The 116,339-nt window shown below is 40.0% G+C and overlaps 2 protein-coding genes across 3 annotated transcripts; one reads left to right on the top strand and one right to left on the bottom strand.

Moving 5' to 3' along the window:
- Nucleotides 1-3,257: 3,257 nt before the first annotated feature.
- Nucleotides 3,258-74,963, bottom strand: LOC133415644 (rho GTPase-activating protein 26-like). 2 transcript variants are annotated; one of them, XM_061701847.1, is made up of 24 exons: nucleotides 74,775-74,963; nucleotides 43,020-43,115; nucleotides 40,801-40,862; nucleotides 40,581-40,652; nucleotides 35,822-35,923; nucleotides 35,623-35,733; nucleotides 35,412-35,516; nucleotides 33,615-33,744; nucleotides 32,304-32,404; nucleotides 31,125-31,219; nucleotides 30,827-30,905; nucleotides 28,783-28,819; nucleotides 28,314-28,379; nucleotides 27,646-27,720; nucleotides 27,302-27,386; nucleotides 26,170-26,228; nucleotides 17,887-17,992; nucleotides 15,264-15,423; nucleotides 13,683-13,827; nucleotides 12,261-12,447; nucleotides 6,033-6,068; nucleotides 5,155-5,265; nucleotides 4,161-4,252; nucleotides 3,258-3,931 (listed from the first exon to the last, which is right to left on the bottom strand). In XM_061701847.1, the coding sequence occupies exons 1-24, from the start codon at nucleotides 74,926-74,928 to the stop codon at nucleotides 3,843-3,845; spliced, it is 2,355 nt and encodes a 784-aa protein (XP_061557831.1). In that variant the 5' UTR covers nucleotides 74,929-74,963; the 3' UTR covers nucleotides 3,258-3,842. The 2 variants fall into 2 exon arrangements, with proteins under 2 accessions (XP_061557831.1, XP_061557832.1); XM_061701848.1 differs by lacking the exons at nucleotides 3,258-3,931; nucleotides 4,161-4,252; nucleotides 5,155-5,265; nucleotides 6,033-6,068 and having other exon boundaries at nucleotides 12,392-12,476.
- Nucleotides 74,964-81,502: 6,539 nt separating this feature from the next.
- LOC133415954 (fibroblast growth factor 1-like) lies at nucleotides 81,503-85,334 on the top strand. The gene is made up of 3 exons (XM_061702516.1): nucleotides 81,503-81,832; nucleotides 82,405-82,508; nucleotides 83,664-85,334. Exons 1-3 carry the CDS (start codon nucleotides 81,613-81,615, stop codon nucleotides 83,901-83,903), a joined length of 564 nt encoding a protein of 187 aa, XP_061558500.1. The 5' UTR covers nucleotides 81,503-81,612; the 3' UTR covers nucleotides 83,904-85,334.
- The last annotated feature ends 31,005 nt before the right edge of the window (nucleotides 85,335-116,339 follow it).

The raw sequence follows: 116,339 nt of genomic DNA, 5'->3' as shown, positions 1-116,339 counted from the left end.
TTTTGATTCAATGTTGAATCTGTGTTGCTATTTGGTTGACTGGCAGGAAGTGATTTGACTTGAGACCGATCACAAAATAAAGTCAACTGTTTTTCCAAACTTTTACTCTCCATTAATGACTACAAATGTGCTGAAAACAAGCGACCAACAAGACTTTGAGACCCCTCATTCAAAATCTATAACTTCTAGCTGGTCTCAATATTATATCACAATATTTTAAGAGCTATGTTCTCAGTCTAGTGCAGAAACTGAATATCTGCAGGTTTAGGTAGCCAAATTTTAGATGGGGAATTATGTAAAGAGACTGAACTAAAATATTTTATTGAGTTGATCAAAGAGGTGCTGTGGGTAAGCTATTACAGCGTTTTAGCCGTGATATTTATTGGCGGGCAATATTTGTTTTCACTGTTTACTGGTCCTCAGAGCTGTGAGGCTGACGCTCTAACCAGTCGGCCACCGTGCCGCCGGCTTTATTTCATATATCCATCCATCCATTTTCTGAGCCGCCTCTCCTCACGGGCGTGCTGGAGCCTATCCCAGCTATCATCGGGCAGGAGGCGGGGTACACCCCGAACTGGTCGCCAGCCAATCGCAGGGCACATACAAACAAACAACCACTCGCACTCACAACCACACCCACAGGCAATTTAGAGTCTCCAATTAATGCATGTTTTTGGGATGTGGGAGGAAATTTCATATAGAATAATAAAACAAAAACATTCTCCCCTTCAAAGTGTAAATGTAGCCGGACCGGTACGACGACATACTGCATATAATGATGTAAGGCATTTTTCAAATTTAGAGTGTGCTTTATCCTTTTCATGTATTTCAATGACATTCACAAGTATCAGGAAAACTCCATGCTCCATGTTTTACAGCCAGCCTCAGACTTCCATGAATCACGACTGTTTGGCGGCTGCGCACGAATTCCTTTGTTATGCATGGTGGGTGTGTCAGATGTCTGGCACATGCGCATACTGTCAATAAAAAGTGAACACAAAAGGACTTGCACGTGAACAGAATAGGTGAAAAAAGAAATGTTGGAACAATATTCTTAATATACTCTATAAACAGGCTAAGCCAAATTTAAGACGTTCTTCAAGATCACTTTGATTTAAGACCTCAGTTACTTAAATGCCACAGGTTGAGTGACATGGTCTGAATATTCTAACACCGTATTTTTATGATAAGTTGCAATAATATATTTGCGCTAGGAGTGGGTGGGCTCAATATTATATCACAATATTTCAAATGTGTGACTATAAGTAACCTTTTTTTTTTTTTTACTTACATGGACAAACTGAAAAACAACTACTTTATTCGAGCTTTATGGTCCATATGTACGTGTGTGGTTATTAACAAAAATGATGAAATAACTAAAATATTTTACTTGATATCTTGCACATTTCAGTACGATTAAAATGTAATTCCACATACAACAAATTAATATGATATAGTATATTAATTTTTTATGGCTCCCAAATTTGTGACTGCCACATTACAAACTGAAATTAGGCTTAGAAGAAAGAAAAAGAGCTCCTGCAACATGTATCTTTAATCATGCAATTCCACCATTTTTAAGGCTGTAAATAAACTGAAATGACACAAAAAAATCTGAGCATCAAAGATGGAAATAAGGAATTAAGTTAGTATGCTAAGAATCCAAATATAAAAATTTCATACGTAAAAAAAAATCATCAAATTTGGATGTAAGTATATATATATATGTATATATATATATATATATATATATATATATACATATATATATATATGTATATATATATATATACATATATATATATATGTATATATATATATATATATATATATATATATGTATATATATGTATATATATATATATATATATATATATATATATATGTATATATATGTGTATATATATATATATATATATATATATATATATGTATATATATGTATATATATATATATATATATATATATATATACACACAAAGTCAATAAAACACCTCAGTTCAGATTACAAGCAAGTCTCATAAATAAAAGTAGTCTCATTTCACATTGACATCATTTTGTTTTGAAACTCCCAGTTGAGTTTCCTGTTAGCACAAGACTTTGGACACACTTGGAGGGCAAATGTCAACTTTGTACGCAGGGAGCACGCTGGAGGCCCACAACAGGGAAGCTTGCTTTATTTTTTATTTTTTTATTTTTTTTGGGGGTGGGGGGTTCACTAAATATTAGCTACAGTAGTAACCTTTTTCTGGTTTTCTGTGACAAATGAAATTGCCAAATTAATAATTCTCATTTATTATCACTGTATTTCCTCATATATTGATGTTTATTTATTAATATAAATAAATAATATAATATAAATATGTCCATTATTTTTAAAATACTAAACAATTTATAATTCTATGCAATTTCCCTATTTTCCCACATGTATAATAACTTAGACACGTCCATTAGACTAGGGACACTATTTGTTATTTTCTTGAGAATAATTAGTGCAGCACGGTGGGCGACTGGTTAGAACAGTTCTGAAGAACGGGGTTCGAATCCCAGCCTCGCCTGTGTGGAGTTTGCATGTTCTCCCCGTGCCTGGTGGGTTTTCTACGGGCACTCCGGTTTCCTCCCACATACCAAAAACATGCATGGTAGGTTGATTGAAGACTCTAAAATTGCCCGTCGGTGTGAATGTGAGTGCGAATGGTTGTTTGTTTGTATGTGCCCTGCGATTGGCTGGCGACCAGTTCAGGGTGTACCCCGCCTCTCGCCCGAAGATAGCTGGGATAGGCTCCAGCAACCCGCGACCCTAGTGAGGAGAAGCGGTAAAAGAAAATGGATGGATGGATCGATAATTAGTTCACCGAACTGCAAGTTGATTAAGTGACTAGAGGTAATTACTCAGTGAATATCTGCTGCAACATCTGAGATTATTTGTGTAAAGTACACCTCCTTCTTCAACTTGAATAAAATTTGAAAATATTTGTCTCATATTAAAAGTAAAATGTTAAGTAGTGGAGGGCATGGAAGCCAAACAAGCCAAAGCCAAAAGTGATGCTAAAAAAAAGTACATTGGTTTTGGAATTTTCCCCCGAAATGTAATGTGTCTTGCTTGGCCCATGAGATGTAGTAGTAGTAATAATAATAATGTTAGTTGATATTACATGTAAATAAAAATATACAAAAAAGGTTTGGAAAGTGTATAAATACATACATTACAGTAAAATATATTTTTTCTTCCAAGCTTTGTCATGAACTGGAAAAAAAAAAAAAAAAGGCTCCAGCACGCCAGAGACCCTAGTGAGGATAAGCGGATAATTTTATTATTTTTTTTTTAATGTCAAAGGAATAATTTTTCTTTTTTTTAAAAAAGCTTTTGACCTTGTTGACAGGGAAATTCTGTATTCAAATCTAATGTGGCAGGCCACTGTTATTGTTTTTTGTCTTTTTAATTTGTCATCCGCATTTGCGGGAAGATCTCGATAAGCAGTCAGTGCAGTTCAAAAGAAGAAAGAAGTGAAAAACAATCTCACATATATCAGTTCATTTACTCACGCACACACACATTCCAGGCTCATTAGCACATCATCTTCATGAAGACTTGGGAAGCCATCCAAACTAATCCAAGAACAGCTGGAACCGCGGAGGCTCCTTCCAGTGCAACTCCGGGATCTCGCCAAAGTCTGGGCATGGGTCACATCCGCTCCATTTGCTACCCCCCCCCCCCCCAAAAAAAAATAAGTGAATTCCAACTCGTGTATATAATCCATTATGGTCCCCCACACCCTGCACTTGCAGTCCAGTTTGGTCTAGTCCAAGTCCAGTGTCGTCCTCGAGTTCAGTTGTTGCACTATAGAAATTCCACATAGTTCTGAGGAATGAGTCCTATTCGACCGTCCAACGTTCCTTCCAGCCAGCCCGGCTCTCTGGAGGCATGAACTACAGAAGATAGTACACATAGCAAACAAAAATAAATGTACTACTCTGTTGTTGGCCAGCAAAATCAGCCAAACCTTCTATAATTCTTTTGTAAATGCTCTGGAAACCTTCCACTCCTGTGCCACCTTCGGTGCACCGAGTGACCAGTGAGTAAACACAATATGCTCTTTTTTCAGCAGATTATTATTTTCTTTTTCCTCCAAGTGAGAAGTGCAAAGGTGTGACTCACCGTTGTCGAAGATAGTCCCCGCAATGAAGGACAGCTCGGAGTCGTGCTCGGCCTTGCAGGCGTAGAGAGCACGAGCTCGCTTGCCAGAATTGCTGCACACAAAGACAAAAAGTGCGAGTGTTAGACACACAACGGTTTAGGAATTGCTGTTATCGCTGGGGTCGGGGTGGGTGTTGAGGTTAAGGTTAGGGTTAGGTTTGGGATTGGGGGAACGGATATCTTAGGTTAGGGCTCTAGCTTGGGGGTAACATGAGGTTGTGGTTAAGGTTAGGGTTAAGGTTTTTTTTTTCAGGGTTAAAGTCTGGGTTAGGGATTGGATCGAGTTGGGGTTGGCGTTAGAGTTGGGTTCATTTTGGTGTTAAGAGTTTGGGTTAAACTATTGAAAAAAATAAACTTTTAGTAGAAAATTTGAGATTAAATTGTTTCCATAGGCCATGGAATAATCTGGTTTGAATTGGGTTAGTGTTAAATTATGATTATGGTTTGGGTTAGACAATTACTGTAAATGCTCTTCGATAACATGGCAGAAATTGCAATAAACCTGTGAAACAATGATAAAATGTCCCAGCCCTCGATTTTTCTTTTCTTTTCTTTTCCTGGACTGGACCTCTTTAAATGCAAATATATATATATACGGTATACTTTGGGTTAGGCTCACCTATAGTTGTACTGGAATCCCAAATATTGCAATCTTGAGGTTGGCCATATCAAGGAACGGTTCAGTTTGAAACAAAACGCAACATGAAACACGATGCAAACAATTAGAGATATTTTTGTTGTTGTTGTTCTTGATGACGTTAATCAGGACGGAGGTCACAGTGAGCTATAGTATCACATGCAGTAAGCACATTCAGAGCCTTCCCTAAAGGACTCGACATTTGCCACAGTAAGGCTCAAGTTAAGGGACGTGTACTGTTTCCCGGGCAACTGAAGAGATACAGGACAGTGGCGAAACGAGTGTCGTTTAAGACATAAACGTGTGATGATAACCAACCTGATTGGGGACGAGTCGCTGGAGGCCGAAGAAACGGGCTGCGGACTGGACGGCGCTGAGAACATGGGCCAGGATGGAGACCGTGGTGAGTTTGGACTGGAGGATGATCCACTGAAGGATCGTGGAAAATGTTACTGTGGTCGGTTCTTAATAATAACAATAACATACAGTGGTACCTTGGGACCTACCAAGCTCGTGACTCAATTTGTTTGTCTATGAAATCAATGCTCAGCATTGAAATGTTTTGAAATGCCATTACAGTGTTCCCTCGCTCTGCCATGCGTCACCTATTGGGGATTCTGTGCCACCACCATTTTTTGTTTTTAACACAGTTTTTTAATAAACCAAAATAGCACTGTAACATAAAATATAAATATAAAAAGGTAATAAAGTTTAGTTTACCACAGGGTTAGTTCAGTGTTAGCGTCTGTTCCATGCTCCTTACGAGTGTTTTCATTTTCTATTTGCGTGTTTACCTGCTTGTTCCGTTCAATGATGGGCTGACAGCACATCGTTGACTGTGGCGCTCCTTTTTCTTTCCACTTCACTCAAGCGGTGGCATATCTGAAGCTAGCTAGTAAATCGAATGTTGGCTCGCAACACCCGGCGCAACCAATTGAGCACTCGTATCTTGAAAATCTCGTAACTTGGGGCAATCGTAATTCAAGGTACCACTGTACTTAGCACCTTTCAAGGAAGCAAATGGCACTAATAGTAACAATATAATTGTACTGTATGTATTGTTATGTGTAGGCAAATGGTATTCTTGCGATCTAAAGTTGCATGCTTTGGTGTTCGAGGAAATAGCATCACAAATTTCGTCATGGTATTTTTTGATGGGTATTTATTCAATAGGAATGATGTAACATTCTTCTTACCAGACTGGTATGCTGCTGCGGGTTTTGGGGTTCAACCTAAAAAGACAAAATGACAATAATAGTAAAATGACAATTCAGCTCATATCAAATTACAGTACAGTAGCGGTTTGCTCGATCTCAGTACAGTACTATAATTCCATCCATCCATTTTCTGAGCCGCTTCTCCTCACTCGGGTCGGGGGCGTGTTGGAGCCGATCCCCGCTATCATCGGGCAGGAGGCGGGGTACACCCTGAACTGGTTGTCAGCCAATCGCAGGGCACATATAAACAAGCAACCATTCACACTCACATTGACACCTAAGGGCAATTTAGAGTTGTCAATTAACCTACCATGCATGTTTTGGGATGGGGGAGGAAACCGGAGCACCCGGAGAAAATCCACGCAGGCACGGGGAGAACATGCAAGCTCCACACAGGCGGGGCCGGGGATTGAACCCGGGTCCTCAGAACTGTGAGGCAGACGCTCTAACCAGTCGTACACCGTGCCGCCAGTACTATAATTATTTAAAAAATAAATAAACATTTGGGAAACGTTGGCGTAACCATCCTGGAGCTGGTAAAGTCAGACCTTCAAAATAAAAGCACGCCAGTATAACAACACAGTTGCACCACAGTATTGGTCAAAAACCTAGCTTTTTATTACTCTTTCCTAGTTCTTCCACAGACAAAGACAATTTAAACCAATCAAAAGCCGGTGAGAGACTCATGCAGCGCGCACATCTGTTGCAGTAAGCGGCTCTGCCTCCTCCCTCAGTCTAAAAAAACGTGATTAGCGACTCGTGGACGTCACGCTCTAACCATCATTGTGGAGTAATAAAGTCAACAAGTCGACTTGTTGACCCCTACAGTCTTGGTGACCCCTACAGCGCGGTGACACCTCGAACGTGCCTATGGTCACACAATTTGGAATTCAACCGCATTTTTCGCATTCCATATGCCTCTATGCTCGACTCAAGTTTATTTGGAGGGAAAAATACACCTCTCATGTCACAAAGTTGTGATCGTGAGACAGTCATCATAGCATCTACCATTATTTTTGCCAAAAACGGGAGTTAGGAGCAAGCTTCAGACACACCACTACTCAAGTGAAGTGGGGAAAAATATAATTTTAAGCTAGTGTAATGTGGGCAAGGAGAGCCACAATGCCAATGCACTTTCAGCCGTTTATTCAACGGTCAACAGTCAAACCCACAAATCCAGAATCCGAATATTCACGCTCACACTGAACTAACCGAATCCAGTTTATGGTGTCGCTTACTAGGCCACACCCCTTTAAGGCACATATGAATACAACAGTATGTACAGTAATTGCACTTTATTAAACCTCTTTATTACTTTACTTCCTCGTTCATTAAGTTTTATTACATTATGTTTTTAATACAATACAGTCAGATTTCTCTTGTCTATTAAAATGTTAAAAAGATTGGTCACAGAATGAATGTAAGCCAACTCAGGAGGCAATCTTTTTATGAAATGTTTCATCCACTTGACATTTTCAACTGAGAAAACTTATCACTTTGTACAAGACGTCTTGTCTGGAAACATTTTGTTCATACAGTGGATGCATTTAGACTGTCAGCACGTTAACTGGCATGTTATTGCAAGGATGAGAGGCTACAGGCACTAATGTATTCTCAGAAGGTGTTACGCAAGAACGGGTATGTTCATGGTTCCATGCCATCGGATTCCATTTTTTTCTACAGTTTTATGCATAGGTAAAAATGAGTCAGTGACCTGGTTTAAGTTTGACATCTACGCGGTTTGTCGATTGACAGCGAAAGTCCTACAGACGACAACATTCTGAAATTGCCGACAGTGTCACGAAGTTACGCTCATTAATATTTAAGTACCTACCCACTTTGCGGTTGCTACATGCCTGGTCATCTTGGGAACAATTGCTGAGGAGCAAAGCGACTGCGTCTTGTGCAAAGCTTGAACTTTGCGTCACCCGCCAAACTAAGAGCAAGTGAGAAATAAATGGCTTCAATTTATTTTGGGAGAAATTCCAAAGCATTTCGGAAGCAGAATTGTGCTGCGTTCGAGCCCATTTTGCGGAGGATGGCTTCGTACATAAGCTTTCACAAACTGCTGGAAGTGCATTTCTGCGATTTGAGCGGGCAACCCGGGCGGCTCCGGGCAAGCCATGCAAATGCAGTATATAAAAGCATTCACCTGTTGTCGGTTACAACAATACTTAACCACATTTATAACGTTGACTGTAACCGCGGTCAACGTGAAATGTGCGCGAGAGATTAACACCCTGAACCGTTGCGACTGAACGGAACCCACTTGTAAAAATATCCTCCTCACTTTTATTTTCCCCACGTGACACGTACCCTCCATTGCGGGTTGTGACTTGTGCGTAGTGGGCGACCGATCCAACGCTTGGTGAGCTCTGCTTCGTGATGTTAGTAGATGTTAGACACAGGACTTCCTGAGCATTTTCAACTCAAATTATTTTGCTAACCCGATAAAAGGACATAAAAGATTATCAAAAATAATGAAAACAATCTGATGGCTTGTCACCTTTAGGAAAATACATTAAACACAATATACAGCATGTTGTTGAAGGAAGAGTAGAAGTCTTTAAGAGAAACTATTCCAGTCAATATATCATCTTTAAAATCCATTCCTCTTCTCGGCTATAGAGTTTTAGTATTACCGATACTTTTTGGAAGGTCAGCATATTTGATCTGGCTTTCTGCTACAATCGATTGTGTTTTATTTCCTGTCCTTAAGGAATAGCAGAAACACTGGAATAATCATAAACATGACAACAGACGGATATTTAATTTCAGGGCTGACATTTTTTGACAAGCGTGATTCCATCAAACGTGCCGTCTTATCTCATCCTCTATCTGCTGACAGGCCATCACTCTACACAAAAACCCAATACGGGTTCAACTCCTTTACTTGCACTGTAGTGGACGGCTGACAATCGAATGACAGCTTGTGTGCACAGCGCACGGGAGCAATGAAAACATACTTTAAACGGGGATCACAAGGAGAGTGAATGTTTTTTTGCCCTTTGCTGCAGCTGTCAGAGTAGCTCTGGCCGCTATATTGGTCACGTACCATGCAGCCATCCGTCTACTATACAGCCTATCCCAGCTGACTATGAGCGTGAGGCGGTCCACACCCTGGATTGGTTGCCAGCCAATCGCAGAGCACAAACAACCACTCACATTCACATTACGCGGGCATGAATGCGTAGTAGCCAGTACATTTACGCCGTTGCTTAAATTGTACATCTAGTTTAATCCAACATACTTTTTACTTTTGCGCCAGTATTTTTATTAAGAAACGCTACTTTTACTCTGTTACATTGAGCTACATTATGCTCACTACTTTTATTTTTATCTAAAGGTCTTTACCGTATTATTGCTTGAGTGATCTATTTCGGTTTGTCCGAGAGACTTCAGACTCTGTTTAACCAATCCTTCGTAACTACTAGTGACGTTTGACTCCATTTGACCAATCAAACATAGCCAGGCAGTCACATGACCACACAAAGTATCCACGCACCCCCACACAGAAGCAGGCAGACAGACACGCGAGCTCTGAGGACGTGTGTAGCGGATGATGCATTATTACTAATATAATGGACAATCGGCTGGAAACGTGTTCGGTTCATTGAAGACTCTAAATTGTCCATCGGTGTGAATGTGAGTGCAAATGGGTACTTGTCGGCCAGTCCAGGGTGTACAACGGCTAGTTCTCATCAATAAAGGACAAGTATGTCTTTTAAGCAAGCAGCAGTTTTATGTCATTTATCATAAGAGAATCAGTAGCTGGTTTATGGGTGTTGCACATGAGATTATGTTTGAGCACAAAGCCGCACCCATGATTGCACATTGTGTCTCGGTGCTCGCAGAAAGCAAGTCATAACAGCTAAATTGCATTAAGAGTACTGCAGACGAAGAGGGCAAGCTGCCCATCGGAACTCGGCTTGCTAGCTTTTCTTATCTCGCGGCCTTGGGAAGATTCGATCTTTCCATCTTTGCTGTCACGGCTGCAATTTAAAGACATCTTTAACCAAAGAAGAACCAAATGTATTGTAAGATTATAACACACCAACTGTATTTTTTCATCAGCTGTGGAAAACAGGGAGTCCATCCATCCATCCATCCATTTTCTGAGCCGCTTCTCCTCACTAGGGTCGCGGGCGTGCCGGAGCCTATCCCAGCTGTCATCGGGCAGGAGGCGGGGTACACCCTGAACTGGTTGCCAGCCAATCGCAGGGCACATAGAAACAAACAACCATCCACACTCACATTCACACCTACGGACAATTTAGAGTCTCCAATTCATGCATGTTTTTGGGATGTGGAAGGACACCGGAGTGCCCGGAGAAAACCCACGCAGGCACGGGGAGAACATGCAAACTCCACACAGGCGGGGCTGGGGATTGAACCCGGGTCCTCAGAACTGTGAGGCTGACGCTCCAACCAGTCGTCCACCGTGTCGCCAAAACAAGGAGTATTACAAAAAAATAAAACAGGGGCAGCATGCAATCTGCTGACTCCCAAGACTTCTGTGGAGGTTTTATTGAAACCATCCAGTCTCCAGGGTGATTAAAAACCTCAACCGTCTTTTTTTAGCATTCCAGTTTTTCTATTTTTCTCTCACTTGTTTTCTGCTGTTCTGAAATACCAAACACACCAGAGAAACATTTAAAAAAAAAACAGTGTCAGTCCCCAGGAGGGAATCGAGATAGACTACAGCCCTTTTAATGCTTGGAATTGCTTAACTTATTCACTGCCAGCCTTCCCAGTTAACATGGATATTTGACTTCTAAAGCCATCAATTTTTTAAAATGATTTTCTGGCTAAGCATGTTTTTTAATGTGGTTTGTGAAAATCACCTAGAGCAGCACATCCAAAAAAAGATTCTAGTGTTCCCTTCTCTAAATAAGGTAAAAATTTTGCTGACAAAAAAAGAGCATACCATTTTTCCTCATATAGTGGAATTGCCTCTAACACAGTAGCGTTGACTGTATTAGAGGCAATTACCCAAATTAGTCACTGTGTGCGGCATCTCCATACTTACGACAAATAAATGCATCCCTGAAGTAGACACCTCCCATTTCCCCATTAGGAAAAAAAAAGGGTAATAAGTATCCATTCATAGACAACACCGTCGAGGCAATTTTCAACGCTGTTGCTAACTAAAACAGCAAGACCCACTGATGCACGTAGACAACCTCTCATATGAATTGAAAAGTGTGGCGTCTCACTGCAGCATGTTGTAACCAATTTCCTGTTCAGTATTAAAGACGAAAGATTACGTTATGTGGCACCTCTGATCTAAGGTTACTCCACAATGTTGTGTGCATCCAAAAAAACTGGGAGGAGAACATGCAAATAGATGAATTTAGCTCGTGCAATGTAATTTAACAAATCTGAGACATATTGGGGTGGTTTGATTATTTCTCTTTAAATACCGTTTCTGAAAGGCAGGTGCAAATTGGCACCTCTGAGTCTAACGATTACTGCGGTTATTGTGGCGAGGAGGAGGTGCAAAAACTATGAGACACCATGTGGAGGGTGGATCTTTTCTGCTCGGGTAAACATTTTTGAAATTCCAGAATCAAATGCCAGAAATAAAAAGAATCGTGTCATATTGTCTATTCAGCAATATCATTTTGGAGCTTCTGAATGCTCATAGCAGCTGACTTGAGCCAGTCACAGGAAGTAGTCATGCCGGATCACATTTCCTTGCATCTGGATCCTTTTAGAGCACGGTGACAATTGGTCCATACCAATTGTACCATGGAAGTTTTCAGGTGTGCTGTTCCAAGTTTCTACACAATGTCACGCAGAATGGGCAGATGCATCCATCTCCCACCCACTCAGAACGACTCAAACAAAACGTGTCTTTTGTGTAAGTCGTTCCTGTAAGTCGCCTGACTTACAGGAACAATAGATTTCTTTGCTGTCACTCAGTAATAATATCGTTTGCCTCTTCCATTTCCGCTTCCAATTCCATCACTTCAAACTTAATTTTGCACTTGTGGTGTGCTCCCAAATTTTCCATGTTGAAAACAATCAAAACTACCCGAAGCACCAAACCCTCCTTCAAATACAGTGGTTTCCGCAACTTTTACACCTGTTGCCAACAGTGCATGCAATCTGGTTGGAGTGAGTGTACACGCAATTTAGCGCCGGCTATTTGGGCTCTTAGTAAAAAAGGTTCTCAGACTTCGATATGTGTTTTGTGGCACTCACAATGAGTTGGGACGGATGTGCCTGGGATCGTGCTCTCCGTCGTTGCTGGTCAGGCTGTGTCTGGGCGTTAGACCTTGGCTTCCGCCGCTGCTGCTGCTGCTGCTGCTGCTGTTGCAGTTGGCGGAAGACGACGCGGCCTGGTGCAGCTCGCCCATTGCGGCGTTGACCACGCTGTTCCTCTTCTCACCTTCAATGATCAATGGTGATTTATTCGCTCTGAGTCGGAATATTGAAGAATTATGACATTGCAGTTTCTGCAATCAGCAATGTACGCCCTGACAATAATGAGGCAGCAGATGACAATGGTTTGCCTTCACCGGGAAGCCACACACAACTAAAAGCCATTTGTGGTGTGAGATAAAATGTTAAAGCACAACATAATTTAACATAAACATGAACATAAACAGTTCTGAGGACTGGGGTTCAAATCCCAGTCCCGCCTGTGTGGAGTTTGCATGTTCCCCCCGTGTTTGACTGGTTAACTTATTAATTCCAGACAAACAGTAGCATGCCATAAATTGACAGTAACACTCTGCAAATGCCTTCTTGTTTCTGCATCCAGTGATTTTAATTCAAATTACGGTATTTAACAAATGGAGACCAGAGAGACGTCAGAAATGAATCAAACATAACATTCAACCACTATAACTGTTTTCTATTCATGAATGCAAGTAAATGACTATAATTTGACATCTCTATCAATAAAGGCTTTACTGCCCCCCCCCCCCACTTTAAATAAACCTAAACAAAACAGTAAATTAGAAAACTGAACGAAAACATAATATATACATTCTACCATTACCATTTTTTTTTACTTCTGTTAGACAGTGATGAACTTCTCTTTATATAAACTTATATAAACTTTGTTTATACAGTTGACACTGACAGTTTAATGGCCTTGCCTTATTTCATATGGTAAGCACTGTTTTGAAATTAGAACAACTTAGAAGTCAACCAGCACCACCAAATGAATTGTGTTCCCCTTTGGATGTACTGGTGTTCATCCATCCATCCATTTTCTGAGCCCCTTCTCCTCACTCGGGTCGCGGGCGTGCTGGAGCCTATCCCAGTTATCAACGGGCAGGAGGCGGGGTACACCCTGAACTGGTTGCCAGCCAATCGCAGGGCACATTTAAACAAACAACCATTCGCACTCACATACACATACGGGCAATTTAGAGTCTTCAATCAACCTACCACGCATGTTTTTGGGATGTGGGAGGAAACCGGAGTGCCCGGAGAAAACCCACGCAGGCACGGGGAGAACATGCAAACTCCACTTAGGCGGGGGCGGGGATTGAAACCCGGTCCTCAGAACTGTGAGGCAGATGCTCTAACCAATCGTCCACCGTGCCGCCTGTAATAGTGTTCCATTATTCCAAATGTCAAAATGGCGTTAATAGGTTAAGTGTCGGGTCTTACCTTTGAGGGAATGTGTTGGTGTCTGGAAGAGCGTGAGAGGTCTTTCAATGCAGGACGGAGCTTTGCTCTCAGTGCTTCTCCTCCTGGACTGGTTGAGCTGAGGGTTGGTTAAATCTCCAGCAGAGCTCGGCGCATCTTTGAATATCTGCATCAACGAGTCCACAACACCCAGACATGCTGTCAATCAATCTGTGGAGACAAGCTAGGGACATGGCGCTTGGCTCAGGCCCGGAGCGACGTCGCCCGACGTGAGTGAGTGAGTGAGTGAGTGAGTGAGGGCTATTGCGAAAAAAAGTCTTGTCAGCGACTCACACCCACAAACTCGGTGATTTTGACCCTAGCACGTATACCAATTTCGCTGCAACGGAAAAACCAGGTGGTGTAATCAGGAAATAACAGTTTGAGGTGCCACACATACTGTACTCTATTAATTTGGGATTGAACCAGACAGAACATGCCACAGTTGTCAAGAAAGAAGCGGATGCGTTTACATGGTTTCATCTCATCTCTGGCCCTTTCATTAATATTAATTTGTCCACAATGTCAGTGTGACATATGTAGTACAAATAACATGTACCTCACACTCGCAACACATAATTCACTCGTAAATGAGAGAAGCGTGGATATTTGAGAGTTTGGTGGCTCCATTCATTTGACTCCATTTCAGCGACAGAGACTATTCACACTTTGCTTTTTTCAGGCACATGTACATATGAAATCTAGTTCAGTATTTTTGTAAAACACAATATATATTTTCTATATATACTGTATTGGTAGGGCTTGGCGGCGGCTTTCATCCAGACAGAAAGCTACTGTGCATTTCGGCGACGGAGACGCTCCATGCTTCGCTTTTTAGCCACAGGCACTGTACATGCGAAAAAATATATAAATAACTATAGTTTAGAAATATATATGCACCGTATTGGTATGGCTTGGCGGCGGCCGGCTGGATGCCACTTCGTATCTGGATACATTAAATTACGTTGTCATTTTTGATTGGCGGTTACATCTGCGACGTTGTGACACCATTCACATGCGTTTCAAATCTGGAATCGCAGCAAAACTAGTGGCCGATGGTGTGCCACTCATAAAAACTAGCGGTAGAACTCGCTCGGTGTACGGTAAGCCTAATGCTCACGGTTCATTATTCTCAATGTTCGCTTCATCACATGTACATGCAGATGTGTGTGTCTGTGTGTGTGAGTTTGTGATGGTTTGTATCCTTCAGCAGACAAACAAGATGTGCGTGCTCTGCTCCATCTCATTTTCCAGTTGTTATTTGTGCTGTTGCCATGGTGACAACTGTAAGCAGCTGGGTTAAATAGCGTGACTGCGCTGCAAAGAGTATGTACCATTGCATTAGGTACACTTAAGCACATTTGGCGCTGCGCATAAGCATAACCAGAAAATTCTGCCTCTACTAAACATATTTTGACACATCTGCACGCCTTTGGGAGGATTTTCACTCACTGAACAGAAAATACAGTTATTAGTATATGGAATAAACAAATAAATAATGTAAATATTTTGTCGAATCACTGCATTTGTTGCACAACGCATGCACACATACATCATACGAACCTTCTCGTGGTGCTCAATGAGGATCTCCACTACAATGTTCTGGAACTTGATGTCCATGATGGCCGCCACCGTCTCCTCCTGTGGGCGGAGGAGAGTCGGACCGAAAACCACGCCCAGGTTGGCTACCGTCATCAGGTTCTGCTGGTGGTGATTGGCCACACTGTTGCCAGGGAGGAGAATTATTCTTAGTTCCTATTATTGTTAAAAAATTCCTAAGAAAAGACATATTTCAAGTCAGTGATATACAGCTCGAGATAAAAACTGCAAAATTATCCGTTTCTCAGATTTTACTATTTATACTGTCAGTATTACTGTACGTTTGAGTAAAATGGACATATTTGTTTTATTTTATCCATCCATCCATTTTCTTCTCCTGGAGCCTATCCCAGCTATCTTCGGGCGGGAGGCGGGGTACACCCTGAACCGGTCGCCAGCCAATCGCAGGGCACATATGAGGCTGACGCTCTAACCAGTCGGCCACCATATAGTCAATATATAAAAACAAAAATCACCTTATCAGATGGAAACATGAATGGCACTGAGTAGACTGCAGTCAGAAAGATGTCCATTATTCACAGAGAAATCAAAGTAAATGTGGTGGAGAAAATCCTGGCTTCACAACTTTATGACGATCCACAATAGAATGGCTTCTTTGTTGTCCCAAATTTTTGTCCCAAATTGGTTAAGTAACTCAGTTACAAACAAGCAAAACAACAAACTCACTAAAACAATCTCTTCAGCCATAATGAAGTTAGACATAAAACAGAAGTGTGAGCGATGGAAGGAGTACAACAAATTCAACACCTGGTACACAGGTTTGCAAGTACTACCGGTATACTTGAGAATTTAGCCTCTGGTGCGTTGCATAATGTCCAATATTCCATTTGCTGCACAGTACGTCATGTGTCTGCTGCTGAAGTAAGATACATAAACCAGAGGGATTAGAGGGCAGTCTAGAGTGTCACCACAAGTCCGCTCACCATTAATAGACGTATAATTTAACATAATCTGTAAGTGTTACGGGATGTGCTGTCGCAGTAGCAGATTGTGGTTGTTTAAACTCTAAACCTGACTGACAGACAATTCATGTCTTTGTCAATTTGAACTGCCTCTAAGCAACACAACATAAACATAAAGCCACCCATTTTTATTGAGAAGTGTTGGAACATATGCATGCTTGTTTTGTAATTTGGATTTTGCCGGTGAAAACTACATTCATACATTTAGAGATGTAAACAACATAAAAAGCAGAGAGGGACCTACAGTAAACAATTGCGAAGCTGAGAGAAGATGGAAAATCAATCAGAGCCACTGCACATTGGGCACAATACAATCATTAAATTCATTTGTGTGGCCTACTGAGAAGCAACAGACGACAAACAGGGAGGCCAAGGATAATAAGGGCCCTTGAAGACAGAAACATTTTGATAAATGAAACAAAGTGCCTACAACAGCTGCTAGTGACATCAGCAATAACATCCAGATGGCAGGAGTGAAGGTATTACATCTACTATTGTTTGCAGAAGACTTCAACAAAACCGACACAAAAGTTTCCAAAAGATGTGATCCACTCATTCGCAAGAAAAATATGAAGGTCAGGCTGGAATTTGCCAAAAACTATCGAGCCGAGTCGAGTCGAGCCGCTAAAATCCTGGGATAAGGTTTTATGGCATGATGAGACAAAGATGATTCTTTACCGAAGTGATGGAAAGGCTTTGGGAAAGAAAGGATTTGCTCAAGATCCCCAACATACAAGCTTAACTGCGAAGCACAATGGATGTAACATCATGGCTGAGTCTTGCAGGGCTTCTTCTGTGATATGGGCTGATTAATCGTCACTGATGATATAACGCATAATATCAGCATTGTAAGGAAAACAGAAGTCTACAGAAGCATTTTCTCTGCCAATTTCAAGAAACACAAGAAGATCGCGAGATCCTTCATCGTGCCGCAAGATAATGACTCAAACCACAAAGGAAGGTTTATAGCAAACATAAATGGATTGTATTCACTGTGCCAATACTTTTGGAGGGGAGTGTAAAACCTCTTGTAAAGAAAATAAGCTCTTTGGAGAATATCATCTGGTGAACTCGTCAGCATCTGCTGTGAGTAAAAACAAATGGATTTGCTATCATCTTACAGGGCTGGTTGCATTCTGAATGAGCAATGATTTGGTGATTTGCAGGCCAAAACACATTAAATACCTCCATTAAAATTGGACTACATGTCAGGAAAAGCTCATGAATATTGGCCCTTGTATGAAGTTAGGTCTGAAATGGAAGTGGACCAGAGGTTCAGTCCTTGCAACTTCTTTTATACAAGGTTTGAATCTGTCTATTGACATGAAATCCTACCTTCTTTGACTAGGAGCAGTCTGGCTCACCAGCTACCAAGCCAAAGAAGGACATAGATTCATTTCACTGAGTTCTGGATAGTGTGTTATTCTTCAGTGCAAACCACTTGGAAAAAAGGAGATTATTTAGAATTTGATACCTTCCTGAGGAGGGAGAAAAACCATCCGTCTTATTGTCAAGCTTCAGTTCGGCTAACATCACAGAGTGTCTGTAGTGTTGAAAACAGCAAACAAATCATGACAACTCTTGATTCTTTTTGTTCCACCTACTTGGAAAGATGTTTCATGAGCAGCTCCAACATCTGCCGGTTCTTCTCAGGCAGTCGGTGGACCAGACCATGGATCTCTGTCACCCTGGCCTCAGGGTTGTCCAACTCTGGAAAGCATGGGAGAGAAAGTGTTAGGGCAATAAATACAAGACAGTGAAGTTGGGATCTTCAGTTACCAGTTGACACGTGGACCCAAGCGAGCATGATTATGGGGCAGTAGTCTATTACTGGAATGTGTGGAGTCCTTGTGGAGGCTTAATCAAGGTGTCTTTTGGGCCTTGCTTTAGTTCGGGTATACTGTGGTGCCTTGAGATACGGAGTTTAATTCAAAAATTGTTGTAATGTGGGTTTCAATGAGAATATAATAGCACTCCATTAATATTTTACTTTATAAAAACATACAGTAATGACATAATTGAATGGAATAAAAAATAAAAAAGTATTTGTCGCACTGAATCAATTGAATGGCCACTGTGCTGCTCTTTCTGGTGTGCCAACCTTGGCCACCTGGGGGCAGTATAAGATAGACAGACAGAAATTCTGTTCATTGAGGCATCTCAAATCCTTTCAGCTCATCAAGTATGGAACTAATACTAGTTGTTCTTCACAGAGGATAAAGCATATATGACCGTGAGTACTGTTATATTGTCTGTCTACATGTGTTGCCGCACTGTCTGTGTTCAATCCATTGCTTAAAAGGTTACAACACCGCAACATAGATACTATTTCGCATTAGCATTAAACTAGCAGACTGCCAGGCTAAGCTATGTGGTTGTTTTAAATACACATGGAGTAATTCTCTTTGTATTATGAAAATGTTGGGGACCACTATATTGTGCTGAAAAAATATCAAAGACTGTCACTGATTAATTGACTTTTGACTCAACTTTCCTTACATTTGGTCAACTGCAAAAAAATCTGTTAATTCAATTCCTATAGGAAGAAGTAAAAAAGAAGACATTAGATCCAAAATTTGGTTTAAAACCTTTCTGTAGGACACCTCAACAGTGATTAAGAAGCCAAATGACATCTATCAATTAACCGGATTTATTGCAACCTATAATCCACAAACCTTAACGGACTGAACGACGGTCGGATAACCAATATCATGTTCTCTGTAAATTTGATCAACAAAGCCCATAAAAAGATTGCAGCTACCAATAATCTGACCTTATATCAAAATGCAGTGAAATGTATAATAATGCACAAGTATAGATAGGCAGCAAGAAATTTATTTCTATTCTTCAATTTGCTGTTCACTACTGCGTTACCATTTTCTTTCACCTGACCTATTTATTTCTAACCAGTTTTCCAGGGCTTAGCTCAATAGCAGCAAAGAGCCAAAGGCGGATTAAGGAAGTCGTAAAAGCACTTTGAGTTGGAGTCAACCGCCCTCGGTTTATGACTTTGTCGGTTCGTTTGGAATGCGCTAAAAATGTCCAGTGTAGATGTTTCTAGCATCTCACAAGGACAGCAGGAAGACACGCAGAAAGCAGTCTGCAAAGTCTTGAAGGAAAGATAAAGACGAGGTGTTTTACTGAAGCAAAACTTTTTGAGGAAGTTGATTTAAAAAAAACTGAGTCACACGTTAATGACAAGCAATTAATCAATCACATTTAAAAAGGCTCCATAGAGATGACTGCAGAATTCATCATGCAGCCCTTAGGGGACCGTGCCTGTAAACACACAACAATAAGCACTCGGCCACAGAGGATGTTGCACAGCGGTATTATGCATCAGAATCAGAATCAGAATCAGAATCATCTTTATTTGCCAAGTATGTCCAAAACACACAAGGAATTTGTCTCTGGTAGTTGGAGACGCTCTAGTACAACAGACAGTCAATTTACAGAACACTTTGGGGACATAAAGACATTGACAAAAAACAATTGTGCAAAAAGATGCAGAGTCCTCTAGCACTTAGAGCAGTTCGAACGACTAATATTGCAATAGTCCGGTGCAATGACCATTGTGCAAAGGGCGCTGAGACTTCAAGGAGTGTATGCGGTTTAAAGTGACGAGTAGTGCGATCATGTATAATACTTTACTGTAACTACTGAATTTCCTCAAATAGTGTCCAGACCTCTAATTGATGCTGCGCCCCAAGACAACCCGAATGGTGGTAATTACAATTATGTCAGTTCAGACGCTACATACATTAAAGAGCTAACTGCAACAATCTTTCAGAGGAATTAAAAACCACGTTGCATGTGAGCTCCCTAACGATGATCCTACAACGATTAGTGGTCCAATACATAGACGTGATTGTTCCACAATGTTGTTAAATTAGCAATTGGTATTTTAACAAAGACAATTTTAATTTGAAATCAATCCTTTTAAAAGATTTTGATTTATGTTTCGTCCTGAATACCTTTGGCCAACACTGTTCGGTGAATGTACTGGGTGAAGTAAGCCACTTGGAGGGCCACGTTCTTTAACATTTAATCTTGTTATATCTTATGCAAAATGGGTTTCAATGGTGTAAGAAGTGCATACATTTACCACATATACACAGGAACCGAAGCATGCATTTGCTTTACAGTCTGTTTTTTTTGTTTGTTTTGTTTTTCATGAATCATTCATGTTTGCTGTCTCCTGATAGTGGATTACTAATTATTGGAATTCTTTTATGGGCTTCTAAAAGGGAGTTGGGGGGAAAAAAAAGTAATCTATTTGTCGTGTGTTCCCAAACTGGTCAACACACAGTTAAAACGATCTATATGGGCTTGAATATGTACTGGCACTGGCTGCTCAGCTGGTCCCGGGAAACCTGACGCCAGCACATCTACAGTACATTGCAGATTAATACTGTGCAAAGCTCATTTATTGATTTAAAAAAAATATATATTTATTTTCTTTTTCTCTCTTTTATTTAGTGATTTACATCATTATCAACAATAATTAATGGTTATTGGACGGCAGGCCAGTCCAATTCGGACGACCATTGGATATTTTGCACAGGCGGAAAATCCAACAATTGTCCAGAAAGAGGATACAATGGAGGAATGATGTAGTAAGAAAGAGGTGATGTTTGAACAAAAATTTCCCACCGACACTCTAGACAGACTGGTCACCAGTCAGTAGCATGGCATATACTGTATGTACAAATAACCAGCCACAATATCATTCACACCTATGAACAATTTAAGAGGAAGCCTTGTGCTCAGAGAATACTGACAAAAGCATGGGGAGAACATGAAAACTCCACACAGAAGGAGCCGAGATTCGAACGTGGTACTTCTGTGAGGCAGACGTGCCCACCCCCACTACCAAACAGCAAACTAGTGAGACGTAAGGAACAGCCCCTCTGCTGGTTGCAGCCAAGCGATGCCTTGATGCAGCATGAACTAGTTGAGACTGAATCAACTACGCCTCTGTTAATTTGAAATCTGGTTTGAAATCCATTTTGTCTCAATCGGAACAAGACAAAGATTGACAAAACAATTATTCACCACATCATTCTTTCATCGATTATCACGGCCTCCGACAACAAATTGCCCGCAGCAGTACTCAAACCGTTGCAGTGCCAAAGCCTGAGTCCTTACAGATGAGGTACTGCCGCTCCAGTAACTGAAGAGGTGACAACAAAATTTGTCTCAATATTTTTGTCCATATGGTGCACTTCCTTTTGGTATCCAGCTGGCAACCATTTGTCCCACTTCTACTACATTATACCCTTCGGCCTCAGCCTATAACAAGCCTTTAAAGACTGTTGAGCGGAGCAGATTTGAACCCAGATGAGGAGTAAGAAGCCAAATAGGGGTCTGTGAGATGGGCGGGAGGAAACGCAAAACAGAGGAGGAGCAAGGCGGGGAGTTCATGTCGGGACACTGTCCTTAAATCACCTTGCAGGTTGCCTGCCTTGTTTAAAAAAAAAAAACATTTTAAAAGGTTGGCGTGAAAACAGTGTCGTAAACGACACGGATTTGCACATATGAATTCACACAGTCATGCAAATGAAGGCAGACAAATAAACAGAACCAGATGCTTTAAATGGCAAGAGGAGGAACTTTAGCTCTGTATTTATAAACAGCAACATTTTCTCTTTTTATGATTGGTACAAAACCCTAAAAGTATGAAGGTTGGCGTTGTTTCACTATGAACGAACGTCAGCACTCTTTTCTCTCAATTTTCTCGCCGCTGGGCCTTTTCCTGGTGGCCCAGCCAGACATTCTGTCATTTCCTGGACTTCCTTTGTGTGATAGCTCAGTTTTGGAGAGACTTCACTGCGCACAAACAGGGAAAACAGGTCAGTGGTGGATTCTGGAAAGTGGGGCACACGCCTACACCAGCACACACCTTTTTGAGGCATAAACACATTTTATGATAAGGAGATTTGATTTGCAGTGTAATTTTCTTATCTCGTGTTTAAATCACTGCGTGTTTTCAAAAATTAAAACTGGAGCGAATCTGTACCAATTAAACTGGGCCTCAGCAAAGTGTACCCATGGCTGCACTGTGGCTGTCCTCCAAGCTCCGTGGGTGGCACAGTAAATTAGCTCGGCAGTTCACGTGATTAGCTAATTGAAGACTCTAAGTTGCCCGTAGGTGTGAATGTGCGTGCGAATAGTTGTTTGTTTATGTGCGCCCTGCGATTGGCTGGCGACCGGTTCAGAGTGTACCCCGCCTCTCACCCAGAGTCAGCCGCGATAGGCTCCAGCACGCCCGCGACCCTACTGAGGGTAAGCGGTATGAACAATGGATGGATGGATGGATAACAACTGCATGTTGGGGCCTATGTTCCCCCCTACCTGTCATACACGTTTAATTAAATTAAAATGTATGTATGTATTTTATATATAGTATTTTATATATAGTATTTGATATAGTTTTATTCAAATAATAATTATTTCTAGTAGGTGGACTAATCAGCCAGATAGCTATTTGATGTGAAGCACTTTATTGAATGTGATATTAGCAATAAGACATTGTTATATTACATAAGGTACAGTATTATACTAACTGTATGAAGGTAAAAGATGTTCTTAATACCAGAGTGGAACTTCAATCATGTAATTATTATTAAAAAGTAAAAATGTATTGATTTAATTGGTTTTGTTATTTACAGACCCTTTCCAAAAAATCTAAGTATCATGGAAAAGTTTATTTATTTCCATAATTCCATTCAAAACGTTAAACTTTTATAGATTATAGATTTATTTGCTTTATTTTTACATAATTTGGGTTTACAGCTCATAAAACCCACAAAATCATCCATCCATCCATTTTCTGAGCCGCTTATCCTCACAAGGGTCGCGGGTGTGCTGGAGCCTATCCCAGCTATCTTCGGGCAGGAGGCGGGGTACACCCTTAACTGGTTGCCAGCCAATCACAGGCAGTTTTTTTTTTTATGGGGTACGCAAATGCACAGCTGCTAAAGCTTCAGTGCTTTGAGGGACGCTGTGAAAGTATTCCTGCTAAAACAAAGGTGCTAAAAGGTAGTAAACCACAGCCTTAGCCAACCAATCGCAGGGCACACATAAGCAAACAACCATTCGCACTCACATTCACACCTAGGGTCATCTTTAGAGTCTTCAATTAACCTAACATGCATGTTTTTGGGATGTGGGAGGAAACCGGAGTGCCCGGACAAAACCCACGCAGGCACGGGGAGAACACTGTGAATGAATCACCATTTACGTCTCAGTTTTTAGAGAGAAAAAAAATAGGGTCACATCAAAATACTGTATTGTACTTTCAAAATGAATACTGTGAAGAAATTAGCCCAAATTTTGCAGGCCATAAATGTTTTTGTGTCATTCACACACTAATCATCTACTAAACCCAAAGCAGCTGCACAGGTTTCCCCAGGTGTCATTAAATTGTTTCAGTTTGGTTCAATTGTCTCAGTATGGGGAAGACTGCATTCTTGACAACTGGCCAGAAGACCATCATTGATACCCTCCATAGGATGGGTAAGCCACAAAGGTTCATAGCTAAGGAGGCTGGCTGGTCACAGAGTGCTGTGACCAAGCATATCAATGGAAAGTCTAGAAGGACAAAATGCGGCAGGAGAAGATGCACCAGCAAAAGAGATGACCGTAAGCTTCAGCGGATTATCAAACTGAGAAGAGTCAAGAATCTAGCAGAGATCCAGAAAGAGTGGAATGAGGCAGGAGTCAGCGCTTCAAAAACCACCACATTCAGACACATCCAGGAGATGGGCTACAACTATCAGGTTCCTCGGGTCAAGCCACTTCTGAGCCTGAGCCAACGTAGGAAGCGTCTCAACTCGGCCAAAGCGAAGAAGGACTGGACTGTTGGCCAGTGGTCCAAGGTCCTCTTTTCCAATGAAAGTAAAGTGTGCCTTTCATTCGGGAATCAAGGTCTAAGGGTTTGGAGTTAGACGGGTGAAGAACAGAACCCAAGCTGTTTGCGGTTGAATGTGGAATAACCACAGTCAGTCGTGATTTGGGGTGCAATGTCCAGTGCAGGTGTTGGTAAACACTGCTTTCTTAAATCCAAGGTCACCGCAACAGTCTACCAGAATGTTTTGGAGGACTTCATGATTACTTCTGCTGAGGATCTGTATGGAGATGCAGATTTCATCTTCCAGCAGGACCTGGAAACCTGATTGGATGCCCATGCCATGACAGTGCTTGACTGGCCAGCCAGCTTGCTGGATCTGAACCCCGTTGAGAATCGATGGGGTATTATCAAGAGGAAAATGAGGGGCACCAGACCCAAAAACAAAGAAGAACTGAGAGCAAGCATCAAGGAAATCTGGGCTTCCATAACTCCCAGGTAAAGCCACAGGCTGATTGCATCAATGCCACGGCCCAACCCAACCAAGTACTAAATATTAACATATCGTTTTGAAAGTACAATACAGTATTTTGATTGATTTAATATGACCCTGATTCATTTTTTCTCTCCCAAAACTGAGAAGTAAATGGTGATTTCTTCACAGTATTCGATTTTTTTGAATTCCTGATTTTGTGGGTTTTATGAGCTGGAAGTAAAATGGATGTAAAAATAAACAAATAAATACTTGAAATTGTTTAAATTCTGGGTGCTGAATCTATAATTTATGAAAGTTTCACTTTTTGAATGGAATTATGGAAATAAATAAACCTTTTCATGATATTAATTTTTCGGGGAAAGGGTCTGTGTATGTATTTTTTAATATCAATAAATTCGTTTTTTTTTCTTCTACAATTTCAATTTACATTTCTACAAGCACATGAACATTATTTTCAAATTTCAATTCCAGAAGGGATATTCAATACTTTTTATTTCAACTTGTTTTCCTATCCATCCTCCCATGGAGCCTATCCCAGCTGACTGTGGGTGAGAGGCTGGGATTACCCCCGACTGCTGGCCAGCCAATCACAGGGCACATATAAACAAACAAGCGTTCAAATTCACCTAATGCATGTTTTCGAAAAGTGGGGAAAAGTCGGAGTACCCAGAGAAAACCCACGAGGAGAACATGTAAACTTGAAACGCCGACCTCAAAATTGTAAGGCGGGTGTGCTAACCACTCTCCCACTTCATGTCTTATGATATTATAATATATATTGTAATTTATCATGTATTAATCTTATTATTACTATTAATATTATTATGTTATTATTATTGTATTTTTTTTTATAGAAAAGGATACTATTATGGTTGAAATAAGCCACGTTTGGTTATAGGAGGGGGATAAAAGTTAGATGCATAACATTTACTGTATGTAAAGTTTCCTGTACTTAACATCTTATTTCTTTATCTAAGCCATATAGTTGGATGTGAAAAATTGGCTTCATTTCAAGAGAAATTCATCCATCCATTTTCTGAGCCGCTTCTCCTCACTAGGGTCGCGGGCGTGCTGGAGCCTATCCCAGCTGTCATCGGGCAGGAGGCGGGGTACACCCTGAACTGGTTGCCAGCCAATAGCAGGGCACATACAAACAAACAACCATTCGCACTCAGAGTCACACCTACGGGCAATTTAGATTCTCAAATTAATGCATGTTTTTGGGATGTGGGAGGAAACCGGAGTGCCTGGAGAAAACCCACGCAGGCGCGGGGAGAACATGCAAACTCCACACAGGCGGGACCGGGGATTGAACCCGGGTCCTCAGTACTGTGAGGCAGACGCTCTAACCAGTCGTCCACCGTGCCGCCCATAAAACTTCTAGTTTTCTTTATTTCAAGCACCTGTGATAAGTGTTATCTCTGTTGTTCGGGATATTTTTGGTGATATCGGTGTGGATCAAACAACCGTGAGAGACACAACTTCACAGAGTGACATCTGAGGGGCAGGTAAGGTGCCTGGCTGTGACGGATGAATACTCACTCGCAGCCTTGATGAAGCTCCTCTGATATTGATATGTCATGAGAGGTGCAGGGAGCACCCTAAAAGGAAAAAAAATAAATAAATGTCAGCTCAAGAGATTAAGGTTGTCAAATATGTGCAAAAGTGTTCATGTGTGCACATTGGCTCCATTGAGTTACAGTAGAGTACACACTGCTTGAAGGTATAAATCACATCACGTCATCTTTTCATAACACTTCGGTGACCTTAAACCCTGATCTCAATAGGATGTATACAACGGTTTATATCCAGTATTATTTATTCATGTACAGTTGGGACTCTACTGCTGACTCTGACGTCTTAACATTGCCGCTTTCATTCCCAACTGCATAAAATGTTTTGAAGAATAGTATAATATTGTTGATCCATGTACTGTAAAGTCATCAACTACAATGATGTTGGCTATTCTTGCAGTTTTTTTGTGTACATTCACATCTAAATAATAATATGCATACTTCAGGGTGTTCCAAAACACTTTTCTTTTTTCTATTTTCGCTTCAGGTATCATTTGTACAAATGCGAGGCCATCAGCATTTGACAGCTTCGGCGTTGCAGTTTTCATAAGCATATCACTCCCTTGTCCATGGCAAGTGACATGGGAGCAGCACTGGGAAATTGATTACACAACACACCTCCAACACCTAGTACAAATGACGCTACCCATGGCAAGTTTCTCGAAACAGGATCTGTTCTTGACAAACCACGCAGCGGAAGGCCTGCAACTACCATCACTGATGAAAATTCCGAACTCTTAAGAGCGGGCGTTCCCACAAAGCCAGGAAAAGTCTTTCTGGAAGACTGCACTGGAACTCGGCATCCACAAAACCTCGATTTAGCGGTTGCTTCTGAGAGTGATAAAGTGCTGCTATTCTCCACTTTTCTGCTGTAAAACCAGAACTTCTTCAAAAAAAGGCTTACTCTATTTTATTCCATACTACTGTAATTAATTAAAAGGAACAGAGAGCTTTACTGTAGCATTTGAGCACTAGAAGGACATTACAAAAGCATATCAACCTTCATTTTCCAATACCAAACACGATTATAAGACTCTCCAGTGTAGTAAAAGGATTTTTGGGGATTATGTTCTATTTTACGTAAGCCTCCTCACACATACCTGAGATAGTGCTTGATAGCACTGGTGATGGTCTTAATTTCCCACTCGGGGTTTTCCAGCTCCACATCAGCGCATGTCTTTGGATCTGATGGATAAGAATTATCACATCATTGTAAAATGTTAACAATAACAATACTAAATCTCAGGAAATACAGATGAAAATTATATACTTGTACTTTCTGAGCAAGCATGTGTGTGACTGTACTTATCCATCTATCTTTGTGGGGTCTATAGAGCTCTATAGAGGACTAGTTGAAGGAGCTCGATGTGAGGCCCACAAAAAAAATGGAAAAATCCATGCGTGTGAATGTGGGTGTTTTTACTGTGTTTATTTTTGCGCTCACCCATGGCGTGGCTCAATAGTTTCTGCACACGAGAGCTGACGCCGACGATTCTGTACAAGCCTTGCTCATCAATACCTGAAAAGAAGTCCAAAAATGTCTATGAGGCCATTCGTTCCACATCGCTTGTGTAAAAAGCATACCACAGCTTGCAACCTGGTTTAATAAGATATACAAAGAACTGTACAGCATTTCATAACAACAGATAAAACAAGTACATTGGAGCAGATTTTCAAGGGATTCAAATCAGTAAGCAGATATCCACATAGCGTTATCGATAGCTTGCACGTTCTTCTGGGTTAATTTTGGAAGCAGATCAGAAAACAATAACGTCCCTTCAATAGGTGCCACAAGCGCATCCATAATTACGTTTTAAAAGAGCAAAAATGATTTGAAAACATGATTGACAAGTTTGGATTTCACGATGTGGCTTAGCAAAAACTTTATTTGTGACACTTGAAGAATATGTAAAAAAGTCAATGAATTAGAGTATACGTAGCCTACTTGGGCACTCAACCCATTAGTCATTTTAAAGGTCTGTGTTGCAGCGGTGTGTGTGTGCGTGTGTGTGTGTGTGTGTGTGCGTGTGTGTGCACGCGCACGTGCTTTTGCATGTGTGTGCATGTGCAAGGGAGATATTGTGGTCTTTACAGCAACAGGTTCCTCTCTACCTCGAGTCTCCACTGCATAAATGAATTTTTTCATCACATTGAACCCAATCACATCCAGCTGGGCCACTGATGGAGGGAGGGAAAGAGAACATTAGAATTAGTGGAAAAACAAACAAAATACAATACCGATTACACAGTCTAATTGAATATTGTCCCAGCAATCTACTGTGCAAACAAGCTGCGTTTGCTGGTTACATTTAGGCACGCCAGCAAATCTGTAGTTCAAAAGCATTATTATACAGTATTAAAAAGTCCTGCCTTCATATGGATGATGATTGATATATAGCTCGAACAATCGATGTTACATTCCCACAAAATTGTAACGGATATGGATATTTAAAACAATATTACTAAAATTGTGAAATGGTGTCTTATTTTTCTGTACGAAATTCTCACAGCGTCCTTCGTCACTTTTGTGTCATTTTCAGCTAAAAGATACAACAAAATGTAAACACAAAATGCAACTTACTTCCTTCCGTCTGGTTGTCCTTGTTGAGATTGTACACCTGAGTATAGAACATTGATTTAAAAAAAAAAAAAAAAGTTAGGTAGCATATTGGATACATAATCTACCATGTCTTAGTTTTTTCTACTTCTAATGTTTAGAATTATACTCCACAAATGCACGTAAGTTTTTAAATGGGAAGCCGCTAATGCACTCTCTGGGATTCATGCGGTGCGGACACTGAGCAAGATACATAAATGTCAGGCGTTTTAACTTTAGTTGCCGTGGAAACGGAAAGCTCAGGGGGGGAAAAACAGGTAGTAACTCTGTCTCAGTTCAGAGAAGCTATTGTTTCAGAATCAGAATTAGAATCATTTTTATTTGCCAAGTATGTCAAAAACACACAAGGAATTTGTCTCCGGTAGTTGGAGCCGCTCTAGCACAACAACAGACAGTCAATTGACAGAGAACACTTTTGAGACATAAAAACACAATCATTGAGCAATAAAAGGTTACTAGTAATGTCGTAATGCCGGTACTATAATTTTTTTCTTTTGACAATTGTGAAAAATGATGCCGACTCCTCGAGCAATTAGAGCGGTTTTAAATGACTAATAGAACAATTGTCTGGTGCAGTGACCATTGTGCAAATGGCGCAGAGACTTCAAGAAATGTCTGCTGTTTAAACCGCATGGTCATTAAAGAGCCAACTGCCTAGCCAATGTGAACTAGGTTGTCAACCAAAACAGCAGCACCTAAGAAGGCAGAAAACAGTCAAGAAAAGTATGAAAACCTGATCCCTCTGCAAAAATGAGTGTGGAGACCGCATCTTGAGATTAGCATTTCGCTAGACTCTGACACGTGGTCGCTCCATTTATAGTTCTGGGAAGCGATACAACTCTTTCGTTCAGTGCAATCTGCCTCGGTTCTTCCTGTTTCTCTGCATTACTCCATAATTGTCCTTTTCATTCTGATTCGCTGGATCCATACGAACAACATTGCTAACCAAAACAGTCTCACATATCGGTAAGATGGAAAGTGTGCAGTCTGACCTTGCTCATTGTGTAAATGAGTTTACCGGCCTTGTTAATGCAAAGCCAACAGTCTCAAACTTGGGTTGTAAAATGTACCATGATTTCAAATTAGATCAGCAAGTTAGTGCAGTAATTAAGACCAGTTTTTTGTTTTGTCGGTTTTGATCTTAGGCAGCCGGCAAAAGTGATACCTGTTCTTGAGCAGCAGCAGTACTCTTCTCGCATCGGATTACTGTAATGCACTTTATTTCGGAATGAAGCGTCTTGAGTTGGCTCAAAATGCTGCTGCTCACCTCTTAACTGGAACACGTAAGAGGGAGCACATAACTCCCATTCTGGCCTCCCTCCACTGGTTGCCTTTTTATTGTACAATTATTTTATTAGTTTTTGAATATTTAAACGGTCTCGTTCCGCATTATCTGTGTGAGCTGTTCCATCCTTACATTCCTGCCCGGTGCATTAGGCCAGCTGACCTGATGTTTTTGGAGGTGCTGAGATCTTAGCGGAAGCTCAGAGGGGAGAGAGCTTTTTCTGTTGCTGGAGCTGCATTTTGGAATGAACTCTCTTTACATCCATCCATCCATCCATTTTCTGAGCCGCTTCTCCTCAGTAGGTTCGCGGGCGTGTTGTAGCCTATCCCAGCTATCGTCGGGCAGGAGGCAGGATACACCCTGAACTGGTTGCCAGCCAATCGCAGGGCACATAGAAACAAACAACCACATTCACACTTACGGGCAATTTAGAGTTGTCAATTAACCTACCATGCATGTTTTTGGGATGTGGGAGGAAACCGGAGTGCCTGGAGAAAACCCACGCAGGCACGGGGAGAACATGCAAACTCCACACAGGCGGGGCCGGGGATTGAACCCCGGTCCTCAGAAATGTGAGGCAGACGCTCTAACCAGTCGACCACTGTGCCGCCCTCTCTTTACATTTTACATTGAAATTTTTTTTTTCATTGGCTTTAAACTCAGCATGAGAATTCATTCCCGCTTTATCTTGTTGTGCACCTCATGGTAACCGTGGCAACGTACCGGCTCTCTCCCGTCCATGGCCTCCATCCACAGCCTGCGGTCTTCCTCTGACAGAGCCTGCATGGTGATTATTCCCGGCCTAAATGCACAAGAATAGAAAAAAAAGCACAAAAGCATTTGACTTGTACAAATAAACTTCATCTAATGACAAATTAAAATTGCCTTCTAAATTTCAGGGCCATACACCAGCGACAGAGTATATGTACACGAAAAAATTAAAACCCGAAAGAAATAGAGTAGTGTCACCCCCTTGTGTACAGCAAGTGTACTGCAATACACTTGAGGTCTTAACTCTAACCTGTCCACAGCCTCCACATCAAAGCAAAATCTTTTTTCAATCGAGTCTGTCTTCCTTCTGGTGCAGGACTTGAGTATGAAACTCTCCTCTTCACCCTGACGACAAGACACAAAAAAAGTGGTGCTTTATATCAAATCAATTATATATTATCAATTATGGTTCTACATGGGTGGCACGGTGGAAAGTCCTGCTTCTTTGCACATTTCAAAAATATGCCTGTTAGGTTTATTGAAGACAAAAATTGCTCATCGGTACGAAAGTAAGTGCGAACGGTTTGTCTAGATGTGCCCTGTGGCTTAGGCTGTCAGGCAACCAGTTCAGGGTTTCCCTCGCCACTCGCCCAAAGTCACCTCGGATAGGCTCCAGCTCACTCGCAACCCTCGTGAGGATAAGCGCCGTAGTAATGGATGGATATCGTTCCATTTTTGTTGTTTGTTCCATTGTTCATTGTTTCATATTAAATTTTTTCATGTTAATTAAAGTTGGGCAATTTATGTTTATTTATGGAGAATAAGTTTACAATTTATTTAATGTAACAATATTATTGAATACATACATTTACTTTTTTTTAAAATTTGTATTTACATCTGAACACCAAACGCTTTGTAAGAAAGAAATCCTCTAATCATACAATTAAGATACTTGTCGGCCAGTGACAATTGCTTTCAACACAACAGGCGGGTGTCGGGTTTCAAACATTGCTATCCCAGCATCCCACTCTTCACTCCACACGAAGGGGTCTTCACGGTTCTCTTGTGACTCAAATGCTACCTCTAACCGCAGAAAAATACTTAAGGGACGACTTGGTCCCCCTTATTCCGATCATACAGTGACCTCGAAAAATCCCGGCTACGGTTGAACTTGTCTTTTCCACCACTTGTGCAAAATGCATCGTTGTTTCTCCAGCAATCAGGCCTGAACTTGTATCAGCTGTGGCTCATCCGGTGCGTAGGCGAAAACCTGCAGTTGGGAGTCATTCTGCTTACGCACTTCCAGTATTTCTATGGTTCTCTGACGATAACACTTATTTTTAAATGGGTCTGTACAGGGATGACTGTGCGCTACCAAAACACCACGCTGGATGAGTCAGAACTTGACATTGCTGCAGTTGCCCTGTGCCACGACGGATAGGGCAAAGTGTGCAGAGAAATCAGGCTCTGATTAAGTGGCGTTACTCACAGTTTTGCCGCCCGATTTGGGGTCAAATAGGACCATGGTGATCCGCTTTGGCTCCCTGTGGTACGTGCAGTAGTACTTCACCCAGGTAGACACGAAGGAACCTGAGAGTGAGAGGGGGATGAGTAAAAAACATGCACTATCCATCAAGTCATTCATTCAACAGTCAGCATGTTTTGCTTGTTTGTTTTCCTACTTCAGTGAAACCCACAAAGTTGGAAACATACCATTCTATTGTATTAATCAAAGCATTTTCCCATAAGAACATGATATAAAGTGAATGATTTTGTTCCATGCTTAAACTGTTGTCATCGTAAAACCTTTAATAATCGAACAGTAGGGCTGTAACGATACACCAAAGTCAAGCTTTGATTCACGTCTCCGTTTCTGACCGACGGTCCCACTTAAAATGATTTTTGGGATGGTGTCTCTGAAGGTGCATTAACATGTTCATTAACATGTTACAGCTACAACGACGCAAGTTCCATCTGTTCTCAACTGGGTGGCCGAAATGCTCCCATACTGCTGCTGACCTAAATGAGCTTGAAGGGTCGCACGTAGTTGAACTAGCGTTAGTGCTAACAGATTTGAGCGTTGGAAGCGGCATGTCGCGACTCTGCTATTTCCAAGGTGACACAGTTTCGTGTCTTAAGAGTATCGCAATTTCTGTTATTGATACTGTATTGTTACAGGCTTACTGTACACGCAATGTATTAAATAACATTTTAACATTCCTAGCTGTCATACAAGTTTAAAGAGAAGCTATCCGGTTTATGATAAAACTATGAAACATAAAACTCTTAGCCTTTCGTATGTTGGCAAGGCTTCTTTGGTCATTTTTGTGCACGTCAGTTATGTTGTATATGCTGCCAATGTTATAATCCATTTGTGTTCATAATTAATACTAAATTATTCATAGAATTCTGCATATTGTACTGTGCAGCTATACCCTTTCGTTTTCTGCTTTTATGGGTATTGTCAAGTCTTTCCTCTTTGCGTCACTGTACCCTTCTGTGGTGAAATCACACCAAAACAACTTTAGTTGAACTTCAAATTGTACCATTTCTGGGGCATTTGACTTTGGAGGTTCTACTATATTCTTGTTGTGTTTTAATTGCCATGAAATTACTTCAAGGCTTCCCAAAAAAAATGTCAACATGTTTCCATGACGATCAACGTGGATGGAAACTGCTGTCATGTCTCATACAGATCAGCCTTGACTGCGGCAAGCAAATGTTGATTATGGGTTGTTTCAGCTGCTGTTTGTTTGGAGGGTGTGTCTGAATGTGTGCGTGCGCTTGTGTTGGTACATACGCTTCTCCTGCACATACAGGTATCCCTCCATCGTGTGCTGGCTGATACTCTTGTGCTCATGTGGATTCTCCTTCATCTTCCTCATCAAACTCTCCACTTCGGACCTCGTGCTCTCAAAACGATTCCGCGTCTGTATGCAAAAAGTGAGTGAAATCAACTTTAGGCACGTGCTTAAAGTCACTTCTGCAAGGTCAATGCTTCACTGCAGCATTTGACAGTTTTTTTCTTTGGACAAAATTTCAAAGAGTAAAAAGGAAAGGAGGGAGAAAATTTGAGGAAAACGGGAGGGCGGTGCGGGGGGGGGGGAAGGGTAAAAACACTTACAATTTCATACTCAAAAATACAATTACATACACGGCATACCAAAAATATTAAAGATCATTAAATATTAAAGATATTTTAAAAAATGTCAAAAGAAAAGGGAATTGAGTCTTTTAACGGGACAGTGGAATTAATTTATAACCAGATGGGAGGGCTGCATCTTTGTCTTCCAACAAAACTAGCTTTGTAGAGAGTCTTGAATGTGAAGCACAGAGGAAACGGGGAAGCGTGCATGCAAACAAGCTATATGCAATCACACAATATCTGACATGCCACTTCTGCGCTGATGTTCTTTCAGTACTGCTGCGTGTGTGTGTGTACGTGTGTGTGTGTGCATACTTGCATTTATACAATGGTGCCTTAATTAAGAGACGAGTGACTTAAGAGTTTTTTTAGATACAAGCCTTTTTAAAAAAAAATTATTAATTTTTTTGCTTTGACATGGGCGGCACGGTAGTCGACTGGTTAGCACATCCGCCTCACAGTTCTTAGGACCACGGTTCGAATCCCGGCCCCGCCTGTGTGGAGTTTGCATGTTCTCCCCGTGCCTGGGTGGGTTTTCTCCCGGCACTCCGGTTTCCTCCCACATCCCCAAAACATGCGTGGTAGTTTGATTGAGGACTCTAAATTGCCCGTAGGTGTGAATGTGAGTGTGAATGGTTGTTTGTTTCTATGTGCCCTGCGATTGGCTGGCAACCAGTTCAGGGTGTTCCCCGCCTCTCGCCCAAAGATAGCTGGGATAGGCTCCGGCGCGCCCGCGACCCTCGTGAGGATAAGCGGAATGGAAGATGAATGAATGAATGAATGAACGTTAACGTTGGTGTGTAACTTCAGTAAAAAGGGGGGAGGAAAAAATAAAACACTTCCATTTCATACTCAACAATACAATATCATATATGGCCTACAAAAAAATGTTAAAGAAAGAGAAAAAAGGGGGGGAAAACGTGTAAAAAGTAAAGAAAAATAGCAGTAACAAAGATGGGGAAAATAAGGTAAAAATGAAAAGCAGAAGGGGGAAATAAAAGGAAAAATATTTTAAAATTAAAGTAAAAAGAAGAAATAGAAGCACATGAGGGGGGAAATGATTTAAAGACAATAAAGTTTTAAAAGGAAAGGAAAATTGGAAAATAATTCTAAAAAAAATAATGGTAACAGAGAAACTTAAACATGAAAGGATAAAAGATGAAAAAATCTAAAGCAAAAGAAAATGACAAAGAAACTGCTCCAATTCCATATTCTATCATAAATGGAATAATAACAAATTTTAAAAAGGAGGAAAACAAGATAAAAATTGGGAAAAAAGAAAAATGGGTAAAAGGAAAAGTGTAAAAAAAGAACGGAAAAATAAAAGTATAAAAGAGGAAAAAAGTCTAAATGAAACTCTTCCAATTCTAATTCTACTCTGAAGAAAGAAAAAGATGGTAATCACACATTGTTTTTATTTGATTTATTTTGTGCATACACGAGTGACCTTACATTTTGTATGCTGATTGTGAGGTCCGTCTTGAAGTGGTTGAAGTCCTTCGCCAGCTCGTAGCCGTGGTGATAGTAGGTGAACAGGCCTTGCAGGAAGGCCAGCAACTTGAGGGAGCAAACAAACTTAACACGTGATGTAGTGTACCTTATAAAGTATCTGGCGAATATCTACTGCACTGCCCGTGGACATAAAAAAATCGAAGAGTCTTACAGGCTCCACAAAGTCAAACATCTTCCTCTCTTGGACCTCTTGCACTTTGAAAACGTACTCCAGAGAAACCTCATAGAAATGCTGCCGCACGTTATCTACTTGGTTGTCCGCCTGCAGAGAACGAGACCAAAAAGACAGATGACACAGTTGTATTATGAGACATACACTATGTTAGAAAGAAAAAAAGAAATCTTCTTACCTCATGCAGATGCGACTCTTTCTTCTTTGCTGAAAGACTCATGTGCTTCTCTAGTACCGCACAATATTTCTCTGTCTCTTTATCGTACTTTTTCTTGGCTTCCTGTGGAAAAAAACACACACAGACGTGGTGATGGACAAATTAAATGCAACTGCTGTCTTTGAGGGTTAGCATTCATGCATAACTCACCCTAACAAAAACAATGCTTGTTTACATTCACCAGCTTTCTGTTCACGTGAACTCTAAGTGGCCAGAGTGGTCAGAGAGCTATTCATTTAATATTGTGCTTATTACTGCGCTCAAAGTAATCACATTGTAAGTAAAACCTGAAAGACAATATCAATAAATAACGGAGCATTATTATTATTTTGCATGTGCTGGTTTGCCTAATGTTGCGGCAAGTTAAAGGAAACAGGCAAGTTTTTTTTTGCGCTGCACAGAAAAAGCGTGATGTGAATTTGGACCGGCTGCGATGTGATTTACTGTATTTGTGCAGCTCAGGGGAGCACAGCTGTCTGTTAAATAATAGGCTGTTTCATGAATCCATCTGTCATTACGTGACAGATGGATGATAAAGCGCAGAGACTGAAGACGAACATACTATACATGTGCTGTTGTCAATATTTCTTATCAGAAGACAACCGTCCATCTATGTTTTATAGCGCTTATCCGGTTCTCGGTCACGTGAGCTGGAGCCAATCCCAGCCGACTTTGGTCGAGAGGCGGGGTACACCCTGGACTGGTCCCCAGCCCATTGTAGGGTATACAGACAAACATTCATACTTACTGTAGTGTACATTCAGAAATATGGACTTCAGTGAACCTAATATGCATGTTTTTGGAATGTCGAGTCCCCACAGAAACCCACACAAGCTCGGCCAGAACGGCAAAGATTTCAACGCATGACCTTTCGACTGTAAGGCGGAAGCGCTAACCTCTACAACATCGTGCTGCTTCTTATTGCCACCCTTATTTCCAGTGCATTTCATTTGCTGGCTCTGCTCAAACAAAACTGCCTTTTCTTTGTAAATTCTAAAACATGGCATGTGCAGTAAAAATAAAATTATTCATTGTTCCTGGCACAGGTACTTCACCGAACAGACTTAACAACAAGTATAAAGTCCGAGAAAGACGCAGGGTTAGTCAACAGCTGGGTGACAGATCAGAGATGAGGAAGGCTCCCTTCAAAAAAAAGAAAATGACTCCTTCTCACAGTTATCAGTTAAAGAACAACAGACTTAAAGCATACCCCATGATAATTTGTGAAAAATATTTATTCTCTAAATCAGTGATTCTCAGTGTGGTACGCAGGCTCCCTTCAGTGGTACGCGAAAGAATCACTAAATTGAATGTTCAAACTGTACATAATAACACATTAATGTTGAACCTTTTTTTAAATCTAGTACAGTGTGCTTGTTACGTACAGTTCAGTTGTATTTTACTTTTAAGTACAATACTTTTGCATGTAATCTTTCCGAACAGTTTTTAAACATTTGTTCAGGTACAATTTTTATGCAACTTTTACCTTCCTACATTTAGATTTTTTTTTTAGGAATAAAACCTCTGCATTGTTTTTCATAAACTCTTGATCTACTATGCTACTGCATTTTAATGTGGGTCATTACAGTGATACTTGGAAAGCCAAGTATTATTTTAGGTAGCACTTTGTGTAAAAAGAAAAAAGATTGAGAACCCTTGCCTAAAATCAATTGGGAAAGAAAACTTTCCAGGGCTGAATTGAATTAGAAGTACTTCCTTAAATCAGCCAGCAGAGAGCAATGTATTCCTATTCCTATAAATTCCTGAAGTCCTATCAAGTACACATGGCTTACAAAAGTCAAGAGAGGGTGATATCTTTGAACAGTACTGAACTTTTCATCACATTTATGTGCACCAGTGGATATAAATCTTAAAAGTACATTGCATGGGGCTTTGCCTTCCCTGTAATCTGCCATAGAATAACCGTCATGCTCAAAATACCGGATGAAAAAAACAGCCCAGCGTGTTTTAAATATAGTCTTTATCAACCGCTGAAGCTTTGCCAAGTGGGGGAGACCTTAGGGCAAGGTGAGAAGCGTGTGCTGAGCAAAAGATGTCACTCCTTTCGGGGCTAAACTGGGATTAGCGCTCACGATGGCCTCACCGCCGAGATTACGTGCGATGGCTCCTTAATCTGCCCGCCATCTTGCGATCAAATCATGACCTGCTGTCAAGGGGGTAATGCGTTCAGCCATATTTGAGGAACCCCTGTGGTGACTCTTCTGGGTCGCATGGCTAATGAATATACAAGGGGGGCTTATAAAATCTGACATATTTAAGGCAAAGGATAACCGATAAATAGAGTGGTACCTCCCCTTTACGAGTGACCCCATTTTTTTATTTAGTTTTTAGTTTTTCGAGTTATGAGCGGTCGCTCGGCTAATTTTTTTTGTCTTGAGTTGGAAGAGTAAAAGAGCGCTAGACTGCGGCAGGGAACTTCACGACAAGCAGCAGATATATGAACAACCCTTCAAAAAAAAAAAAAAAACAGGTGTCAAATGCTTGTTTCAAACTATTTATTGCCATTCCAAGTTGAAGTTGAAACATAAGACAAAGAGAATTACCCGTTGTGTATTTAATCAAAATGAATTGTTAACTGTTAATTATTATTATTATTTGTTTTTTAAATTTACATTCTATTTAATTATGTTATTACTGGATGTTTTATAAAGTACAATATTGTAGAGTGCTAGTTTTCTTATTTAAAAAACAACATTTTTGTTGATGTTTTTGGCAGGGCTAGAACTGATTATTTCAAAAAATAATCATGTCAATGTCATTTCATTGCTGAAAGATGATGTGACATAGTCATTCGAACTGCTCTAAGTGCTAGGGGACTCTGCATCTTTTTGCACTATTGTTTTTTGTCAATGTCTTTATGTCTCCAAAGTGTTCTCTGTAAATTGACTGTCTGTTGTACTAGAGCGGCTCCAACTACCGGAGACAAATTCCTTGTGTGTTTTGGACATACTTGGCAAATAAAGATGATTCTGATTCTGATTCTGATATGTGTGTTTTGAGGTACGAGTGTGGTCATGGAACAAATTAAACTCCTAAGTCAAGGCCCCCCTTTACATACTTCTGGCAGAAGTGCCTAGGGACCAGCGAATTGTCAGTAGAAATCACGTCTAATGTTTGCAAAGGGGGACACCAAGATGTGCTGTACACTCACTGTGACAAGATGCCACAAGGCAGCCCCTGCGTCTAAAAAAGCACACACACGCCCCACTCCCTGTTCGTGGAATTATTACGGGTTATTATGTCAGCATTATTTAAACTTCTAAGCAGGTCATGTTGCGATGCTTTGATTGAGACAACAGGCGCAGAGAAAGGAGATGGGCAGCTTATTTGTGTACTAAATGTGTGCAAGCTTGATAAAAGCTAGGAATGTTGTGTATGTAGTTGCATGTAATTTCGGGGAGGTAGTAAATGAATGCTTGTACAGCTGGAGGACTAAACGTTTTGCTTGCTTGTATATGAATGCTTGTAGCCTGAAAGAGTGGTGATGATTGAAGCCGTTTAATGACCAAAACATAAGACACACATCCACAATCTAATACAAAAGCTGCAAAAAAATAAAAAAATTAAAATTAAAATGCTGCCCTTTAAACGCAGTTTTTGTTTGTCTGTCAGTGAAGGCTTAATAATATGTTAATTATTGTGGCTTTATCTTTTGCTGGGTTGTTGACGTTTTTCTACTTAACCAACACCACGCACACACACACACAAAAAATGCAAAGCTAATTATTAATAATCTATTTCCACATTGGAATTTTAGAAGACAATTGTGGGATACATTGTGGTTGTTTATATCAGGTGGTTTGTAAATACTGTACTGTAAATGCATTTAATTACAGTTACAGATGATTTAGAATGAAATCAATTTAATCACTTTAGCAGTAATATGTTACATAAACATTTTATATATTATTTAATCTCATTCAAATATATAATCAAAAAAAAAAAAAAAAAGTTTAAGTTTATTACACTTAAATACAGCATTTTCATTTAAGTTTGTATCAATTGAGCATTTTTTTTTTACAAAGTATACTGTAAATTAAGGCAATTAATTACATTACATTTCTTTCAATGTAGAAATAAAAGTATGATAAAGAATGTTGAGCTTGTTAATAATAATACCCAATTTTGGAATTAAATGCATTTTATCACATTTAATACATCAATTGGAATGTAAAATGTTTGATTCAAATGCTTCTATCTTATTAAAAAAAGAATGTACAACAGTATTTTGTAAATGAATGCATTTAATTACATTAAAATGTATATAACATACATTCAGAAATCAAATATTTAACAAAAACGTGGACAACAAAATGATTTAACTATTTGCACTGACTGGCTCAGGGATGGCATTGGTCAGTAGTCATTTGTGTGTGTGTGAGTTGAATTTTGTCTTCGCAACATCCATCTTTACAGGAATTCTTAAACAGGTAGGAGAGGTGCAAACGAGGCAGCCGTGGCAACTCTAAAAAGTAGCATTAATAATTATTATTCTTCATTAGAAATGTTGCTGCCCTCCTACATTTGGCATGTGTACACGGGAACTGGCCTTACACCAGTAACTTTTGCAACCAGCCTCTAAGCCTCAGAGAATGAGGTACTGGCACTATTACACAACAATATTAGCAAAGCGGATGTCAGGCCAGCTCTCTAACAGCCCTAAAAGGTTCTTTATTGATTTGTGGCCGCCCAGGCTTACCTTAGCTGCACTGATTTGCTCTTTCCTGAACCTCTCCAGAGGCATAATGAGCACATCATTGGCGTTCTCAATCTGAGGACACACACACACCGTGCAAAAACATGCAATGCGAATCGTGCGCCAAAGTCAAATTGATGAGCACATATCATCAATAGTATAGTATATAAATACAGTGTTATAGACTAAACGGTATTGATTACGTGTATGGCAGACAATTTACCATCCGTGTCCTCTCATCCTCCAGGTTTTGTAGGACAGCTGCAAATTCCTGAAGAGACTTGGCTGGAGAGGAAAATTGTGGAAAATTAGAGAACATGCGGGAGGTAGCAGGAATAAAAGTGTTCCAGTTCTCCCCTTGGACCTTGAACAGATTCCATTAAAAGCCATGAGGCAGCACAGAAACTCAACAGTTTGTTACCGCTTTTGCCTTTAAAGTTGCATCCAAGTACAAAGCATCAGAACTTCGGAATGCTTTAAAATGAATATAACCTTTAATAAAACACTTTCATAGTTCTGCTCAGCTCCGTCAGTCACTCAATCAATCACGTAGTAACAATGAGATATTGAAAGGAAGATATACTTGGTTGGCAATGCACTTTTCTCACTTTTGGTTATGATAACAATGTAACAAAACACCATAGAGCCTACAATGGATCTAAAAAGTCAACACCCCCTCATTCATTTGCCAGGTTTTTGTGATATAAAAAAAAAATAAGACCAAGCAGAATCATATGAAAACTTTTTCCACCGTTAATGTTATCTACAACCTGTACAATTCTATAGATTTCTTTTTTTTTGAGAGGGAAAATAAAAATAAACAGAGATAGCGTGGTTGCACAAGTGAGCACATCCTCTTATAACTGGGAATGTGGCTGCGTTCAGAATGAACCAATCACATTCAAACTCATGTAGAATTGGAGACAGCGCACATCTGCCACCATTTAAGGTGCCTCTGATTCACCACAGATAAAGTTTAGCTGTTCTTGTAGGCTTTTTGTGACATTGTTTTTTCTGTTTTCTCACAGAAGCCTGAAAGTTTGGTGCTAACACTGACGAGTATTTGGAACTGTTCGTAATTCCTCCACCTTGAGCAAGGCCCTAGCTCCAGAAAATACAGCCACAAAGCATGACACTGCCACCACCATGCTTTGCTGTAGGTTGGGTGTTCTTTTGGTTATATAACAATATATAGCTGCCATTTCAACAGGGGTGTGTAGACTTTTTAATATCCACTGTGTGTGTGATAATATTCCAAACACTAAATTTAAAAAAATTTAGGCCCTGCTCGGCCTGCAAGCTGTTCGGGCGAGATAGCTGGAGATGGTCAAACAAGAGCAGTGGGTGGGTTGTGCACACGCACGCACACACACACACACACACACACAAAGGGTGTGGCGACTGCTGCTTACATGTTTCCACAGACACCAAAAGAGGCCTTGGTGAGTTCATGCAATGAGTAATGATGCAATTCTCAATGCAAAACAATAGCATTGACTTTCATGTCAGGGTTGGGTCCAACTCAGCATGTTTCTCCGGATGCTTTGTGTGTTTTATCACAGAAAACCACATAAAGTCCATGTTGACTATGTTTGCATGTCGTGTACATTAACTCTAATGGCATCGTATAGGTTTATGCGACCACTAACGTGTGCATCTTTCGCTTGTATATGATCAGACTTGTGGTGACAAAGAGACTCTAGTACAGTACTGTATGTCTGCTGTAAGTCAAATGACCAACAGGCTCCACATCGACTGACCGCACAGTACACAATGACCCTCTTTAGAAACATGATTACACAATGACAAACTGATGTCATCCTAAACCGACACTGTGTGCTGTATGCACAGTCACGGACCAAACCATTAGGTACACCTGCATTATCTAATGACAGTCAATACAAGAGCTCTGTCAAAAATGTAGCTTTTAAAAGGATAATACTGATGAATGCAAGTGTGAATGGTTGATTATCTACAGTATGTGTGCCCTGCGATTGGCTGATGACCAGTCAAGGGAGTACCCCACCTCAGGCTTAAAGTCAGCTGGTATAGGCTCCAGCTCATGCGCGACTCTAATGAGGACAAGCAGCATGGAAAATGGATGGATAGATGGGTGGATTATAGTGTTTTGTAAAAAGAGCAAAAACAAAAAAGAATAGTTCATATGCAGCTAACACTCTTCTTGGAACAGCGACATATAGTAGAGTGGGTTGCACCCTCTATAACGTGGCGCTCACTGGACAGACTGTTTACCTACTTCTGAAGGTGCTGTTGTTTTGGCTAGCAACAGAGTTCAAACGGGCTCCAAGTTAACTCTTTAATGTCTGTGTGTGAACAATAGCATCTATGAACTGGGGATAGTTACACTTACTACCTGTTTCTTTCCTGAGGAAAAAAATTAGTGTTTGTATGACACAGATTCTTTGAACACATATAGCTTACCTATGCATATCTCATCATCCGTCTCAGCGTCCCCGATACACTGAAATTTAAAGTCGTTGAGGGAGTCGGCAAACTTCCTCTTGGCCGAAGACAGACCTGACACGACAGAGAGAGAAGTGAGAAGGAGATGTTAGGAAAACAAAGTCTCCAATACACATTCATGTCGAACAGTGAGACTGGCTTTTCGGGACAGTGTAAAAGGGTCTAATGTTTCACAATAGCAGACATAAACGCTTCCAAACATGTCACCTATCGAGAAGTAGACCTTTTTACAATAAGCATTTTAAAGTACTTTATCACAATTTACAAGGGCTGTCACCAAATTGTAAGCCTCTACAGTGTTCCGCCGTAGATGACATAAAATTACAGTGGAATAAAATCACGGGGATTATTACGGATGGCGCACCTGCCATGGTTGGCGAGCACAGTGGATTATCAACCCTAGTGTGTAACAAAGTAAGCGAAGAAGGAGGTAAAGCTATAAAACTCCATTGTATTATTCACCAACAAGTTCTATGTGCTAAACATCTGAAATATGATCACGTTATGAAACCGGTGATAAAGGCTATTAATTAAATTCGCTCCAAAGCCCTGTGCCACCGCCAGTTTCAACAATTTCTACTGGATATCCACGCTGAATACGGAGCTGTTGTGTATCACACCGATGTAAGATGGCTCAGTCGGGGGTCTGCACTGCAGCGTTTCTACTCACTCAAAGAGGAAATTGGAAAATTCTTGGCAAACAAGGGACAACCGATGCCAGAACTAACCGATCCTGTTTGGCTGTCTGATTTTGGATTTTTAGTTGACATAACCCGACATCTGAACGCCCTGAACACGAGCCTTCAGGGGCAAAATGCATTGATAAGTCAACTGTATTCACATATTAAAGCCTTTCGGACCGAGCTGCTACTTTTCCAAACCCACCTGTCACAAACGCAGCCCAATACCACACATTTCCAATCTCTGCAAGAAATAATGACGTGTTTTCCAGCGCACAATATTAGCGCGCAAATGAGGAGGTATGCCGCTAACATCTCATCTCTGACTGAGGAGTTTCAACAACGTTTCAGGGATTTTGCAACTATTGAAAAGGAGATCACTCTTTTTTCTTCTCCTGTTTCCGTGGATCTCAGTGACGTTCCAGCCCACCTGCAGTTGGAGCTCATTGAGCTGCAGTGTGACACGGAGTGTCGCAGCCGGTACCAACAACTCCCTCTTGTCAACTTTTACCAGCAGCTGGATAAAGACAGGCTCGACATACTTGTGCGAGAAGACATTCTCAGTCATGAACATGAATAAGAACCGCGTTAGGACAAGACTAAGTGACTCGCACCTGCATGACATCTTGCGCATTAAAACCACCGCTTTTGAGCCAGACCTGCCCCATTTACTGCAGTCGAGATCTCAGCATCACCCTTCACATTAATGCAAACATGTTGTTTGTTGATTCTGATGAATAAAGTTTGAGTTTGAGTCAAATTCCATAAAAATACTTTATTTTGCATTTAATTAATTTTTATTTTAAAATTCATTTATCCAGGTCAGACAGTTATCAGATCTAACTAGCAGCAGACAGCATAGTAAAACAAAGTAAAATAAATACAAAAAAGCATTCCCCTCGTCGGTAGCATGTAAAATTAATGCTGGCCCGTATGACAATTTTTTTACGTCAATGTGGCCCCTGAGCCAAAAAGTTTGGGCACCCCTGCTCTACACATAAGCCCTGTACTCATATAAATGTGGTCAGCGGCACGGTGAAGTAGTGGTCCACAGTTTCACAGAAATAGGTTAAGTCTTGTTAAGTCTGTTAAGTCTTGTAGAGATGAATATTTCCTTGGGGGAGGTAAGAAAAACAAATCATATTTCATTCATAATTCCAGATGATATGGCCAACAACTACAAACAAAAAAAACAAAAAAAACATCTCCATGGTACTTTGAAATTTTGTTTCAAGGCTGTAATAAAATCGCAGCAGGGAGAACGGGTGATATTTTATGGCCATAAGTCAAAATGAAGGGGTAGCTCATTTAGGGAGTCATCCATCATTAACACTCGGTAAGTGTGTCAGCTCCTAAAACTTCACTTTGTTGAGAGCATAAATTCCATTCAAGTGGTTTTGGGCAACAGAAGGACATATTTTGAATTTAGCTTCCCCTCCATGAAAGCCAGAACGAGGTCACCTTCCTGCATGACAGGAAACAAATTATAAAATGCCTGCAAGCCAGGATGCTTCTTGGTGTCACAATGACACGTGATCCCAGAAATGAATCAGAATCAGAATCAGAATCATCTTTATTTGCCAAGTATGTCCAAAACACACAAGGAATTTGTCTCCGGTAGTTGGAGCCGCTCTAGTACAACAAACAGTCAATTTACAGAACACTTTGGGGACATAAAGACATTGACAAAAAACAATTGTGCAAAAAGATGCAGAGTCCTCTAGCACTTAGAGCAGTTCGAACAACTAATATTGCAATAAAATAAATAAAATAAATAAATAACTATAAAATTACATTTCCCATTTTTTACACCTTATTGAAAGATTATAACGCAGCCTGCTTGGAATCAAATGTGTGCAAGTCATTCATGTGTTACTAATAAGTAACTATGTTTGATTCATCAACGCGGTGGATGCACAGCTGACAATCCCGGTGTTGGGTTACCAAACGACAGCAAAAATCACACTTGTTAATAATTCATGAAAAACGACTGTTCGCTTACAGGAAAGCTAAATTTATCACCAGCTGCTGTTATCATCAAAAATCTTCCCCCCCCCCCCCCCCTCCCCCAGCGGGTTAACAGCTACCATGCCAAACAGCTGCCTCTTATAGTTCACAATATACACTTTATATGTCCATAATGTTAAATAGTTGTTAAATCCAGAAAAAAAAGGTTGGTATTACAAAAAACAATCTGCCTTTACAAATACATGTACACTCAATTTCTTAAAATTGTGGCTATCACCTGAATAGAAGCCTTGCCTCAATACTCTCTGCAAAATTTATCCTAGAAGAGACTGAGGGCAGCAAGAAAAGACTGGGGCAGCCAAATGGAGACTGTGGAGTATAGTTTCTTCTGTAATCCAACTGTACACCATATTTCAGGTGAAAACATTTTGGGTGGCCTCATGCAGGGATCTGTTCTGGCTTTACTGATTTAATGCACTTATAAATACACAATACATCTTCTTTCTCCACTCCCCCAGCTGACTGCTGGCTTTCTTATTTTTGGCCGGTATCTCAAACTGCTTCATCTTCTGCTTCCTGTCAGTGACAGCTCCTCTCAGCTCCATGAGAGCAGAGTGTGCCGTTTCTTCTTCTGCGGCCGAGCTCCACGTCCTCGTGCTCAAAAAGAACAGTAGCCATTAAAAAACATTCTCAGATAACAGTACAGGAGCAGTTCGTGAAGCTAAATAAGGTCACCAAAATATTAGGAATGCATATAAAACACCACAATCCTCGAGAAATTGTTGAATAAATATCTGACAGTCCCAATAAAAACTGAGCATTATTTTCTTTGCAAAGGCAGGGTTTTTCACTCAGCTCCTGTTTTGGATCTCATTGGATTGGTGGACTGTATAATCACAATGTTGTTGTACGATATTCCAGAACATCAGCAAGTTCATCTCCATTTGTTACCACTCAAGGCTCAGCTGTGAATTATGACTTTGTTGTGCTCTGCGGTCTAATTGCATCACTCACCGCCGATGAAACAGTGTGCACTTGTTGTTTTGGCTGATGACGGTTGACACGCCGTATTATGAGGTACTAAACCAATTACTGGTGCATAGACATGCAAATAAACCTTGTTTGTTATATTACTCATTATATTCAGCCATGCTATGTAAAGGCTAACACAGCACTCACTCTCATCCCGTTCCAAATTGAAAACCTCAATGTTGGCTGTGATTCTGTTAGAAAGTTTGGAAAATGAATAAATAAAATAGCAAAGATTAATACTGAAGAACTAGAAATTTTTCTTTTCTTGGTGCACATTCACCACAATTGCTCTGATGTCTTGTCCAATGCAGCTCTGATGTCTATCTGACATTGAATTAATAAGTACAAAACATACTAAGAAAACAACAACAATAGAGAATAACCAGGGTGTCTCGGTTTTATTTCTTATATAATATAATAATAATATAAGTTATATGAGGGGAGGCTGATGGTGACAAGAAAAGGGCCCGGTGTAGCCACCAAGACACTGTGGAGTATAATATTGCAGCACACAGAGCTAAGGCACTGCAGCACGTTAGGCGAGGATTAGCAAAGAAAAGAACGGAGACTATTTTTATCCTAAAGAAGACTAAGAGTCACGAGAAAAGCTGACGGCGCAGCCAAGTAGAGACTGTGGACTATGGTACTGCCGTGTCCAGAAAAAATGCACAGAAACAGGGTAAGATAACATTCGGGGTATTGAGGAAAATAGCAAATGTCATACTAGAGGAGACAGAGGGTGAAAAAAAAAGACTGTTGGAGTCAAACGGAGACTATGGAGTCACTCTAACATGCAATTTTAACATTTAATTCAGAGATTCTTTCGCCTACCACTAAAGGGAGCCCACGTACTACCCGTGGTACTATATAACCCATTCAGAAATACTTGCATTTTAATTGTTAAACTTGTGTTTTACCGTTACCGTGAAGGGACTCAATGCATTCTGTGATAAGATTTTTAGGCCCAGTCAATATGCGTATGTGGAGTATAACAGTGCAGAATCCATGCAATGAAGATTACACCAGCAGTCAATGAGTTGACATTCTGACTCATGAGTAAAGATTACTTTCATAGCGTCCATCTTCATACTCGATCATACACCCACCAACTTCCAGAGCCTTGACATGCACCACTTCACCTACTCAGCCACACTCCAGTACATAGAATTGACGTTCCACTTGAAGATTTTTCATGCCATATGTAGTACAGTATAGATAATCACAAACCTGAGCACGGCAGCCCATTTGTCAACAAAGATGTGAAGGACATTTGAGTGGCTAGAGCCCACACACACACACACACACAGAGAGCTCTAGTATAAGTTACACAAAAGGAACAGTGTAATTACAACTGTGTAGAAACACTGTACAATGTTAACACACATACAAAAGTCAAAAGAATGGGCTTGTGTGATATCAACAGGATGCCGAGCAGTGGCTGGAACTATGCAGCATCTTTGTCTCACAAGCATATGAATGAATAGCTCTCCTTTTTTATATTGAGTGGCACAGACCCACACACACATACATACACATGTATACAGTGCTTGGAGGCGAATGGCAGATTTCAATTGAATGACCCAACAGCTAAGAAGAACATAAGAAGTGAATCATACAGTGAGGTTTCCCACCCTTGCTAAATTATACTTTAGAACGACTTGCCTGACACCCATGTGAAATTAAATTTCAAGGCTCGGTGTGTGTGTGTGACCGGACCCTTATTTGACTTGGATTCGGATGTACGTCATGGACCCTTGTATATTTCCTGTGAAAGTAGTGAAAATGCCCATTGCGTCCATAATTTAATGGCTTCTTCCTCCAACCTTTCAACAATATTCATGACAATCTGCACAACAACAACTGATGGGAAGCATCCTCAGATGACGTGATGGTTTTGAGGTTTCAAGTGACAATATGTGTTCATGTGACCTTTGAATAACAGGTTCAAACTCCTTTGGGTGGTACACCGGGTTGAGATATGAAGATCAGCAACTATTGTTGACAGGGTGACCATGAATTTCCAATTTATACTATTGGTGGACCAGCTAGGATACCGCCTATGCTGTGTTAGCGCTAGCATCAGCATGACATTGGTTTCCTTGCAGTGGAAGTACAATATCAGTTGGTGGCGCTAATGCACCAATAGAATGGTCTGCCCACCACCAATCAACCCCACAGAAGAAGACTAAGAAAGGACAAAACATTAGGTACAGTCATGTTTTGTGCTTGCATTTTCTGTTTTTGCATATGGCGAGCAAATGCCAGCACTTCATGTTTTTTATACGGAACAATACTGTTGAGTGCAAACATTATTTTTAGGGAGGCCGGAAAGGATTATGGTTACATTTCCATTCATTTCAATGCAAAGATGGTTTGAGATACAGGTGTTTTTTGAGATAAGCGTGTGGTCTGGTCACGGACCTAATTAGACTTGTATGTCAAGGCACCACTGTATTTACTTAACGACAGAAAGGATGCTAAGCCTACCATTTAACAAAACCAAACACAAGCAGAATAGCCTATAGTCGTTTTTTCATTCAAGAAAAATACTTGTGCTATGTTGCAGAGCAGCAGTTTTAGAGGTCTGTAATATTGGTGGACCAATCAGGATATCTTCTGTGTTGCATTATGACACACAGTAATGCCTGGAATAGACTACAAGAAAAATTTGGTCTATCACGTTTGGACTATATCAGACTACGGCCATAAAATCTTGCCGTATCTCGGTCAGACAGTGGCAACACGAAATGTGTTCCGATACCACTGAATCCCGTCTTTTACGATCACTGGGCTTTATCTTGTCAAATCAAACACTGTCGGAGAGGCAGAACCAGAAACCGTATCACTGTTCAACACGACCGAATACACCCGTTATCATGGCAACGACAACAACAATGGATCGCGCCAATGCATCGTGTGGGGGGAAAAAAAGAACAAAGTGAGGAAAAACGTGTGGTGATCGTCACCGGTGCTCGGGAGAGGGCGTTCGTTCAAGGATCGCTTGAGGTATGTTCACATACTTTTAATATGAGACGGCTTGCAGGGAGGCAACAAAATGTTACGTAGCCTAGCAAGCTTGTGCTAGCACTCATGGTTGTACATAAACATGCCGACGTTCTGTCAAATCATGCTCTAAAGCACCGGTGTCAAACTCATTTTTGTCACGGGCCACATCGCAGTTATGGTTCCACTCGGAGGGCCGTTCTGGCTGCAAACCCATTTGATTACCTCATATTATTACATATACACAAATTAATGGATAATTACGTTTGAAATCAGAAGCCAGTAAAAACTGTTTGTTCGACTACAGTATGAATCAATTTTATTTTAAAAGGGGGGTTGGTAACAAAAAAATGTCAAAAATTTTAAAAGTGAAGCCGATTTGCGGTTTTGGTATTTTAGCAAGAAACACAAAGTCGATGCACAATCTTGCGGGCCACATAAAATGACGTGCCAGGCCGGATCTGGCCCCCGGGCCACCAGTATAACACATGTGCTCTAAAGCTTTGGTAAACACTGATTTGTGCACGTGAATAAATGTTGACAACGACGACCAAGTATGTTGACAACAGCAAGCACGGAAGGCGATGCGCCGGCCACAATACACGATCCTATTGGTCGATGTCAAGGTGCGCTGTCGGAGAGTTATCGATATGTGACACTACACGGAAGATAACCAAATAATCAAACATGCTAGCCTTTCATTTTGGCATCGTAGGGCTACCGTGGGGCCAAATCGTTGGTCCTGGATTATGTCACACTACAAGAAGTTTTGTTGTTTCCAACAAAATATGTCGGGCCCAATCTGGGAAATCGCCCGCAATAGCTAATCGGGCCAATATCGGGGCTAAAATCCCGTAGTCTGATCTAGGCCTGATATTTATTGAAGATTTACTTAAAGATAATATGCTAAAATAGCATTTGGCGCAAAGTTTCATAGGCTTGGCTTTGAAATTGAGTACTCTGGATCATATTACACATTTAAGAAAAAAAATCTAATACATTATTGTGTTGTTAAATATCCATTCATCCATCCATCCATCCATCCATTTTCTGAGCCGCTTATCCTCACCAGGGTCGCAGGAGTGCTGGAGCCTATCCCAGCTATCATCGGGCAGGAGGCGTGGTACACGCTGAACTGGTTGCCAGCCAATCGCAGGGCACATACAAACAAACAACCATTCACACTCACATTCACACCTATGGGCAATTTAGAGTCTTCAATTAACCTACCATGCCTGTTTTTGGGATGTGGGAGGAAACCGGAGTACCCGGAGAAAATTATTGCTATTGTTTTATTGTTTTTACTTTTATAGGACCCAGAGTACCACATTTCACTCAGGGATGGATTGACAATAAACAAATCTTTAATTATACAAGGATCAAAACACAAAAGCACCAACTAAAAAATGTTTTTATTATTCCTTCCTGTCACTTTAATGAAAATGAAAATCTAATTTTTAAAAAAAACAAGTGTTTTTCTTTTTCTGAAAGAATACCAACACTTCAGGCCAACCTTGAACCGCCGGAGTTTGTTAAGCAAATACTGAAGCTTCTCCCACAAAGGAAAAAAAAACTGTTTATAAATTAATCTCATGCACGAAATCAATGCACTTACCAATCACTAAATGGGAAGAAGATCTTTCTATGATGTTTGCTGACTGCAATTACTGGATATAGATACTGTATGTAATAATACATTTAGGATGACAAAAAAATACAAATGTACATCTTATACAGTGCTCCATAGAACACACTTTACTCAATACACTACGTAGAAAATGGGCTTCTCTTCATCTAATATATGCACGCAATGCACAAAAATACCCCAGACACCTATTTTTAATGCTATATGGGTATGCACACGAATTCAATGCTTTTGGGCTTAGGTTACACAGAAACTCGTATATTTTGAACTGCAGGATTCCACTTTCCCCAAGATTGTGCATGCTTGGTGGTGGCGGGGCGCGTGAGGCGGTGTGGGTTGGCTGGAGGTGGGACGTTGGGTCCCTGCGCCCTGCTCCGGGTGGCCGGTTTTCGGGGCACCTCGGTAGGGTAGGTGGACCGCTCTGGATCCTCCTGTCCACCGGGCCGCTCTCGGGTGGACTCCTCTGCCCGACCCCGCCTCTCGATTGGGTGGGGCGGGGTCATCAGCCCCCGCGGTGCATGCACAGCAATTACAGGACACATCTGACGGTTATTGTGCATGCGAAACGGTGTCAATTCACTTCCATGTGTCCGCAGACACACACCCCTTGGACGTATTTGCTGGGTGTGGGGCCACTCACTCATTGCGACAAATATCTTATAACTATGCAAATTTCTTGGTTATCCCATCACTTACACTCTGGTCCTACAGATGTTTAGAATTTACATAGACACTCCCACCACAGTTCAGTTGTCCAACCGGGTTCACGACCCCCGTCCTGCATGCTTCCCCTCCTGTCCAGTCCTGTCCTATATTGTCCATTCCTTCCCTCACAGAGTGTAGCACAACTGACCCATACAACACTCGAATCCAATGTGTCATTGGGCTAGTTATATAAAGCTTTACTTTCCTCATTTTGTTTACAGCTAGTGCTTTGTCTTTTGTTGTCTTCTTTTCCTATATTTAGTTACATTTTCAGTATCTCTTCTTTTTGTTTTTTGTGTCACTCCCCTTTAAAATTGTTGTTCTTTTTGACTGAATGACTGCCGTTCTCAATAAATATCCATCAGAATACAAAGAAACCACAGTGGCAGCTTAAAAAGTCCACTGTGACACAGTAAAACTGTTCCGGGATAAAAGGGATACAGAGCTTCCTTTCTGCTTGACCTAACAGCCGAACAATACAAAGAAAAATTTAAAATACATAAAAAATAAAAAATAAATTATTTGTTCTGAATATTCCCAGATGTGACACACTTTCCTGTTCATCAAAGCAAAAGACACAAATTAGCAGGAAAAGAGCAGAATATAAAGAGAAAATGTCAAGGAAGTGCTTTTTGTTGCTGCGGTGAAAGCAAGTTGTCAGGGGGGCACAAAAGGTCACCCTTGGTCAGTCTATTCTGCCCAGTCAGCTTCATGGAAAGCCAAACAAAAAGCAACACTCCCATCATTCTTGCACCCACTCTGTGGAGACTACAGCCAGCGATGCGACCGAACGCCACTGGATAATTGGGTCATGCTTGGTTCTGCAACTAATAAGAGTTGCTGAGCATCTGCAACTAGTTTGGCTACAATTTCAAATGTTGAATCGTAACGAAATGGTGTTGCAACAGGAAATGATAAGTGCCAATCAAAACGGCAAGTTGTAGTATATCACATGATCTTCCACCCCAAAATGTAAGTTTGCTGGTACCAAGTGAGATCGAGGCTGCCGCCACCAAGTCATACAAATACTATATATGACTGGAAAAACTAATTTGCTGAAAAAGATACTCACGGTATTTGCATTTTTTGTGCTCTTTCTGTTACACCCTAAAATGCAGCAAGAAGCAAACAAAGCTCTGGCTAATAGGAAAGTAGTGCTAATTTGTGTAAAGCAAGTACAGTGGAACCTTGGTATGCGATCGACCCTGCTGACAGGTTAATGAACAAAGGTTTTGAAGAAAAATTACCTCAGCTCACGCACAAATTTCAGTTTCGGTTTAGTTCAGCCGCATCGCTCAGCATGCTGCTCGCTAAAGGGTCAGTTCTGTCACGTCAAATGCAGATCCCGTTACAGAAAAATATTCTGGGAGCGTCATCTGGTGGCCATGTGATCCGGAAACACAGCTGGAGAACAGCAGAATCACTCGGAAATATTTACTTTATTCTCTTTAAAATATCATCACAGCGTCCAGTGGGTGAATGTTTAAAGGTTTAAGGTGCACTGCTGCGTCTTTTCACTCCGTGATGTATGACACAGAGGCAGGTGTTACACATGTGGTCAACTTGAAGTACTGTAAGAATGCACCCAAACGAGACAGTCCACTTAAATGAATTGCTGTGGCTTGAGAGCAACCTTATCCGAGCGCCTATCAACACCTCGTACGCTCGAGCATCCATAAAGTCACTTTAGAAGCTCAGAAAGCGAAAGAAGCAAGGCAAGAAAAATAGCCTTTTTCGCGCAATTCGTCAACAGAGCCGTCAACAGCCACTCTAATATTGTTTATTGCAACATCTGGAACGTTGGCTTGTATCAGAACCGCATTTTTAGAAGATGATGACTAAAATGATCACGGTTATACATCATCAGGTTGTACTTTATAATAAGCGAGTGCAAACAGTTTTAGATGGGGTTATGAGCAGTTATTAATCTTTCCGTTAATTTCTTTGGGTATAGTGCACGAAGTTGAGCTTTTTCCACTACTTCCCCACTCTCAAATCATGTTTGCATTGTACAGATGACAAAAGACAACGGGCTGATTTGCTATGACGCTTTTGACCTCATACGACCGTTGAAGACATCTGGACGGGCCGCATTTACAACTCGGTGATGACATTTAGCTTACGGTTATTAATTATTGAACAAAAATGATGTCATGGAGTTTTGATCCTTGTGACACCCACCATCATCAGTCATGACTAAGAGAACTTAAGTTAAAAGAATGAAGAAGTATTTTAACTGTCAAGGGAAATATGAACTCCATGATGAGAGAATATTTTGTCTTTTTAAATATTCACTAGAACAATGTGGAAACGTGTTTGCTCGTGGTGGGTCTGGAAAGCCATACTTGTATGGGGGAGTGTTGACAGTGGACACACACACGCACACATACACACACACACACACACACACACACACACACACACACAGAAAGAGAGAAAAGGGCCAGGAACAGGAGTACAAAAATAGCCCGCATTTGGATTCACTTACAGTATAATGCAAACAGAGGCCAACACATGACACAGCACGCCCGTTGACAAAGCAAATCTTGCGCGCACACACTGGGAACAATCCCTTTGTCTGTCTCGGCAGATGGCTTTCATCACATCTTGTCGGCTCAGTGTGGTAACGGAGGGGACTAGTTGCTGTTCATTGATAGATATGTATTTGCTACAAAACCATGTTACACAACAGTTTCACCTCACCGTGGGACCTTCCTTGACTGATAATCGGGCTGAATGTGAGGATTTTTCTTCTCTTCTGATCAAAGTCAGCAAAATACCGATAATCAGATGCATCTGAGAGATCACAAATTGGTGTTATTATGTCCCACTTCAGCCATTTAGAAAGAACACGCAAACACACACACACACACAGGCCGACAGTTTTCCTGTGTACGGACACACACACACACACACACACACACACACACACACACTCTCCAGAGAAGAATCTCATCCAAGGAAATTCAGTTCAGTTTATGGTGTTTTTCTTCACCCACCACACTTCTTTGCTCGCCCTAAACTGAATGAATGGCGGTCAGGGCCCAACACAAACTGACTGAACAATGAACATAAAAAGCCGGGAGAACAATAGTCAGCCATAAAGTCCCCCGACAGAATGAACTGTGGATGTGATGATGAATAGGGGGCAGCAATTGTTAGAAAAACAGGCAGAAACAAGAGAAAGGGAGTCACGCCATTGAGGGATGCAAGGAGCTGAGCAGAGAAACAACCCTGAGAGGCACCACAAATGTCACGTGTGGATTTATGTGTCTTGCTCCTGTGAAGGTTTTACGGTTTTGCCAATGTAAAAAAAAGGTTGGCCATGTTGAAGTCAAAGCGCCACTGGATGTGTCTGGGAATTACAGTGAAACTTTAAGGTTGAACCAACTCTGTTCCAAGTTTCAATTTTCTCACAGGAAGTAATCGAAATGGAATAAACCGTCGTCCCCGAAAACCATTATCTGTACACGCATTTTTAAAGTAACATTTTTAACGGTTGTACAGGTGCAAAAATAGGTGTAACGTAGTATAATATAACATAATTTGGAAATTTTACAGATATGGCTGAATTTGCCACATGTCCTGAATGGAAGAAGTTCTTTTTATTTACCAAATTTCAGACAAAGCAATTAACTATTTAATTGAGTTTTAAAGATGGAGATAAGCTACACTGGAAGTAAAAGAAGAAAAACACTGTACATCATTGAGGCTTTTATATTCTCCCTCCTCTTGTCCCAAGCCAAATAACTTTGGTACCCTAGCAACGGGCACAAAGACGCCATGACATCACAAGAAGGAAGTTCTGTTTCTCTGCCTCATTTCTTTTCTTGCAGTACCTCATATATATTCCTTTATTTATTTTTTTTGGTCTTTTATGTCAATTTCCCTCTTTACTGATGATATTTCTCATTGGGGTCTATCAGTTTGCATCTCTTTTAATTCCACACTAATCAGTCCATTCCCCCCCCCCCCCCCCCCCATTTATGCCCTGCAGCCCCCTTTGACCTCGGTCTCCCGCCCTCATTTTGGAATTTTCTGCCACGCCTGCTGCTGACACAGCCAACACAGAAAACAAGGGACGGTTTTCTTTTTTTTCTTAATCTCTTTTAGAAAAGAGCGCCAGTGGGGTGAAATCACCCCGTGGACTGCTGGCCGCTTCTGGAAAAATCCACAGCAGGAATGCCGGATGAGCTCACTCGGCCTACAAGCGGACAACCTTTTAATTTAGAGGAAATCACTGAGATTTCATCCGGATTTTTGTTAGAGAAGATAGATTTCACGCTTCGACTCAGGTCATGTTGGGGACATCGTCAGCTAAAATAAGCTATAATAAGACCATTCCATGTAATTATCCCTGCCGAAGAAGTTATGTTTTCATCATTGTTTGTTAGTCAACAGAATTATGCAAAACTTATTCCACAAGGGTTGAGAAGTCAGATAAAACCTGTGAATAAATTATGCTAATTAAGGCAATTATTAAGGAATAATAAGACCAGTGTTTAACTTGCCTGTGTTGAATGCTAGTTGTTCCCTAAATGATTTGTGAGTATTGTTAAATAGCCTGTCTACATGTATTGATGCACCGTTTGTGTTCAAAGATGCGTTGCTTAAATGGTTCTAACACTGCGACCTCAATTTACGGCATTTTGCATTTTATGTTATGATTTAGCTCGCGGACTTAAGGCAACGTTACGTTATATACGTTATATACAAATCAGACTAGCTTGAGCGGAGTAGTGACAGCGAGAGAAATGAGCGAGAGGATGGAAACCACAATAACCAGATTAGAGCCAGCCTCCAAAATAGCCTCCGTCCATTTCCTCCCCATCGCCCGACGTAAGCCTGAACTCTGTTCCAGACAGCACGCACAAGAAATACAGCAAAACGCCTCAAATGACTGGTGGCAACACTGCATCCCGGCAAAGTACACAGTGCTGCTTACTAGATTAAACGCCAGCGATGCGTTTGGCAGCAAGTCGTTCACAAACTCATGTTTGGTAGCCTTTGAGCTGAATGTAGTTTGGGAATGTTTGATTCACTGAAGAAGCAATAACAAGAATAATCTGCCTGGCTGGAGCAAACTATTTCACTTTACATTATTTCCGCAGAAAAAAAAATTGCATTGAAATTAGAACCACAGAGGGACTATGTTCAACTGTCGAGGTTCCACTGTACACACATAATTGGTCAGATTGGAGTATGAGGCCCTGATGACAATCAAAAGAGTGTGCTGCTTTTTTCCGATTTTGTAAATCTTCTGTGCATTCAGCGAACAAAACCACAGTCTGCATGTTTGTTTGTTTTTCTGGATTTGTGATCCTGCTGCTCCAGAATAAAATCCAACAAAAAAATTGGTAACATCTGCCGTTATGTCTGTGTTGCACATTTCTCAAGAAAGCTGTTCAGGCGCGCACCTGGCAAATGTTGTCTAAAAGTACTTTTAAAGAGCTTTTTGTGTGGATGTGATGTGCCGGGTTTAAACTTGTTTGATGGATTATGCCTGAGATGCCAAGTGTCTACAGCGTGACAACAATTCCTCTCGCCAAACTTGGATGAAATCCTTCTGAACCGTCTGCCAGCAGGCGGGCTGGCGGCCCGAGTACCAGTGCTGACTGAAGTTGAAGACGTTGACCGATTCAACAGCAGCCTCCAACAGTCTTGGCCTGTGTCCTTCCTGACCTTATTTTGTTGGTTATCCCTCCCTCTATGACTCCTGTAGACATGAAGGAAGACGAAACGAGACAATTTTGCAGCTTGGTCGACCTAACCACTGCGGTAGAAAGGAATGTGACATCCTGTTCTCGTTTGTCTTTAAATTGTATAATATAACGACAAGTAAGGTGATGAACACTGTCGTTGAAATAAAAAATCCAAAGTAACTTAATGTATAGAGCTTTTCTTGGCCTTAGGTAGTGGTGCTTGTTTTAAATTATCATCCCTTTGGACAGTGATGACAGCCGTGACGTTTCCATGACATCTGGCAAAACTCCACATACGTGTACTGTATGTACAGAACATGCATACAGTATGAGTTGCAGCTGGTGCCGTTTTTTCCCTCTCTGCTCACTTTCTTTGGCCTTGGGAAGTATGAAACGGGAAGTCCTAAAACTAGAACAGGATGAGGAAATAAATCCCACATCCAGACATCCAGACAGAATTGGAACACAGTTGAAACAATGCAATGGAAATAAACATCTGAAGGCCTGTAGACAATTAATTGCTTAACATTAGGACTTCTGTGTACTGTATTGAAAAATCCATAAAGGCTGCAACTAAGCATTATTTTAATTCGATTAATCTGTCAATTAGTTTTTCGATTAATCGGATTTCAAAAATCTCAAATTCACATCCCTTTATAAAAAAACTGGACATTATTTCAAATTGACATTGCAGAAAAAGCACAAACATTAATTTACGATGATTCAGTTATTGGTTACACGTCAGAAAATTGGCAAAAATTTGTAAATGTCTTTTTATGATGAAACATGATGCTTTCATGGAGAATTAAGAACTCGGAGAATATTTACTGCTGAGAGGCTGAAATTTTAAGTTAAACGAGGTCTCTAAACGATTATTCGATTATCAAAACAGTTATCGATTAATTTGAAAATCGATTAGATTTTCAAATTCAGAGGTACCTTGATTTGTGAGTTTAATTCATTCCTCGACTGAGGTTGTAACTCAGTTGAGTTCGATATCAGATCAGTTTTCCCCATTGAAATGTATTGAAAGGCCATTAATCTATTCCGATGCAGTACTGTATTCTAAAATATATACAAAAACTAATAAAAGAAGGTAAAGAAACAAACTTGTTTTAAATGTGTGAAAGTCACAAACACACACTTGTGTTTGTGTGCCTTTAATATGGCCTAGCCTGGTGCGAAACATCAGGAGCCTGGAGTCAGTCGGGCTGGAGTGTTTGCATCTCCTCCATGCTCCTTGCAATTGTTTTCATTTGTGTTTGACTGGCATAAAAGGCTGAAAGCACAACCCCAATTCCATTGAAGTTGGGATGTTGTGTTAAACATAAATAAAAACAGAATACAATTATTTGCGAATCATGTTCAACCTATATTTAATTGAATACACGACAAAGACAAGATATTTAATGTTTAAACTGATGAACTTTATTGTTTTTACCAAAAAATCATTAACTTAGAATTTTATGGCTGCAACACGTTCCAAAAAAGCTGGGACAGGTGGCAAAAAAGACTGAGGAATTCTCATCAGACATCTATTTCGAACATCCCACAGGTGAACAGGCAAATTGGGAACAGGTGGGTGCCATATTTGGCTTTAAAAGGCGCTTCCCTGAATTGCTCAGTCATTCACAAGCAAAGATGGAGGCGAGGTTCACCTCTTTGTGAACAAGTGCGTGAGAAAATAGTCGAACAGTTTAAGGACAATGTTCCTCAACGTACAATAGCAAGGAATTTAGGGATTTCATCATCTACGGTCCATAATATCATCCAAAGGTTCAGAGAATCTGGAGAAATCACTGCATGTAAGCGGCAAGGCCGAAAACCAACATTGAATGCCCGTGACCTTCGATCCCTCAGGCGGCACTGCATCAAAAACCGACATCAATGTGTAAAGGAAATCACCACATGGGCTCAGGAAAACCAATGTCAGTAAATACAGTTCGGCGCTACAGCTGTAAGTGCAACATGAACTCTACTATGCAAAGCATAAGCAATTTATCAACAACACCCAGAAACACCGCCGGCTTCTCTGTGCCCGAGCTCATCTAAGATGGACTGATGCAAAGTAGAAAGGTGTTCTGTGGTACGACGAGTCCACATTTAAAATTGTTTTTTGGAAATTGTGGACGTCGTGTCCTCCGGGCCAAAGAGGAAAAGAACCATACGGACTGTTATGGACGCAAAGTCATGGGTAATTTACACATCTGTGAAGACACCATTAATGCTGAAAGGTACATACAGGTTTTGGAGAAGCATATGCTGCCATCCAAGCAACGTCTTTTACATGGACGCCCCTGCTTATTTCAGCAAGACAATGCCAAACCACATTTTGCACATGTTACAAGAGCGTGACATCGTAGTAAAAGAGTGCGGGTACTAGACTGGCCTGCCTGCAGTCCAGACATGTCTCCCATTGAAAATGTGTGGCGCATTGTGAAGCGTAAAATATGACAACGGAGACCCCGGACTGTTGAACAGCTGAAGCTGTACATCAAGCAAGAATGGGAAAGAATTCCACCTACAAAGCGTCAACAATTAGTGTCCTCAGTTTCCAAACGTTTATTGAATGTTGTTAAAAGAAAAGGTGATGTAACACCACTTTTTGATGTAACACCAGCTTTTTTTGGAACGCGTTGCTGCCATAAAATTCTAACTTAATGATTATTTGCTACAAACAATAACGTTTATCAGTTTGAACATTAAATATCTTGTCTTCGTAGTGTATTCAAATAAAGGTCGAACATGATTTGCAAATTATTGTACTCTGTTTTTATTTATGTTTTACACAACGTCCCAACTTCATTGGAATTGGGGTTATACATTGGCAACTGTAACCCTCCCTCTTTTTTTTCCCACTTCACTTCAGTTGCGTCATATCCAAAGCACACTCAAATTTTGGCTTACAGCACAAAACAAAATATTGACCAAGCTACAGCTCGTTACATGATAAACTCAGAGGTTTATGCACTTGGAAGTCAAGGTGCCACTGTCACAAATTTAGTTACATGATTCACACTGGGAAGTCATCTGATTGTCTTTATAAAGCCATCTGACACTCACCAGTCTGCCATTAAGACAGCACACCCTTCTCACTGTACAACCACCAGACATTTCATTAGGTACGCCTGCCCAATCCAATTGGATCCAAGGCAAGAAAACCAAAAGTTGTAACAAAGATAAAAATGCTCAGTTGACAGTCAGAGATGTTACTTAATCAAACAATGTTATGTTGTTGTTGTTGTTATTGTGGTTCTGGGTTCAACTCTTCCTGCGTGAAGTTTGCATGTTTTTCCAATGGGTTTTCTCAAGGTACTCTGGCTTCTTCCGACATTCTAAAAACTCTAAATTGTCCATTGGTGTGAACGTAAGTGTGAATGGTTGTTTGTCTGTATGGTACACTCTATAATACTGAAAGCTGTTTCTAATATTTCGACTGTAGAGGTATTTGATGCCTTTATATTGTGCAGGTGTTGAGCGTATTATGTGCAGTGCAGATGATTTGCCAGAGGTGTCTGCAGTATTGCCAGAAACCCAGCTTCAAATGCAATATGGGAAAGAACGGATTGCACTTTGACTGCTCTCCTGTCTCCAATTCTAAGAATGCATAAATATGTCTCAGTCACACTGTGTGTTTTTGAAGGAACCTCACCTAAAAGGCCTAGTATCGTATTACCAGTGCAGTGGTTGTGCTGACCTATTCCGTCAACAGTTCAGAACATTAAAGTATTTATATTTGACACCTCGAGCGATCGTTCCCTTGCGTGCTATCTTGCATCGGCACTTAAGCGACAACAAACGCTGGAGCCTACACAGCTATACGGGTGTGTGTGTGTCGCAGCACGCGAGTGTTCACGCTAGTGTGAACACCCATGCATGAGAGCAAGCTGTCTCTGACACCTGCTGCCACTTGGAGCCAAGAGAGTCAAGGCAAAACGGTCAACAAGAGGCTGACAGAATGAATGTAATTTTAAGGTGATTATGATGATTCAGTGATGAATGACTCAAAGGTCAGGTGTGAATGTGAATATGAATGGCTGTTTGTGTAAATGTGCCCTGTTATTGACTGGTGACCCATCCAGGCCTCCCAGCTGAAGTCAGATGAGATGGGCTGCAGTTAGTTATTTCGTGACCCTAATTGAGAACAAATGCAATAGAGAATAGATAGATGAATGGATGGATACTCAAATGTTGGGAGAGATAGTTAACTAAAGCATAAAACAGTAAATGAAAAATTCAATGGTGTTTAATTTCACTTTATAGCCGTTGTAGTACTGAAGTGTGGGTTCATTGAAGATTGTAAATAGCCCATAGGCGTGAATGTGAATGTTTGTTTGTAGCAACCAGTCCAGGGAGTACCCCCAGCTAGGATAGGCCCCAGCTCACCCCAGACCCTCATGTAATGAGAACAGGTGGTATTGAAAATGGAACGTTGGATGGATGAAACCGCACCTCTGGTAGTAAAAGGCAATAAAAGCTACTTCTAATTAGCTGTCAAATACATTTCTGAGAGAAAATACAGCTTTCTATTGGCAAGCCTCCTCTAAAGCCTCCTTTGAACAGATTCCGCAAAACCGCAACAGAGCCATAACAGAGTACCCGGCATTTACTATATATGTCGACTTTTCCATGTAGCAGTGCTATACAGTGCAACCCAGTAATTACTTTAATAAAGCAAGAGTAAAAACATTCTTATTTTGGTTCTTTCTAATCCAATCTAGTTGTATATATCATTTCTGGACTCTTTACGATTGAAAGGACAAAACCGATGTGCTATATTGAATTGAACTTGACATCAATCCATCTATTTTCATTACCGAAAACGAAAACCGCAAAAACGTGTCCTATTACTGTCATGAGTGTGTGTTCTGGTTGTTGTCTTCCCCCTGTCTCGTACACACCTGCTCCTGAGAGCATCTTCCCCACCTGTGCCTCGTTTACCCTAATTACCCAATGCATTTAACCTCGTGTCTCATTCTTTCTGGTCGCCAGTTCGTTGTACCTTGTTGTCACGTTCCAGCATTCCGACTCATAGTAAGCCTAGACCCTGTTCTGATAATTGACCTTGCCTTTTTGCCTCACGTTTTTTGGATACTGTTGCCTTTTCGGATTACCTGCCTGTGTCCCGACCTCTGCCCATTTATTAAACCTCTTTTTCTTAAACTGTCCATTTGAATTGGAGCCGTGCATTTTGGGTCCTGTCCTTTGTTCCGTTCATGACAATAACGAAGTTTACCAAACTATTCTGCTTGGTGACAAAAAAAGATGCCAAATCCGCCAAAAGACACACGTGGTTTGCAGAATTGCCATTTTATATTGTACGTAGTTGGGTTAAAAAAATAAAAAAATTAATAATAAAAAACAAAATGGTCCAAGGAAGAATTACTTAAAATAATCACAATCATACAGAAATTATGCAAAAGAGACCAACATTTGATGGTCTGATGGTCACGGCACACTGCACAGTCAGACAAACGAACCTTACATCACTGCTGTGTTTTCATCACCCTTTCAGAGAATCACTCTCTGCAGCTTTTTGGTCATGACCGAATTTGCACAAGTGTCTCTTGATCTTTTATTTAAAATGTTCTGGTTTGTTTCTACCACTGTTATAAGCACTGAAGTTATGTAAGCCGAAAGTACAAGTATGTGAATGCAAAAAAAAAAAAAAAAAAAAAACCTGATAATTTAAAAATATTAGGCGGTTTATGTTTTGAAGGTTACTGTAGCTTGGGGGTCGGTGAAGAGCATTATATAGTCTGTCACTTGAAAATAGGAATGTGATCAAATTGGTTCATCGGTATGAAACAGGTCTGAAGCATATAGGAGAAAAACATTGCAATTTAAATAACTACAATCCAGTTTTATAAATGGCAGTACACATTATTAATCAGCGTGAGGATTATGTAGATTTTACATAACTGCAATCGATATGAATAAATAATGAACACCCCAACGCCCTCCTCATTCGTGAGCCAGACACCAGCCCAACAAAGTAATGCAGGTTTGCACCCCCAACAATATCACCACACGCAAATTAAACACCCACACTCCTACCAGATTACCCCATTAAAGCTGAGTTCTGGCAGGCTTTGCAACCAGAGGGCTACCGCCTTGATATTAACCCCTGCTGGATGTGTGTGCACCGGATCCCCACCCAAATGTGTGGGGGTGCGATAAGGCAGAGCGGGACAGTGTGGTAAAACGGGGATTAAATATTCTTAGACGGGCGTTATTTTAAGAGCAGGCGGGACAAAACGGATGGGAGCTGTGCGTGCGCACAGACACACATGCACACACATACAAACACACACACACGCACACACAATTACACACACAATGTGGGTCTTCATGCCAATGGGGTATGGTCTGTTTGAGTTGGCCTCTAGCAGCAGTGGAGTCGTGTCTTCCCTTCTAGCCCACCACGTGTTCTGTCTCTTTTAGTAACACTCAACTGCATGTTCTCGGCCTTGCTATCAACACAAACCCTCCTGAGGTGAAAAGATGCAGCACTGTCTACTTTATGGCATGAACAATCATATTTAAAAGGTTGGGAATGGAAATGCTTAAGTCATAAAATAAATTGGCATGAACCAGAGATCAATACAGACACTTTCAAGATCAACCGTTGAGTTTTTACAACTTTAAATTACTTACATATGGTGTATTGTCACAGATCAATAAAAAACATGTACTGTGTATTGACACATTTATTTTCAGGAGCATAAAAAAAAGTATTTTTAGTATCCACCCATCCATTTTCTGAACCGCTTCTCCTCACTAGGGTCGCGGGCGTGCTGGACCCTATCCCAGCGATCATCGGGCAGGAGGCGGGGTACACCCTGAACTGGTTGCCAGCCAATCGCAGGGCACATACAAACAAACAACCATTCGCACTCACAGTCACACCTACGGGCAATTTAGAGTCTCCAATTAATGCATGTTTTTGGGATGTGGGAGGTAACCGGAGTGCCCGGAGAAAACCCACGCAGGCACGGGGAGAACATTCAAACTCCACACAGGCGGGGCCGAGGATTGAACCCCGGTCCTCAGAACTGTGAGGCTGACGCTCTAACCAGTCACCGTGCCGTCTTTCTAGTATTTGGGATGTTATATTGTTTCTATGGTGCCTCAGTAAACGTGAAATATTAATTAAAACCACCCACGCATTTTAAGCACCGCACACAGCTAAAAGGAAAGAGAATGAAAAGGGGGAGTGAGTGCGGGTTGGGGTTGAGTCTCTTCAAGGCCACTAAGAGAACGCAAAAAAAAAAAAAAAAAAAAAAAAAGCTTAGTCAGCATTCTTTCTTGACATGTTTTAAGTATCCTAGCAGACGGAGCCTTGATGGAGAGCTCAGAGGGATGTTGACATTTTCACGCGAGTATTGGTTAAAGATTTGTATTATTTTTTTCCAACCAGCCTGCCAACCAAACAACCTTTGGATATACTGAAATGACAGCAATCAGTAGTAAAAACATTTGGGTAAATTGTAGTAATTGTTGAACATTTAAGTCTTAAAGGGGAGTTATTCCATATATCCTTAAATGGTTGCTGGGATTCTCGTAGACGGCGTGCCCCAATTAGTTGTGAAGTGTGTCACCCACTTAAAGACAAATAAACGCCACACTCAAATAGACGCCTTCGTCTGCTCCATCGCAATTTTCCGGTGTGAAATTGGGACGTCTCAAAGGCAACTTAGTTTTATTGACTCAAATGTATTGTTAAATTAATATCCGCCAGAGAGTTTCAATCAAAACAGAGCATCATTATCCTTGTAAAGGCCAATTTTTTTGTTATAACTAATTTTCTTTGAATGTGCATGTGGTGGCCATTGAGTGCCTATCCACACACACTCCAACTAGCAAGATTAAAAGTATTACCGTAATTGCACCTATGTATAATACGCACCCCCAAAGTTGACCTCAAAATTCTGGAAAACCTTCTATGTATAATCCATTTTTAAATGCATGATTTTGCTTCTATCCATATGATCAAAACATGAAGTATTATCTGTATTTTGTTAGGTTTTTTTCAAATAATTATTCAGAAGTTAAGCACTTGGTTTGAACACTTAATCCTTTTTTTTAATTTACTTGCTCTTATTTTGAAATTCACAGCCCTACTTTTATTTAGTAAATTACGAAACACATAGTTGTGCTCATATATTTGATTACACAGGCAGAATTTGGTACAATTATTTAAAGAAAACATGAAGGACCAGGCGAAACACATTTAATTTAATTTTAATATTCAAATTAAGGGGGCAAGCATTTCAGAAAAGCATTATCGTTAAACAAAACATAACCATAAAGAAATGATGGTTGTTGTTCAGTCATCAGTCATATTTGAAGAAAAAAAAAAACAATATTTCACAAATTCTGCCAGGGTATGTAACCTTATGAGCACAACTGTACATATATGCAGTCATACCTGTCATATTGGAGTGAAAATGTAGGTTACACATTTTTTATAACCACAAGGTGGCGGTGGCATTTTGGAATGAAAGTGTACAGCTTTTCATAACCACGAGGCCATACATTTTTAAAATGTGAAAGTTTTTTTCCATTTTCCCCTATACCTATGTATAATGCGCACTATTGACTTTTGACAATTTGGGGGGGGGGGGATGCGCATTATACACAAGAAATTACGGTATATCTCTGGCACGCTCACTGTTACCACTTGTTTCTATGTGTGAAGACTCACAGGTTCCCACACGGATGTGAGACACTAAAGGCCCACGACAGCCTCAAGCTCGTGAAACCGGCTTTTCTCTGTTAATTTTCAAAGCTTTGATGTGGGAGAACAATGATTGTTTTACAGTCGACATGCGTCTGCATGCGCGTCTGGGAATATGCATGCAATTGTTGTATTTCTTTTCCGTTTAAGCCTCACCTGTGGAGCGCCTTGTACACATGGGAATATTGCAGCTGCTTTGGACTCTTGCAGGTCTGGGCAGACGTTTCTCAACAAGCCTGACGCTTGCAAATGAGAGCCACACCTTGTCCCCATTGGAGGCTGAGAGCTTCAACTTCATTATCACACACTCGTCTTGAGTCTGCGCCCGCGAGGCTGAGAGGCAAATGGAGACCTCAAGCCGCAGATTTCCTTTTAAGAGGTTCAGAGGACAAAATAAATCACCTCCTGGCTTCCTCTGCTATGATTTTTTTTGTTTTTGTTTTTTCCAGATGGCTGGCGCGCTATCACGTTGGTACAGCTTAGGAGACAGTTCTTGCGGCAATTTAGGAGGATTTTACAAGAAAACTAATGCACTATAATTAGTTAAAGATGGAGAATTTGGTACATGGGCCTGGGAAGCTCTGGATAAAGGTCAGAGGCTGATGGGTTACCTTTGCAAGATTCCTTTACTTTTCGTAGCACCATGTTTGTGGAGGTTGTTTGTGTTTTGATCAAGCGAATAACGCACAGACATTATGTTGGTTTCAAGTTATTGCACTCTGCATTCTGTGCTTCTGACTGAGCAACCTGGACAGACGTGTGTAACATACACTACAACCAACATGCATTGGCAGACATTACTGTATATTGTCCACTTATTGTTGACATATTTGACTGAGCCGGCAGGACAGTACCACATTTGTCGCAGCTCCACTGGTGCGCCGAACGAAATTACACGTCCAGTTCTAAGGTCATTGTTACTAATTTTTTATTTTGACTTCTTTTTGACTTGATATTATACTGAGGATCTTGAACAGAGAAGTCTCCTGTACTTGCACAAGCAACCAAGCGGACTATGTGATGCTTTGCTTTGTGGGTTTTCTGCTTGTGTGTAAATTATTGTCTTGAAAGAAAGAAAGAAAGAAAGAAAGAAAGAAAGAAAGAAAGAAAGAAAGAAAGAAAGAAAGAAAGAAAGAAAGAAAGAAAGAAAGAAAGAAAAACTAAACACTGAGTTGAAGTTTTGTGAAATGTGTTGACTTCTGAAAGATATTTCTCCTGAAAACTTTGGTCAGTTTACAATTTGTGATGAATATTGAGGGTCAATTACAAGCTGAACCTTTTTTCTTTCTGGGGTTGAACTTAACCTTCCTATTGTAAAAACCTCACACAAATTTAAAACATAAATAGAATAAAGAGGGAGCATAGGGAGAGATGTGTACATATAATCTTTTTACCAGGTTAACCAGACCTCCTCTTTTGTCTCTGTAAACGTTCATGTTGAAACAGCTGAAAATGTGAACTCACCATTGGGCAACAGTAATTTGCCAAGTGTCAATTTAATAATAAGGCTCAACAACCACCTGCAGTAACAGTTGAAACAAGAAGTGAAATTGCAGCTGCATACTTTCATGACCAAACACCAGCAAACACACGCAAAGCAAGGCAGTGCTGAAACTGAATGAATTGAGTGGCAATCAGCACTGTTCTTCTACTTAAGTGCACAACTACACTTTATTTCACATCTCTGGAAAAATTTCTTCACCCAATTAGATGTTGCTGGTGTGCCCAGACATTACCGAGTCATTTCTCAGCGGTTGCTGTGGTAACGAGGTCGGCGTGAGTAGCTATGTGCCCTGAAACGTAAACACATGCAAGTAATACCACGATGCATCGAGAGGCTGAGTCACTGTCGTAGCCCGGAAGTGTAACTCGAGTCCACATTATGAAATATTGAACAGTCAACTATTGACATGACAAGCGTGCTACAAGCACAATGTTGAGCTTCAAGTCCACTCTAAGTGCAGTAGATACAGAATATTTCAAAGTGCTAATTATCTTTAAATGGAAATTTATTGAAAATATGTTGAAATTATAATACAATAAAATGAGCTACAATACTGTCATTGCCGAAGGAAAAACATTTTTTTGATTGGTGCTTTTGGTTTTACCAGAACATGAACAAAGGGAACTTCAATTAGCATGTTAGGTAGATGTAAAATCTGAGTGGCTCTCAAGTTTGCCACACTTAGACCAAGTTATCTGACATTAGCTGCAATTAGCGGCCTGTTATAAAATCATGCGCCGCCTGGGTATCAAAACCAGGTTACAGAATCTTGCATGATACCAATACACCAGTGGCACTATTGGTGGAAGGCAAGACTGCACCACATGATCATGCTTGCAAACAAGTTTGGGTGAATTGGTCATGTGTACAGTGTGTAAGCCCAGTTTCAAATCACATGCAATTTAAGATGATTATCTTGGAGACTACTTAATTGGTTTATTTTACAAATAAAACAATTACTTTCCAAAGCTCTTCAAATCAGAGATGCCACACGCATCCATGCTAGGAATTCGCCATTCTGAGCGTTCTTGTATTGTGTTCGTGTATTGTGTGTGTGCGCGTGTGTGTGTAAATGCAAAGCAACAATAGCACAAGGGCAGAGCTGACATGCCCTATTTTCCTTCTCCTGAAGAGTACGTCACAGCTTGAGGAAGACCCCCCCAACCCCCACTGTGCGCCACTGAAATGACGCACACACATACAGTACACAGAATACACACATACCTATTATAATAGATTCAGATCCCATGGGAGGCAAAATATTTTAAGATTTTGCTTCAAATGCGGAATATTCATATTTCAAGTCCCGCTGCATACACACTGACACGCAGTCCCCATTCTCTCCTCCACAACCTAGATTCCATACTCAAAAGGAAAAAAAAACAAAATAATAAGGCCATGCTGTCCTTTTTTCTCTTTTTCCATTTGCCCATTGGCACATACTCCTCAGGAGCACCTTTGAAAAGAACGTCTGACTCCCTCCGTTTGCCATAATGGACAATTAGTTATGGTGCAGTGTACATGCGTGTGTCCAAGGCCCTCATCTAACAGTAGTTGACAGCCGCACTACGCAAATGCTGTTATTAGCTTCCTTATAACTAAAAATAAAATTATTTTCATTTACACACAAGCTCTCATGTTAAAGGCTCAATTTGAAGTCAGAGTAAAGAGCAAAAAGGCAAGGCTATTGTCAACACAGGACTAATGGTCGGATGCAGGGCTTTTTAAGCGACCGCAGGCTTCATCCACGTGCCGCAAAAATGTGTGTGTGTAGACACACTGCATACTGTAATTGAGGCTGTGAAGAACGAGTGTAGTCATTACAGGCCCTGGTGTATACGTTGGCACATTTCACCTTTTGTCATTTCAAAACACTGTTACTCTGATTCTAGGGAAGATAAACATTCATTATTTCATCAATTTTAAACCGACGTTAATGTGGTCCTGCTATATTATAAAACTTAATATTTTAGCCATGACGTGTGACCTACCAGATGCTGAAGTTCACGAAGCATTTGAGCTGACCGAACATGTCTTATACTGTACCTACCACTCTCAAGCCAAGTCACTATGGCCCAAAAAGTACTGCCTGGGAATAAAACCTATGTCATAAAAATGGGAATCATGATGATCATTAAATTTTACAAACTTAATTCTTTTCACAACTCTGTTAAGGAACCAAAATGTTAATGAACCAAGGCAATTTTTCCCATTAAAATGTTCTCGCTTGATGTCAATCCACATTGTCCTATTTGAGACACATGAACTCAAGTTGCAAGAATGGGAATCCGGTGCCATCGGTACAGTACAGGATATTTTTTTAATCATAGATCATGGATTAATCAGGTATCCCTCTCAAAAAATCTTCAGATTGTCCACATTTGCCTTGAACATTGCACAAAACTGGAGTTCAAATTGTGGTCATGGATGACTCAAACGAGATATCCATCCATCCATTCTCTGTACCGCTTATCATCACTGGGGTCGCAGGTGTGCTGCAGCTCCCAGCTGACTGGGCGAGAGTCGGGGTACACCCTGAACTGGTCGCCCGCCAATCACATGGACAAAACAACTATTCACACTCCCACCTACAGAACATTTTTAGTCTCCAACTTACCTACCATGCATGTTTTTAGAATGTAGGAGGAAACCGGAGTACCTGAATAAAACCCACACAGGTACGGGCGGAACATGCACCCGTGTATAATACGCATCCCCAAAGTTGATCTCAAAATTCTGGAAGACCCTTCTACCTATGTATAATCCATTTTTACAATCCATGATTTTGCTTCTACCCATATGATCAAAATATGAAGTATTATCTGTATTTTGTTAGTTTTTTTTCAAATAATTATTCTGAAGTTAAACACTTTATTTGAACATGTAATACTTTTTTTTATTTACTTGCTCTTATTTTAAAATTCACAGCCCTACTTTTTATTTTGTAAATTAGAAAACATACAGTTGTCCCCCTGTTTGATTACCCATGCAGAATTTGTAAGATGGGTATAATTCTTTAAAGAAAACATGAAGGGCTAGGCAAAACACATTTAATTTTATTATAATGGGATTCAAATTAAAATGTCAAGAATTTAAAAAAAGCATTATCATTAAACAAAACATAACCATAGAGAAATTAATGATGGTTGTTGTTCAGTCATCAGTTGTATTTAAAAATAATAAATAAATATTTCACAACTTCTGCCAGGGTTTGTAAACTTATGAGCACAACTGTACATATATGCAGTCATACGTACCCTTTTACATTGGAATAAAAGTGTAGGCTACACCTTTTTCATAACCTATAGGTGGCGGCATATTAGAATGAAAGTGTACACCTTTCTCATAACCTCTAGGTGGCGGTGACATTGGAATGAAAGTCCATCCATCCATCCATTTTCTGAGCCGCTTCTCCTCACAAGGGTCGCGGGCGTGCTGGAGTCTATCCCAGCTAACATCGGGCAGGAGGCAGGGTACACCCTGAACTGGTTGCCAGCCAACCGCAGGGCACATACAAACAAATAACCATTCACACTCACATTCACACCTACGTGCAATTTAGAGTCGTCAATTAACTTAGCATGCATGTTTTTGGGATGTGGGAGGAAACCGGAGTGCCCGGAGAAAATCCACGCAGGCGCGGGGAGAACATGCAAACTCCACACAGGCGGGGCCGGGATTGAACCACGGTCCTCAGAACTGTGAGGCAGACGCACTAACCAGTCGGCCACCTGACTTTCATTTTGCCCTATACCTATGTATAATGCGCACTACTTACTTTTGACAATATTTTTTTGGGGAGGGTGGGGGGAATGCGCATTATACATAAGAAATTGCAGTAACTTTATTTAAAATTTGGAGTTGATGTGGGGGAAAAACAGTGCAAAATGCAATCTCACAAGGTGTTGACCACTACACTTCCCTCATTAAGAGAGCATACACCACCCGGGAATCAAACCCATCACAAGAATGGGAATCTTGTATGATACCAATACAGCAGCCCCAATGGAGTACACGATTCGATTCTCGGACGGTGCAGTAAGCGGTATAGTGATTTGTCTTCAGTGTGGTGGTGGTTCAGGCCTGTTGTGGACCACTGCATGGAAATAGGGACTGGTTGCTTGGAGGGATGCCAGCTTCTTTCCTAAGCACTGCCGAGACCAGCAATTTTGGAAAAATTTGCCTCTGAAATCGTACATGTGAGCAAAATCCTGAGACCTTTTTGCTATAGCTGCCGCTGGTGTAGTGGTATCATGCAAGATTCCTTGGTGGTGCATGGGGGGAGTTAACATATGCAATAAAAGCAGTACATAATGCATTTTCACATCCTAATGACTTCAATCCATTTTAAGGCGTTGTCCCATCACCTCATCGCTCCCACAGTGTGAACGCACACACAGCTCTCATGCTCATAAGGAATGCACTATATCCATATTTACAACATGTGTGCATGAATGTGTGCAGAATTACAAACACACATGCATTCCAAACTGAAGACAAACCAGCAGTGACCTAGACTCTATTCTCTCAGACTTCCCAAAAACGAATTTTAAAGAGAAAGGAACATTTTGATGTCAAGATTCTCCTCAAAACAACTGTTGTGAAATTTGCCTCTTTTGATTTTTGCACTTGGAAACAATCATCTTGAGAAAATAACATCAGCAATAGCTAAGGCTACTACGTAATTCAATGGAGGGAAATGGTACATGAAATGCCTGCTGATGAGCAGCAGCACCCTGTTAGAACAGCAGAGAAAAGCCACAATGGTCATTCATTTGGATTTTCCAGATCTCACCAATGAACAAAAATAGAAGGATACACATCAGCTGAAAGAGATGACACAGTTTTAAAAAAGAACACTCCTGCTGACACATAGTGGAAAGTTCAAGTTTGTATTTTTGAATGGAGTGATGCTCCCCTGGCTTGCAAAGTTAGCGTGTCAGTATAGATGTTAGTTTGGTGTAAAAGAGACTGTACATAGACATTCAATGCTTTGACTCCCTTTATCAACTGACAAGCAGACATGAAATCCCCTTCCATGAGCCATTAGCAGCTCATTTACAAGATGAACTCCATTGCAGCTCAATTTGTTATCGACATCCAGACAGCATGGAAGCCTTTTTACACACCCTCCAGCACATACCAGCACTCACGAGTGTCTGATACACAGAGCACAGCACTCCCAGTGTCTTCCAAGTAAAAGCTAATGAGAATCGAGGCGCTGACAGCTTGGGGGAGAAGCTTGCAATCTTACGCCTTGAACATAACAAGAGTACTTGAACAAGAGGGGTGTCGTGCTACTCCCACGCTCACATTAGGACACTGTGACGTCCCCCATTTGTTTCTTGTAGAATATACTCGCATGGCACAACATCCGATACGCCTGCACAATCTTAATGAGATCCAATAAAAGAGCTGTATCAAAAATTGTGCAGCAACATTGACACAGTAACCAGCAGAGGTCCAAATTTGAGTGTGCTAACCAAAAGGGCCATTTTGAACGTAAGGTTATTGTTAACGACCACAACAATACACACCTAAAACACAGACTGATGCAAAGGGAATGGAGTGAGGTTCCCCTGACTGGCAAAGTTAGGGCTGAACTAAAGTCACGTTGTTTGCTGCCTTAATGTGCAACAATAGAAATTAAAAGGAAACGTTAAGGGGACCAGAGCCAAGTGGTGCAAGGCCATTTTTAAGCTTGTTGGTAAATATGACCTTACTGGAAACAGTGATGATCTAGACTGGGGAAAAGTCAATTGAGTGAAGTTGCAATGGCTGGAAAATTATCATGTCAGTGTCAATTTATTTTCTGCTGTTGGACTGACTGTTAAAAACTGCTGTGGACACTTTAATTTTCCTCAACTAGAATCAGGAAGCTTGAGTTATGAGACTGTGATACAGTTGTGTTGTGCCTTTGAATGTAAAGAAGTTTAGTTCGGAGCCTCAGTCTTGACCAGTTCCAAAACAATAACTGTTATCTATCATTCTGTGATTCTCCCTCTGTAATTTGAGAATCCATCATAAAATCCTATGTCAAAATATTGCAATACTAAACACACCTACAACATTGGCTGGTAGAAAGTTAATGGAGTGGGAGTCTCCCAGCTGCAAAAGTTACCATGAAAATACTTACACAATGCACTTGCTTTCAGCTGATGGAATGACTGTCAATAAGAAGCTTTTCCATTGGGATATGTTCTATTTCTTTGTTTTATTACACTATTATTGGAAGTTTAGAGCTAAACCTCAGGTTTTGCTGTAGTTGTATTGTGTCTCTGAATTTGAAAGAGTTTATCTGGGAGCCGCAGGCTTCCGTGCTAGAAGCTAAGTTGTTCAGTTGTTGGACTGACTGTCAATAGGTTGTTTGTTTTATTACAGTATCAGCAAGACGTTTCGCTCTGAGCCTCAGGTTCTGCTGATGGCATCACCCCCCCCCCCCCCCTTCCCCCCATTTTGCTGGTCTTTGTCTTTAATTATGAAAATATTAGGCAACACATTTTCACCGATTTAACAGCAGGGAATAGAAATTAACCGTTGATTCATTTCACAATAATTGCATGAGCACATTTCTTTATTCCTAATGACCACAATCGTGAATAAATTGTTGAATGAATACATCTTCCTCGTTTTGTTAGATGTTTCTTTATATTATCATTGGATGATGCATGTGTACCTAATATTGTGTATTCGTCACCATGGACATGATTGTGCAGTCATCTCATCAAACTTACTTTTGAGCGCCTGGATGAGCGCCTTGCCATCCTTGATGAGCTCCTTGATGAACTTGCTGGTCTTGTCCAGCTCCAGCTCGTGGGACTTGAGTCTCTCCCTGAATTGCGGACTATCCAGGTAGCAGTCACTGAACTCCAAGGCGGGCAGTCCCATCTTCGCCCCCTGCCTGCACACACAAGCTGCTGGGACGAGAGCCGGCTACAAAAAAAAAAAAAAAAAAAAAAAAAAAAAAAAAAAAAAAGCTCCAAGGAGGACAGAGGGGCGATCCCTGATGTGGGCTGCTATAGCGGCTATTGCGGGGAGATGCAAAAATACGTTTACGACATGTAAACAACGTGTGAAATGTTATCCAAAATGAGGAGGAGGGGACCTTACCTGCATAATCTTGCCTTATTATCTCCTGCAAAACCCTATTTAGATTCAAGCGCTTACTCAAGAACCGCACCACTGCAACATCCAATGGGAGTAAATAAGGAAAGTTGTCAGAATAAATCCAATAAGGCAATATAGCGTCCAGATACTCCTGTAAACCGGTGCTGCATTCCAGTCAGTCCGACGGGGGTGATGATGAGGCTGCCAGTGCAATACGCGACTGAGAACCGTGAAAATGTGGACGACTTGCGTGAACGCTTCGGCTTCGACAGCTCGCGGTCAACCTACCGCCACGCGCCTAATCCTTTGACTGACGTCTCTCTTGCCCAATCGGGTGCATTTGAGGGGCCAAGGGGCGGACGTTGCTCCTCCTGCAAAAAAATACATGTGAAGATGCTCACTCTGGCATTTTCTTCTCCCACCCCAAAATGTTGGTTTACTATCAGAACCACATTACGGTGGTCTGACAGCTACAGCGTTAAGAGTATATGACAGAGTATACGTTTTTTTTTTTTTTTAGCCATATTGAATTTAATCTCGTATTTTAAAAAAAGAAAAACTATAAACTGAAACCGGCGTTAGTGGCGCTATTCCTGTTGTCACATACTGTTTACGTAATTGTTTACAACACCATCGTATGTCGAAACAAACTTCGCCCACAGTCGGGGGATTCACTTGTTTTGAAGGGAGGTGATGTCATGACACCCAGCGCTGACAGAACGTCACCAAGACTCAGTTGAACGCATCAGCAGCACTTTGGCGTCATCTGTTGGCATCAATGAGCCACTACGTCCATTTGATTTGATTTTGTTTTTACCTTTGACCTTTGAGTGCCTGCATTGAACAAAGCCTTACGTTCAGACAAATATTCATTGAGTATATATAAAAGCAACCAACTAGCTAAAAGTCCTCTTGTAGCTATGAAATGAAACGCTAGAAAACAAGACAACCATTTAAAACAAAACGTACTCTCCTTTGAGGCGAAACACGCAATCATTTTTTGACGTTCAAGTGGTAGTTATTCCTATTCGGCGGTATTTAAAATAATAATCATCATCATCAATAAAGAAACAGTTGCATTGTTGACGTTTTTATCGTGCGACTGTCACAAAGTGTAAATATTAGAGTGAAAAAAAAAACATGACTCAAACAATATATGAACACAATATAAGTGACCGGAAGCGTCATTATGATACGGGATGCTGCCAGTAATTCATGAAATTGACAGAATATTTCATTGGCTCGAAATAAATAAAAAAAAAAAAAAAAAGAGGTTTGCAGGCTGTCACGCCCTCTCGCGGCATTGAGGTAAATTGTAATCTGTCAAATTTAACGGCGCAACCGTGAGTGCTCTTTTTTTAATTAGTTGTTTATTCTATTTATTGCGTACGGAAGCGTATTGCTGCCACACCAAAAAAAAAGGTTCACTATTACTTTATAACATGATAGGTTTCATGTTGTAACGTGATATGTTTCACATTATAATGTGATAAATTACACGTGACGTTATAACGTGATAGTGAACCTTTTTTTTTGGTGTGGCTTCCGTAATTGCGAGAATATATATTATTCTTAATAATAATAATATTAATAATGATGATGATAATAATAATGTATTATTCTTTCCATTAATATAATAATAATAATAGTAATATAATTAATCTAATAGTAATAGTAGTAATAATAATACTAATGTAATTAATTGTAATTAGAAACATATAAATAATAATAATACAGTTATAATAAAAACATGTATTATGTATATGTTATTGTTGTTGTTTTTTAATTACAGTGGCCCACCCAAAGCATGGTACAATCCACTATATGCGGAACGTCACTTGATCAAACCCAGAAAACAGGTGAGCATGCTTTCTGTGTAAACTACACTAACGAGCATGAATACGGCATAGAACTAAGGTTTGATGACATATTGTTTGAAGTTGAACTGACTAAAATTTTCTTTATGGCTGGTGTATTCAGACAGAAAAATACATGTATATAATTTAATTATACAAATATGATAATGATATATGTAAACACGAATGAAGCCTAAACATTGGATATTGTCATCTTTGGTAGCTCTTGAAGACATATTGTGTAAAACCAAAGACATTATAGACGTTCAAAGTTCCTATGGCTTCTTTGGTCCGGTCTCCTTCGCGATTCATTCGAACCGGGAGGAAGTGCTTCGACTTGTTTTGCTGAATGTGTAAGTAGGTCGTGCATGTACTGGATATGAAGTTTAACCGCTGTAATATATATATATATATATATATATATATATATATATATATATATATATATATATATATATATATATATATATATATATATATATATATGTAAGTGTATATGTATATATGTATATATATATATATATATATATATGTATGTATGTGTATATGTATGTATATGTATATATGTGTATATGTATATATGTATATATATGTATGTATATATATATGTATATATATATATATATGTATATATATATATATATATATATATATTTATATATTACACATGTATATATATATGTATATGTATGTATGTATATGTATATGTATGTATATATATGTTTGTATATATATGTATGTATATATATGTGTATATGTATGTGTATATGTATATATGTATATATATATATATATATATATATATATGTATGTATGTGTATATGTATATATGTGTATATGTATATATGTATATATATGTATGTATATATATATATATATATATATATATATATATATATATATATATATATATATATATATATATATATATATGTATATATATATATATGTATATATATGTATATGTATATATATATATATATATATATGTATATATATATATATATATATATATATATATATATATGTATATATATACATATGTATATGTGTATCAAAATATGTGTGTCAAAAGGTCAAACCTTCACCACCACCCCACCAAGTATTGGATTTTAGAATATAAAAATATTACGTTTTGTATAGCATTGCTTTCCCAGCCAAAAATGACCAGTGAGTGTACAATTCTGCATAAATTGAATTAGTCACCTTTTTCTTTAACGAATTTCCATCATCTTAGTTGGGAGTCATGTGTTGTATTACACATGAACCACAAATATGGCAACACATTTGGAGATATGAAAGACATCCTCCTACACGGATACCTCACATGATCACGCCGGTTGTTATTCGGATTTTGGTTTTCCGATCCCAAAACTACAGTGATAAAGGCATCTGAGTAAAGTAAGTAGGAATTCTGGGAAATATAGTCAACCTCCTGTTTGACAAACATCTCTCTTTTATTGCTTACCGGCGGCCCGAAGAATGTGGCAACAGCCGGTCAGACAAGACACTTGAGTCACACCATTTGAGGGTGCCGCTCTCCCTTTTTTTGCAGTGATAATTTTAGTCTTGGCGCGGGCCTGTTAAAATGAGCCCTGCAGGGTAAGATGGGGTGGAGACTGCTCAAGTCCCTGCGTAGGAAAAGAATGCAAACTTTTTAAAAGGCAAGATTGTTATGCAGCACCATCACATCACTTGCTCACTAATAAGCAACCTCTCACATGGAACTCAAATCACTTTTTTTTTCAATATTTAGTTTACATAAAAAGGTTGATTTAAAGCGATAGGCCCCACTGCACTGGATATAATTTAAAAATCCATAGGGTTCTTTCTTTGACTCTGGAATTTCTTTAGGATTACTTAAAATTGCACCTGGAACACTAGGAAGGCTACTTCAGTCCTCCTGGTGAAATATAATTTTTAGTATAAACATTAATAGGGTTCTCATTCATGGTAACAAAGATCGACTGAAAATTGCAATTGCGATAGGTATCATTAAAAATCAATAGGGTTCTTGCTCTGACATTTTTAAGTTAGGTAGGCTGAAATCTGCACCCAGTGGAACATCTGATCAAGGATCAGGTAAGTTGCTTTATTTAACCATAGCTACTTCAGTCATCTTGGATAATATTCAAAATCAATCGGTTTCTTGCACTTACATGCTGTATCTCGTGAATATGTTTAGGGACGTTGGTTGAAAATTTCCCCGAACAGAACATTAGCAAGGAAAATGTAAATCCTGATCTGACAATAAAAAGGGGAATTAGCAGTTTTTAGATTTGAATGTAGCCTCAATTCACCTAATCCCCCCCCTCCCCGTTGAGTTTGACTAAAGCGACGCCCCTCACTGACCACACTGACTGCATGAGCAGTAGTCTCAAACACGCCCATTCATAATGGTAGCAATTATGGAAGTGCGTAGTTTCATCAAAGCTGCCGAAGCCCAAGCAAACAGGTCAGCGCGAGGCTGCAGAGTGTACAGGCGACTGCATGGCAAATAATTGACACCTCGTGGGCCATGTTTTTGGCTTGGTTAGGTTGTTCTTCCTCTGGCAGGGTGGTTTGTTAAATTAAAAAAATAAATAAATAAATAAAAACTCCCCCTTTTTTAAACCTCTGTTATCTCTTCCATCTCAGGTAGGATATCATGCATTCAAAATTAATAGAGTTCTTGCTGAGTCATACCACCAAATTCCATATTAGTTCATCTGAAAATGTGGCCAGACAGAATATTGACAAGGAGCATGTAAGTACTGATCAGATTTTTAGGGTGAACTATCTTGTCACCCTTGGTAGAGTATCCATCCATTTAAAAAAAAAAAAAAAAAAAAAAAAAAAAAAAACAGGATTCTTGCTCTGGCATAACTCATCACATTTTAAGGAAGGTTGACAGAAAATTGCATGCGGCAGAAGGTTGACAAGGAGCATGTAAATCCTGATCCTACTATTCAATTCTGCGACCTCAGTAAAAGAGTGAAGTAGAATATCATTCTAAATCAATAAGGGTCTTGCTCTGACACAGCTTGTGGAAATTTGAAAGAACACTGACTGTAAATTGCATCCAGTACAACACTGGCAAGGAATATGTAACCAGGAATTTTACTTCTGTTTCCTCTTCCAATCGCCGGTAGGATATTTCAAATATTTTTCAGGAATAATTTTAGAACATGAAGAATGAACATGTAAATCTAAATCTGACCATTAATCCCAGTTTACCCCGACAGGTTCAGACATTATTCAGAACCAATAGAATACTTTCTCTGAATATGTCTTTGGGGAAAGCTGGCTAAAAATACTACCCAGTAGAATATTGGCAAGGAAATCTTCTCTAATCTCAGCTACGTCAGATATTGTGTGTTTGGTAAGAATTCAAAACCAGCTGGGGTCTTGCCTGGGCAAAGAACAGGCTGAAGAAGAAAGTCTCGTTTTGTTTTTAGGTACCTTTATAATCACTCCTCCCACACAGCCACATGTGAACTCTTGACAAGTTTTCGTTATTCCCAAGTAGCCTTCTTCTGAGCATGTTATTGAGTAAATACCAAACGTCTTACGTCAAGCACTGCTGCTTCTGAGTCGTAGCTGCTTCTATCCATCCCGCAAAATTGCTGCATCAACGCTACAGTAGACGATTCAGTATTCTGCAATCAAATTATTAGATGCGTCAAGACGTCGTTGCTAACATCCGGTGTGGTGACTAAACTGTAGACAGACAGCAACAAGTTCCATCTATCTTAGCTAGCTGTTTAGCATAGATACGTACATTTAACGATGATCTATCTATCTATCTATCTATCTATCTATCTATCTATCTATCTATCTATCTATCTATCTATCTATCTATCTATCTATCTATCTATCTATCTATCTATCTATCTATCTATCTATCTATCTATCTATCTATCTATCTATCTATCTATCTATCTATCTATCTATCTATCTGTCTGTCTGTCTGTCTATGCTCGCTAATTAGCTTGGATTTTTTATTTGTCTAGCTTGTTGTTGTTGCAAGCTACTTAGTCTATCATCCATTCATTTATCCATTTAAGTTAGCTACTTAGCTCATACATTTTCTTTATCAAGTTCGTTTTCATGGTTAGCTATTTGTGTCTCCTATCTATCTACAATAAATTAAATACACAGATCCAGACTTAAACTTTCACGTGAATTTGTTTAAAAGAAGTTTTACCTTTTAAGGCTTTTGTGAGTATTCTACATGAATATATCTAAACATAACTATTTCAGGTTTCACATTGTAACACTTGGCAGAAAAGCATGAATGGAGTGTAACATAATTTCCTTTCATCTCCCAATTGTTAGTTAAAAAGAGATATTCCACACAGTTACAACAGTTTCTGTTTATGATGTTGTCCGGCCCTTTTACCGATTTCACCCGAAAGTTACATCACTACCATCTGGAACCATTTCTATTTATTTAATCTGGGAATTGTGAAAACAAGTTGGATCATGCATAGTCTGAGTGAAACATTTCCAGCTTTCATATCTCATAAGAGGTTGTTTGGACCCAGCTCCCTAACTCTCTCTCTCTCTCTCTCTCTCTCTCTCTCTGTCTCTCTCTCTCTCTCTCTCTCTAAAACACTCGCCAGGTGACATGAGCGGAGAAGGCAGCGTGTCCGCTTCACATCACAAGCCTCAAAGCCTCGGGAGGATGTCTGAAGGAAACGTGATAACGCTGCCCAGCGCCTCACTGGACTTGTCCACACATGAGCGTCACACTCTCACTCGGCTTCACTGCCTCAATGGAGGTTATCAGCTGAGGATTCTGCCTGATGGGATTGTCAACGGTGGCATGCTGGAGAATGACCCCTATGGTAAGCAACTCTTCATTCAATATTTAACTACAATATCCTTTTTTAAAATTATTATTATTATTGTGTTGATCAGGGGTCACCACCCTTTTTGAAACTGAGAGCTACTTATTGGATACCAATTCATTCGAGGGCTACAAGTTTGATACAGACTGTTGTGGACTGACGCGTTTTATGAGATACAAGCTGACGCTTGGTTGATTTATTTATTTATTTATTTTGTCGTGAGTTGCGCGCAAAAAAACTGTGTTACGAGCGCCAGATGGTGGCAGCAAACTTCAAAGTTTAACCCCAACCCTAAACTTGTCAGTCAAGGCACTACTGTGTATCACGTGTATTTATGTTAATTTTTTACAGATTACAAATTCCTATTTACTAAAAACACGTTAAATATATACTGAAGTATCTATTTGGTATGCTGTATTTTTTCTATTATAAGTGTGCAATTGCTGCGTTAGCTGGTGTGCATGCAGTGGGTGATTGCATTGCGTGAAAAGTATACGGGTTACATTAACATCTACTTGACAAAATATGTACCACATATGACAATGTGCGATATGTCATACATGCCACAGACATCCTGAGGTTGCAGGCTATAAAGGTGGGCGTGGTCGTGGTGACGGGTGAGCACACGGGAAGATATCTGGCCATGAACAACAAAGGACGCCTCTATGGATCAGTAAGTTTAAACTAATTATAAAGACTACAATTAAAAATGAGAATGAATTGCTACTTAACTATTAAATTATTGAACTGTTTTACATATCTCACATGAACAGTTCAACTATTTTAACGGACTGTTTGTGTGTGTTCGTGTGTGTGTGTGTGTGTGTGTGTGTGTGTGTTTTACCTCATCGACGAGTGACCTGGCCCATTTTCATATAATTTGATAAATAATGGTAATGACACTTGTTTAAAAAAAATACAAAATCTTAATTAGCAATTTTTTTATGTCGCCTTGGTTCTATATGGGCAAATGTCTGCCATGCTGAAACAGCCACGGTTAAAGTCCCATTTTCAAAAAAGTTATTGATGATTTAAATTTTTAAGCATTCATCGTAAATGCAATCCTTACAGATAGAGCAAAGGGTGCTGGCCCACTGAAATGCACTTCTTGCATAACAGTAAAGACAAAGGCGCATAACGGTAAAAACACGTTCATAAAAATTGTGTGAGTTGCACAATTTACGTGTTGCCTTTCAAACTCTGTGGCTATAAGTGCATTAATGATCCTAGCTATGCATTTACATTCTTGTCTTTATATAATCATAGTAATGGTAAAGACATGCAATAGTTCTGACACTTTCATTTTTTTATATCTCAGAAAAACACCATTTATTTTGCTGTCCGCTATTGTGTGAATACAAAATGGCTCTCTCCAATGGCATTAACGGTAAAGACAGCTTGAGTGACAAAGAAGGATGGTTTGTAAAAGAACCCAAAAGAAGGAACTTTGAAGACACTCTTTAAACATTGCTTAAAGTATCACCTTTACAGTTATTAAAGGGTTTACAACCCTAGAACAAATAAATTCACATTTATTTATTTAAATTAGAACAAATTGAAAGGAACAGAACGGGCTGTGTTCCACTTTGGAGGTTCCACTATGTAATATAATATATGGGGGGGGGGGGGGGGGGGGGGGGGCACACACACCACAATTATCAGGTTACTGTAATTGCCCAATATGAAGCTATTTTGAGAGGGATTATATGAAATTCATTCTTAGAAGTAATTCATGAAACACTCGTCACAGGAAATAAGTAAGTATGCGAGAAATTACATTTATGAAAGTGTCACGATGGGTAAGCGGTAACCTCCCTATGTGATGCAGCTGACGCCCAACGATGAGTGTTACTTCCTGGAGAAATACGAGGAGAACCACTACAACACGTATCAGTCGCAGAAGTACGAGTGGTACGTGGCGCTCAAGAAGAACGGAAAACCCAAACTGGGTCCCAAGGCGGAGGCGAGGCAGAAGGCCGTCTTCTTCCTGCCGAGGTCGGCGGACACGCGTAATGGCGCCAGTGAAACCGAACGTCAGGATCAACCAGACTTTTGTGTTTACCATTAAAAACACTCACTGTTCCCAGCATCATCTATCAGCTAGCTACTGAAGCGGGTAAACACAAACCGATTTTTAACATCTCCACACATCAGGTGGAAAAAAACAATATCTCCACCGATAATGGAAAGATCATTTTTCACACACTGCTCAGTATAATCCTTGGAGACATCTAATAATCTGTGTTGACTTTGATAGGAAAGGGGGGGTACGGGTCTGTGTTTATTCCGCTTTAGAATAACCCTTTATTCACAATGCCATTGGAATTCTATTAACATTATGCTATTACTAATGTAACTTTCTCACTGTCAAAATTGTCCACGAAGGGAAGGAAAAAATATTGCAGTGGTATCATATTGCACTCTTTTACAATACAGTATCGATTGATACACAAGCATTAAATATTGATAATATGGCTATCCCTTGACAGTTTTGACACTTTTTCCATTGATTCCATTCATTTTAATCATATGATACCATTACTTTTAAATGATAATACTATTGCACTTTTGACATTGTTTACTACAGTATTTTTTTTCTATTTTTTATGAATTTCAGGACAAGAGAGAGTTACTATGGAGAATCTAAATGTGAATTAATTATTTTATTTTGGGAAGTCTGAGATGGATCCATGCAAATATAAATAAATCACGAAATTTAAAGATAGAGCCCAATAGCCCCTTACAAATGTGACATTTACTGCCACTAAAAAAGCTACATTTTCTGAGTCATTATTGATATATTATTTGTGACACATTGTTCATTTTAATAGTTGTATTGTCACTGAACAATGCTCCTGAAAATGATTTATACTAACACGATGTGATCACCTTTTTGTAAAGTAAGATACTGTACTGTTGTGTGTTTAAATAAATGCATTACACTTGCATGTATTATATTGTCAGTGTCCAATGAAAAGTATGTACACTATCTTCAAATGTAGGTTTTTGTGGTCGTTTTAACTGAAACTAAATATTTGTGACAAAAAAAATGAAAAATGTGGAGGAATATACTTTTTATTTGACAGTTGACAATATAATAGAGCCTAGTCTATAGTCTAGTGTATGCTGCACCTTTGTTCTCTATTTTATTTCTTGACAACTGTAACTTTACTGTAACTGTACTGAAACTCAAATGTGTTTTTTATTTGGTTTTGGGTGATGGCAAGGCTTAGAAAAATAATTAATGCAAAATAATTAAAACAAATATTTAAGCTATTATTTTTTTAATTGCATCCAATAGGCCCAAAAATGCTGAAAATTTGTCTACTGTAACATAAAAAGGTACATTTGGAATAATACATGTTTATATAAAATTAATACAATGAAGTGTATTTTTTGGTCATTAAATATTGCACCTGAGCATTACTTCAATTAACACTATCACTAATGTGATCACTTTTTGTACTGTTCTATATTGAAATAAATATTTTTTAACGAATATGAGGGGAAAGCATTTTTTTCCCATGCATAGAGACACTTTTCCATATACAACGGTTTCAAGATCCAACGTCAGAAGGTTACGAATGGTGCGCGATGAACTAGTTTGCGCAGCGGTGTAAGATTACATGGTCAAGCAGAACAAGAGGGTTCCCACTGTACTTGTTGTTTTTCATTTGATTATGGCCCATGAAAGTTTTTCTTACAAATATTTACTGAATTTATGACTGCACTACAGTGAACATACTATATTTCTGGTTCGGCATTCAGGGATTCACCCATTCACAGACTTTTAGGGGACAACCTATCCTCGTTATTTACTGAAAAACTCACCTATTTGCTGTTTTTGAGATCAGGCCAAAGCAATAAAAGTATGACATTGGCGCCATCTTGGAGTCTAGGAAATATGTTAAGGTGAGTTGAAGAGTTTAATTAAAAAAAAAAAAAAAAAAAGTAGTGCTTTGTCACCATCTAGTGTCATCTATGGATCTATTGGGGGATGTCGATTACTCGCGGATTTTCGCTATTTGCGGCGAATAAGGTAAGTGCGTTGGCGTAGGTTAGTGGTAAACTGGCACGTTTCTGGATGTAGAAATTCGGGTAACTGCTGTTGGAACGCCATCATAAACCAAGGACACCTTTTTACAAACATTTAGGTTATCAAGACTACATTTTATCGAGGCAAAAATCCCACTCTTCTGCTGTGTTTCATTTTTATTTTTTCACATCTTTTTTTCCTCATCATACTGTTTCACCTGACTTTATAACTCAATTCTAACAAGTGGAGTCTAACTTTTTCAAATCATTATGATGAGAAATTGCTGACAGATCAGCAGTATCAAAACTTTTTTGTCACGGACCACGTTGTAGTTACGGTTACATATAAATGTTTAATTGTCTCATCACATTTTATATATATATGTATATATATATATATGTGTATATATATATATATATATATATATATATATATATATATATATATATATATATATATATATATATATATGATACGTGGAAGAAAATGGATGGATGGATATATATATATATCTTACTATGACATATATTACGGTAAAAAGGGTTTTCACAACTTTATTATTTGTTACATATGACAATTTTAAATTTTGTTAAAGATTTTAGCATGGATTATGGAAGTTGACACTTCGATAATTAGTTTTTTCAGAAGTGTGTATTCAAGTGGTGTCCCTTGAAAAGTCTCTCTACATGTTGGGCCATGTTTCTTTTCAAAGCAATTTTCATCTGGCCAAAAGAGGGAAGCATTGGTCTAAATTCAACTATGATTAACGCCTTAAACCGGTTTGACTAAACAGCACTTGACTAGATTTCTGGGTTTAAAACCAGTGGTTAGTTGGGGTAAACTAATCCCAATTCATGTATTATAACAATATATGGATGCTATCAAGACAATTTGAATTTCTAGGGGTGGAGGGGGGGCATTTTTGTGTGGGTTTAATGCAGCTACAGGAAAATTACTTCCTTGCAGGAAAAAAAACAAGTCTGGTTCTGATGATGAAATGAAGGCTAATGTAAAGTCAGTGCAGATGACAACAGCTCAGACAAAGACAATGACCTCGGTTCACCCCCGACGGAGAAGTATTTGTCATTTTTAAGTGTGCACTTAATCTATAACATCAGAGAGCGAGCACGCTTAAACGTTAAACGCAGATGTCGCAGTGCCTGGAACGAACCATTTTAGTAGTTTGTTTGAGAGCGGTACACTATTATATGTAAAAGCGTTTCACTTGTGTATGTGGGTGGAGGGGAAAAAATGTGTGTATGAGAGTGTTTTCCGTAGTGTTTGAGACGTAATCGTGAATTTGGTCCTTGACGGGCCCTCATAATTTAAAGTAATAGTTCAACATGCTTAACTGCCATACAAGAAATGTTAACCAATGTGCAACAAAAGTAAAAATAAATTCACTTCAATTCACTTCTGGTTTCTTCCCACATCCCAAAAACATGCATGGTAGGTTAATTGACAACTCTAAATTGCCCGTAGGTGTGAATGTGAGTGCGAATGGTTGTTTGTTTAAATGTGCCCTGGGATTGGCTGGCAACCTGTTCAGGGTGTACCCCGCCTCCTGCCCGATGATAGCTGGGATAGGCTCCAGCACGCCCACGACCCTAGTGAGGAGAAGCGGCTCAGAAAATGGATGGATGGATGGATTATTTTTTATAATAAGGCATGTGGCGAGGACCCTGCGTTGTGGGGCCGCACCCCAGTGCCCTCTATTGACCAACCGCCACTGCTACCGTCATTCTTTTATACCACCAACAGCAGTTCGATATTCTAAGCATATTAGTAGTTATTTATTGGGCATGAAGTTTATTTCCATGACAAATAAATTAGGAGCATGTTAAATGTCAAATAGAAATGTCCTGTCAAAAGTTCTGATGTCAAACTAAACCTGCGACGTCTCTCTCTCTCTCTCTCTCTCTCTCTCTCTCGCTCATTTCACAAAGAGGGAAAAAAGGGTTGATGTCAAGGGTTTTGCCACATAAACATAGGAAGACAAGATTGCATACACACAGGCTCTCTCTCACACATGCATGAACACAAACACACACATGCACAAACACACGCACAGACACACACACACACACACACAGGAAGAGAATCATACACTGTAAACTGAACAAGGGCCAGCTTCCTCTGGGAGTCCCGTAGCCTGACAGCAGCCAAGATCCTCACGTGCACACACATGCACACGCGCGTGCACACTAACACACACACGCATTCTCTCATCTGTTACTCCTCTCTCTTTCCTCATTTCCATCTTTCTTTATTTGCCCTTCCTGACTACATCTCGGCCTCGTCTAATGTCCGTCTCTGTCTTTTTTCTTTGTTGCTCTTCCCTTTTGCATTTCGTCTGCCTTGTTTCCGCTTCCTTTGTCTTTTGTAAAATAGAGGCGGACACTGTTTATATTTTCTGTGCAAACATTTTTTTAGAATGTACTCGGACAATTTTCAGTTTTGAACAAACATTTTCAACCCCCAGAAAGTTTCTTTAAAAATGTTGGAAATTCCACATTTTCAACCACAGAAATTATACGACTTGATAAAAAATTATAAAAAAATAAATAAATTGTTAGTCATTTTTTTGTACTTTTTTTTCAATCACTACAAGTATTTTCATTACCCGACTTTACTGATTGGCTGAGAGTAACCGCATCACACATTTATCTTCTCATGAGGCCTGCTGCCTGTTTGTTTAAATTAACAAATAAGGTCTTATAAACACCCATGATAATATAGTGTGATAGTCACCTAAAATATGGTTGTAAAAATTGAAGCGACAACTGCAATGCCAAAGTAGATTAGTATTAGTAACCCTGCTAACTAACAAACTATGAATTTATGCAAATTATATGATCTATATGTGCCCTGTGATTGGCTATTGAGCAGTCCAAGGTGTAACACGCCTCTCCCTAAAATCATCTGGGACAGATTCTAGCTCACCCATGACCGTAATAGCGCTATTGGGAATGGATGGATGGATATTCAAAATGTAATTATAAACTTCCTTGGCAGAAGTAACTAAGGCCCATTAAAGCCCATAATTAATGCCAAATGTTACACAAAGCAATATTGTGTTCAGGTAAATCGAACAATTTGCCACTGAATCACATTGTCGACGGATAATGACCTGATTTGTGATGGGGATTAAAAAGGTCAGTCTGTTCTCTGCAAGTGCGCATGGGCGCGCGCACAAACACACACGCGCGCACACACACACACACACACGCACACAAACACACACACGGATGCGCACAGACAAGCGGAAACGGGGTGCTGATCTGCCAGCTGATCATCGACCAAAAAATTCTAACTCAGAACTCCTGATTGCTGAGATGGGCAGCAGAGAAGAAGAAAAAAAAGTAGTGCCAGCTATGATTCCAAATTAATAGGGTTCTTGATTTTAGAGGAGAATAGTAACACAATCAACAAAAATGTTGCCTCCTAGTTGGAGCAAACCACATTTAAAGTGCCTTTGGTATCCGCATTAGAGTCATCGCCATTATGAAAATGTAGCAGAATAATGAAAGTCTGAGGCCTTGCGAACAATGCATCGTGGGAGTTTATAGAAAACTTATTGAGACCTATAGGCTTGACCCGAGTCGATTTTCCTGCACTCGTTCAGGCCGCCGCTGTCATTCCGCAGTGGCATAAAATGGGCGTGTGAAGCATCTGAGCTGAGGTTTGGCTCCCCCAAGCAAAACAAAGCAAAAGTGGCCAAGAACAGCGGAAAGCAGACTTGAGCCTCCTTTGTGTTTCCATTTAACGATCTAAAGCTGCTTTCTGAGCCCTTCGGTACTGCTGAAAATAGGAACGTGATTTGGTCAAACCTCTAAATCAATTACCTAACCGATAATGTTAGTTTATACCAAATATGAATGTTTCAGTGTACCAACACATACACGTTTTTGATGCTTCCAACTTTGTAGGAACAATGAGCTTGTAAACAAGCTTGGTGAAACAAAACATACAGTACATACAGTAGCTGCAGATTTATTAGAATGGCAAACAAAAATGTCTGTTCATTCGTGGGAACACTTGTTGATCCGAAATTAGACGCACTTCTTCTGGGAAAACTGTGGACTATAGTTTTAGTTACACATTGTGGAAAATGTCAGAAATAGCTCCAAAATTCCTCTTTTTGGTCCGTTCACATCCTGGAAATGATTGAGTTGGATGGGTCACATTGAATGTACGCGTGCCTTGTGATATTATTTGTAAACATACAGCAAGTACAGACTAAATGTGAGCCATCAAGCCTACTTTAATTTGATGGAATTTTATTTTTGTAAAAATACGCATGACGATAAAGTCAAAAGTTAATGTTAGTTAATCTCATGACCGTGTTTTCAGTCAATCAGGCCAAAAGTTTAGGAAGAAATGTAGTAATATTAAATAAAATCAAAGCTGATATATAGGTATTTTATCATTATTTATATGCTACAAATATTTAAATATTGTTTTATCAAGATAAATATTTTGTTTTATATTATAAATATTTAATGATAATTTATTCACCATGTTTTATACAGTACTTTATATGAATAAATGTTTATGAATATATTATCAGTAGAATTATTATTGATAATAGTAGTAGTAGTTGTTGCTGGAGAAATACTAATATTGATAATAACATTCGTAATAGAATTATTAGTGGTTTTCATAGTAGTAACAATAGATTATTGTTGTTGTCATTATTTTATTTATTTATATAAACATTGTTTTACACACCATATATACAGTATTTTATACCATAGATGGAACTTATTACACTTTGATTAACCTCATTATCATTATTATTATTATTATTACTACTACTACTAGTAATTGTCGCAGCAGTACTGATAAACAGTATTATTCAGGGAATTATTAGTATTAATATTAGTAGTACTATTATTGCTGCTGCTGCTGTATTGATTAACAGTATTCTTAAGGGAATTATCATTAGTAGTAATATTAAATGATTATATTTTTGTTGTCAATGTTTTGTTATTTATTTATATATAAACATTGTTTTTGTTTACTTATATATAAAACATGATTTTATACAATATATATTTAATATTAACTTCATATAGAAAAAGTATAACTAAGAGAATTATCACCTTTATGATGATGATGTTTTTATTTATCAATTTAATATCAATTATATTTACTCATATTAAATATATTTACCTTGTTTGAAAATGCAAATGTTTAATTTTGCGTTACGTAACTTCATAATCACCTTTATTTGTCTTCAGTAAGTAGAAGGGTGAAATCACACAAGAAGTGTAAGATCTAGTTTGAACAGTTACTTCAGTTAGCCACTCGAGGGTACAGTATATAATATATAGGTTAAGGTATGTATTGTCGTTTGGGTGTTGCATGATTGTGTAATTAACGTCATGTACGAAAAGACAGAGCAGTTATCCTGTAAAACACAATCCAGCCTGTGACGAGCCAATGTTTTGAGAGGATATGATGCAAAAAGGCAGTTTTCTCTTTCCGTGGAACAAGTCCCGTTTTGGCCCGCTAGTGCGTAAGCAAAGCCGCGACGCCCCCTTCCCTCCCCCGACCTCCCCGCATCACCTTTCTGGGACGTCCGAGTTGAACTGCTTATCTCTTCCTCTTCCTTTTCCCCTTTCCTGTCATTGACAACATGAAAAGCAAAAGGAAACATAGATCACTAAACAGGGCTATTTAAGGCAAATAGCTCTCATTCCACACGTCCCAGATAGGCCGCAACTGTTTGACTGTGGCCCTGACCATGTCACTGCTCCCATTTTTTTTTTTATAGTCTGTCCCTGGTTCACTTCCTGGCTCTTTTTAGGCCACATCCTCATGTGTGTGTGTGTGTGTGTGTGTGTGTGTGTGTTGACGAAAGAAGCTGCTATAATTGTCAAGAGGAATGTCTTATGCAAACCTCTTGAAGTGCTCCATTGTCTGGAAACACAAGGAAATGATACAGGCAACATTTACAGTACATTTCCTCAAATAGTGGCCCCTACGCTAATAAACGTCTCTCCTCCAATTGGACAACTCCCTTTTTTCTCAAATGATGAATGCTATGGTTCACACACAGACAATAAACAGTTAACAACTGAGCCTGTTTAAACGCTGTTGCTAAGAAAAACAGCAGCACCTACCGAGGCATGTAAGCAGCCTCCCAGATTGGAGACGTACCACATTGTAAATGAGTTGCCTGAGTAATTTCACACTACATAGCAATTATAATTCTGATTTGAACTCTGTTGCTAAGAAAAACAGCAGCACCTACAAAGGCACATAAACGGTCTCTCGGATGAAGTTGAGTGTGGGGACAACAGGTTGTGAATGAGATCCCTGTGCAGTGTTAAGAAAGATGTTACGCTTTGCGGAATGTGTGTGAATTTGTGTGCATGTGAACTCAGGTGAGTGTGAAGAGGAACCACATACTGTATACAAGTTCCCTGTGCAGTATTAAAAGTGATGTTTTTTTTTTTATTATGAAGTGATTAACGTCTCTTTTTTACTTGTTTAACAATTTTTCGGGATGCGCCGATGCTGTACGTCTGCACACATACTCGAAAAATGTTCTGATACTACACCGCCGATACAATCATGATATACCTTCCATCAGACTCCAGATTCTTCTTCATCGGTCATTTTTTCGTTGTTTTTATCTATGTATTATTTTTACATAGTGCCTCTAATGTTCAGACTGAGACAGCACATAACTTCAAATGCGTTGTGTTACAGGCTACATATAAGTGAAATGTGTAGCAAGGCAGCTAAAAAAAAAAAAAGTAGTTAGATTTCAAAATTTCAGTAATGACAAGTTGTTACCCTAAAAACTGTTATATTTGAGTGAAACTTATGCCATATTGAAGAAAATTTGTGTTTTGTGTTTCTCAACAAAATTTAACATGGCATTATCAAGTATCGGTACTTGGCATTGGCGAGGACTCAAATGTAAGTACTTGCACTTGGTCTGAAAAAACGTAGTATCGGCGTATCCCTAAAAATTATGGATGTTAAAAGGTTACAGCATTCTTGGCACAGTTAATAAAGGTTTTATGAGCATGAAACAAGAATTCATCTTTCATCAAAATTGTTTTGAAATTAGGACAACTTGGAAGTCAGCCAGCATCACTGAATGGATTGTGTTCAACTTTAGAGGTTACACTGTATTAACTGCATCATCCAAACTAAGAACCAAAGCTGATCTATTTTTTTATAAATGTTAAAAAAACAAAAACGCACCGTAAGATGTATAAACAGTGCGTTATATCATCCGTCTGGTTGTTTTGAACTTCCACGGATCAAGTGGGCCGGCCTGGGCCAAGCCGAGTAGACGAGGTTAAAACAACTGCACGTCGGTCCTTTCAAGTGGCGCATCCATGCTGAACGCCACTCTATTCTTGTCAGACGGGGACAGCTCCACATGATGATGGCGCTTCAAAGTGCTGCTGCAGCGCCAGCATGCTTTTCTGTTTCATTTAGAAGGGAAGCGCTGGGGGCACACTCGAAATGTTATTTTACGGCTTGGTGCTGCCCTTGGGGGACTAGGGGCACAGGCGGGGTCTTACATGGTCAACAGGACCAGGAAATCTGCCCTCCCTCCTTTTTTTTGTTTTTGGTTTTTTTAGTTATTTTCAGACTCCAGCACATTCTCCCCTCCCATAAATTCAGTGTGTGTAATTTGACTAAAAATGAATGCCGCAAACTGCCCACTCAAATAAAATACCGCGTCCGTAATGTTACATGGCAGTGGGAGGCTCGCTAAATTGTTAAAAAAAAACAAAAAAATGTGGGCACAGCATGGAACACGAGTGGTTAGCATGTCTGGCTCACAGTTCTGTGGTTCCAGGTTCGAATTTCGGCTCCCCCGTTTGCATGTTTTCCACATGTTGTGTGAGTTTTCTCTGGGTAGTTCTGGCTTCCTCCTACATTCCTAAAACAGGCATTTTAGTGTCATTGAAGACTAAGTTGTCCAGGTGTGAAACTGAGTGTAAATGGTCGTTTGTCTATATGTGCCCTGTGATTGGCTGGTGACCAAAGTCAACCGCGATTGGCTCTAGCTCAGCTGCAGCCAACCCTACAAAAAAAAATGAATGGATGGATATCAAATTGAAATAAAACATCCATCCATCCATCCATCCATTTTCTGAGCCGCTTCTCCTCACTAGGGTCGCGGGCGTGCTGGAGCCTATCCCAGCTGTCATCGGGCAGGAGGCGGGGTACACCCTGAACTGGTCGCCAACCAATCGCAGGGCACATACAAACAAACAACCATTCGCACTCACATTCACAAATAAGGCACGGGGAGAACATGCAAACTCCACACAGGTGGGGCCGGGCATTGAACCCCGGTCCTCAGAACTGTGAGGCAGACGCTCTAAACAGTCGTCCACCGTTGCACCTGAACTAAGACAAAGAAAATAAATTATGAGACTAAAGACCAAATTTTGTCAGTAATAATATGGAATAATGCCAAAGAATTGCTAAAAAATATGAGGATAAAGTTAAAATATTCAGTAGTTTTATGTAAAAGGCTTGATATTACCAGAATACATTTGTAACAGTACAAGAAAAAAAAGTAACTTTTTCGAGAAAAAGATGGACAGTAATTTTACAAGGATTAGTTTGTAATTTTACAAAACAAAATAGATTTTTAAATGAATCAATTTCAAATAAAACATTTGTAATTTTTACAGCAATCAAGTTTATGACAATTGTATTTTACTTTTATAAGACTTTTTCCCCCAAAATAAGAGAATAAAGTTAAAATATGAAGTAATTTCTTATAAAAGTATGAAGACAAATTCCTTGTGCGTGTTTGACAAAGTCTGCAAATCAAGATGATTCTGATTCTGATCCTCAAAACCCAATTTTTAATATTACAAGGCGAGTTCTGTCCTAACTTGTTGCATGAACTGATGAAGCCTGCTTGGATGAAATGTGAAACGTCTTCATGCTACATTCTCACCGGACGCAAAGCGAACTTTTGACCGTGGAAATGATTCATACACCTTAGTTTCATTTGCACCACCTTGATATGCTCCTACCTCTTCGGTCCACTTCCGTGCGTATTGGAGTTCTCGTGAATATTTGACATGTAAATAAACTTCGCTTTGACTCGCTTTGACTATCATTCCGAAGCAGAATTCACCAAGCGTTGGATTTTTCGCCCACTAATAGGGAACCAGAGCTGAAATGACAGTTGGCGACTCGCAACCGCACAGAGGAGGCGATGTGAGTGAAAATAAAAGCGAGGACGATATTTTGAGAGGTTGGTCCCGCGTTCCCATTCACTTCAGTGTAACCGACGCAAAACGCACATCGTTCACGCACATGGAACCTGTTGACAAGAAAATAATAGAACAGGCTCCCTCAACACATAGATAAGAAATTTGGTTTTTAGACTACGTGGCTGGCTTGTAAATTGTGTTTATCATTGAAGCAGCAGTCCACCTTTTAAAGGAAACACAGGGTTTAAAATATAAACTTTTTTATTTTTAACATTTTTTTTAAACAAGCCTCGTGGTCCAGTCACAAAATGTGTTTGCTTAATTTTGGAGCGTGACAGATTTGCTTGCCAAGCCCTAAGAAAAGACTGGCAGTGTGGTTGCACATGGTGGTGGGGAGCCCACATTACAAATAAGTGCGTGCTACTCACTTCTGGGAAGACGCAAGATGCAAGTGGACGAATGGCAGAGGTTTGTTTGTGTGTTTGGAGCATCTGCTTCTACATTTCTCATTGCCTATCTTTTTATAGTTACTCATGCATTTTGCACATCTCTAATAGGCAAGTGTCAAATTGTCCAATTGTGATTTGTGGTCATTGCTTTTTCTTATTTTATGAGTTTGTATGCATTTTCATCCATCTGTTGGAGGAGTCTACATCTTTTCGCACAATTGTCAAAAAAATAATAATAATTTGTACCGGCATTACCAGATAACTAGTAACCCTTTATTGCTCAGTGACTGTTTTTGTCAATGTCTTTATGTCTCAAAAGTGTTCTCTGTCAATTGACTGCCTGTTGTCGTACTTGAGCCAAATTATTTGTGTGTTTTTTGGACATACTTGGCAAATAAAAATGATTCTGATTTTAATTCTGATTCTGATTCTTTTTTTTATTTTTTTTTTACTACTTTTCCTGGTTCCGAATCACTGGGCACACTGACTTTACAACATATTTATGTCATGTCAATCGGTTTCACATATTTTTGTTATTGAATTCCAAATAATACTAAATATAGTAATAACAAAATAAAAAAATGAATGAAATATGTTTTTATATTGTACAATAAAAACATAGCATAGATAAGAATAGCAGTATTGTGTATCTATATTATTATTAAAGAATAATTATAAGAAGTTTTAATAAACCATAAATAATAACTGCACATACAAATAAAATGTATTTATACAGTATATATAATGGATGTAAACAAATTTATTACAGAAAAATCATCATCATCATCACTATCATACATATAAATATCATACAATAAATATAAAAAATAAGAATCAAGTAATAAAGCTAAAATGAAATAAAATTAATAAGATAAAAATTTGTCTGAATTTATTTGTTTGAATAATTTCCTTGGGCTTAATTTTCAAATTTGACTTTCCCATTAATTAATTAATTAAATTTGAGTTAAACATCAAACTAAATTTTGTGACAAACCTCAGACTTATTCAGGCAATTTAAAAATCTATATTTTTCTATATATAACAAATTAATTAATAAATTGGACATAAAAAAATAAATAACAAATGTTTTAACAACTCATTCACCTTTTTCGGTCTCACACAAGCACATAAACACTTGCAACACGCACATAAACACATGCAACACACAACACACGCATGCACACACGCACACACACAAGATGGCTGAGGCCCACAGTGTACAGTTACTCACATCCCCAGGAAGCGGAGGTATGACATCACCTTATCATCTCCTGTGGGCCCGGAGGGTGGGGGTGGAGGTCTGTGAGGAGGGTGGTGGTGAGAGAGCAGGTGGGGGGGTTGAGGAAGGGTTGACAGACTGGAGAGAGCGGAAGAAAAAAAAAGATAAAGCCAAGAAAAAGATAGGACGCCAAAAAAAGGGCAGCAAGGAAAAGATGACATCATAGAGCATGTAGACTTCCTGGGACAACACACACATGCATGCACGCACACACACGTCGTCAAGCTGTGGTTGTCAGTCACATAACAACACACACACACGCACACACTTAATATGGCGTGCGTTAAAAACAGACCTTCGCCGCGGTGGGCGTTTTAATCCAGTTAGGTCTGCTCTCCGAAAGGAGGTCAGGTTGAGGAAATAAACGCTGTGCTGGCTTTTATTACTCACACATGACTGACACGCACTTATTATCAGGACTGACAGTCCACTCACATCTTTACTAACTCATGTAACCAAAATGCAGCCCTAATGAAGATAATCACGCTGTCGCAGAGGTATTCCTTTAACAATGTGTTTAATGATAAACATTGTTAAGATACAAAAATATGTTCGTATGCCACCGAGCACCCTCCAATCGTTTTTTATGCCTTACACTGTATATATAAAGTATCCAAACTTCTCTGGCTCCTGTCCCACATATACTAAATGCTTATCTAATAGATAACTTTAGACAATAAGCCACATGCTGCTTCAGCACGTCTAAAGACAAAGGTAATATGTGATCACATGTAGCGGTCTGTTTTGGCAAATTTGTTTATTGATTGTACATTTTTGGCCTGACCTCATATGAAGTTCAGTTAAATATAGTTGTTATAGTCATAATGCTGTGGAATACATTTAAAAAAAAGAAAAAAAAACACTAAATTTCTAAACAGGCTACTATCGCGTAACAAAAAGCTATACTTAACCTTGAGTCAACAATACAAATACCAAAAATAACCAGGATTAACGTCACTGATGGGTGGAAATTGAAACAGAAATACGAGTGCACAGGAATATTCATCACCCAGAATGAATTGTGTACGATTACTGCTTGTAGGAGAAACAATGGGAGGAAATAATGCAGGTTTGAGGGTTGAGTCAGTCACACTATTATCAGACTGGCTGGGAAGGAAAGACCGTAATACACATGGGTTCGAGAAGGTGAATGTGAGTCCATCGTAATATAGTAAAAAAAAAACATGACATGATTGCATGAATGCTCTAAAATGATGAGCTAGTCATCAATGTTAAAATTCAGATATGTCTCAATAATACAACCGATTTCTATAGTAGCCGTACAACAGACACCAAACAGTTTTCTCAAGTTGACCTCATTGCTACAACCTAAAGTGGTGACTCGACTTAGGTGTCCAATTCGTTATATGACCACGCTCATACCTCAAAACACTCTAAAATCATAGTTCCCTATTGAAATGAATGAATGAATGCCAATAATCCGTTCCATACCGTTAAAAAACACCAACAAGGATAACGCTCCACAGTATTGTTCTTTATAAAAAATAATAATCATAAATACATAAATAAAATTTAAAAAAATTAAAGACTTTTTGCATCATCATTTCATGTTTCAACATCCATTGATATTGTGCTGCTCCTGCTGGTGTGCTTGTCTTGGCCACTAGGGGGCAGTATAATACTTACATAAATACACAAAGACATCTCAGTATTATTCGTTTTTTGCGAGAATATATGCCTTTTAATATTGTTATGTTGTCTTTGTACGTGTTTTTGCACAGTTTGTCTTTAAATATTCGTTGCTAATTATCACAACATTGATGTTAAGTTGAATGAGCACAACGATGTTTCGCATTGTGTGTTACCATTAAGCTAGCTATCTTTGCCTAATGCAAGTCAAAGATATGTGATTTGGTTAAATACATGTGGAATTCTATTTGTTTTACGTTTAGTTTTGTGGTAAACTTCAACTTTTTGGCACTTGGCCTTCTTTTTTTATTATTTGTTCACTATCTACAGCATGTTGTGAAATTCGCTGATACCATATAGCAATTGGAACTTAATTTAAAAAAGAAAGAAAATTCTTAGCAGCGGCTGTTATCTCAAAACTCATGTTGGGTCACTTGTTGTTAGTCAAAACTTAACTGTACTTGCTACATTACATATACGGTATCAAAATATTGGCAGATGCTTATCTATGGCTATACATTTCTGATTTTCTCTTTTGCGTAATTATTGTAAGGGCCAATAAACCACCAGTTTAGGGCTTGACATGTTCATCGCAGTTAAAATTTAAAAATTGTCAGCCGTTTGAATTCTGTGAGTGTAGTATGCTCTGCAAAATTTGACGATTCCGGCACATAATTGAATGTTTGGCAAAGTGTTCGTGTCCAGATTCATTTTTGCCAACGTATCTGCTGTGATTAGCAAGTGTAACTCGGCCGCTTGAAGATGAAGTGCTGCTTCCAGGCGTGAAAATACAATCCAGCTTTTATTGTCTCAGCTCACTTGTTTTCTTCACATTCTCGACGACCACACTAGTACCCACTTGACTCGGTGCAACGCCCTAGTGACAATGGTAACGACGGCCATGCTCGGCAGAAGAGGGAGGGGGGGTGAGCAATGGCTCATCTGCATGAGACAGCAAATTTCCGCAAGGCGATTAAGACAACTTGGAACTGTTTTAAATTGTGGAAAATATGGCATAATTTTTCCATTAGGCAGCTGCTTCACAGTTCTAAGTTTGAGTCTCAGCTCCAGCCTTCCAGTGTGGAATTTGCATGTTCTGCCTGCTGTCGTGGGTTTTCTCAGGGTACTCCGACTTCCTACCACATCCTAAAAACATACGTTAGGTTCACTAAAGATTTAAAATTGGCCATAGTGTAGAACCCGCCACCTTAATGAGGACAAGCGCTATGGAAATGGAAGGATGGATGTCTCCATCAATGGATCTTATACGATATTAGATTATAATGTACAACCCCAATTCCAATGAAGTTGGGACATTGTGTTAAACATAAATAAAAACAGAATACAATGATTTGCAAATCATGTTCAACCTATATTTAATTAAATACACTACAAAGACAAGATATTTAATGTTCAAACTGATCAACGTTATTGTTTTTAGCAAATAATCATTAACTTTGTATTTTATGGCTGCAACACATTCCAAAAAAGATGGGACAGGGTCATGTTTACCACTGTGTTACATCACCTTTTCTTTTAACAACATTCAATAAACGTTTGGGAACTAAGGACACTAATTGTTGAAGCTTTGAAGGTGGAATTCTTTCCTATTCTTGGTTGTCCGGGGTCTCCGTTGTCTTATTTTAAGCTTCATAATGCGCCACACATTTTCAATGGGAGACAGGTCTGGACTGCAGGCAGGCCAGTCTCGTACCCGCACTCTTTTACCACGAAGCCACGCTGTTGTAACACGTGCAGAATGTGGTTTGGCATTGTCTTGCTAAAATAAGCACGGGCGTCCATGAAAAAGACGTTGCTTGGATGGCAGCATGTGTTTCTCCAAAACCTGTATGTACCTTTCAGCATTAATGGTGCCTTCACAGATGTGTAAGTTACCCATGCCATTGGCACTAACACAGCCCCATACCATCACAGATGCTGGCTTTTGAACTTTGCATCCATAACAATCCGGATGGTTCTTTACCTCTTTGGCCCAGAGGACATGACGTCCACAATTTCCAAAAACAATTTGAAATGTGGACTCGTCGGACAGAGCACTTTTCCACTTTGCCTCAGTCCATCTTAGATGAGCTTGGGCACAGAGAAGCTGGCAGCGTTTCTGGGAGTTGTTGATAAATGGCTTTTGCTTTGCATAGCAGAGTTTCAAGTTGCACTTACGGCTGTAGCGCCGAACTGTATTTACTGACATTGGTTTTCTGAACTGTTCCTGAGCCCATGTGGTGATATCCTTTACACATTGATGTCGGTTTCTGATGCAGTGCCGCCTGAGGGATCGAAGGTCACGGGCATTCAATGTTGGTTTTCGGCCTTGCCGCTTACAGGCAGTGATTTCTCCAGATTCTCTGAACCTTTTGATGATGATATGGACCGTAGATGATGAAATCCCTAAATTCTTTGCAATTGTACATTGAGGAACATTGTCCTTAAACTGTTCAACTATTTTCTCACACAATTGTTCACAAAGAGGTTAACCTCGCCCCATCCTTGCTTGTGAATGACTGAGCAATTCAGGGAAGCGCCTTTTAAACCCAAATATGGCACCCACCTGTTCCCAATTTGCCTGTTCACCTGTGGGATGTTCCAAACAGGTGTTTTGATGAGCATTCCTCAACTTTCTCAGTCTATTTTGCCACCTATCCCAGCTTTTTTTGGAACGTGTTGCAGCCATAAAATTCTCAGTTAATGATTATTTGCTAAAAACACTAAAGTTTATCAGTTTGAACATTAAATATCTTGTCTTTGTAGTGTATTCAATTAAATATAGGTTCAACATGATTTGCAACTCATTGTATTCAGTTTTTATTTATGTTTAACACAACGTCCCAACTTCATTGGAATTGGGGTTGTATTATTCTGTGCTGCAGAGTGATCAGGTGAATTGAAAGGGACACAATATCTCACACGCACACACTCACACATACTATACACACAAAAACACACACACACGGTACCAGGTCGCGAAATGTTAATTACGATTGGACAAAAGAATACAGTCTAAAATTGCCAACATTCATTATTTGACTGCGATCTAAAAAAAACATCTAACAAGGTTATGTTTACATCCAAGGTGAACCAGCAACACATTCGAACCCTTTCCGATGGAGACATAATCTTATTTTCTGGCGGCGCTATGACTGAGACGTGTCATTCGTTCGGCATCACAATGTGGCATTGAGCTATAAATGGATTCGCCGCTCTATTTATAGCATCACTGGATGGGATGGTGGGCGGAAGGCACCGTCACCCGACACCGAGAAGGTTCCGACCTTCTCTCTCTCGCTCTCTTAGTGGCCTTCGCATGCTTCCTGATATGGGTTACCCTCAAAACTGCTTGCGTCATACATTGCATCATACAGCAATACATCCCCACGAGGGTTCAATCCTGACTTAATATCACTGAATGGAATATCATATTCAATAGGAAGTGAGGAAGCACACAGGCATGCATTTATGAGTGTGTGTGCATGCGTGCATGTGAGAGAAAGTGTCAGTGTATTACTAAATATCGCCTTGTTTCCCTGGTAACACTTGAGGATCATACCAATAGTGTTAGCGAATAAATATTACATACCATCCTATTTCTGTTCTTGGCCTCTCATGGCCAACATACATGAAGGCGTCATTTGAGCTCCTTTGAGTGGCCGAAATTGAGCGATCAGCCAGGTGGAACAATCCGCCATGGCTTTTGTGCCGCATCCACATGTCTCGCGACGAGCCTCCGGACAGAGGGGTATTTCAGTGTATGGGGGAGACGTACACAACGCAGCACTGTGGAGGGAGCAGCAGAAGACCTTGGTGAAAGAAGGAAGAGGGGCTGCGGATGGTGGCCAGTCTGATCATGCAAAAAAAAAAAAGAATAAAGAGGGACTTACTGGAATAGACTCCAAAAACCTTTTACTGTGTATACAATGCTTAACAGATCTATAAGACCAGCACCAAATGCAAGCTTTATGCCACAGACAGTATTCCAAGACAAAAGTTTTTTTTTTTTCCTTTCAGATGAAAACGTGTTGTGTAAGAGGCCGCTTAAGGTACCAAAGCGAAGCACTTCCATCTGTTACCGCTGGTCACTGTTTACATCTTGAAGAGGTGTGGTCATGTCCGTCTGGAGTTTTGGATTGCAGCGAGCAAGAGCATTACTGTACAAAGTGACAAGACCATCAAAGGACGTTTTTATGACTGCGACCTTCAAAAGAACAGTTTGATGTGTTCAAAGCATACAAACACACCACAGGAGACAGAGAGAGGCTGCCTGCGAATGGCAAGTACAGCGTAAAGACAGCCAGAGACGACGCCTGAGAGAAAAGACCTCCGAAAGGCATCTGAACTCTCCCATCAAAGAGTTTAAGCCTAACCTGCATCGGGTTGTTATTCTCGCAGTGACTCCCTTCAGGTGTTGGATTGATTGATCCCAACACTTCCCATGTGTGTCTTTATAGCATACACCTTCCATCCAGACACATGCAGTTGATTCTGAAAAAAAAAGGTAGGCACAAACTGTAATTAACGCTGTGCATAGACGCTACAATAAATAGTTAACTGTTAAGGCCATTTGAACTCTCTTGCTAATCAAAATAGCAGCACCTACCGAACCACATTTACAGTCTCTCAGTTGAATTCAAGTGTGCAGTTTGTTATGACAGGTAATGGCTTATTAATTAATTATTATGGAGAAGGCTTGTGGGGGTGAGGACAGCGCTTCTTTCCTTATAGAATTACACACAGATGGTCACTTTCCCCAAATGACGACCATCAGTGGAGAACATCTCTCAATATTCCTCTAACATCTGCAATACTAACACTAATCATGTAAAACTTTGGGGGACAATATGCATGTTAGAGCATCATTTTAGCCAAAAAAAAAAAAAAAAAAAAAAAAAGCAAATGAAAATACGGTATTACACAAACTGTAAATACTTTGTAAATTATACACAAAGATTTCCAAGACTAAATAAATGACAGCACATCAAAATATTAGAGTCATAAAAATGTAAGCAAATTGACTTATTGCACCTTTCTGACTTCCATCTATTCATTTTCTGTACCGCTTCTCCTCACAAGGATCTTGGAGCATAGCCTAGCTATCTTCGGGCGAGAGGCGGGGTACACCCTGAACTGGTCGTCAGCCAATCGCAGGGCACATTTAAACAAACAACCATTCGTACTCACATTCACAAATAAGGGCAATTTAGAGTCTTCAATCAACCTACCACGCATGTTTTGGGGATGTGGGAGGAAACCGGAGTACCTGGAGAAAACCCACGCAGGCCCGGGGAGAACATGCAAACTCCGGGATTTGAACCCAGGTCCTCAGAACTGTGAGGCAGATGTGCTAACCACCGTTCCGCCACTTTTCTGATTTATTGACATATTGAAATGAAAACAGTATTTTTTTTTGACAGACAGAAATATTGAAAGGTAAAAATCTATATTTTATGTTTTTGTTTCACTTTTTAAATTGTTTAAAATCAATTCGAATTATTTTTTTAATTCTCAAGATTTAACATACTAATTATTACACAATTATATTGTAAAACTAATATCACTTAACTAGAGTTGTTCAAAAATGAGCATTAACTTTCATAAAGGCATTTTTAAAGAATAGAAAAAGTGTTTGTAAAGTTTATGTATGGGCTAAAATCCTTTCATTTTTAACTTCATACATACATGACTGTATATTACCTTCCTCATATTTCCATTTTAGGAGCTGTAGCCTTAAACTGCACATATGAGCAAGCTGTGGGCATTTGCTTCATTTATATGAGTGCGTCAAGTGAGTATGGTGTTAATTAGAGGAGGTGGCAGTTGTGTGGGTGGTGTAGGTGTGTGGTGTTGGAGGTGGCAACCTTCCCCACACCTCACTAACTAATCCCCCTCATAACAAAGCCCTGCCTCTCTGCTCTGCTGGACACAGAGCCCGGCCCAACTCAAAAACCTGCTGTTTACAACGTCCCTACTCCTGCTTTTTTAAAGTATTTCATGGTTCTGACGAGAGGGAGATATCCGGGCTGGTGTGCGAATGTGTGTGAAGGGGGTTAGAGAGTTGCGGAGAAAGAGGCAAAAGAGGCCACAAAGGTGCTGTTTTGTCCAGCGGGAACAAGGGAGCTATTACACAAGACACGGGGAGAGGAAGGAAGGCAGGAAGGGAGATTGAGGAAGGAGGAGGAGGAGAAGGCCCAGTGGGGGATTAGCTGGCCGGACAGCTGCTCCCTCAGGGACTAAACATAAGAGACACTTTTATTCTGACAGGAAGACTTGACTCTCGAGAGTCTGGGAAGAACAAGAGGCTGGATTTTAAAAGAATAACATTCAGGGGGAATCTATAGTATCCCAAGAAAAGTAAACACCGCCCTCAAATGCACGCTTCTTTTTTCCATCGGGAAAAGTGCAATTACTTCGGATCATAGGCGCTGTTTTTCACACACTAAATCAGGTTGCGAGATGAGTGTCGTCGTTCGGGCGATTTTTTGCTTCGACTTCAGAAAAAGAGAGTTGCACTGTTTATTGCCACGCCCAGCTGAAGTTTATTGTCAAACTAAATATAAAACAAAGACAATTACACTTTGTGTATTTAAACCGACCACTTAGCTTAGCATTTACTCCGCTAGCTTAATGCTAACACAATGGGAAACGTCATAGGCATCGATTAGCATCTACTATATGTCAGTGTAATAACCCTTTAAGCAACTGGTATTTGAACACAAATGGTACACACTCATGTTGACAGACAATATAACAGTACTCACAGTCACATTTTCTTTATCCTCTCCGAAGATCGACTAATACTTTATTACTGCTGAGGAGTTGTGAAATCTCCTCTGGCTCCATGTATGCATGTTTTCGGATGGCTGTCTCATACTGTCCCCAGATGTCCAAGACACACACACCAGAATTAGCCCTGCACTAAATTGTTAACCGTGGATCCCCCGTTTGAACTCGGTGGCTAACCAAAACGGCAGTGCCCACCGAAGCATATAAAGAGTCTCTCAGATGAACTAGTCTAGTGACTTACCGCATGTTGCAAGACAAGGTCCCGACGCGGCCTTAAAGATGATCTTACGCTATGCGTCTTTAACTACGATTAGAGATGATGTATCAGTCAGTACGATATTTCCACATGTATTTTGTCATTGTTTTGAAAAGATGGTGAGGCCGGACAGAACATCTGGACTTCAGGGGACACTCCAGATGCTGAAGACTCCCTAGATGCGTTCCTTTCTTCGCATTCTTCGCGAGCAGAGAACGTTACTAAAATATCAGTTTACACCCATCTTTTATACATCATCCCACATGCCAAATATCTTACTTTTGGGAGCAGAGTACAGTACAAAAACATGCATTCACTGCTCAAAATGTTAGACACATATTTTAATGAAATCCAATACGAAAACCAAATCTGCCTTTACAAAGGCATTAATGCTCAGTTATGATTGACACTGCTACAGAGAATTAATTTACGATTTACTCAAATAGTAGGTCATTGAATTTATTCATCTACAGATAGTAACAGGCGTATTTGAGGACATATGACAATAATAATAATACAGGAGCTGATCAAACCTTTTGTAAATCTTTAGGTGTTTGATTGACCCTGGAAAAAAAGGTAATTTACAGACTGTACAGAATTTTGTTAAATTTTAGTTTGTTTGCTTTAGTGGTTAGAATGAATAGAATGGCCAATATACTGTGGAGTGGGGTGGCAGTATAATACAGCCAAACAGACACAATCGAAGAAGAGTTTCACAACTAAGTGACTAACACACTGTGCGATGCAACCAAACCTGACTGAAATGGACCATCGCGAAAGAATGACAGTCGGAGACTCACACCCGCACATTGAACGATTGAGCCCTGCACATCTACCGAAGCGCTACAACGGAAAAATGCGACCCTGTATCGGGCTTTGAGCCTCCACATAAAGTAGATTGCACTGTATGTCAATTGTCAAGGAAGAAGTGGGTTGCCACAAAACAGGGAGGGGGCGAGAATAAAGACTAAAGGAGAGTGTGGCTATTTTGAGAGGCTGCCTTGCCCCATTCACTGATTGTTTTGTTGGCGGAAACTATACGCTTCATTATCTCAACCACAGGTCTCTACAGTATGAAACGGTAAATAAAGTATTGTTGTAAAACACTCTATGTGTACCATATATACGGTATTTGTAAGCCTTGGCAGTGCGGTGGCGGCCGACTGGGACTTGCATGCTTAAGCTTAAAACCAGTAAATGTAATTTTTGCATGTGAAAGCTTGTGCATTTTTGATTGGCTGTTACATCTGCAACGTTGCGATGCCGTGCAATTAAAATTTTGAATTGCAACGACACCAGTGGCCGACCGTCGACCGCTTATGAAAAGTAGTTGCCGTGTCACTCGGTGGGCAGCAGGCTTTAGTAAACTGCAGTAATATTAGTATTTTTTTTTTTTTTGCAGCGGATAAAACACAAAAGCCTGTGAGTAGTGTTACGTAGTCTGTCTACATGTGTTGTTGCAGCATGTGTTAAAATATCTGTTGCTTCAAGCATTATACCCAACATATAGAATAATACCCCCCGCCAAAAAAAAAAAATTCCCTCGCCTATTCAACAATATGAGGGTAATTTTTTTTAGAAACCCCTTTCAGGATGATGCAGTGCATGTGGATTCAATATGGACTTGTACACCATATACTGTATATGGTATATGACACGTATAAGCAGGTTCGTGTCTTCCTGTGGGCTGCAGGGATGCGTTTAAGTGGCGGCTGACAGCCCACAGGAGCCGTAGCTCTTTCCAAGAAGACAATAATGATATCTCCATCGACGCACACCAGTAGGTCATTCTGACACAGCTCGCCTGGTGCCTGAAAGCATCGCGGAGGTATTCGCAAGATGACGGCTACGACACAGGGAGAGTTTTCGTCCCTTCCTGCCTCCGTCCCCATTTACCTCTGTGTCTTTTTCTCCATATGGAAGCCATTTGTCTGGATGAGGTCTGTCAGACATAAATCATAGCTTATGAAAAAGCACAATGAGTAGGTTGAGGGACAGGTTGGGGGGTGTGGCTCTTCATGAGGGACAGGAGTTCTCCAGAGGCCTTGTGTCCTTCACTGGACACAAAGTAAGATGGTGCAGGGAGAGAGAAAAAAGGCAAATGGTAGCAGGAATCCGACAAAATTGCAGCATTTATCTGCTTTGCCTTTCACACAGGACCTGGAGAAGGTGGGATATTGAAGCACCAACATCTGATGTGAAGTACAGTGCTACCTTGACCTACTAATTTAATTTGTTCCATGACCAAACTCTTATCAAAATTTAACAGGCACGTGCACAGACATTTATGAGGCAGGTGCTGAAGCCAAAAAATAAGGGCACCCATCACCAAAATTATTCACAAGCTGTAGATGTATTTTAAGTTAGGTATTAATTTCTGTTAACACAGTCAACACAGTCAGTAAAACTATTTACAAAGGATGTGAATGAAAGCTACAGTGGATATAAAAAGTCAACAGAGAGAGAGAGAGAGAGAGAGAGAGAGAGAGAGAGAGAGAGAGAGAGAGCGAGAGAGAGGAATAAAGAAAAAATGGGCTTCAGGCAAAGGGGAACTTTTCTCAAGCACCAGTAGTATACTATCTCGGACATTTCAGTTAATTTCTACTCCTTTCAATAGGTAACATTGATTTGATATAGTCCCAGTAAAGTCAGTCACCAGTTTGGTCACTGGACAAATTAACGTGGAAGGTACCCCTGTATTTAAATACAGTATGAGAAAATAAGCAAATACGTTATTAAAATATCAAATTATTGTTATTTACTTGCATTCAGAAGTTTTCGTTTTGGAATGTTATAACTACTAAGAGAAGCCGGCCCAAATTTGTGTGGAAAAAGATTAATTCAGTTTGAAAATCCTCATTGCTTTTCGAAACGGTCAAATTTTGAGCATTCACTGAAATTGAAAGTGTCTGCATTAAAGCACTTCATGAAGTTGGACGGTCTAACAAACGTTTACCACTATATTCTTTTCTTCATAGCATTAGATCAATTTAATTAAACTAAGGCGCAAGCCCTTTTGTGAAAAAAAAAACATCTGACATTAAATCTTCCACTGTATCTTCAAAAGTAATGAATTTTACATCTTAAAGTCAGAACATTTGGAGATACATGCTTTTCATTGCAAGCTAGTCCTAGTAGAAGTCAGTCCTTCCATCACTTTTTAGTTTCCCGGGTATTGATGTCCATGTTGCGTTCTTTAATGAATGGACCGACCAGGAAGGCAGGAAGAGCCTGGAGAGAAATGGCAGAGAGGGACGAGTGCAAGGCAGAAAGAAAGAAAGAAAGAAAGAAAGAAAAAAAGAAACACATGAAGTGTCTTCTCAAGTTTGTGTGCGCTGATTTTCATCTGAAACCAATTAGTTCCCAACAACACAGATTTTTAAAAACATCCCTGCTTTCCCCCCCCACCCCCTCGACCATCCATTCATGTGTCAACCTCTGCACATCTCTGCATGTTCCTGTGTGCGAGGATATTTGTATGTGTGTGCGCGCACGCAAGCATCGTGATTAACATTCGCCCCAATTCGCTGAGGGACATGCATTCTAAGCCCTTCCTTCCTGCTCCGAGTGGAATTCTCATTAGCTGATAACTACTTTTCAAGAGACTGCTGCATTCCTCCTCTGGATACCAGGGGCCTTGCTAGCAGGACCCCACAAAACATACACACACAAACACACACACACACGCACACAGTCATCAGAGCGCTGACAGGCAGTGATACAAATGGATTCAGATACACTTTGCGCAGCTTGTAAATGCAATTTGGAACTTTTTTCCTTTGACTTTAGGGAGTTTCACGGCCCTACTGTGCGCCAATAAGGAGACCTGAAGTGCTTTGGTCAATGGGCCCAAAGAGTCATAAACGATATCAAGTCACATATGGTAAAAAGTTAGTATTAAGAGTCGCATCTAACAATGATATCCATCCATCCATTTTTTTATAGTTCTGGAGTACCTCATTCAGTGACTACCGGTGAGTACCTGATTCAGCTGACTTTGGGTGAGACAAACAACCCAAACATTCACATGTATGGACAATTTTGAGTCTTCAATGAACCTTACATGTATGTTGTTGGAATTTCAGTGGAAGTACCCAGGTGGAAACCCAGAACTTGCTTGAAATATTCAAGCAAGTTCTGGCTCAAACCATCATGTCGTCAGCCCGTAGTTATCATGCACACACAAAAAGTTTGCCAACCTGCTTTCCGGTTTGGTCAAGTGACAATCCGCGTAGGCCCCATAATACATTCATTGACGGTTAAGAATTTGGTGGAATTGGTTTTAAAATGGAGTGCACTACGCTGTTGATTCAATCTCAACTAGTTTGCCGCCAAATGGCTGTGTCCGGTCAGCCACGGAAAGTTGAGCTACATCCGCACAGACCCTATCGCACGCTACTAAATCTGACTATGGCACTGAATTAGGAGTTCAGAACAGTCAGAGAGAGCGTCTCCCATCCCAAGTATTACAGTATATATCCATTCATTTTCTGTACCGCTTTTCCTCACTAGGGTCGCGGGCTTGCTGGAGCCTATCCCAGCTATCTTCGGCCGAGAGACGGGTTACACCCTGAACAAGTAATTTTTTCATATTAAAATTGTTCAATTAAATTGCTTTCACACAAGGCCCCTTTAGGCCCCTTCACACACAGGCGGAAGGGATGGGCAAACGTGACAGGTTGGGATTGCCACCGAGATTTTCAAAAAAATGAAAAAAACATTGCAGTCACGGTGCAGATGAGAAACCTCGGCGGCTGTAATAATCAAACAAAATTTATATAGCACTTTTCATACATACAATACAACCCAACGTGCTTTACATGAATTAAAATCAACCCACCCACCACTTATCCAACAAGGACACAGACACACACACACACACACACATAAAAAGAGGTAAAAAATAACTAGTAATGACCTCAGACATACACGGTCGCGCAAGTAAAAAACACAATACTGAAATGACCTAAGAAACCTGAGGCTGGGCACAGAGCATTCAGGTGAGGAAACACCATCTGAAGGATGTAATAAATCGGGGTGAACAGAACTAAACCTGACGGTACATAATCAAGGGGTATCAACCTGGAGGCAGTCCGTAAATGCTGACTACAACTCTTCTGAAGCTAAGCCATGGGTTTTAAGTTGCCTACAATGCAATGGCATATCTGTCTATAACGCATAATTTTGAATGTCTGTGTGTATGTGTGTGCAAGAGAGTGTGAAAGACAGAGCATGTGTGTATGTGACTGTGCAGTGTGTATGTGAATAAGAAGCTAATGCATGTTTTGGTACAAGAGCTGGCTGAGTGAATTAGCTGCTGACAGAAAACTAATATTACCAAACGCATGTTGAGTGCCAGTATGTGCCCACCTGCGCCGATGCCGACTCTGGAGCCCGGCCCGGCAGAGGAGCTTCATTCGACTCTGCCAAGGGCACAAACGTTTCATTTGTGGGAAATGCGAGGGGCCCGTTCAGAATGTGACAGGCCACAAGGGAACGTAACGGCAACCACGGGCGGAACCAAAGTGCACCTTTGAACACTTGGGTACTCAGCCATACTGTACTGAACCTGCTTCACAGCTAAGCGAGAGAACATTTTGAGAATTTAGTTTCTTTGTCATCTCCAGCACACCTCATTGACTTTCCTCTGATGTTCAACTATGCATTGGAGCTGGATTGGACCTCAACGTTCCAAAACACTGCTGAGAGTTCTGAATAAGTGAAGAAATATGAAAAGATGTCAATGCTGACAAGTGGGGGGGAAGAAAAAAAACATGCAGCAAGTGAAAGTGAGTGGGGGTATGGATGCATGTGTCCCAGGTGTGCATGTGCAAAAAGGTGGCGGGTGAGAGATTAGTCAACAAATGAGCATCTGGGTCATATTCTTCTTCCTTGCATGTGTCAAGTCACCGCCGGGCCGCAACATCTGCCTTTGCGCTCTTGCTCGCTCACACGTCTCCTTCCACAAGCTTAGAATTCTCCAACGAACTGTCACACTTCCATCGCGCTCCTGCGAACACATGGAAATATTATTTTCTCTAATAATATGCAATCAGTGTCCTGCTTGTTATTACACGGACTGATGAAGGGAATCCGTAGCATTTTTCAAGAACAAACCAAGTGACTGCTCAATGTTCCGATACAGACTCCCAAAGAAAACCATCCGGACACACTTAGGATGAATTAACAGCCTAAACAATGTGGATTTTATTGACCATAACTGTCATGTCATCAGATGACACGACAATGGCAAAAAACAAGTAGGAGCATCCAGAAACTCGTCCAGATGTGTCTTAAGCAAGTACGGAAAATGTAATATTTACTCAGGGGTTCATGCAAATGTATCATTTTCTTGGTTGAAATCGAAAAATAACATCTTTTGCTCCATAATGACGTGTACTTGAGACATTCATTATTCTTATTGCATCTTTTCTGGTTATTTAAAGGACACATATCATGGAAGATTGCATTTTTAATATCTTGTACACAATCGCTTGTCATTGGCAATCTCAAAGGTTGACGAATCTCCCACTCGCCAGTGAACCTTGCACTTGCATAAAAATCAGGATATGCCAGCATTTGCACACTGCGCTATGAAAATAGAGCCCTTAGTGTAATTAGGCAACTAGGTGATAAAGTGCTGCCTCCATGAGTGAAAATACAATCAATGATTTCACTGTCCATGAGGGCTCTTTTAATTTTTTTTAATAAATTGTAGACTGGTCGTCATTGCAACGCAAAGCTGTACTCACACGTTGGCGCTCAAATAGTAGAGGGCGGCGGGGTGAGCAGGGGCTCATTTTGCATGACACGGGAAAGCCCACTCAAAAAGTCTCCTATATTGTTTTTTGGGGTATTTTGGATAAAGTGGCATTTAGTACATTAAGATGCAATATGGCTCCTTTAAATGATGCCACATCATATTGCAACGCATTTAGCTTCCGTAGGTGCTGCTGATTTGGTTAGCAACAGAGTTCAAAGTGGCTCAAAAGTTAAATCATGTGCATTGGAGAACAATTGCATCTATGAACTAAGGTAAATACAGTTATTGAACTAGTGTTCAAGTTGGGAGGTTACATTTCTTAAGATTACCCATTAAACTGGCTCAAAGGACATCTTGGCTAACGCTATCGTAGGCAGACGCGTAGGTCAGTTTGTCTGCACTTGCATCTATCTACCTGCGACTATGTCCAAGGCTTGTGTAGTGGTGTAATGGGCCAGCGCTACCACCCACTTAGCCCTCATTCAACTCATTTGTCTGGCTCCTTTCCCTCTGCAGGAACACTTCCCCTCAGCCTGTAAAATGATCACCGGACGACTGCTTGATTCGCCTCTCCGCTTTGCTTTCCACTCATCTACTCTGCTGCTATTTTCACTTTTGCTCAAGTAGCTTCCGTCCCACCTCCTTCCTTCCTCTTGACATGCAACCTTAATATGCTATAAGGCAGCTCTCAGGCCTCTCAGTTAGCTTTTGCAAATGGATGCCCATCCTCAGGGATTTTTACTTGCACCCAAACTGTTCAGATAATTTTTTGAAACAGTGTCCCAGGCAATAAAACCAAAAAATTCTTAGATACCCATGATTGTTTCAGTTTAATTTCATAATTTCTGAGGGAGTTTATTGACTGAACTAAAGATGGGGTTGGCATCTATTAGGTCAGTCGTTCTCAAAATGTCCTTAGCTGTCAAGTACCACCATAGTGATCAGCATTAAAATACAGTAACATAGTAGTAAGTGTTATTAGTCCTAAAAGTGTATTTAATATTATTTTAAGCCTCGGTAACGTTATGCCTAGTTTTAACATTAGCACTATACTAATAGCTCTTAATGATAAAATTCAAATATATTGTACCTAAAAGTTAAATACAACTGAACTCTTGCCAACAAATGTAGTGTACTGGTTAATTATATATGCAAAGTTTGAAAATTGAATTTCGTGATTGTTTTATGGAGCACTCGAGGGAGTCAGGTGGTAAACCTCTCACGATGATGCAGAGAAAGTCCGGGACAGCTATTGGCAGCATCCATCCATCCATCCATCCATTTTCTGAACCGCTTCTCCTCACTCGGGTTGCAGGCGTGCTGGAGCCTATCCCAACTATCATCGGGCAGGAGGCGGGGTACACCTTGAACTGGTTGCCAGCCAATCGCAGGGCACATATAAACAAACAACCGTTTGCACTCACATTCACAACGACGGGCAATTTGGAGTTGTCAATTAACCTACCCTGCATGTTTTTGGGATGTGGGAGGAAACCAGAGTGCCTGGAGAAAATCCACGCAGGCACGGGGAGAACATGCAAACTCCACACAGGCTGGGCCGGGGATTGAACCCCGGTCCTCAGAACTGCGAGGCAGATGCTCTAACAAGTCGCCCACCATCTATTGGCAGCAGTGGAAGTTAATAGCTGATCAGCTGCTAACAAAAAGCGAATCACAGTATTTCATTTTATGTCAAGTGAAACTGGAGTTTAGAATGAAAATTATGGTGAAATGCAGACAAATGGAAAGCAGTGAGAGAGACCTAAAAAACGTGAACATAAACGCACTCAACATTGTGGAGCGATCGGTTAAAGACAATGCAAATGGATAAAGTTCAAAGATCGAAGTTTGTTTTCCGTGCAACTTTGTGTTGCTGTGAACCTGCAAAGCTGATCGTTAATGTAGTATATGCATGCCAGGCCAGTAATTGGCAGTGTAACTTGTGATGAAATACCACAGGATGCTTACTATTGTGAATGCAGCATCCAAGTCAGATCATTTTGTCTGGAAGGACAGATAGGTTGTTATTATTGGTAGGTCAGACACAATTTATTTTAAATACTTGATTGTCTGATATGTTTCCTATCAAGGTTGCCATTAAACCCAATAAGACAGGCAGACTAGTAACTGTGGACTCGGTCTGGCCGCTGTGCAGGAATGTTGGCTTTTTCCTCCCTTAGGTAAATCTTTTATGGAAAACGGTTTGTGGCTTTAGCCAGCACTCAAGTAGATGTTTGTGGAAGGAAGTGCACCTTCCATAATTTAGGTATTAATTTTGAGTTTGTGTCCAGTTGTGACATTTTCTTGGGAGAATTGTTAATCACCTCTCTTGGTCAGTGCACTGTGAAATTGTTAAGAAAGTGCACATTTGGCATGTGGCCAGACTTGACACGTCCAAAGATAAGATCATTGTGTGAATTCTGTCTCATTATTGTGGAACCTCCCAAGTACAATTTGGACTTCAATCAAAATGTTCTGAAAAAATATTCCTCATTAATCAAAGAAAACTTTGAGTCGTCAAGTGGCTAGAGCTCCAGATGTCACTCACTACGCCACACCCCTTAAAGGCACACAACACACAAATGTACTACAGTGTCTGTGTGTGACTTTCAGCTTAATTACAAAACCAGTTTATTTCTTTACATACTGTTTTATTGTTTTATCATGTTTTTATGTTTATATTTTTCATTAAAGTGCTACTTTTCTTTCTTAAAAACGTAACAAAATATTCTTGTTTTTGCTAGAACGGAATAATGGCATTTCAATTCATTTCAATGAAAAAATATATATATTTGATATACAGTACGAGTGACTTGAGTTTCGAGCATAGTCACTGAATCAATTAAACTCCTATGTCAAGGTACCACTGTATTCAAATATGAGAGAACATGGAAACGACACAGTGGAAGGCATACGCAGAACTTCAGCACTATGAGACACACGTGTTGACCAGTATCTCATCACGGTGCCTCCACGTAAAACAGTCAAGGTTAAATCGAGACACAGTATCTAGTATCAATAAATGCAGAGTCACTACGATTACTACTGCATCTTTGATAGCTGGAATTTTGACTTTGGCATTCCATAGCACATTTCTGAAATTTCCAACCTCGCTTTTCTTGAATGCATATAATACCACTGCACTGGCAAGGCAATACAATCTGATGGTGCATTCAAGAAAACTGGTAAGTCTGAAATTTTTACGTCTGCTACTCCTACTAGAAACAAAACAAAGGCTAACGTATTGCACTCATCCAAAGCCACTTTATGTTGATGCTCTACCGCATCTTTCAGATCTGATGTCGAAAGTGACAAATGGAATATTTCCTAGTGTGGGTAAGCTGTCATGCTAATTACAAACAAAGCCAGATCGGACATATCGTGATGTATTGCTTGGTCCAAATGTGACTTTTGAGGGTACCACCAGTAACAAGTCATTGTTGTCCATAAAGATCAAGAAATGTAAATTGTGTCCAAGTCTGAAATTCAAGGTTTTTGCCCAGTCTGCAGCCCTCAGAGCATCCACAAGACAGAACTGTGCTGATCGTAGGATCCAGCTGGAGTGTTTGCAGCAAGAAGCCTTCTAATGACTTCAGCAGAAGAGCTTCAAACATCCTCTCCGCTGTCGCCAGAGCCAGGTTGGCCGATGTTCTGAGCTGTCTCTCAGCCATTTGGCGTCTTTTGAGTAGATAAAGCATGCAATGTTCTTTCAGTAGCAAGACTAGCTGCTAATGATGGGATGTTCCTAAAGTTAAGAGAAACTGGACAAGTTTGCTTCAGTCCTTAAAAGCAAGAGAGCCTGTTTCGGGAAAGCACCACACATTTCTATTGGTCTGTCTGTTGTGGTGTCACAACCTGTGAATAATGCACATGCATGTCTCTGGCCACCTGTTGAACCCATGAATCTGGATTGCGCCAAACATCTGCTTTCTTTCAACACACTTGATCTGGGATGCAAGGGTTCATAACGAAAGAATACAAAGCTTTGACACATTGGCTGAGAGTCAGACTGGCTTTTGACTTCTCTCTCTCCTGCCAAACTCCAAGGTGATGAGAAAACCTCTCTT

The sequence above is a fragment of the Phycodurus eques genome, chromosome 17 (assembly GCF_024500275.1).
Source record: "Phycodurus eques isolate BA_2022a chromosome 17, UOR_Pequ_1.1, whole genome shotgun sequence".
In the NCBI taxonomy this organism is placed as follows: Eukaryota; Metazoa; Chordata; class Actinopteri; order Syngnathiformes; family Syngnathidae; genus Phycodurus; species Phycodurus eques.
This window is presented reverse-complemented; position numbering and strand designations above follow the sequence as displayed.

Coding starts and splice junctions, on each gene's coding strand:
- LOC133415644 (XM_061701847.1), bottom strand. CDS start 74,928: ATGGGACTGCCCGCCTTGGAGTTCAGTGACTGCTACCTGGATAGTCCG. Junction 35,924..40,580: donor AGCAAATCAGTGCAGCTAAG/GTAAGCCTGGGC, acceptor TTTTTTCCACAG/GAAGCCAAGAAAAAGTACGA. Junction 35,517..35,622: donor TGTTTGACTTTGTGGAGCCT/GTAAGACTCTTC, acceptor TGCTCCCTCAAG/TTGCTGGCCTTCCTGCAAGG.
- LOC133415954 (XM_061702516.1), top strand. CDS start 81,613: ATGAGCGGAGAAGGCAGCGTGTCCGCTTCACATCACAAGCCTCAAAGC. Junction 81,833..82,404: donor GCTGGAGAATGACCCCTATG/GTAAGCAACTCT, acceptor TACATGCCACAG/ACATCCTGAGGTTGCAGGCT. Junction 82,509..83,663: donor AAGGACGCCTCTATGGATCA/GTAAGTTTAAAC, acceptor TATGTGATGCAG/CTGACGCCCAACGATGAGTG.